The following is a 114328-nucleotide window of genomic DNA, read 5'->3' as shown; positions in this document are numbered from 1 at the left end:
GAAAGGACCTGGCAGCTCCAGCCTGGCTCCAGCTGCCGAGATGAAAGGAAGCTCCCTGGTGAGAACGGGCAGCACTTGCCAAACCCCTGGCAGCAACTGCAAGCGACGGGCAGCACCTGGAGCGGCTGCGCCAGGAAGAGCAGCGGCTGCAGGATGACTAACAGGACACATCTGTCCCCATTCAGCCATCCCAACCCCACTCCAGCGGGCAGGATGCGTGGACAAGAGCTGTCATGGACAGAAATGGTTACTGTCGGGAAACTGTTCAGTATTCCTGACCACACGATTGACCTTCTGTCCTGGTTTCAGCTGGGATAGAGTTAATTTTCTTCCTAGTAGCAGGCACAGTGCTGTGTTTTGGATTTAGTAGGAGAAGAATGTTGATAACACACTGATGTTTTAGTTGTTGCTAAGTACTGCTTATGCTAGTCAAGGACTTTTCAGCTTCCCATGCTCTGCCAGGCGCACAAGAAGCTGGGAGGGGGCACAGCCAGAATAGTTGATGCAAACTGCCCAAAGGGCCATTCCATACCACGTAACATCATGCTCAGTATAGAAACTGGGGGGGGGTTGGCCGGGGAGCAGCGATCGCTGCTCAGGAACTGTCTGGGTATCGGTCGGCGGGTGGTGAGCAATTGCGTTGTGCATCACTTGTTTTGTATATTGTTATTATTATTATTATTGTATTGTTACTATTATCATTACTATTTTACTTTCTTCCAATTATTAAACTGTTCTTATCTCACCCCAGGAGTGTTTCTCACTCTTACTCCTCCGATTCTCTCCCCCACCCCATCGGGGCAGGGGGAGTGAGCGAGCGGCTGCGTGGTGCTGAGCTGCTGGCTGGGGCTGAACCACGACACCTTCCCTGGCGAGGAGAGCAGCGAGCAGCCCTTCGGAGGCTGCGAGCCGGGGGCCGGGGCACCGGGACCACCCCACCACGGCGCGAGGTGGCTGCTCCTGCGTGGCCACCAGCTTCTGCAAGGCTGGCCCCGCTGCGCCCAGCCCCACGCGAGGCGGCAGCGATGCATCACCGACAGCCGAGGACGGCTTTCCAGAGATCGTGGGCTACTTCACACCCTCCTGGTGGGGACAGTTTGGGGCACAGGCAGGAGGGGCTGGGCAGGGGCTGAAACCACTACAGCACTGGATCAATTTACTCCTGTCACGACCATGTTAATCTAGGAATTTATGTTTTCATTCTCACTTCCAGCCAGGGAATAATTGCCCTTTTTTCCCTGCAGGTCCCACGCCAGCCTCAGATCAGGATCCAAGAAACCTGTGTGGGAGATGACCCATTTTTGCTGTGCTGCAGTTTTGCCTTCCCTGCGCTCAGAAGGCGGGGATCCTGCCGGGCGCCTCTCGAGCACCCCGCGTGGCCTCAAACCCCGCCACTCGGGACAGCGCTCCCCTCCCTCGCTAAGGGGAACAAGTCTGGGATTTTACACAACTCTCTTCAAGAGCATTTTGCAGCTGCCAGGGCTGAGGGGCTGTAAACAGAGCAGGGGGCTGAGGGGCACAGCAGTCATGGAAAAGAACCTTGCCACCACGCAGGAACTGTATTTTAGCACATTTTCAAGACTTGCTTACAAAAAGGGAAGCAGTATCAGCCCTGTTTTTGACCATAATGATAGCAGCAGCACCTTTTAAGGCCACACAAACCACTGCATCTCAGGCAGGTACAAGAGCGGACACGTGCCGGGACTGAACGCTTGCACCGGAGTCAGCTGGAGCTTGACGTACATAGTTCTCCGATTCCTCCCCACAATCCAGGAGACAGCACGGGTTACTGGAGCTGCATTTCTCCTGGGCTGGTACAGATGCAGTCTACTGCCTACCAGCAATCTCTTTGGTCCTCTGCAGATGTAAAACATTTTTTTCCCTTACCTTTTACAGGAGCAGGTTTCAGTAACAGACACCTAATGCTGCCGGTCCGTGCCCCCAGCACCACCACTACCCTTGCACCTTCCCGGACTGCAGTAACCGGAATGGCCTTTAAGGGGAAGCAAAGCTGTCCTTTCAGGCTGAGCATCTTTGTGCCTCCCAGGGTGGACGCCAGCACTTTGCTGCTCAGCCTGCCAGCTGGTGCAGAAGGAACTGCTCCTGGACTCAAATAACCCTCTGCAGGGATCCACTGCCAGAAACCGTGACTCTGTGCCGAAGCCGGGAAATTCACTGGCTCACTGCAGCGGCTTTGCAGCCTGAGACTCAGGATCCAACTTACAAGTGTTTCCTCAAAAGAGGAGCAGGGATAGAGCTGCACAAGCTCCGTCCTGCAGAACACCAGTCCAGCTGCCCGGCTTTACGCTGGGCAGTCGAGATACAAAAAGGATTTTCCCAAGTTAGGAGGAGTGCTAGGACCAGCATCAGGCGCAGCAAGAGCAGGCTCGCACCTTCAGCCCTGCAGACAGGGCTGTGTCTCCCTGTCTGCCTGGCCATGCCTATGGCAACACTCATCGTGCCAGACGTGAGGCCTCAAGGAAACACAAACATTTTCCAGCTGCGAACTTTCATACTTTCCCTGGGCTGAACACAGAACTCCCAGACAATTCACACTGCCTTCAACTCTGTGACCTTAACAGACTATTTTATATATAGAAAAATAACTTTGTAATGAAAGAAGAGGTTAGGAGAGTGAAAAAGCAGAGTTCTGATGACAAATATTAGGGATTCTACAGACTAGGAGGCAATCTCCCCAAAGCTCTGGGGTTTACCGGTGTAATGGCAGACATTAAAGGAAGACCCAGACCTACCTCCCACATCCAAGTCCACTTTATAGTTGATGAAATGGGTGTGTATCGTACCCAGCGTGTGCTCCCAAACCCTGTTGCCGTATCTCAGACCATCCCCATGGAGAAAGGAGGAGCTCATGTACCCCGTGGCCTGGACCTTGCCTTCAATGGCCCCGTTCTGGTAGAAGATGAAGTCCCACACGTAGTCATAGTTGCCCACGGTCGCAATGGAGCGAACGACCAGCGCAGAGTTGACCAGCCCCCCGTAGTAGTAGAGCGACTGCAAGTTGGAGTAGTGGCGCCTCAGAGGGGAGCCCAGGTTCTGCTCAAAAATGCAGACGGCATTTTTACTAATTCCAGAGGCCTGGGAATGGGCAAGGTAGTGCACATCCAGGTACGTTGCTAAATAGGGGCAGTCGACCCCTCGCACCAAGGGGGAGGTGTGGCGCCCGATGCCAAAGCTCCCATCCATGTACCTCGTTGACATTCCTCCGGGGCAGTTGGAGCCATACACTGACAATGCTTCTTGGACACTGATTTCATAGGCAACCCTCTCCCCCTTGTGTCGGATGTCAAACAGGCGCAAGCCCGTGTTCACACTCATCCCAAAGGCAAAGCTCCAGGCCTGGAAGAGGACGTGGTTGTTCCTGACGCTGTAGCGGGGACCCTGGGGCTCATACTGCAAAGGGAACAGCGCAGCCGAAGGTGCTCGGGGCTTCATGGATGAGAAGTCCCCATCCCGCGGCGCCTTCCTCACCTTCTCCACGCTGATGCGACCCTGCACGTAGGCGCTCTCCAGCTGAACCATGTCCCTGTAGTACTGCCCGTTGTAGAAGACCCTGCTCACCGCCCACCGGGAGATGTCCAGGCTGCTGTGGTCCACCAGCACCTCCAGCCCCACCGGGTGCACGAAGAACCCGCTCACGTTCTGAAACAAAACGAACCAGGTGATTCGATCTCCAGACTGGAATCCACGGGGAGCGGCTGTCAGGGCTGCTAGGCTGGCTCCATCATACTCCATTACTTGACGCATGAAAGATGGAGCTGCAGGGAACACTTGGCTTTTTAAAAACCCTGCAATCTGTTTGTATTCAACAGCCAGTGCTGGTCTGCGGTGGTACGGCACCTTCCCCCTGTACTTCTGCACCGTGACGTCCCGGTGATACACCGGTGTCGGCAGCGGACCCACCACGTACTCGGTGACGTTGGGGTCTGGCTGGTTCCCAAAGTACAGCACAGCCAGCGCCTCCCGGGGGGGGCGAGGCCCCCCACCATCCAGGAACCGCAGCACCTCTGCCTTGGCGGGGACCTGCACGTCGATGGAGGCGATGCAGTTGTCGGAGGGCTTTGCACGCGAGGCGTCAACCAGCTGCACCCCGAGGTTTCCCTGCAGGTACCGCACCACTTGCAGCATCTCTTCGGGCGTCAGATCGGCAAAGACCAGGCTCTGGCCGTCGTCGGTGGCCTCCTGCTCCAGGGGCTGGTGCTGGCAGGTGCTGGGGCCCCGTCCTCTGGTCAGCAGCACACAGACCAAAGCAAATATCGTGGCTAAGGCCAGAAGGAGGAGGATGAGCACGGTTTTCATGTGCATGCTGCTGCTGGTCCTGAGGCATTCACAGCAGCTTTCAGAGCAGGGTTTCTAGCTGCTGCCTCTGTCAGTTTATGCTGCACTGGATGGATTAGCACGGAAAGTACAAAAGACTGGGAGAGGCTAGGGGAGGAGATCTGAAATTCGTGGTGACCAGAAAGGGCAGATCTCCTCTCTCAGCTGCAGCCTTCTCCGTCCTTCTCCACGACCAGTGCCCTGAAAGAACTAGTGGAGATGCAGGGTCAGTGACTCAGACAAGTTTCACATAATTCTGTTACTTTTTCAGTCCAACCTAGCTTCCTGAGGCTGCCTGTAAAAACGAAGATCCTGAGTCAGCCTGAGGTGGCTGGGACCACTGTGAGGCTCTGACAAGCTGGGAATTGTTGCCATGCTGTAGAATTTCACCTCTTTGCAACTCACCGAATTTCCTTGTTTATCAGGCTGCTTCCTTGTAAACATTCTCCCTGGCAGCACGATTCCAAGCTTGGAGTTACTTTTTATTTTATTTTTTTTAAATCTTCCACATGGAAGCCTTTGCTGAAAACACATCCATCTGCGTAGCAGTAGAAAAACTTTGGCAGGCATGGAGGGATATAGTTCAGGATGAGATTCAGGCCCCAATACGCTGTGAGCAACTACCTCTTAGTTTGCACCTTTGAACAGCTATGAACTAATCAATCCCCCAGCATTCCACCGAAACAAGATCGCGCAGCTTTTGTTTCTGACTCCGATTCAAAGATCAGCTGAGGTGCAGCTTCTGAGAAGTTCCCTCAAGGACAAAACCATCCTGTGGCATCCAAGCAGGCAGCCGATGGCAGTGCCCGCTGTCACAGTGCTGCCAGGCTACCATTGCCCAGGCTGAGCAGCCACCTCCAGCGTTTCTACCAAAGGTTGTCACGACTGCCTTCTGCCATCCCCACCGAAGGGGCCTCGGCTGGTCTCACAGCACCGTTGAAAGGCCTTGGCAGAACGAGGCAGCCAGACAACAGGACTCGGTGCTCCATCCTGCCATGCAGCAGATGCTTGGGGTAGACAAGATTCAGCGCTTCAGCTACAATCCCTGCCTGTCCCTGAGCTGGTGCTGGGAAGCACAAGGCATGCAAGAGAACCAGGGCTGGAGATTCAACCCAACATTTCCACTCCAGCTGCCAGCCTCACCTCACCTCACCCTGGCCTTCTCTTCCTCCTCCCATCAGTTTCCCGGTGGGAGACAGCCCCCCCCAGCCTCAGCACTCCTTCCAGTTCTTCCTCTGCAGCAGATCTTGCCCTGGACACAGCCCCTCCACGGTCCTCCGGCCGTGCTTACCAGACACCACACTGGTAGGCAGAAGGCCACGTTGCCATAGGACACACTCCATTATCCTCACCACCACTGGCAGCCTCAGCCTTCTTTAGCCCAGGCTGAAGCTGTGCAGGTCACGGACACGCACGTCCACTCCGTGCCAGCATGCGTCATCTCTGCCTCACTGGCCGTTGCGCCAGCAGAGCCGCAGCAGTCAATTCACGTGGCCGCTGGGCCAGGAGAGGGGCTCGTTCTGTAGCATGGACACAAGCAATGGGGAGAGACAGGAGAGAAGAGAAGAGAGCCTTGGCTACACGGGATGCAACAGCTACAGGTTTCAGAGGTACCCTGCTCTCTTCGACTTTCAACTGGCCTCCAGCAGCAGAATCAGATGCCTCTGAGTAGCCCTAAATTAGGCAGAGAAGCCCTGACTTCCAAGTCAGTCTTTCAATCCATGAAGTCAAGTCTTCGAGGATTACTTGGGGTTAGGCTTGAAAGAAAAATTCCCTTTTGGTGTAAGCCTAGAACATGGTATCCATGTCACTCAGAGTGCAGAGAGGAAGCGATGTTGCCCCAGTTAAAGTTTAGAGCAGAGCCAGGACATGCCTCCTGCCTCCCAGGAGTTCCACAAGCGTTCTGCTGCAACACACACCTACACAGCTGAGCCGAGACAGCTGCACGAACCTCTGAGGCTGCATGCACAATGCTCACATTGACATTTGCTTAAAGAAGTACAAAAAGAGCAGATCAGTTCTGACTTCGCCTCTTGGTTTTGCATCCCAAGTCCCTAAAGGTCAAGGCATAGGCTGCAATTACAGATGGTCATTTTCTAAGCAGCACAGCAGTAGTTTAAGAGAACTGGACAAACTCCACAGGCCTTACTGCCCCGCAAATCACCACTCAAGCCTGCAGCTTGCCTGGGAGATGTCTGAAAATAAAGTATGGGAACTCTCTTAGTTCTGTGCATGTTGGGTGTTTGGAAAAAAAGAGAAATCCTAACATGTAATGACATCCCGACGACAAACCAACCCACAGCACACACCCCAGGTCTGCAGGATACAGATGATGCAAACGAAGCTTTCTGTGCTGCCTCTGCCCCGCTACAAGGATACGTGCCGTGGACGCCATGTCTAATACCACGTTATTTAACACTGTCCATTTCTGCTGTACTTTTCAAGCTGAGGACTTTTAAAGCCTATTACAAGCAACACAAGAATCAGCCTGCATTTTCTGGGAGCTCTGTCTCAGAATAAACAGAATGGTCCTAAATCCATCTCCATCTTGCAGTAGAGATTTCAGGAAGCAGAGTAATTAACTGAGCCCGCAAAGCCAGGAAACCCGTGTCAATACCGTGCTGATGAAAAGCGATCAGGGATCTTTAAGGGCCATGCATACCACTGAATTGCTCATGTACCTTCTCCAAAAGAAGCCTGAAGCAGCTTAAAACTAACCTAGAATTTAAAAAAATTACATGTCTCACTAACAGCAGCGTAACTTGTTTATGACCTGTTTGGTGCACACACGTCTTCCCACAACTCAGCTCCCCAGCCCGATTAGCCCGTCACTCTGTCCCACACCTAATATGGAGAATTCACATCCTACCGATGTTTATTTTGGCTACACGGTTGCTGTTAGGTACTGCCCATCAGTATATCTTATATTTGCTAAATTGTCCACTTCTCCCAAACAAAGCAAGGAAGAGAGCGGTTTGCTGTTTTTTGCTCGCACAGAAAGGTAGATGTGGCAAAAAATAGTCTCCGAAATTTATAGAAACCAAAACCAGAGACAGACAGCCTTTGGCTCAGGGAAACTCAGAGTCAGTGACTGCCAGACAGCTAAAGAATACAGTACAGAAAACCCCTTGCCAACTCTCCTGACACAGGCAAGTCTTAAGCAGCCAGACCTCAGACTCTGGAAAACTCCCGCTCCCATTCTCTCATCTCATAGGGTCACGTTGTGTCAAACAGAAAGGTGGAAATTGCTTGACCCTTACCCATACCAGCTGCGTTTCTGGCAGTGTTTGCATCTGCACACAACTGCTGCGCCTTTATGCTCCTCTCAAAGTTTTAACAGTCACTGCATGTAAGCTGGGATGTCTCAAGGACCTGTGAATTAGAGCCCTGACGGCACGCTGCCACTTCTCCCGGAGAGCAAAGCAGAAACCACTGCGCTGAGACTGAGGGGTGAAGATCACGGATAACAAACTCTCCCCTGCTCCTGTGGATGAACCAGGCTCCCTGCCAACACCCCCCAAGACAACTGTCCTGGATGTTCCGTCCTTGCACAGGACTGCTGGCACAGGCCTCCTGGGAGTTCAGTTTCTTCTGGCTGTGGTGAGGAGGAACCCCTTGCGCTGCACCACATCGAGTCCTGCCAACAACAGTGCTTCCTTTGAGCTCTGGCTCCAGCCGTCTTGGCCCCCAGTGACCCGTTTCCAGCTCGACTCCCACCTTCCCCGGAGCGGCTCGGGCACCAGCAGGACTTTCCCACACCGCAGGAAGCACCGTGGGGCAGGCGGCCCTGCGGGAGGCAGGAAGCATCTGTCCGCAAGCGGCTGCTCCTGCTTCTCAGCAGCTGCTCCTGCTTCTCAGCAGCTGAAGATTTTGGAGGCCGTACGTGCCAGGCAGGAGCCCCGCTCCGCTCCCGGGGCTGGGCACGGGCCCCACCTAGCGGCACCCCGGCCGGGAAGGGTGGCCGAGCCCCGGGCTCTGCCTGGCCCGGGGGGCAGCTCACGGAGGGGCCCACATGCCAGCAGCTGGGGGACAGGAGTGCCCCCGGAGAGGTCTCCGTACCCGAGGCTGCGGTGCGGCAGACACGGGAGGATGCGCGACAAGGACAAGGACAATCTCCTGGAGCGAGCAGAGGATGCTTTGGCCAGGGGATTGCAGGGCGGCCTGCGTTTCCTTTGGTACCACATGCACGGAGCAGCCAAGAGAGTAACGGACCATGCACCGAACACACGCACCAGGCGCGGCACCCAGGCGCCTGCTCGGCAGAGGTGCAGGAGCAGCCGCGGAGCAGGCTGCAGACTCTTAGAGAAACACCACGCAAATCTCTTGCGTCTCTTCTAACCAAGACGGCCCAAGTCCCGCACGTTGGGTTGAGGTGCGACGGATTGCGTTAAACCCAAGACCAGGGACCTAACGTAAGGCATGCTAAAGGAATAGAAACAGCCTACAAAGCAGTGCATAGCAGTTTATAACAGAGTCAAAAAGAGGCATGAGGAGAATGCAGGGAAGGAGCAACTGGATGTGAAAAAGGCAGGACCAGAACAGACGTTAACACTGCACAGCCTAAGAGCTCAGTATCACACACAAGGGGCTACCTTAAAAGAATTCCAAGTACCTTATTTTAATTTCTTGACATGGTAAAAGTTTACATACTTTCATCTGGCAAAGAGAGCCGAACAAATTAAAAGGAATCAATACAAAGAAACACAAGGGGAAGTGCTGCTCCCAGACAGCAGCTAGAACGCAGTTGGTTTGTTACTGAATATTTATTAGCGGGAAGACTAAGAGTTGACTTACTACAAACAACAACAGAAGAGTCTATAGCAAGGGCCAGCGGCCCTCCACACTCTGGGCAAATCCCTGGGAAACCAGCAAGAGACAACATGGCTCTTAGATGTGGAAGCAGAAGAAACAAAAACAAAGTAAAAAAAAGAAGTGGAGAAAGTTCATTCCATTTGTCACTGTTGTTACAATGAGGTTAACACAACTATTAAGGCTACTGCACAATAAGAATATATGGGTGTAACAGCAAGACCCGGGAAACAGCAAGGTTCCTGAAACAAATGATTTAAAGTTCCCTGAATAAGGGACTTAAGTAGAAATACTATAAATAAGAAAATTTTGGGAGCCTGCAGCGTTATGGGCCCACTTGCCACACACAAAAACTGACGCAACACAACCAGTCATTTCCAAAGGGGTTTGTAATGGACCATGAAACGTTCCGGCGGCTTAGAGGAGTCACCAGGCACGCGAGCGTGCCCTTTGCAGGGGAAAGACTACAAAGGTCTGCAGTGGTACCAGGCGGGTATCGGCCATCCTCGCCCCCCGAGCACCAACTGCCACAGCTGGCGTGCTCTGCCCAGGCAGCAGGGAGCACTGCCAGGAGACAGCGGGTCTCAGTCTGACCACGTGCGGAGACTTATCAGGACTTTAGTATCGGATCTCCGGCCCCTCCCTTCTCTCAGCCTGGGCAAAAGCAGCTCATGCTGAAGGGGCACTAGGACGTACGTGAAGTAACGTTGGTTTTAGCCAGGAAAGCTGCTCTAGTCAAATGGCAAACAGGAGCAGAAGCCACCTGAGCTCACGACCAGCCAGGAGAGCAACCAGCCCTAGTTTCAAGCACCACTTTGTGCTCTGCGCTGACTAGCCAGAACTGACGAGGCAGAGACAGACGGGGCAGGCTCTGCTGAGTCAGAAGAGAGCCAGGAAAGGAGTGCAGACCGCTCAGCAGCACTGGAGCGTGGCTGCTGCCACCAGCCCAGAAAGGGCAGGTTCCCCTGTCTTTGCAATCGGTCAGTGCAGAGCACCGGCGGCGGAGGGGCCCAGCTACAGCCAGCAGTGAAGAGAGCGAGCTTCTCCACCACTGCACCACCACCTGGGCTTGCTCTCGTGCTTTAGACTGTCTGCCCCGTTCCCAGAGACCCCAGTGAAGCCTCCAGCCAAGAGATGGGACAAGACGAGGGCTTGGTCTCTAAGTGTCGTTCCTACTCAGGTAGGAAGAAAGGCATGAAGGAATGTTCCTGCCTGGCTGGTGCTCTCACGCTGCAGTAGCCTCTAGGGCACCCCAAAGCAGCACGGCCTTCTCGTTACCAGTTACTAGAGGGAGGGAGAGCTCCTGAGACCTGAACAAAACCAATCACAAAACTAGGCAAGAATTTCTTTAGAGTTTAACTAAGAATGCGATACTATTTCCAGCCAGTTTCCCATCTCGATAGTCACGTAACAAACCAAGGCAATGAGGGTCTTTAGTTGACTGAACAGTTCTCAAGTTCAAACGTTGACACTTAATAGAGGGTCTCAGCATTGCTGCTCCGAGGCCTCTTGATCTTCTCAATGTTTTTAAGGATCATGTCATGCAAAGTGACCTGCAAAAAGGGAGAACAGGACTCAGACAAGAAGGGCGAAGTCATCCAGTGTTCAGCTTTCACAATGAGCGCTGGTTAAAAGAGCAGCACAGCTCACCTTGGCACCACCCTCAATCCCCACGTGCAATCACACGCCTAGTTAAGATAAGGGCTTCTTTCAGCCAGACTTTACAGAAGCCACTGCATGTAACACCAAAAAGAGAAGTTTACAGACCCCACGAGTGGCTTGTACTGCGTGAAAAGTTTAGGATCACAGGTTCCCACAGAGGTGGAAGGAATATTTTGTGCTAGACTCCTGTGAATGCTCAGTTGGAAACACCTGCATCTCTAGGAGACGGTGGAGAGGCAACAGTCGGCTCCTCTCGTCAGACCAAAGCGGAGTGGGGAGGAGACAGGCTTCTTGCCAGGACTAGGTGTACTCATAGGGAAGGGGGAGGGCAGCAGCAGGGTCAGGAAGGCGCTCTCCACTCTGTGCAGGGAGCCAGCGCGAGCTCCATTTTTTCACTTACATATTGATTCCTCAGCTCTGAAATGATCAGGCGCAGACTAATGTACTCCTTCTCATCGATCTCTGTCACTGTGCGGCGGTAGTCCTCCTACAGAGAGCAGACACACGGCTGAGTGGCCTGAGCTCAGCTGTGCCTCCCACACACCAAGTGAAGGTCCTACCTTTTGCAAAGGAATCCCCCCTTCAGCTTGCTCTCCTCTAACGCAGGTGTCCTGCATCCTTGTGCAATCCCCCCTTTTCCCCCAGGACCCTCAGCTCAAAAAGGACAGTTGTGAAGTGGCCCAAAGAGTCCCAAAGAGCAGCAGCACGTAACATGTAACTCTCCACTTCCCCGTTTACTTACCACATGAGGGTACTTAGCTATTTTGGAAACCAACTTTGCTCTTGTGATATAATATCTGGTAGGAAGAGGGAGAGACTGAAGGTCAGATAAATAGCACCAAGATTTTTTTCAGGCCCAAGCTGCCCTAGAAAAGCTGGGGGACATTCCCCAAGCACTTTACTTTTCCCAAGAGGATCCCAAAAAAAGAGGCCTGTTCTTGCCTGCCTACCTAGAAATCTGGTCCAGGTAGGACGCTGCCTCGCTCTCCACAGTTCGAAGCTCAGCAACTGTTTCCTCCTGCAGGGAAGACACGGAAGCCATTAGCTTCACGAGACTGCAGCCAGCCTTCAGGGCTCTGAAAGCAACGTGTCTCAGCAGTGCCATGTCAAGCTCAGGTTTGGGTTTTAAAACCTAAACCAACCCCATGACTGCAGCTGCTGGATACCATCAAATGAAGGATTCAGAGGAACCCAAGAGATCCACGTCTCTGCAGCACAGCGCTTTCTCCTGCGGCAGGGCATAGAGCCAGTGGTGCCTTACCTGAATAGAAACACCAAAGTTGTTTCCATCTTCTATCCTGGGGATAAGAAGCTGCACCCACATTTTCACCTGTGGTGGAAAGATCACAATGCTGATCAACGCCAACATCTCCACAGACACCTCTCTCAAAAGCTTTATCGAGAGCCCCCCTCCCCCCGGACCCTGCCTTTGCCATGCAGTTCATGATAAACTGCAGGTCCTTCATGCTCGTGTAACATGTCTGAGATCATTTCGCACACAGCTGGGACACCACACACGCCAGCACAAGCAGAGCTTCCCATGGGAAGCTTTCCTGACTGTGCCCACCGAAGCTCTCAGCAAGTATCTCAAACTGTGCAAAAGGAGGGTGAAGAAAAGCCTCAAGGAAGGAGCCTGCATAACAGACATCATCCTCCTTCAGTAAGTGAACTACAGAGCTCCCTGAGGGCTCGGCAAAACATTATTTCCCTACACCTACCTCCCAGCCACTTTTAGACACTGTAACACGAATCCTGCCTTTCCTCATCTACAGAATACAGAGGGGCCTGCTCCTTCCACTCAGAGAAGCTTTGCCTCTCCAGGAGTAAAAGCATCCTACTGTCTCCACTCGCTCCAGCGCTCATACCCACCGTATTACACTTCTCAATAAGCAGCCTGATTTCTGGCTTCACTTTCTCAATGATGTCCACCAGCTGCTGGTTGCTCTTCAGCATCCCATTGGGCATCATGAACACTTTGGTACCTAGCGGCAGAGGAGAACACCACCTTGCATCAGCAACGCGTAGGAACGGCTGTGCCAGGGGATCAGACCCAAGGTCTACCCGAGCGTCTTCTCTCCCTACTAAGCGGACACTGGGCCAGGCTATAGCTAACCTGTATGGAAGGGGAAATTTCACATGGGATAACAGCGATTACTGCAAGGAAGGAAAAGAGAAAACATGGAGCGGAGACAAAAGCTGAAGAGCTCTAGACTGCTGAGGCTGGGCAGAAAGGATTTGGCTGATGGACATATACGAGCTGTTTCTGCCTCAGCTTAATCCAAAGCCTGGTATCTTCGTCCAGACAAGGAGAGCTTTCAGCACAGAGCTACAGGGAGATCAGCTGCCTCTGTCAGCAGGCAAGCTCAAGCAAGTACTACTTATGTCTATCAGAGAAGTCATAACGATGCTTCTAAGAGCTGGAACCTGCCTCCTCCACAACAGACCATCCGTAGGTCAGGCTCTGAGAGGTTGCAGGGACAGGCCTGCATGAGCAGCAGCTGCTGTCAGGACAGGGCAAGTGGGGTTCCCGTGATTTCACTCCCCTAAGGCATGGTGCACTGGTTCGGGGGGCAGGCAGCAGCATAAGAGACTTGGGGACTCTTACCCTGAAAGGTCTCTTCGCGGTCTTCCAGCTTCCTCTTTTTCATATTTGGCTAAAATATACAAAATGTTTTACTCACAAACTAGTCATAAGTTACAACAGTGTTGCAAAGGAAATAAGGAAAACTTTACAGCCTCTGCTACACTCCTGGTTTCTAAGCATCCTTCTTTAAAAACAAAGGAGGACTGCAGAGCACAGTGTTACCTCCAGCAGACTTCCCAGGCTCGAGAGACCCATTCCTAAAGCCTTTGGGAGAGCCATAGCCTGTTATTAAATAAGAATATCCTACTCCAGCACAGAGCAAGCCATGCAGTTTTAATTAACAAAAGTAGGGATCACAGCCAAGAGAGTAACCTTACCCCATCCAGTCCGTCATGGCTGTTTGTGAGAAGAATTGGGTCAGGCACTGGGAGGTTCATGTCCGAATGGATCTGAGTGAGATCATGAATATTCAGGATAGGCTCCTGGAAAATAAAGCAGATTTGTTATTTAATTACGAACTAACAAATTCCGTCACGCCAAACATAATGAGAAGACAAAAGATTCAGACCTTCCCCTTATCCAACCATAAAATAAGGATGAATGAAAAAAAAAAAAGTCTAACAACAGGCCTGTGATGAGACCTCCCTCCACCCAAGAACAGCGTGCCAGCTCCAGACTCGATCAAAGCTATGAACCATCTGCAACGCCGGAGTCCCTGTGAGACCACAGCATCGCGAAGGACGGCCCGAAGTTGGCGAATACGTAGGAAAGATAAATGTGGTGATCGCACAAAGAAAACTGAAAAAGGAAGCACCCCCTCTAGAGCTAACAGCACTCAAATGCACGCAAGCGACCCAGCCACTGCTTCATGTCTTTGTAACAAGGTGAAATGCACAAGAAAATACACGGGACCGGATTGCTTGAAAATGAAAAAGGATACAGAGGACAATGTATACCTTACCTTAAGGAACCCATCGAGTTCTAACAGCTTCTTTGGGAAAAAGTTTGCCACCAGGTCTTCAGCCTGAGAGAGAAAGAACAGACATTGACATGAAACGACGCTGCAAGGTTCCCGCTAACAGGCAAGAACACGAGGGAAATCAACTGTCCGAAGGCAGGAAACAGGAGAGAACACGAGTTCTGCCTGCTGCCGACCGCCACGCTAAGCCAAGGTGAGAAGATGCCAGCTAGGAGAGCCATAAGGCTACATAACCTCACTCCAGCTGGCGACTGAAGCTCTTGAGCACTGCTGAGCTTCCAGGAGAAGCTCAACTCGCAATCAAGTCTGTCAGAAGGCTATGGCCAAATGGCTTCTTTCCTGTGCTACCACGTTCTGGGCAGTGGCAGAGGGACACTCACCTCGCTTGTGATCCGCTCCCTGAAGGAGTCAACCTGCAGAAGGAGAAAAGCAACGCTTCAGAGCCGCTCTCAAAAACCAGGGCTCAGCGCAAGCCAAGCGCTGCGCCCTGCGGCCGTGGAGCCCGACTACAGCCTCAACCCCAGAGCTCTCCCGGTACAGCTCTCATCCTCGGGAGAAGCGACCTGGAGCTGGGAGAGCCCGTGAGCGCCGAGCGGCAGCTGCCGGGGCGGCCAGCGGCAGCTCCCTGCCCCTCTCGCCTGCCCGGGCCGGGCCGGACGTGCGAGGGGAGGCGCGGAGCAGCGCGGGGGGAACCGCGAACCGAGCAGCTCCCGCCCGGGCTGGCTGCGGCACGGGGCGGGGAGGGAGATGCACCGTGCCCGGGCCAGCGGCCACCCGTCGCCAGGGAACGGCTCGGGGGCGGCCGCGGAGCAGCCCCGGCCCCGTCCCCGCCCTCCCGGCGCTCCGGCAGAGCCGCGGAGCGGCGGGGGCGGGGGCAGAGCCCGGCGGGCGGGCCGCGCTCGGCAGCCGCAGGACCAACGGCCGGGGCCAAGCGGCCGGGCGGCGCCCCCGGGGCGGCCCCGAGCCCGCCCCGCCCCGAGGCCCGGGCCGGCACCAGCCCAGCCCAGCCCAGCCCGGTCCGGTCCAGCCCAGCCCGGCTCGGTCCGGCCCGGCCCGGCGGGCAGCGCGGGGGGCGCACCTTAAGCTTCACCTCCGGGTCCACCTTGAGCAGCGAGGCCATGGCGGCGGCGGGCGGGTCCGGGTCTCGCGCTGCCGCCTGCCCCACCACCGGCGTCGCCGCCACCGGAACTGACCTCACGCGGCGCGCCCGCCAATGCCGCGCGCGCCCGCCGCCCGCGTGACCCTGCGCCCACCCCCGCCCCCCCCCCCCCCGCTCACCCCGGCGCGCACGCGCCGCCGGGTCCTGGCCGCTCACACGGCGAGGCGAGAGGAAAATGGCCGCCGCCGCTCTTACACCCCTGCCAGGACCGTTGCCCTGCCGCCCGCGTCACATCCGTCGCGTGGCGATGGCGGGGCGGGCGCGGGGCTGAGCGGCGGCATGGAGGGCGGCCGCCTGCCCGCCTGCACCACGCAGGTCAGCTTCGTCTGCCAGCGCTGCAGCCAGCCGCTGAAGCTCGACACCTCCTTCAAGATCCTCGACCGCCTCACCATCCAGGAGCTCACCGGTACCGGCGGGGCGGGGGGGCCGGGGCGGCGGGGGGACCCAGGCCCGGGGCTCAGGCCCAGGGCTCAGGCCCAGGCTCAGGCTCAGGCCCAGGCCCAGGCCCAGGCCCGGGCCCGGTTGACGCCTCCTCTCCCGCAGCCCCGCTGCTGACCGCCGCCCCTGCCCGGCCCGGGGACGCGCACGAAGAGGAGAGCGCCCTGACGGAGGTACGGCGGGGTCGGGTACGGCGGGGTCGGGCGCGGCGAGGCGGCCCCCCGGCCCCCCCCGCCCCGGTGACGGTGTCCCCTCGCCCCGCAGGAAGCCTTCGCGGAGAACCGGCAGGATGGCGTGTCCAGGAGGTTCATCCCTCCGGCCAGGTACGGCCGCCGCCCTGCTCCCGCCAGCCCTGCCCTAGCTCGGAGCCCGGGCGCGGGCGGGTCCGGCGCAGCCCCCGGCAGCTCCCTCCGGGCGGCCCGAGCAGGCGCCGGGCACTGCTCGGGGAAAGGGTTCCCGCGGGGTGTCCCCTCTTAGCGCTGCGCTTCACGGCCTGCTCCGGGTGACCCCCTTAGAGCTTCCCCCGGGGGGTCCCCGTGGCCCTTGGGCTCCTCAGCGGGCAGCAGCGCGGCCATTTGAACATACGTAAACACGCAGGATTTAGGACGCTGCTTCTTAGCTGCGGGTTAACGTAAAATGCTGTCGCGATAGAGCTCTTCTGAAACACAGGCTCCCCCGTCCTTCCGCAAGTACGTCTTGTGCGTTCATCCTTTCTGACTCTTGAAGTAGTCTCGGATTTAAGTCTAGCGCTAGAGCTGGCTCCCCTCAACCCTTGACACTCAACTCAATAAAATTCTTTCCAAGAATGATGTCGACAGAAAGCGCCAACAGTTTCACGCTGATCGGAGAGGCGTCAGATGGCGGCACGATGGAAAACCTCAGCCGGAGACTGAAGGCAAGTTTTACATAAGCTGGTAAACTCAGATACTTTTAAATGGAGCATCAGTTTTTCTAGATGCTCTGCAAGGTTAAACTGCAGAGTTGCCCGTAGCACTGGCCTTCCAGTAATTTTGTTGGTGAGTAGTTCAGTAAAGTTGGTTTATTTTAAATCAAGATTTGACCTGCAAAAAATACTTTGCTAATTGAAGAAGCACAAGCCCCTCTATTGAAAACCAGCCAGCAGCTGCCTGTGGCTGAAGAGCTGAACTAACTGAGCTCTTCCTGCAGGTCACCGGTGACCTCTTCGACATCATGTCTGGGCAGACAGATGTGGATCACCCTCTGTGTGAGGAATGCACGGACACTCTGCTAGACCAGCTGGACACGCAGCTTAACATCACGGAGAATGAGTGCCAGAACTACAAGTGAGTGATCTGGAGGTGACCCGAGACCGAGCTGCTTTAGCTTGAGGCCTAGGCAAAGAATACGGCCTTGATCCGGCTTTCTGTGATCAGTAAGAGACATCGCTGACTTCAGTATTTGGTTTTCTTTGAATGAGATGAAAACTTTAGTTTTGAGAGTCATAGAATCATAGAATCGTTTAGGTGGGAAAAGACCCTTAAGATCATCCAGTCCAACCATTAACCTAACGCTACCAACTCCACCACTAAACCAATTAAGGGGAGAGTAGCAATTTCATGTTTCCTGGCTTGGTGGTTGGATTATTTACAATGAAAGTAAAAACTAGGAATCATTAAGGTTGGAAAGGATCTCTAAGATCATCAGTCCAACCGTCAACCCAACACCACCATGCCTACTAAACCATGTTCCAAAGTGCCACGTCTGCCCATTTTTTGAACACCTCCAGGGATGGGGACTCCACCACCTCTCTGGGCAGCCTGTTCCAATGCTTGATGACCCTTTCCGTGAAGAAATTTTTCCTAATATCCAATCTAAACCTCCCCTGGCGCAGCTTGAGCCCATTTCCTCTCATTCTATCGCTTGTTACTTTGGAGAAGAGCCCAACACCCACCTGTGGTACAGAGCTGCTTTTGTGAGCCCATCAGCACCACTGATGCCACCTGCCCACGGTGCCTGCGTGGCAGCGGTCCCGTGCGGTTGAGGGCGTTGCAGAGATGGTTACTGACAGGCAGCAACAGCTCCTCGGTCACCATCTTGCTCCCCTGTTCCCCTGTGTGCGTTCCTGGCTCACAGTGCAGGATCAATGTGGAGAGCTCGGGATTAACGAGAGGCGCACGTGAGATCAGAGTCCCTGTTTGCGCCTCTGCTCCGCTGTCACGGAGCCAGGGACTTTTGGTGGGGGCTTCCCAGGATCCCTGTTTTGGTAATCCTGTCACTCTCCTTTAGGAGATGTCTGGAGATACTGGAACAAATGAATGAGGATGATAAGGAGAAACTGCAAACAGAACTGAAAGAACTTGCACTGGAGGAAGAGCAACTCATTCAGGAGCTAGAGGACGTGGAGAAGAACCGCAGGATTGTGGCTGAAGACTTTGAGAGAGTCAGGGCAGAGGCAGAGCAGCTGGAGCAGGAAGAAGCTCAGTGAGTGAACTGTTGTTTATGGCAGGGATTTAGGTAACAGATACATGAGATTATAATGTGGAGAAACCTGTAAATAATGCCCAAATGCAAGTGGCTTGTTTGGCTTGTTTGCAAAATTGAAGTTTGGCGAGACCAAAAAACCCTAGTATACTGCGTGAGCGATCACTTTTCTGCGAAAGCCTGCACTTCACATTTCTTGTCTTGCTTTTATTAAAAGGTATCAGAAAGAATACTGTGAATTCAAGAGGCAACAACTGGAGCTAGATGATGAGCTGAAAAGTGTGGAAAACCAAATGCGCTATGCCCAGATGCAATTGGATAAATTAAAGAAAACCAATGTGTTCAACGCAACCTTTCACATCTGGTAATGTAGACACCGGAATATTCCGTCAGTTTGCTAAGAACCTGCAATGGAGGGCTGGTTCAGTAATGCTGCATTTGACAGGAAAGGTGCTAGTCAAGTCATAGTTACCCCACAGCAACACGACTGTGTCACAGCTCCCAACAGCATCAGCTGAGAGAGGTTTGCGACACGGTGCAGTGTCCAGGTAGACGGTGAAATGGCTCTTTCACTAACTCTGTTAACGCGCCAACACCTGCTGCGCCTGCCAGCGGTAATGCTCTAACGTCAGGCTTTCCAGAGCAGGTAGCTCAGGGGGTTTGGGGTGGTTTTTTTTTTTTTTGTATGAAGTCTGTCATAAAAAGAGAACAAGTGGTTGGTATTTATACTTTTTAACCAGAGCCCCCAAACCCTCCTTTTGCTCGGCTAGCAGTTGCATTCCGTAACTGTTAGTACGTGGCCCGTGTTTGGTTAGCATGCTAGAAGCTGTTCCTGCCCCAGTGCGCTTATTTATAATTCCTCTTATCGCAGGCACAGTGGTCAGTTTGGCACAATAAATAACTTCAGACTTGGCCGTCTCCCCAGCGTTCCTGTAGAGTGGAATGAGATCAATGCTGCCTGGGGGCAGACTGTGCTGTTGCTACATGCCCTTGCTAACAAAATGGGCCTGAAGTTTCAAAGGTATACGCAATAAAATACACATTTCACTTGTGACCCAGATAAATAACAGTTAGACTCATCTGCCTGTGAATCGCCTCTCCTTTCAGATACCGTCTTGTACCATATGGCAACCACTCATATTTAGAGTCCCTCACGGACAAATCAAAGGTAAGAGATCCCGCACCTTGAACGCCACAGAGCCCTGGTCAGGTGTGGGGACGCAGAAAACAAACTCGGCTCTTTATAAATTTATGGTGCAGGAGAGCTAGGTGCCCCGACTTCTCCAATATCGTAATATCTCACTCCATATCCTATAGAGCCACTCGTTCTGCCATCCAGTAGCATTAAAAACAACAGGACTCTTGAACTGTACACTGCAGCTGGCCAGAGGAAGATAGCATGGTTTGGGATGATTGTTGGCGATTAGGAACCCAAGCCTGCACGTGGTGGGCACTTACCACAAACCGAGTCACACTTCTTATGTGCCACAAACCATTTCTAAGCATCCTATGACAAATTTAAGCCTTCCACAAGCTGCAGTGACCGTATCTAAAGTGCAGTGCTTGGGGTGCCTGAAACAAATCTCTTTTTCCAGGAGCTCCCCTTGTACTGTTCTGGAGGCCTAAGGTTCTTCTGGGACAATAAGTTTGACCATGCAATGGTGGCTTTCCTGGACTGCGTGCAGCAATTTAAAGAGGAAGTGGAAAAAGGGGAAACTCGGTTTTGTTTGCCTTACAGGTGAGCGTTGCTATATAACATGTCAAATTAACGCCTCGTATGCTGTCCCGCGCAGCACTAACTGACCTCTGGACCAGCCTACAGCACTGCTTGCTGTTTCAGTCCTGTCTGTCTGGAATCATCCAGTGTTCTTTAGAATGTGCAAGATTACCACATTTGCTCTTAGTTTAATTGAAATTTAAAGCTAGTTCCTCAGGTGAAGACCTGAGGCTTGCTTGATTTCCTTTAAAAACAAAATATTCTTACATAGAATAATATGAACGTCAGATTTAAATTTTAGTACTTGACATCATACTGAGATGAAATGCTTGCAATAGTAATGCACTAATAAAACTTTGTGTGTGATACAGGATGGACGTGGAGAAAGGAAAGATTGAAGATACGGGTGGCAGTGGTGGCTCTTACTCTATTAAAACACAATTTAACTCTGAGGAGCAATGGACAAAAGCACTAAAATTCATGTTAACTAACCTGAAGTGGGGTCTTGCCTGGGTCTCATCCCAATTCTATAACAAGTAACCATGTAAAGAAGTCATCCTGGCAGCTGTAGAGTGTCTGCGTTTCGTTGGAGAAAGTCAAATTAAGATGTCTCTTAACATTAACTAGTACAAAATGTTTACAATACCAAAAATCCACAAGACACTTTATTTTAAATAGCATTATTACAAGTAGTATATAGAAAAGCAATATGTAAAGTTACATCATTGAGCTGAACAGAATAAAAAGAATCAGTTATTAAATAGATGCTGAACTGGTACTTTTGGGGTTTATAGATACATGTATAAATTACCGTCAAACTTGACAACACGAGTGAGTTTGATGCTACTCTTACAGCTTAACACAGGGGTTAGAAAAGTGAAATACTGCACAGGGAATAATGTAGAAGAACTCACAGAAGCTCTGCTTGGTCATTGAAGAGTAACTACAGTTTGAAATAAAATATTTTCTAAGTCATATCAGCACTTCTTTGTGCCACTGAACTTAACCAGGTTTGATACTGTTTAAAATACTGTTAGCTATGAGGATATGAACTATTTGTTAATACTTCCTGCAGCCTGTTCTTGCACGGAGGTGCACTGAGTAAATAATAAAACACTATTCTACGCAAAGAGTGCTTTCATCTAGCATATGCCAGGTACAGCATAAACAGCCCGTGGCGTTTACATGGACGTGCTGAGTGGGCACCTGCTGTTGTGACAATCGCATCGCTTTCAAAACTGGTGGATTCTGGCCTTTTCACAGCACCAGCCAACTAGCCGGCTTTCTCGGGGTAAGAGCAAACAGGCACTGAGCACTGGCAAAAAGGGAACACAGTAACAGGCTGTGATAATAACTAATTTTTTAAAAAGCAGCAAGTGGAGAAAGGAAGTACAGCCCTGTTTGTAGTGACTGGGCATGTGAGCTGCTTCTAGCACTACAGATCACCAAGCAGAATACCATGCACATTAATGTCTTCAAAACATGACTCAGAGTTTTCTCTTTATTCAAAGGAAACTTACATTCCTAACTTAGAAGATGTAGCTCTAACAATAAATCTTTTGAGGCTGAAAAGAGGTATTTCTAAATGCTACTTTGCTTCCTGTGTGCCTCCCTTCACAGCACTAGTGCGTTGCCTGAAGGGACAAGCTTTCCTAATTAACACGTAACATATGAAATTTTATAGAACACCTGGCATTCAAAACCAAAAGTAAAACCAAATTGCGTTGGGTGCCCTGTGCAGCATCACAGAAGATGGTCTATTATCAGCGGTGTAAGAGTTTGCTACCGATATCCTAGTGACTGGCCGTAGAAGATAGTTCTATTTAAGAGGCATAATTCTGTTCTCCGGAGCTTGGTCCACAGTTCCTGTAGTGCTGCTTTGGAGTGGTAGTGCCAACGACATGTATCAGTACTGCATAAGAAAATTCTAAGATACTTTGTGAAGTAATGCCAGTGATACAGTTTAAATGCTCCACAACCTTTAAAAAAATAAAGAAAAAAAAAGAAAAAAAGAAAAACCAACTTACTTACAATGCCTAAGAGACATTAGTTTACAGACATACTTCTTAACCCTCCAAATCTAACAAGAACAATAGTGCTCCACAGGTGCACTTCAACAAAACTTGAAGCCTCTCAGCATGTTTTTTTTTATTTGGTTGGGCTTTTTTGTTTGCTTGCTTGCTTGTTTTGCGGTTTTTTGTTGGTTTGGTTTGGGGTTTTTTTTTTATTTATTTAATTGCTTCTACTAAAGAAGTAAAATGAAAAAACTGCTATCTGTAATACGCTGTTTGTTAGAGTATTCAGTAGCAGTTTGGGCAGAACATTGTCCCATGGGATCTCTTCTCCACCTGTCAAGGAAGCAACGTCTGTGTGGGTTTGTTCTGGCTGTAAAGAAGCTGAAGTGCGAGGATCCGCTCACACCAGTGTGAGCGCAAGCCTTCCTGCGGAATTGCCCGCATACCCTCATGACGCTCTTACAAAAGTACACACACTTCCTGCTAAAAGACTTGAAAGACGTCACTTCCTTCATGCTACTCGCAGTAGAATCTACCTGCCTTCTTGCTGTGCTTAAACTTATAAACCACCTTCCCATTTTTTTCACGTAGTTCTAACGTGTTTAGAAGCGACTCTACCTGCTGCCAGTGCTCAGGGCTTAGTATGAACACGCTTGTGCTGATGATTCCAACAGCCAAGAGCATGAAATCTTCCTTTACTGCCAAAAACTTTGCTCTGCAGAAGTAAAAGCATCTTCTGGTGTAAAAGGATGCTAGTTTTACAGTTCAAAAGCACCTACTTCTGTAAATCGCCATACAGCCTACAGACACGTTACCTTATTCAGTCCAAATAAAACCTGTTAACTTAATTGTAAAAATCCAGCTTTAGCACTGTCAAATAAGTTAAACATTTTCCTAGCTTGCCCCTAAAGCAAAGGTAGTGAAGCACACTGCTTTGAACTGGTATATTAAGATCAATAAAAGCCCCTCAAATTAAAATTTTTTAAAACATGCCCAAAAACGGCATAATGGGAATTATGCTACTATTCCTTAGGGTTTTTTTAGGGTTTTAATTTCAAATAGTTATTTTAAGCAATAGTCATGTAAGCTACTTACATCTGCAGTTCGCTTGGTGTCGAATTTTCAATGGCAATTTTCAACAAAGTGTCGTAGATGGTATCTCTTGTAAGATAGGAGAAGTCTAGTAGTTGCATACACATCTGATGTAATGGTTTTGCAGGAAGCAGGCAGCCATTGTATCCTAGCACAGAGATCATCCATAAGCAGCCATACATTTTGAGTCATTAAACTGAATTAGAAAGAGGCGTTAGTTACTGTAAGCGAGGGATGAAGATTTCTGGTGACAACTGCCCTTTGTTTCCAAATGCCACAGGCCTTCTCATGCCATAGGCTTCTCAATCTCAGTATAATTTCACTCATTCTGAAATTCAGGTTGTCAGACCTGGGCAAAGAAAATGGTAGGTCGTTGCAGAAAATGTGGCCTTACGCTAGGTTTGGGGGGTTTTAAATGCTTAATCTTTTACTGAATGAGTCACGACTGGCTGTCCGACAACATTCATCAGATTCTACTAAGGACAAACTTCTCATCCGAAAAGTAAAGCCCTGGACAATCTGAAAAGTTTCACATGCCTTCACAGTATGCAAAAATCCGTAACGTGAGACATTTTGGTTCAGAGCAGTAATAGCTCTATTATGCTTTTAAAAAAATTCTTTCCCATTCTCTCCTATAGTAGTCTTACCTAAAACCTCTAGAAGCAATTCCACGTAAGCCAAAGGAGTTAACACATTGATCTCAAAGTGCAGCATTTTTAAAACAGCAAGCTCCGACTCGAGCAATTCCTGTTTAGTGTATGAATATTTCAAGGATTGCAGAAATTTTAAAGCTGTGTCACTGTTAACTACCTGAAGAGGGGAAAAAAAAAAAAAGGCAAATTATCTTCTAGGCAATAAGGCACTTGCTAAGAACAAAGTATTTTCTTGCTTTACTCCTCTCATTGAATTTAAGCATGAGCCACTGCCGCGGCGATGCTGCCCGCTAACCCAGCTGTCTAACTCGAATTTTAAGCTGGCATGAGAAACCCAGCTCAGACCTTCCTTCCCGTAGGTATCCTTTACTCCACAAACCTTCCCCAGACAGGTGTGAACTCTCTCTAGTCATACAATTTTGAACCACCACAGGCCACTGTTTTCCCGCTGCCCATACTTTTTTCCCCCCAGTACTGGGAACATTTCCTGACAAATTGTTACTTGATGAGTTAATCTGCCCTAAACAGAAGAGACTTAGGTTTCCATTTCAATATCCTTTGCATTTCATTATCGCTGTTGTCTTTCAGAGAGGCAATCTTATTTTTTAAGTGATTAATATACTACACAGTATACTACACTGCTAAAAAATTCTATAGGAAAAAGGTTTAGCTGGCTTACGTTATAGTGTAAGGAAAGTTTGCTTGCAAGCTGAATGCATGACACAAGCCGGAGGACAAACGTGTCGTCTATCTGATCTTTCAGGGAGCTCCAGCTGCTGCCTTGTCCTTGTTCGCGACTTTTAACGTTCTCTCTGCAGGACTTAGAGATTTGTTCTACTTGCTTGATCATAAACCTACAAAAGCCACAACTGCTCAGAAAACAGTTCTCTTCTGCTAAGGAAAAAGGAAGAAAAACAATTCTGCATGTACTCAGAATATACGGAGAACTGTTAATTTGAATTAAATGAGTAAAGAGACAAAGCTTTAGACACAAAAAAAATTATACATTGTTTGAATGAGTGGATAGAGCATGCACAGCGTAACCATGTGAGAGAAATGAGAAATACACTGAGCATTCGGGATATTTATTACCTTTCAAATAACTCTACCGCTTGGTACCTTGCCGATTGGTCCAAGTGCCATTTTTCAGACAAAAGGAATATAAATTCTGCAAAAAAGCGCAACAGGCATTCGCTTCAGTCGGCTGAATCTAGTTATGCAGCTGTTAACCATCTCAGGAGCTAGCTGTAGTTGAAAAAGAGCCTCACCCACTATCCGTGTGTCTTTGAAGCATCCGGCCTGATCCGACAGCTTGCTCAGGTAGTGTTCATTTTCCGTGGCCAAATGGATCAGCGTGTCCTCGATAATCTCCGGAGCAACCTTGCCGAAGATGGGGCTTGGGTCACGCCACCAGGACGCTGCTTGCACCTGGGACACCATTTATCACTTCAGGCCAGAGACCGTAAGGACGCTAATTATCTCAACGGCACCACGGGTGGGAACGGGCCCCGAGAGCCCCCGCCGCGGCCGTGCTGGGCCCGACCGAGAAGCCACAGCCCCCGGGCGTTGAGGCGGCTGCCAGGACCGAACCCGCAACAGCCGCGACCCCACCCCAGCGCCTCCCTAGTTACGGGGCCTCGCTCCGCCAATCAGCGCGCACCTCCTCAACGGCCAGCACGCGCCGGGCCTCAGCCAACCACTCGACGCTCCGCTCCCGCGCGTCGCCAAGCGCTGCGTCACCCGCGCCCTCCCGATTGGCCAGCCTCCCTGCCGGATGTGACGTCACCACGCTCTGCGGAAGCGGTGGCAGAGAAGATGGCGGCGCCGCGGGAGCCGGGCGGGGAGGCGGCCTTCGCCCGGCGCATCGACCCGGCACGGGAGCCCGGGCTCAGCCCCGAGCAGCGCCTTCTCATGGCGCGGGTGGAGCGCGCCCAGCGCCAGCGCGCCCTGCAGCGGCGGCTCCGCGGCCGCAACGCGCTGCTGGCGCTCGGCATCGGCGCGGTGGTGTTCGGCATCTGTATCCTCTGGGGCCGGGGCCGGGGCTGGGGCCGGGGCCGGGGGGACGCGCCGCGCCGCGCCGCGCCGCCGCCGGGCTGCGCCCGCTGTTTTCCTTAACCCCCCCCTCCCCCAGACGGTTACACCTTCTACTCGGTGTCACAGGAGCGGTTCCTGGATGAGCTGGAGCAGGAGGCAGAGGCGGCGCGGGCGCGGGCACAGGCGCGGGCCGAGAGCGCAGCGAGCTGAGCGCGGAGGGCCCGGCCCGGTCCCGGTAAACGCCGTGAGTGAGCTGCGGCCCCCGCCGGGCAGAACGGGCCCTGGGCACAGGGGAATCGCCTGGCCCTGAGCACGGGGCAGCCACCCTTGCGGGGGTCTGGGCTTGTGCAGCGCTCGGTGCGGTCCAGGGAAACGCGCTGGGGGGGCTCCCCTGCGGGCAGGGCTCCCTCCCCTGCGGAGCCGCCTTGCTGCAGGAGAGCAACCAGCGCCTTTGCCAGGGTCTTCGCTCCTGGGAAGGGCCGGGGTGCCCAGGTGCCCGTCACTTTCCACAATAAATACCCTGTCTGGAGACTGCGTCAGCACCTGTTGTTAAAGCAGCTGGTGGCCAGAGTCCAGCTCAGGTTCTTAGCACCCACTCAAGTGTCTGCTTAGATGGGCGAATTTTCTGTTTTGCTCTTCATTTTATCATCTGTTACCACAAACAAATAGCAAGGCCGGTGTCCGCAAGTTCCACCAGACAGACCTCATTTGTATTTAATTCGTATTTATGAAAACACTTCCCAGATGTCAGTTCATAACAAAGCACAACCGCTGCCATTCCTGGTGTGCCAGCTCCATCGCTGTACGGGGCCAAGGGAGGCTTCTTCCCGCCCTGCAGCCGGCTCGTTCTCGGCTGCGCAGAGCGAGATGAGGGTGGCAGCCAGCTGGGCAGCTGGGCAGCAGAGTTGGAGGACAGCGTGGTGGCAGGGGTGGGGACGTATCGTGACGTGGTGAGGGTGTGGTTCTGCTCCGGGGAGTGCGCCGGCGGGGCCTGATTCTGCCCGCACGGGTTCAGCTCGGAGTAAAGCCATGAAAGATGGCAGAGCCTCGCACGCATCCCACAGCTGGCACTGAGCTTGAGCAAACGGGCTCAGAATGGCAGGGAGGGTACCGGGGGGGGCACAAGGAGGGAGGAAACAGGAGGACAAGCATGGGACAGGCCTGCCCTCTGATACAGAGGCAGCAGGCACCCTGCCACGGGTGCAAGGGTAGAGGCGGGGACCAGGCTCCCTGGGGTGGGCACCCAGCTGGCTGGGGCCGAGGGTGCTGGCTGCCCCCAGGGCCGGTGCTGTCCTCCCAGGAGGTGCAGGGGCTCTCACCTGCCCCCGGGGCAGCAGGCACTTCGTTGAGGTAGTTCATGAAGTCACTCCTGACCAGCCGGCTACTGGGAAGAGAAGCAGCGGTGAGCTGGGACCCGCTGGGAGTGCCACAGGGCCACGGGCAGTAGGATCAGCCCCCTGCTCCTTACCATCCGGCCGAAATCGTCAGCAAAAGTCACCCCCTTGCTCAGCCGCTGCTCCTGCGAGCCTGTGCTGCTGCCGCTCAGCGAGTTACGGCGCATGATGCCTGGTGAGACGGAGCGGCGCTGAGCAGGGGGGCATCAAGCTGTGCCCCGCACAGGCCCAACCCTCCCCTCGGCCCCGGGGGTCCCCGTCCCGCAGGGGCCCCGGGAGGGAGCTGCGGTGGCGGGGGCTGGCACCTGAGGGCTGCGCCAGCTCCAGGCGCTGCAGGCTGTTGCGGCGGGAGGGGTTGAAGCTGCCCTTGGAAAGGCGTCGCTGGCGGCTGGAGAGCATGGCAGCAGGGGAAACGATGCCCAGCGGCGGCTGCTTCCCCATCCGCAGGTAGAGCTCCTCGATCTCCTTCTTCTGGGCGCTCTGCAGCACCTGCACCTCGGCCAGGTGCCTGGGGAGGAGACGGGGGCTGGCAGCCGAGCCGTGTGGCACGCCGCAGCCGGCCAAGCCAGGGCCTCCGCGCAGGGGGCAGGCGGGAAGACCTGTCCCCTCTTGCAGCCCCCGCGCTGCCTCCCAGGTGCAGCCCACCACCCCACTCCCCCTCGTGCCGTGGGGCTGCTCACTTCTGCCGCAGGTTCTGCAGCTCCTCCCAGATCTCCTCGTCCTCACTCTCGGTGTCGTCGCTGCTCAGGTAGGACAAGCTGCGGGAGTAGTTCAGCCACACCTGGCTCAGCACCGCCTGCGGCGCGTTCTCTGCGCCCTCCTCCCCGGGGCCCTCCCGGTCGCTCTCTGCCGGTGCCACCGCCGTGCCCTCCTCAGCCAGCGCTGCCTCGGCCTCGGGGTCCTGCTCTGCCATCTCCAGCACCGACTCCAGGTCACTGCTTGAGCTGCCCCATGTGTCAGGGGCTGCAGGCAGGGGGGAGCCACTTGCTGCCGGCTCCACACCGTGCTGCTCGCCCTCATCGCTGCCCGGCACCGGGGAGGCTGCGGTCAGGTCCTTGGTCGGCGTCACCTGGAACCGGCCCAGGATCCGGGGCTTGGCTTCTGCAGGGGACAGGGGGCGGCTGGTGGGGTTCGGGGTACACGGGCACCTCATGGTGCCCCAGTGCAGACGCGGCCGTGTGGCGCAGCCTCGGTCCTTCCCCACCTCACCTTCGTTGATGGGTGAGAGCCGGACCTTGGGCATGCCGGGGGCTGGTGACTCCGAGACGATGAGTGGGTGGCTGTGCTTGGGGGAGCCGGGCAGCACCTGCAGGCACCCGAGCACTGTCAGCTGCCCCACCCCGGGTCCCCCCACACCTCCTGCCCCACTCCACTACTGCGCCCGTGCCCCGGGACCCACCGCTCACTCAGCCCTCCCTGCATCCCAGGGGGTCCCTGTCCTGTCCTAGGGGCTCCCTGTCCCATCCCAGGGCAGCAGCTGCAGCCACAACCCGGCCCCCTGGCACTGAGCCCCACATCGAGCGGCCCCTGCCACCCCTGTACTCACTGTGCTGCCCTCCGGGCTCCCCGGTGTGGATGTGCTCGGCGATGGCAGGGGATGCCCCGTGGCCTCGCTGACTGCGGGGCTCGGCGGGGCCAGTGCCAAGGGAGAGAATGTCATGGGCTCCCCGGCAGCGGGGACATCGGCCCCTGCTGACTCCAGGGTCCCACCGCAGGCTGGGGCTGGCTTGGCCATGCTGGCAGGGTCAGGGTAGACGAAGCGTGGGGGCCCCAGGACAAGGCTCTGCGGCCGCGGCAGCAGCTGAGGGTAAAGATGCCCGCCCGAGCTGGCGATGGAGGAGACGGCGGGCAGCAGTGTGTGGGCCACGCTCATCACTGCCAGGGAGAAGACGTTGGCCAGGGACAGGAAGGGGGCAGTGGGGGACCAGGACGCGCTGGTCACAGAGGGGCTCAGGGGGCTGCTGGGCCCACTGGGGACAGGGGAGGTGGGGAGCGGCAGCTGGGACAGGAGGGCTTGGGGCAGGGCTGGTGGGACAGGCCCCCCCGGGGTGCTCAGGGGGGTCTGCGGGAACGCCGGCGATGCTGTCAGCCAGGAGGGAGCCGTCGAGACGAGGGGCCAGGTCTGCACGGAGCCTGCGGAGAGAGGAGCATCAGGAGCGGCCCCTGACCACCACGAGCCCCCTCCACCCCCTGCCCAGGCAGCTCTGAGCCCCATGCCAGTGAGGGATCAGCCCAGGCACAGCGGGTTTGCCGTCAGCAGCCCCAGACAGACAGACGTGCCTGGCCCTGCCAGGGCTGGTACCTTCGGGGGAGCCTGGCAGCGTCGGCCACAGCTCACAGGCTGGAGCTGCCAGTGGCTCCGTGGGGCTGGCGAGGTCGTTCTCCGACAGGGAGCTGCTCAGCGACGGCAGGATGGGGGACTGGACCGAGAGGCTGGGACTCGTGCAGCCCAGGTCTGCAGCACAGGGGTGACAGCTGACGCTCAGCCGAGGCAGGATGTGCCCCATGGGACCCCCCAGGCTCAGTCAGGGCTGTCACCCACCCTGCACAGGGCTGGCGGGGATGGGAAGGGCCCACACGGGCAGAGACGTACCGCTGAGCGAGGATGAGGAGGAGATGGAGCGAGAGAGCTCCTGCAGCTGCAGGTCCGCCTGCTGAGGAGGATGTAGCTGAGCCCAGAACCGGGGCAGAGACCCCGGACAGGCTGAGCCGAGACCCCGGACAGGCTGAGCCAAGCCCCCGCTGGCCCCCACCCCGGCCCCACCGCATGCAAGGACAGGAGCTGGCGGCTCCACCGGGCATGGGGCCACCACAGCCCATGGCAGGAGCGGGCAGGTGACCTGGAGCTGCAGGCACGGGGCTGCCCCTGGACCCTGGCCCCCACCCTGGGGCTGGGCAGCACCCCCAGCCGTGCTCAGCGTCGGCAATTTCCCCAGTACTGGTGGGGCTGCGCTGGGCACTCACAGGGCTGCCCGTGCCATGCTCGGCCTCGGGGCTCTCGGGCAACTCGGTGGCACCGCGCCCGTCCTTGCGGAGCAGGGTCTCCACGCGGTGGATGATGTCCCGGATGCGGTGGATGAAGCTGTCCCGCTCCGACTTGAGGATGAACTCTTTGTGTACCTGGGGGGCAGAGGGGCCGGTCAGCACCCGGCACGGATGGGCAGGCCCCTGCCCTCACCCCCACCCTGCGCTCACCATGACGGCCGCGATTTCCTCCGGGCTGTCCCCGTCCAGGTCGAACCTGAAGGTCACCATCTTGTTGTTGTAGGTCTGCAGCTGGCATTCCACCACCCGGTCGTTCTTGTCGGAGATCTGTGAGTGGCAGGGCTGGCTCAGCTTGGGGAGCGCCCGCCTGCCCACCTGGCACCCACGGCACCCACGGCACTCACGTTGGTGATGCGCAGCCTGGACCGGGCTCGGCGCCGCAGCAGCTTCCCCGAGGCGCGCTTGGGCGGCAGCTTGGTGCTCTGCTCGCTGGCTGAGAACCCCTCGCAGCCGTCACTCATGCCAGATGCCACGTCTGAGGCGTAGCTGTGGGAAGCCCCAGTGCCGGAGCATCAGCGCAGCCGTTCCCAGCCGCCGCACTCCCCATCCAGCCCCTGCCTGGCCCCCGCGGCCTCACCTGTCCACTGGTGAGGAGAAGCCGCTGGTGGGGGGGAGGTGCTCGGTGGGCAGCTGCACCGCGATGCTCTGCGGGGAGAGGATGGCGTGAGCAGGTACCACGGCCACCTCGCCCACCCCGCGGGGCCCCACTCACCGTGGGGAAGCAGCGCACAGGGCGGGTGGGCGGTGGGCTGGCAGTGTCCCCCGCCGAGAAGCTGCGATGGGCCAGGTCTGGGGAGTCCAGGAAGCCAGAGGAGCTCAGGTAGCCATCCGTCTCGCAGTCAGCTGCAGAGGAGCGCTCGCGTGAGCACGGCCAGAGCCGGAGCCCCCCCGCTCCCCAGCTTGCACCCCCAGGAAACAGCTTTGGGGCTGGGTGCACAGCACGGCTGGAGGTGGGGAGGGACCCCCCTCCTGCCCTCGGTCACCCTGCTGTCCCCCTGCCCGGTGCCTACGCACAGGTGGCCGAGGAGTAGCTGATGTGCCGGTAGGCAAAGTGCTGGTCAGCCTCTGGCTCCTCGGGCTCCGGGGGGAAGGTGCTGCTGAAGACGGAGTCCCCGGAACCAGGGGTGGCCGGGGTGGGTGTCCCGGGTGGCAGCGGTGACTTGAGCTCCTCCAGCAGCTGCAGGACGCCTGGCGGCTGCTCTGGCTCTGCAGGCGACACGTCCTGGGCGCGCTTCAGCTTCTCCCGCTTGCGCTTGATGGCGACCACGCAGTCCCGCACCGCCTTGGCCACCAGCTTGTAGTCAGCCTCACAGACAAAGCCCAGGACCACCTGCATGGGAGGGGGCTTGTCATGTCAGGGCACAGGGACCCCCATGGCGCTCAGGGTCCCTCCGTCCCTGCACCCACCATCTCCTGGGCCACCTCCTCCGCCACGTCCTTGTAGAGCTCGAAGAGGAACTCAATGGCGTTGTTGTCCTTGTACTTGCCGTGCAGCTTCTTCGAGTCGTCCATGCGCAGCCAGAGCTTGAGCCCAGACTTGACGCCGTCGTCCTCCTCGGCCAGCTCCACGTGCACCCCCGTGTCCTCCTGGAAGAAGGAGTGCTCCAGCAGGTCCTGGATGGTGTACCTGCGGGGAGCACAGCTCAGCGCGGGGCTGGGGGCCGGGGGAGGCTCTGCTGCCCAGGCCCCCGCTCCCCTCCCACCTCTCATTCTTGTCCATGCGGATGCAGCCCTCGATGATCTCCTTCAGCTCCGGGACCTTCACCTTGTAGAAGCTGCTGGGCTTTAGGCCCTGAGGGCGATGGGCATCAGTGCCTCCTGTGCCAGACCCTGCCACAGCACCGGGTTTCCAGGACCCGGGGCTGAACCCAGGCTCTGTGGGGCCACGGGGCTGCTGGACACCCCCCGGGCAGCCATGGCCCCGCAGCCCCCGGCACAGCCCGGCCGGCAGCGGGGAACACATGGGGATAGGGCTCCCAGCTCAGGGCCCCACCGGCCTGGACGCGGCTCCCACAGCCGGGTCACGCGAGCCTGCACGGGCAGCCAGGGCCAGGATGCCCCGGGGCTCCGGGTTTCCACCCCAGCAGGCGCGAGCCAGCCAGGACCAGCTGGGGCAGCCACAGTGCCCCGGGCAGGGGGTGGCCAAGCTGACCCGCTCCCGTTCCACCCCATTAACGTGCTGGCAGCGCCTGGCATGGGGCAAGGGACGCAGGATCTGGCCAAGCCATGCCCCCTCCCTGCCCTCCGCGAGCCCTGCGCCCTGGTACGGCACCGTCTCACCACCCAGACTATTTTTAGTTTGCTTGCACAACCTGCACGATGACACATTTCGGGAAGCAGTGAGGCCCAACAGCTCCATCCGACCGGCCCCCTCACCCTGGCTCCCATGCCCATGGCACCAGCCAGCAGCATCGCCCTCAGCCCGGGGGGGCCGGGGCCGCTCACCGAGGTGACCTTGCGGTAGATCTGCGCGGCATTCTGGCACTCGGAGTAGGGGTACTCGGAGGTGGCCATCTCCAGCATGCACATCCCGAAGGCGTAGACGTCCACCGCCTCGTCGTACTTCTCCTCGTACATCTCCGGCGCCATGAACTCGGGGGTGCCTGGGGGCAGCAGCGGGGCTCAGCACCCCCGGGGCGCCGACCCACCCACAGCCATCGCGGGCAGCCGCAAGCCCGGCCGCACCGGGACCGCGCTGGGACCCCACCTATGACACTCTTGGCGAAGGAGGCTCGCTTGAGTGTGGCCAGACCCAGGTCCCCGATCTTGACTGAGCCGGTGGGGCCCGTGATGAAGATGTTGTCGCACTTGAGGTCGCGGTGGATGATGGGGGGTGAGCGGGTGTGCAGGAAATGCAGCCCCTTGAGGATCTGCCGGCTCCAGCGCTGCAGCACCTTCAGCTTCATCTCCTTGAACCGCTTCAGATAGCTGCCGGGGGACCCACGGGGCTCGGACCCATGGGGCTCGGCCCCACGCCCCGGCCCCAGCCCACCCTTCTTCCCACCGCCAAGCCCATCTGGATGCGGGTGCCCACGCAGGGCAAGTGGCAAAGAGCACCCTGGAGTCAGGGGCTCCCGGTCCCCTCCCCGGCTGGGCTCTGCACAGGCAGCACAGAAAACACAGCCCAGGAAGAGCTGAGCTCCCTGGGCCACCAGTGTCAGGAGCCAGCTGGGGCGAGCGGCCAGTGCTGCTGCCCTGCTCAGCACCGGCGTGCCCGGGCCACACCGTCCCCGTGCAGGATGGTGCCCATGAAGCTCCTGGGTCTCCAAATGTCCAGCAGCGACCCCTGATTTCTGTCTCCAGCTCCCAGCCCTGCCCCATCATCTGCCCAGATCCCACGGGAGCCCCCCACAGCCCATCATCCCCACCTGAACACCCACGTCAAGTGCCCAGGTGGGGGGGTGCAGACCTGTTCCTCGCCTCCCCATCACCACAGGGACCCCGTCCCCTCCCCTGCATACCCCAACCTGGTGGTCCCCGCTCACGTTTTCAGGGTGCCGGACGTCATGAGCTCTGTGACCAGCACAATGCAGGTCTGGCCTTTGATGGTTGACTTCCAGGAGTCGTAGAAGCGGACGATGTTGGGATGCTGCAGCCCCTTCAGCATCTCCACCTCCTCGCTGAACCGCTGCCCGCTCCGTCTTCGACAGCTTCCGCGTCTGCAGGAGCCAGTGGGGAGGTGATGGGGGCACGCAGGGTCCCCGGCAAGCACGGGGGATGCCCTGGCTTACAAGAGACCCTCACATCCTCGTCCCCACTCCCTACATAAGAGGCAGCGGGGGCTGCTGTGGCCCCAGGGCAGAGCTGGGGTCAGACCCACTGCCCCCCAGCACAGGGGCTCACATGGGGCTGGGGCCATCCCAGACCATGGTCTCACCCCACCCGGCTGGTCCCCGCACCCTGACCCTCCACGGCGCTGCTCTGGATGGAGCCACTCTCCCTGGTTTGGGGAGGGATGGCCAAAGCCTCCCATGACAGATGGTGCAGCAAGAAGCCTGCGTGCTTCCCTGCCGTGAAAGTGCCCTGTGCCGGGGCTGCCCAGCCCCGGTCCTGCTGCTCTTAGCCCTCAGCCAGCGCCCACCACACCACCACAGGACGGAGACCCCCAGCCTGCAGCCACCCAGCCGAGAGGACGTGCGGGGGCTCTGCCACCGCCGCTGCCCACCAGCGTGCCCCGTGCAGACCCGACGGCTGCGGCCCCTCTGGCCCCCCGGCCAGCCCTGCCCCCCGCCGGGGTACCACCGGCTCCCAGCACTGGGCACCGGCATGGCAGGGTGCCGGCCAGCCTCAATGAGGCCTTTGTTGGGGAAAGCAGGCGGGGGAGGCTCCAGCCCAGGTTTTTCCATGTTCCTCCTGCTCGAGTTAATTAAAGTGGAAACTGAAGCCGAGTGCTGACAAGGGCGCTGAGCGGAGCTGGGGCCGGGGCCAGCGGGGAGGACTCAGGCACATCCTGGAGGGACACGGCTCCGTGGTGCAGGAAGGGGGGACCCAGCCCCCCAGACCCAGAAGGAGCCGGGTCCTGCGCCGAGCCCGGGCGGCTGCAAGTGCCGAGCCCCGGGCAGGAGCAGGAGCAGGAGCAGGGCAGCATCCCCAGCGATGACCACCACAGCCCAGGACCCTGAAGGACCTGGGCACTGCAGAGCCTGGGGGTCACCCAGCCAGGCCCCCTGTCCAGCCCACGCTCACGGGGCCGAGGAAAACGGAGCTGCCGCAGGCAGCCACTGTGCTCCCACCGCCAGGCGCTGCTGGAGCCGTGCTCAGCTCCTTGGCCTGCGGCCGCCATCCATCAGCTCAGGCAGCTTTCGTAATATTTTCATTGCATCACAGCCGGCCCCACGGCCAGGCTGGAGCCGCTCCATAATCCCCTCTGCTTTTAACACACGCTCAGGGACCCGGCTCAGCCCAGATGAGAACCTGAGCCCTGCTGCAGCGGGATGAATGGGACCTTTCATACCCAAGGAGGAAAACAGCAACCAAAGCCCCTGCACGGCACAGCGGCACAGCGGCTGCCCTGCCCAGCGCCACAGCTGCCCGCAGACCCCCCGGCCCCCCACTCCCCACCGAGAAGCCTGGAGGTTTCACTGTGCCCCGCGAACCCGCAAGGGCACGGGGGAAGCCAAAATGGGCTATGAAGAGGGGCAGGGAGGGAGTCACGGGCAGTCACGGTTCTCCCAGTTCAGCGAGACGGGACCCTGCTTGGCGCGGTCGTGCCAGCGTCGGCCCCTGCCGTGCCACCTCCAGGCAGAACCCCCGGCACGAGGCCACCTCTGCCTGAAGCAAGGCCTGGGGGAGCCAAGCTCGTCCCCCGAGCCTGTGCCAGGACTCCTGGGCTCGCCCAGCACCGTTCCTCCCGCGCAACTGAAGCGGCAGCTGGTCCCAACGCTCTTCCCACCAAGCACCAGCAGCGGGGAGCGGAGCCCAGTCCAGCCCCAGCCCGGCCGGAGCTGCTCGTCCAGGGACCGGGCACCGGGGAGGGCAGGGCGGGCAGCAGAGCCCCGCCGCCCCACACCAGCACGCAGGGACACTGTGTCCTTTCCTAGCAGCACCTCGTGCAGGGCAGAGGAGGACTCTGGGGATGGCGGTGCGGGGCCGGGTGAGGAGCTGGGTGGCGGCGGTCCAGCCCATCCCACGAGCCAGGAGCTGGCTGCCGGCGAGCCCAGCACGGCCAACAGCCGGAGCCGAGGCCAGCGCGGGAGGAGGGAGGGCCGGGCACGGCGGCGGAGGGCGGCTCTCGCCTCTGCGGCAGGAGGCTTCCCCAGCGCGAGGAAGCACCGGTGCTCGGCGCAGAGTCTGCAGCCCTCGCAGGGCCCCAGCTCCGCGATGCCCCGGGCAGGGGGTCCCGGTGGCGGCCTGTGAAAGCCCCGTTGTGCGAGGCTGAGAGTCGTGCCTGGAAAGGGAGGCAGTCCCGCACCGGAGGGATGTTCATAGTGACACCGTGGCGGGGCACGGAGCAGGCACTGGAGACCACCCAACGCCCTCCCTCCAGCCATGGCCGCAGCACCTCCAGCCGCGGGGAGGTCCTGAGCCCCCCGGCAGAGGAGCCAGCACTATCGCAGCAGCGGGTGCCCGCACCCCACCGCTCCTCCCCGCGGGTCTGCCCCCGCTGCTTGGCGAGCGGCGACCTCGTGCACGCTCGCAGGCGCACGAGCACGCACACGCTCACGTTCCCAAGCCTGCAGGACCCCCATCGAGCAAATCCCCCCGGTCTCCTTGGTTCGTCTCCCGGACAGGCAGAGCTCCCTGCCCCGTGCGGGGCTGAGCCCCAGGCGCTGTCCCAGGGCCTCGCCACGCTCAGTCACAGCACGAATCCCAACCACAGTGCAGGCAGGATGGGTTGGGCGTGTGATGGATTTTGGGAAGATGCAGGAATTTGGGAAGAAAGGTGCCCTGCAGCCTGCGGGGCAGCCAGCTGAGGTTACCTGCCTGACCTGGGCGAGGGAGCTGGGGGGGCATGGCAGTGCCCACTGCCCAGGCTGCTCTCGCCTGCAGGGAGCCCGAGGGGACCCACAGGAAAACCGCTCACGGCCAGGTATTTACAGCTCGATCCCGCTCCGGGCCTCCGGTCTCCTCCCTGCTTCCTCCTTCCCCACTGCCCGCAGCACCTATCAACAGAAATAGTCCCCAGTCTAAAGCTGGAAAGCACAAACAGGTCACGGCAGGACTGCGGGACGCGGGCGGGAGGCAAAGACAGACGCTGTGTTCAGGACTGGGGGGCAGAGGGACGGGGGGACAAGGATGGGCAGGTCCCCAGAGGGGTCCCACAGGAAGGCAGGGGACAGGCAAAAACGGCCTCCAGGTTGCCAGGCACTGGGGAGGGAAGGGCAGGGCGAGGACGGCACGGAGAGCTGGGATTTGGGATCGAGAGCCATCACAGCAGCTGGACGAGGCTCTCCAGACCGGAACAGGTCAGGGCTGAGGTTAGGTATTCATTTAGAATTGAAAGGCAATAGAAGGAGAACTGTGCAAGACACAGGACAAAACTATTTTTAAAAGGGCAGACCCGTAACCGTTTTTATTTGCGGTTCCATATTTGTGTCACAGTGTCCGATTCTTTGCACAACCACTGAAAAAACCAAACTTTTAAAAGTCTGCTTCTGTGCTCTCAGCCCCTCGTGGGATGTGGATTTGGAACAAGAGACGCTGGATAAGGAGCGGTCAGCGGGACGGAGCCGAATACTGGGTGGGGAAGGGAGAGGGCTGGGGGGCAGGGATGGAGGGGGGGGCAAGCGTCCGGGCTGCATGGGATGGGATTTGGGCCCTTGAGGGACTCCCAGCTACCAGGCTGTGCTCCCCTGGGAGGGTGATGGTGGGTGGCGGAGGGGAGCCAGGTCTGCCAGGTCTCCCAGACACCGCGGGATGCTCACGGGACGGTCCCTGGCAGGAGCTCGGTCTCTCCGCACACGTCGCCTGCCAGCTCCCCATGGGCCAAGCGAGCGGCTCCTGCAGCTGCAGCCCGCGCTGGCCCGGCAGGCTCGCAGGGCAGGCAGCGGGGCCGGCATGTGCCTGCTGGACTTGGGGCACAGAAGCATTTTTGCTTCCTGACCCCCCTTCCTCCACCTGGGAGGGCGCAGCCTCGTCCCCCCGGCAGCCACCATGCAAGACACCAGCGCTGCCCGCGCGCAGCCACAGGCACGCCCTGCCTGCACCGCTGCCAGACTGCGGCCAGCTCTTTGCCAGAGCCCCATGTGCACGCAGCCCCTGCCCTGGGCCGCAGGACGGGCAGTGGGGGCCGCATCCAGCCACCGCAGACACACAGGAGATGCTCTGACACAGCCGGGGTGGGGACAGGGGTCCGGCTGCGGGGACGAGCAGGAGGGCAGGGAGCGAGCCGTGCTGCCAGCCCCGCTACGCGTGCCAGCTGCCAGCGCAGGGGAGCTGGGGCAGGTCTGTGACGAGGGGCTGAGACCCGCAGGGAGGGACGCGGAGCCAGCCAGGCGGGAAGCGCTGGGCACGGCTGACTCATCCAGAGAAAGTCCTGGGCTCGCCAAGGAGAGCCCTTCCCTGCCAGCAGCAGGCTGGTGCTTCCCGCACCGCCTGAAGGGACGCAGGACTCAAACGGAGCTCAGGAGCGTTCGGACGGAGCTGCGGGGCCGCGCGAGGGAGGGAACACTGAGCTGGCTCTCAGCAGCCAGCTGAAGCAATTGTGCAACCCACGAAGGCAAGCGGAGGCCCAAGACCTCACCTTCCCCGCGGAGAGGCCACAGTCAGCCCCTCCAGAAATCACTCACTGCCATCTCGGGATCTCTTCTTGCACTACTGGGCTGCAGCCACCCCAAGGACCCGGCCCGGGCAGCCGCCTGCAGCTGCACCAAGGTTTTAGGAACAAGACAACAAACTCGTAAGACACGTTTTTCCTGTGTAAACAAGGACTTGGACCTTCCTGTCACAGCAGCCACCCCAGGGTCAGGAGCCTGCCGGAGACTTTGGATTTCGCCAAAGCCCCTCCCCGGGAGCTCCAAGGAGAAAAGGGAGCCCCACGGCACGGCTCTCCCTACGCACCTCCATGGACGAGATCAGGCCCATCAGAAGCAAGAAGCAGGAGACAGCACTGCCAAGCCGACACCTTCACCGCTGCCCTCAGCGTCCCGCTGTCAGCATGCTGCTGCCAGGCTGCAGAGCAGCGAAGGGGACGGAGGAGCGCGGTGGCAGAGAGGAGATGGGGATGCTGCTCGGAGACCTGGAAAACCACAGGTCCAGGTGCTCCCAGCAGAAAGCCCCTGGCAGCATCCTGGAAACCACACACAGGTGCCCACGGACACCGCTTCAGCCAAGGACAAGCAGCGGAGCGCACCAAGGTCGCACCGTACCCTGCTCCCGACGGACACCCAGCCCCAGGCTCGCTGCAGGCACGTGCCCCAGCACACGCCGAGAGCTATCGGAGCAAACCTCGGAGCCAGCTCCAGCACTGGCACAGGCGCGCGTGCAGAGGCCGGCGCAGAAGGCACCCCTGCCCTCGCTGCCCTTCCAAAGGGAAAGCTGCAAGGTGGTGAGCACCGAAAAGGCAGCGGAGTGCTCAGCACCAGCAGCCAGTTCTGGATCCACCTGTAAACCCGCGGAGCGGGGACTGGCAGTGGGAGTGTGGGCACCCCGGCGTGCTCCATAGCGCAGGCAGCGAGGAGGCAAATGGAAAACAGCACGTGATGGGCAGGAGGGCCGGGAGCGGGAGCATTAAGCAGGGAGCCTGGGCCCAGGCCAAGAGCCCTGCGCAGCGCCGAGGCCCCGGCAGAGACGGGCGCAGCGCAGGGCAGCGAGGGGAGCCCGAGCCTGGCTGCAGGTGCCCTGTCCTGCTCTGCTGCTGCTGCCCCACTACAGAAGGGTGCCAACGGGCCTGGCGGAAAGGGGGGATCTCGCGTCCCTGCGCTCCCCAGGACGCGCCCCAGCCCAGGGGAGACGCCCCACGGTTCCTGCATGGCAGCCCAGGCAGACAGCGGCGGGCAGAGGGGCTCAGGGCCGGGGTGGGGGGTCTGCCCACACCAGGGAAACTGGACGGAGAAGGGTCCCAGCGCCCCTGCCGAGGCCCCCTCCCGCGGGGCGGGGGTCTGCGGCACAGGCAGGGCGCGGGCAGGGGCAGGGGCAGGGGCGCGGGCGGCCGTACCTGCAGCTCGCACCAGGCCACCTCCACGGTGGTCTCCGTGTCCAGCCCCTTGTAGACGGTCTTGAAGGAGCCGCGGCCGATCTCGATGTCGAACTTGAGGAACCGGCCGTCGGGGGAGGTGGCGACCGCCTGCGTCTCCACCTCCTCGCTCTCCGTCTCCTCCGGCTCCCGGCGCCCGGCGGCTCCCGGCGACGGCCACCAGCCGAGCCCCCCGCCCGGCACCGGGTAGCCCAGCAGCTCCAGCTCGGCCGAGCTCCGCCGGCTGAAGCGGGAGGAGGCGCGGCGGGAGTCGCGCCCCGAGGGCCGCCGGCTGCGGCTGCGGTGCGGGGCCCGCCCGGGGAGCCCCGGCTCCGGCTCCGGCGCGGAGCCGCCGCTCGCCCGCTCCGCCTCGGGCTGGGACATGGCTCCGGCGGCGGCGGCGGGCTCGGCGGCCGGCATCGGCTCAGCCCGGCCCGGGGCGGCCGCTCCCGCGCAGCTTCGCACCCGGTGCCGCCGCTGCCCCGCAGCCAGGAACGACCGGCGGGCACCGGCCCCGGCCCCGCCGCGGCCCCGGCCCCGCCGCGGCACGCCCCCGGCCCCGCCCGGGCCCGCCCCCGGTACCGCCCGGGGCCGTCCCCCGCCTGCGCTGCGCCACCGGCCCCGCCACCGGGCACGGGCACCGGCCCCGGGCACTGCCACCGGCCCCGCCACCGGGCACGGGCACCGGGCACCGGCACCGCCACTGGGCACAGGCACCGGCCTCAGGCACTGCCACCGGCCCTGCCACCAGGCACCGACCCCGCCACCGGGCACCGGCAGCGGCCCCGGGACGGGCGTCCCGCACCGTGGCAGCAGACGCGGGCTGCGCGCAGCGAGCGGCCGCCCCGCAGCCCCGGCACCGACCCGGCCTGGCCCCGCGGGGTCGGTGGGCATCGCCCCCGCCCCGTCCCCCCCGCTCGGCCCCGGCCGGGGGGACACGGCCCGGCTCCCAGCCGGGGCTCCGGAGCCGCGCTGCCGAGGCGCTGACCGGGGGCTCCGAGCCCTCCCCGCGGGGCAGCCCCCTCCCCCCCGCCGCCCCCGGAGCGGCTCCGGGCCACGGGGCCGCTGCAGCTGAAGCCCCAGGCGGGGGCCGTAGGAAAGCGCCTGGTTTAGACATTTCCTCGGAGCTTCTGACTCGGGGTTCCGGAGCAGCGTGTCCAGGAGAAGCCCCATCCCGCTCCCCCGGGCTGCGGGATCCCAGACAGCCATTCCTCTCCGGGTTTACTGCGGTCCGAAATCCTGAAATGAGGGTCATGCAAATAGGAAGATATGAACGTGTGTGTCAGCCCTGCGTGAGCCAAAAACCCGGACAAGAGCTTGTTGTCTCTGCAGGTTAAACGGGGAGGTTGTTCTACCCGGTGAGGCTGTTTACACAAAACACAAAGCAATTGAGGCCGGTGCTAATTTCTTTTCCCTAAGGTCAGATTGTTTCTGCTCAACCATACCAGAAACATGAAGGAGAGGATCGACACAGGAGCCCAGCCACGTCCTCCTCAACCGCTGACCTGGCGCACGCAGGGCGAGCCGCGGCCGCTGGATCCGCAGTACAGCTGCAGGCCCCGTCCCGCACAGCTGCAGGCCCTGTCTGGTGGGAGGAGGGAGAAGCATTTAATGAAATGTTGTTCCTACAGCAGCCCTGGCTAGGCTGAGCGTCACCGTGCTGATCTCCTGTGCGCAGGCAGGCTCTGCTCCCGCTGCGTGACCCCGCTTGTCCAGCCCTGCTCTTGGGCTCACCGGAGGAGCCAGGTCCCGCGTCCCCAGGAAGGGGTTTGACCGACATCTCCTTGCTGAGAGCTCTCGCCTGCAGCCGTGCTGCCGTGCAGAGAGCAGCCACCGCATCCTCAGCCAGCCCTGTGCTCCCTGGAGCGTGTGTGGGGCACGGTCCCCGGGGAACAGCCGCTGCCGGCTGAGGGACACGTGCTTGGTGCCTGCCCCACTGCAGGGCTCTGCCTGCTGCCTGCAGGAGAGGCAGCCCCTTGGCCGGAGCACCGGGTGTCCGTGGCTGCCAGAGACAAAAGGCCGGGACAGATGGGTGATGGGTGCAGCGCTCGCAACGGCCCCGGTGTGGGAGACTCTCACGTTGTAAGATGCGACATGGTTTGACTTGGCTCTGCCAAACAACGGGCTTTGTTTGGATGCACCCCGCCCCAGACCTGCCCAGAACCTGCCTGCTTCTCCCCAGATCCATTGCCAGAAAGGGGTGCACCCCCCGTTCCACTCACAGCTGCCTCTGACGCTGCATCTCGAAAGCCCGAGGGCTTTCCTGCTCCTATTGAACTCTCTCCTCAAGCGCCTCGGAGGCTGCACAATGTAAGGAGCCCGCGCAGGAACCAGGCAATCGCTGTCCCAGCCTGGGAGGGCAGGAGGCGGCGTGCAAAGAGCCGTCCCTCAGCTTCTGCCTCTCCTCTGGAACCCGTCACAGGATACGAGGCTGCAGCTTTAACTCATGTAATACATGTCTGGTTTAGAAACCTCCCTGCTTAAAAAGTAATTGCTTTTGTTTTTATCCTGTCCTGACTACAGCTTCCAGCAGAGGTGGAGATTTCAGTCCTTCCCAGCTGAAAATCCTCAGCCTGATCCGTGGGACGGGCAGCGCCGCGTCTCGTTCTGCAGCTGCCAAAGCGGAGGCAAATCTGGCAGCTCAGGCAGCGGTGGGGCCTCTGGACGATCAATCCCAGCACCTGCCAGCGCACACTGATGGCTTCCTTAAATTAAACAGGAAAACAGATCTGTCCTGGGAAGGAAAGAGGACTGGCTGTGCTGGGAGCTCCCACCACGCCGGGACAGGCGTGTGTTCCAAGGGCGCTCAGCTCGGCTGTCCCCAGCCTGGGGAGCCCAAAGAGAGAAAACCGGTCCTGGCTCCTCTCTCCCTCGGCACAGCATGGAGCAGGGCGGCTGCAGGATGGAGCTGGCACGTCTGCAGCAGGGGCCCAAGGGCTGCCAGCCCCGAGCTGGGCAGGGAGACCGAACCCGCGCATCTCCGAGCGGTGGCACGGCTCCCGGCCACGGCCAGCCGAAACGCTGCCTGAGCCCCTGCGGGCTGGCTCTGCGGTCACCCCCACACCGGGGTCCCTGCCAGGGGCCCTGCGCTGCCCAGGCGCGGGGACACGGCCCAGGCTGGCAGGGAGCCCGTGCTCTTCAGCGAGAGACACGGAGCCGGGCAGGGATCTGGGCTTGGTCTGGTAGGCTCATGTCTCCCTATCAAGTATTTTCATCATGAAACGAGATGCCTCAGAAGATCCCAGAGGAGCAGAGGAGTGTCCCGGTCAGGCCCCTACAGACGGGAGAGGAAATTAGGGGTGAAGTTTGCTCCGACTGCTGCCCTCCCACACCTCCCTGGTGAACCGGCCGAGAAGTTCCCCAACCGCCCCCCCAAACACCGTCCCACACCGTGAGCCGCTTGGGCAGGGGTGCAGGTCCCGTCCTGGCCCAGGACGCCAAGCTGGAGCCAGCTTGGCCCAAAACCAGAAAAGTTCCTGCTCTGCAATCAGCTGACCATCGCAGCACTCCGATGGTGCCTGCAGCTCCCCGGCCGTTATCAGGGTGACATTTCTGGGCTGCAGGTGCCGGCGCCAGCCCTTCGCTTTGAGAAACCGCTGCAATCAGGCAGCGTAACCCATTTCTCACTCGCATTTGGCTGCCAGGAAGAAAACAGGGGACCGTGTAATCGCTCTCCTTGGGATTAGATCATGAATCAAAGCCCTGCTCAGGTCCCTGCTCCAGCGAGCCCTGCCAGGAATTGTCCATTCTGATCCCGGAGCTCAGCGCGGGATCACAGAGGGGCCAAGACAGGTCCGAATGCAGGCAGCCCCTGCAGACGGGGGATGCGCAGCTCGGGCTGTGAGGCACAGGGTGCCCGGCCCGGGAAGGGTCAGAGCAGAGGAGGACTCTGCGGTGGCCCAGGGCTTGTTTCGTGGTTGGCTTCAGCACCCTGTGCCCGCAGGAGCTCCCAGCCGCCTCCTGCTGCCTCCCTCCTTGCCCCAGCGCGCCCGAGTTCAGGGAGATGTCACCCAAACCTCAGTTGTGACTTTAACCCCGGGCAGATAACTTCTCTAACTCTGGGCTAAGGAAATCCTCAGATGTAACCCATGTGCAAGTTTATCCCAACATATAAATTTATCAAACTGAAACAACTCTTGCTCCAAACCAGCCATGTTAAATAAAACAACTACTCGCCGTTTTCCTTTCCCATCAGCAGGATCCGACTGCGTACAGCCTGATAGTGCCTTATCTCAGCACCAGCCCCCCGAGCTCTGCCTCGCCCTGGCCAGCGAGCCCTAATCACTGTGGCCAGACCCAGCCCTGGCAACAAAACTCAGAGTGGCCACGGGCCAGAGGCAGGGGGCCACGCCAGCCCCCCCTGCAGAAACACCACCTTCTCTGGCGAGCCCCTCCGCGGGGCCGCACGGCCAGGCTTGATGGCACCTCCGGGTGCTGGAGCCTGAACCGTGCCCGCAGTGGTGCTCCTGGGAGCGCAGAGAGGTTTGCGTTTGGGTTTTTAAACTCTGCAATGCCAGACCCCCCCGAGAAGGGATTGGCCCCGCTGCAGCCATGCGGCGGGCAATCCCCTGCCACGGGCAGCGCCGGGCAGCGCAGCAGAGGCAGAGAAGCAGCAGGCGAGGGAGCTGCCCGGGAGGGTTTCAGCCATGCTCCTACATGAACACAGCCCTCCCCTGCCCTTCGCTTTGCTCCCGGAGCACCTGCAGCTCTCACCCTGCGTCTGAAGCACCGGGAAGAGGCGTGACTGCTCCCGCTGATGGGAATGTCACGGTTCGAGGCTGCCACGCTCTCTCCTTCCGAGCAGCCTCATTACATCTCCTTCATCTCTACCCAGCACCCGAGGGCTTCCACACCACAGCAGCCTCACGCAGCATCTCCGGGCTGGCTCTGCTGTCCCAATCCCACGGTTGCATCATCAAACGCTATGAAGCGCTGAAGAAAGATAAGGAAGCCAGTTTCAGAGGACAATTAAAAGGCTCCGTTTTACCTGCTGACAGGAGCTTACATCACCACGAGTTACAAATTGCCACCGTCCCCCGCAGAGGGAACAGCCAGGGAGCATTGCTCCCTCCAGGGTGGCGGCAGCAGCAGCCAGCAGCGACTCTTGAGTCCCAGCACCCGGCCCACGGCCCCGAGCAATCGCCGGCAGACAGCAGCATCTGCGGGCGCCTCGCTGCTGCTGCGGGGCTGCAGTTATGCCCGGCACAGGGAGTGGGTTCCACAAGGACCTCACAGGCATGGCTGGATGTGACTTTTCATAAGCAGCCGAGAGGGTGTGGAAAAAGGAATTTTACACCATGCTCATTCTGGAAGCAGAGGACATACTCTTCCTCCTCCTCTCACTAAGTAAGCAACTAAGTAGGAAGCTGAAAAAGAGCAGTGAATTGTTGCCAGGAGCGCCTTGGAAAGAAAAAGCCTGGTTTTAGGCTTATCTAATGTCATATCAGCCATTTCCTAAGAAGGGAGCAAATTTAATTAAGAACACAGACTCACTCAAGGACAGACAGGTTACGTACAGCACATGCAACTCAGAGCACAATGCTGACAGGTCGGCATCACACATAGAGAGAGCAAGAAATACAAACATCCCAGGCCTGGCTGCTAAAGGCTTGTTATTCAGGATCAAATGCAGATGCTATCAGGCACAGAACAGCCAGCACAGAAATACGGCTCGTTGCAGGGGTACGAAAGCAGCAAGAGGGGAGGGCACAGCAACCAGAGGGAAGGAGTCAATGTGGGTGGCATGACGTGGGAGGGAGGCAGATCTCAGACATCAAAACAAGTCCAGGGCAGGCACTGGTAGCGGATGATTCCTACAGAGAGACTTTCTGGGCTGCAAGCACAGAGGGAGGACCCCCGTCCAACCAACGAGCCCCGGGTCGAGCAGAGCCTGTGCCAGTTGCAGGGACACCCTTTGCCGAGATGCGCTGCAGGGCTCCCAGCACGTGGCATGGCACAGCCTGCACCAGCCTTTGCTTCTGCAAACGTGGCTGGCGGCAGCCGGGCTTCTTCAGCCGCCATCAGATGTTGCCCAGCGAGACGGTGCACGGCGGCACCAAGACAGCTCTTTGCGTCCCCAGCGTGTCCATCCCCGAGGGCTGCCACGTCCATCCCCTGCTCCCAAACCTCCCAGCTCAGGTCAGGCTCAGCCCAGGCTGTCTGAACAGGCACCTGAGAGCAGGGCACGTGAAACCAACCCGGGCTGCCCCCAGGCTGCCGCCGCACCAGTGGGAGAGGGGCAGGCGTGCTCACCGCAGGCTGCACCACCCCACTCGCTCACGTAAGACATCTCAATGCTTGCTGGGATGATAGTCTCCAGAAAGGATCAGAGACCACATTAACCGAGCGTGTCAGTGACTCGGCACGAGCGCCGGCAGTGCCATTCTCCAGCAGACAATTGCTGGCACACAGGAATTCCTCTGCAGCATTGCTGTCACCAGCACAGAGAACAACCCTGGTCACCAGCCTCCAGCTGCAGCTCCAGAACGATGTGCCCAGATCAAGCCAGCACATCCCACTGAGTTCAGGTCAATGTACTCCTACTACAAAAAGGAAATTTTTAAATTTCACAGCCCCACAAACTCAGCCCGGACTCCAGCATCTTGTCTCCACTGAAAATTACCTACCGTCGACAAGGGGCATCAGCAGCACTGCAGCTGAACCAGTGCCGAGTCATCCTGCGAGGGCAGGGCAGGCAGGACAAGCTGTTCAGCACCAGCTGGGGACAGATGGCCAAAGCGTGCCGGGGAGCAGGCACCGTCTGCTCCACTGGATCCCGAGAACGACCACGCCAGCTCTGATCAAAGGTTGCTCCAGCACAGCACCCACCTCTGCCTGCAACAAGCACTGAATGCTCAGCCAAAGAACAGGAAAGGCGAGCGTGATTCCTCCCCAGCACAGCTGTCCAGCTTCCACCGGTCAGCAATCAAGGATTTACTGGGTCAAAGATTGTACCTGGGTCAGGGTTTCTGACAAGCTGAGTACTTTGTTATCAGCACCGAGAATCTAAAAACTTAGTCATACCCTCTATCAGCCACTGTCATACAGAGCTTAACCCACCACCTCTGCAACAAACCCATTAGCTTTCAGGGGACTGCACGTGGAAAATTAAAGTAAATGTTGCCCTGAAGATGGGCAGTAAGGGCCCACATGGTCCGTAGCTCTGTCATGGGGAAAAAAGCACTTGTGCTGCCTGCTTCGCACTCAGATGGGGTGGCTCCCCAGCACGCTGCTGTGTTCATCTGGTGCAGTAAGGAAACGCAGCCGAAGGGCAAGAATCTGGTATGCTGCTCTGTTTTGTTTCTGATGGAAAAATAGAGATAGACGAAAGCACCCAGGCTGCTCTATAAATACATCTCATTTTAATTACTTGAAATTAGTTCCTTGGCATCCACCCCCACCTTGCTGCACAGCCTGCTTTGCAGCAAGCACACACTCTGCCACTGAGGTCTTCTACAGCACAGCAGCGACAGGGAGTTCCTTGTGCTTGCTTTCACCCCGCTTGGCAGCGCAGCGGGGACTGTAGAGCCCAAGCACACGGCTGGCAGGAGGGGAGGAGGTGCCCTTCGAGGCCAAGCTCGACCAGCCAGCTGAAGAGACTGCTCCATGGCCTTCACAGGAACGGCGACCAGCAACAGGAGCCGTCCTGTTATTTGACTTCTGGGTGGTCCCTCTCAGAACTGCCTAGAGCAGCTTTAGCCTCTCAAACACAATCAACAGGGAGAAAAGACAGAGGATCTCTGAATATTTCTAAGAAGTCATGTCTTTGGAAGGCTTCGCAGATTCTCCTTGCCCCAAGAAATCCCGAGTATGCAGCTGCTTGCAGTCACGGCTTGAAACCAGGCCAGGAGAGCGAACCTTCACAGCGAGAACCGCTTCAGCAGCCAGGGAAGAGTGGAGGGGAGGAGGGTCCTATCAGAAGAACTTGACGCCTCGGCCATCATCCAGCGTGATAATTTCAGCCTTATGCTCTTGCTGCAAGGCTTGCAGGGCACGGAGCAGCATAGCTTCATCTAAGCCGTGGAACTCTAGGGAAGGACAGAGATCCCCATCAATGGCGGGGGAAAAAGAAACCCACATCAGGAAACAAACAGGCTTACAAAGTTCAGGGACTGGTGGCAGTGAAGCAGAGCTTCAAGAGCACTCTCAAGAGCACCTTTCAGACTCCAGCGCCATAACACTACGGCAAATCCAGAGTCACGGCTATGCCAACAGACACATCATTACATTGCTGCATCAGGAACAAAGCCTGAAGGTCAACAGACAGAAGGGAATGAGTCACAGCGGTCTCAAAGGCAGCGCAGAAGCTAGGCATAAAAAGAAAACACCCCACACCTCACGCCAGATAATGAATTGGGCACTGGGGAGGCTTGGGGGGGGGGGGGTTTAATATGCAAACAGTGATAAGAAAGGGAGATGTTCATGCAAAGTAGTAAAAAAGCCTTCAGAGCAGTATTTGCCAGTGGTGATTGGTGTGAGCTTGCATAAGCAATTTTAAAATACTTAATCTACAAAACCATAATCTGACAATCAACTGTTTACGCACTCAAATCAAGTGTGCTCTGAAAAGCTGCTCCAGAACATGACACATGACATTACCTTCGTTCTCTGTATCATCTCCACTGGCTAATTCATACAGCGTGAATACAGAGTTGGTCAAGCCGTTCTTCGACACCTGGAAACATAAAAGCAATATAGCAAATCTCGTCCGTGTGATTTAACATCCTCAGCACAATCTCTCCTATATCTCAGTGCAAGTGAAACGGAACACAGACGGCGCTCGATGAGCAAAAATACCCTGGAAACGCTCTGGGGCACTGGAGAGTCAAGAAACGACACCTAAGGAAACTAAGACGGCTCTTTCCCCTGCCCCTTTGCTCTTTCTGCCCATGTGTTTTGCAGTAAGGACTTGTGCCATACAAAGGCAACGCTGCTCTGTCCTCACTAAGGAACAGCCAACTGCAGTGGGAGCAGACAACTGCATCCGCTGCTCAAACCACATCTTACAACAAGTAAGAAGCTGTTAACATCTCTACACTTCTTTGCGACAGAGAGAAGTGGAAGAAGAAAGGTAAAAGCAGTGAGGAAGCAAGAGAAAAATATTACAGTGGTCTTTTTCACAAATTGCAGCCAATACCACTTGTCCCAGACACAGAAAGCCTGGTCTGCGGGGCGAAATAGCTTCTATATTCTCACCCACTGATAGATGAGCTTTCCCCATTCTTCTGGTCTCCTCCACATGATCAGAAAACTGGTTTTGTTCTTATCTAACCATTCCAGGTTCCCTAAAATCAACAGGGAAAAGGTATTTAATCAGAGCACAAGTCTACAGTAATGATCAAACCTGCAGATTTCACAACACGTGCTAGACCTTATGCCCACAGGCAGCCTCAGGTAGCTGCCTCTCCCTGCCACGTGACCGCTCGCGCCAACTTCCTAACTATCTCTACGCGTACAGAAATTAATTTCTCTTCTGAGTCCCCTCTTCCTCCCGCAGCTTAATCTGCCGCTGGGAAGGCAGCTGCTTGGCTCCCGCGCACGGGCGATGTCGAGGAGCCAGGAGCAGGGAAGGCGGGTGGGACCCTGCCCGGGCCGAGGCACGGCCCACACCAGCGGGCTGGGCTGGGCAAGCCCCGGGTCCAGCTCCCGACAGCGGGTTGGAGCCTGCCCGGCAGCTCCTGCCCTTCCTGCCCTGCTAGCTACGGGTCTGACAGCGGACACAGGCGGGACAGATGGACGGACAGACGGCACAGACGGCACCCACCGTTCTTGCGGAGCTCCTCCAGCACCACCTGGATGGACTCCAGCGGGAGCTTCCCTGGGATGGGCGTTAAGGAGGTGCTCACCAACCGGGGGAGGGAGGGAGGGAGGGAGGGAGGGGACGGGGCGGCAGGCGGGGGCACGGGGTGCACCGGGGGTCCCAAGGATACGCTGCAGGCGGCGGTTGGCGAAGAGCGGGCTGTCCTGGGCCTCCCGCACCGTCATGGCGGGCAGCCGGTGCCGCTGGCTGTAGGCGAGCGCCAGCGCGCACCAGGCCGAGAGCTGCTTCTGCCGCGTCTCGCCGTTGGGCTGCAGCCTGCGGGGCTCCGCTCAGCAACCGGGCCGGGGCCGGGCGGCTCCGCGGGGGGACCCGGAACACCCGGCCCGGCCTAACCCCAGCCGCGGCGCGGCCCGGTCCCGCCCCGCTCCCCCAGATCCCGGTCCCCCCGCCCCGCTCCCGGTCCCCGCGCCCCGGCCCGGCCTCAGCCCCGCTCCCCCGGTGCCGGTGCTCACGTGAAGAACGGCGGGAAGCTGTACTGCCATGGCCACGCGAAACTCATCGCCGCCGCCGGAACAGCCGCCGCCCCGCTTCCGGCCCGCCCCGCGCCGCTTCCGGCCCGCCCCGCGGAGCCCCGCCCTCCCTCCAGGCCACGCCCTCCCACGCAGTCCCGCCCCAGCGGAGCCCCGCCCCTCCCTCAGCCCCGCCCACACGAAGCAACGCCCCCGCTCAGAGCCCCGCCCACCCCAAGCCCCGCCCCCCAGCACTGCCCACCCCAAGCCACGCCCCCGTGCGGAGCCCCGCCCACACGAAGCCACGCCCCCCGCGGGGAGCCCAGCCCCGCCAGGACGGCGGCGGCCCGGGGCCCGGTGCCCGGTGCCCCGCGCCCCGCCAAGGGACGCGGGCTCCAGCCGCCCCCAGCGCTGCCCGCTGCTGCCCCGCGGCGAGGAGCTGCCAGCGAGGCCGTGCCGGGGCCGTGCCGGCGGCGGGAGCGGGCCCGGGGGCCACGGCAGAACGAGCGGCGGAAGAACCAGCACCACGCGTGGGGGAAGAAGCGTTTAATCCCCAGCCGCGGGGCCGGTGGTTGAGCGGGGGGACGGCGGGGGGATGCCGATGGCGGCACAGCGGGAACCGGCCGCCCCGGCAGCGTGTGCTGGGAACGCCGGGACCCCACCCCGGGGCAGTCCCCCCGGGACCCGTGGGGCTGCTCAAGCAGCCGGTGGCCCCGCAGCCCGGGGCGGGCGGGAAGTGTGGGGCAGCGCCCAGGCGCAGGACCCGCAGCGTTGCCGCTGCCTGCTGCCTGCCGGCTCTCTGCCCGCCGCGGGCAGCGGGACGGGACGGCCAGCGATCAGCCGCGGGGGCCTGGGCAGCAACGCTAGGGCTGGGCCTTGCCGTCCTTGCTGTGCCAGATGACCAGCGTGACCAGGAAGGGGATGAGGCAGATGGGAGCGATGATCATGGCCAGCAGTACGTCCTCGGGTGGGTCGAAGTAGACCTGGTGCTCCAGGGTGCAGTTGTGGAAGTAGCGGTGGTGGCTCTGGAAGATGTACTGCTCCGCCAGCGCGTTGGGGTAGCCGTAGTGCAGCTGATCGGCCGAGCCCTCCAGGCAGGCCTGCAGCTCGCTGTAGGGCCTGGGGAGAGAGCCACAGCGTGCTGGGAGGGGGTGGGGATGTGCGGGGGCACGGGGTGGCTGCAGGACACCGGAGGCACGGACCGCCCCGCGTGGCCCCAGGACCCCCCCAGCCCAGCAGCACCCCTCCAGACTGCCCAGGGCTTGCCCTGAGCCCCACTGCCTGCACCCATCAGCCCCACGCAGGCAGGAGCTGCCGGAGGGAAGGTGGCCCTGGGTCCCTCGGGAGCTGGCGGCCTGTCAGCACGGCCCGGGGGCTCTGCCCCCAGCAAACACTTTCCGCTGTCTTGGGAGCTGCTCCACTCATGCGCCCATGGGGACAGAGGGGCCACAGGCAATGCCCCCACCAAAGGGTCCCCACGTGTGGCTTCCCCAACCGGGGATGTCCCCAGAGCCAGTCAGAGCCCCTGCCCCCGCCACACCCTGGCAGTGCTGCCCCGGAGGGCTGTTCGGCCATCCCGCCGCCCCGTACCTGCTGATGACCTTCCACTCGCACAGCTCGGATACCGTCACATTCTTCATCAGGTCAACGAAGAACTCCCAGCACTTCTGCGTAATGTTGGTGTATGTCTCCTCTGCAGGGGAAAGGCGCTGAGTGTGGGCAGCGTGCCCCTGCCAGAGCCCATCCCTGCCTGCGGCTGCCAGCGGGTAACACCCGGCACCCAGACCCGTGCCCAGGCTGGCGGGCAGGGTGCAGGCACGGTGGGGGCCCGGACCGCGCAGCAGCCCCAGGGCGATGCCCGGGGCCACAGCAGGAGGACAGGCTGCTGCCAGCTGCTCCCACTGTGGCCAGCGCTGGGGAGGGCTCCGTGGCGCAGCCCGGCTATTTTGGGGATGGACAGAGAACGCATGGCCGGGAAAAGGAGGGGTCACCCTGCGGCGCAGAGCCAGTCCCGGCCAGGGCGCCGTCAGCCCCATGGCGCCGCCCAGCCCTCGCCGAGCCTCGGCACTCACCCACAAGCTGGGCCGTCCAGTTGAACGTGGCCATGGGTGGGCTCGTCCTGGCATCCTGGCCGAAGCCCTCCACCTTGGCATCTGCATGGCAGAACCCGGTCCCCAGGAGCGCTGCGGAGGGGAGGGGACAGGGTCAGAAGGGGACAGGCACTGGCAGGGCCCCTTGCACGGGAGCTGCCCCAGCAGAGGCTGGGGTCTGCAGGGGGGAAATGGTTTCGGGTGTCCCTCAGGGGCTGCTGGAGCCAGTGGTCAGGGCACGGGGAACCGTGCTGTCCAGAGCCCGGCATCCAGCCCCCCGTACAGGCAGGGGCTGCGGGGAGGGGGCCAGCCAGGCTGCGGGCAGCTGCCCAAGGGTTCGGAGGGGCTGTCTGGGGGCTGCGGGCCCTGGGCCGTGGGTCACAGCCTGGGGCTGAGCCATGCCCCCCACCCGCGGTGAGCCAGCGCAGGGGCCGCACCATGGCCCTGGGGGGCCGCGCTGCAGCCAGACGGGGCCGGGGCAGGAAGAGGAAGCGCTGGCCGCAGCACGGCACTGCCGGAGAGCCCCTCCGCCTGCCAGCTGCCCCACACCCAGCACAGCCCGCCATGGGCGTGGGGTATGTGACTGCTCCACCCTGCCAGCCGCTTGCCAGCCGCTTGGCCCACCGGAGCCCCACGGCCCGAGGAAACAACCCCATCCATCTTCCACCCTCAGCCGAGGGCCCGCGGCATGGGGCAGCGATGCCAGCGGCACGGCGAACCGCCCCAGTGGGCCCTGCCTGGGCCGCTCACGTGGAGCCCTGGCACAGCCAGGCACTGGTGCTCCCGGGCTGGCACAGCGGCTGTGGCAAGCGCAGCCCACCCTGTCCCGGTCCCTGTCCCCGACGGCCCCGTCCAGCCCCTCTCTGTCCCAGCCCCGGGCTTCGCAGGGCTCCCAGCCGTTCTCATGGGTCATTTGCAAAGAGATCGGGGACGAGCATGGTGGGGGACGCCCCGCAGTGCCCGGTGCCCGCCTGCCACCGGCCCCTGGCCCCGTGTCGGGGTGGACGCTGGGCTGGGCTGAGCCGAGACCCCGTCCCCGGGCCCCACGTGCGGGAGGGCGGCCGCGTGCGGGGTGGTGCGAGGCACGGAGCCTCCCGCCGCTGGCGGCCACGGCCCCGGGGCCAGCCCCCGCGCACTTACCCCAGAGCAGCAGGAGCCCTCGGGAGAGCCGGCCGGAGCCCGTCTGCGCGCGCGGTGCCATCCTGAAAAAGCCTGCCGGCTAACGACCGGGACAAGTATTTCAATGGAAATAACAGGAAGCAACTCCTTTCCTCTGACAGGGGCAGTTTGACTACAGGAGACGTGTGAAAAATGAGATTGCTCAGCGCTGCTTTAAAGCGGCTCTCCCGGCGGGACCCCGCCGCCGTGCAGCGCGGTGCTGGCCCCCGCGGGCATCGCTCCCGCGCCCCGGTGCCCGGGCAGCCCGCGCCTCACCCGGTGGCCCAGAGGCTCCGCTCCCCGCGCAGCACGTCCAGTTTTACGAGGCCGCTATTTGTTTACTTGTGTATTTCTCTTTAATCCTGTCTGGGCTGGGTTGTGAAATCCCTCGTCTCCTGCGTGGAGGGCAGGCAGCCCGGCAGCCGGGGGGAGTGGACGGGGAAGCGTAACATCCCCGGACAGGCGCTGCCGCCCGGGCGCGGGGGTGGCGGGGGGACCCGCTGCCCTGACACCGTGGCTTCTGGCTTACCCAGGCACCTGCCCCACGGCCGGCATCGCCGGGGCAGCCCCGGCCCCTGCCTGCAGCCGGGGAGGGAAGGGCGGTGGCACGACCCACCCGCGAGCGCGAGGCCAGCGCAGGCAGGGAGATGGGGAAGAGGGCAAAGACTTGGCCGACGTTGCCCGTCCTCAGCCCCGACGCCTTCCTGCCGCACCACCCCGCCTGGCGCCAGCCCGGCTCTGCCGGAGCCCCTCGCTCCTGGCGCAGCTCCCGCCTGCGGGGCCCACACCTCCCCACGGAGCAGTGCCGCCGAGGACAACCCCAGCCCCACGGGTCTGTGGCGTTCTCGCCCAAGCACCGGGCTGAGGCCGGGTGAGCTCATTTCACCTCCGGCCTGGGGCAGAGCGCGAGCCCAAGGCTTCCCCTTTAACAGCCCGCCCGTGGGACGTGCAGAGCATGAATCGGAGCGCAATGAAGCGCAGCTCGGAGGGACCCTCCCTGCTGCGGAAAGACGATCTTGCCAGGCTTCGCGCTCCCCAGCAAACGTCCTGGCAGAGCTGCCTGATCCTCCCCAGGCCGCGGCAGCCACCAGGGCACCGTGGGACCTTTCGCGGGCGAGCGGCGGCATCTGGAAGCCATCAGGCCCTGGCGCTCTGGGGGCTGCGGCGTCGAAGCCCCCGGCCCCGCTCCTTGTTGGAGCCGCTGGAGCCTCCGGCCGGGCGGCAGAAGCCTCTGCCAGGGAGACACCCAATGATCTCAGCGCCGTCCCGGGGCTGGGATGGCCGCCCCCCTCCTGGGGCATCCGGAGGGGATGGGCAGGGATGGGATGGGCAGGGATGGGACGGTGGCTGCCAGCCAAGGCCTGGGGCTCCCCGCCCCCAGCCTGGCACCCCCGGCGCTCCCTGCCAGCCCCCACCCCGGGGTGCCGAGGAAGGGGCTTGGCCCATGCAGGATCAGAACCCCAGCGCCTGGGACCCTTCTCCCGACTCTCCTCCTGCCGAGGCAGATGCATCCAGAGCCCCGAGCCCAGCCTCCCCCATGCCACGGGACCTGCTCCATCCCCAGGGACGCCCAGACCCCTGTCCCTGCTCTGCCCTGTCCCCCTCACCCTCAGCCCACTCGTCCCACTTGCTGGCTCCCAGGGCTGGGAGGGAAGGGGGCTGTTGCCGGCCCCTCACAGGCACGGGGGCAGGCAGGGGCTGGGCAGCTGCCTGCTGGGGTTTGAGCCCCTTTCCGGGCTCTGCTGAGCGTGAGGGCGGCTGCAAGGGGCACGAGGCAGCTGAGCCCCACGGCCACAGCCACGGCTATCCCCGGGGGCAGCCCGCCCAGCCTGGGGGGCTCGGTTCCCGTGCAGTTGGTGAAGTATTCGGTGTGGACCTGCAGGAAGAAGGCGTCGAGGACAGCGCCGGGCCAGGGGCAGGAAAGCAGCTGGGCCAGCAGCTGGGTGCAGCTGGAGAGCTCGCTATAGGTGCTGTGGAGGGGCTGGTGTGAGGCCGGCTGCCAGGACGGGGACACATCCCCCGCGGTGGCCCCGCAAAGGCACCGCTCTGAGGGCGCATTCGGCACCGGCGGGGCTGACGCCAACCCACCTGCTGATCTGGTCCCAGCGGCAGCGGCTGCCCTCGGGGGTGGCCATCAGGGTGGCGTGGAAGGGGGCCCAGCAGTAGAGGGAGATCCAGTCCCCGTAGGTGTCCTGGCAGCGGGCCGGCCCCCCCAGCACCTCGGGCGGTCCTGCAGAGCACCGGCCAGACCCTGGGATGCTGCCCCGTCCCCAGCTCTCCCCCGAGCCTGGTTTCGGGGTGGCTGTTTGCTGGGTGGGAGTTCAACCCGCAGCCCTGGGGGTCCCATGCAGCCACGGGGGCCCCCGGGCTCAGCCACGCCGGGACCTGGGCTCTTGTGAGCCCCAGCACAGATTGCACGGGGCCCACCAAGGTCTGTAGGTGGATGGGGAGGACAGCCGGGATCACGGGAGGACAGCTCTACTCACCGTCCTCATCCAGGTACAGGTAGTGACCTGGAAGGACAGACGGTGCCGTCGGCGCTGGCAGGACCCGCGGGCCCGTGTGAGGGCAGGGCCCCGTCCCCCGGGGGTGCGGACACGGCCTCCGCCAGCAGCAGAGCCCGTGGCTGTGGCGATGCTGCAGCAGCTGGGGCCAGAGCTGCGCTGGGACGATGGCACCAGGGTCTTACCTTCGTCCTCGAGGTCCCCATACTCGGCGTCCCCACGCCCTGCAGCAAGGAGACACGGGGTGCCAGGGCTGCGCAGCCGGGGACAGCCCCAGCGCCCAGCCAGCTTTGGGGCATGAGCTAGGATGGTCCCAGCACACCGGGGACCTCCTCCCAGGCCGAGCTGAGCTCAGCAGCGGTGACTGGGCTGAGGGAAGGGGAGCAGGAGGCTCCTGGCTCTGCCTTGGCCTTTGCAACTGGAGCAGAGCAGTTTCTGAGCAAACACCAACCCCGTGGGCAGGGAAGCGCATGGCAAACCCTGCCCAGAGCATCCTCCGAGGGGAGGCCAGGAGGGGCCAGGGGAGCTGCCGCCCAGCACAGATATGTTGGGATGGGGAGAAACGGGCCAGGGAGCCTGCAGGGACCCGCTGCCCTGCCAGACCCGCTGCCCTGCCAGACCCACTGCCCGACCCCCTGCGCACCTCCGTGCAGCCCCGGCTGCCCTTACCCCGCTGGAGCAGAGGAAGGAGCAGGCAGCAGAGCCGCACCCCAAGGAGCATCCTCCCACCGCCGGGACCGCTGCGGCCGGGCTGGGGCTCTGCACGGGGATTTATCCCGGTCCCCGGCCCGTCCCAGCGCTGCCCGCCCACTCCCGAGCCAATGCCCGGGAAGGTCGGGGGGACGCCGGGCTCCCGCCCCGCCTGACTCAGCGAAGCTCCAAAGGCATCGGATGCGGGCCCGGGCGGGATGCGGGGCTGCGGGCACGGGCCGGCCCTGCTCGTCCCCCGCGGTCACCCCAGCGGCACCCCGGCCCTCGGGGGTGCGGAGCCGCCGCCCCGGGGCAGCCCCCAGCCCCCGGCCGGGGCAGCCGGCGCTTCGCACCGAGGGCAAGGACGGGGCCCTCGCCGGGGCAGGACCCAGCACCGCCCGCTCCCCGCCGCCGGGGCCCCCGGGGCAGGAAGGCCGCCGCCAACAGCCGCTTCCTGCCCGGCGCCGCCGCAGGAAGCCCGGGGCCCGCCCGGCCGCGGGGACCGGCCCCGCCATCGTCCCGCAGCGATGCGGCACCCGTGTCCCCCGGGGCGCCGGGCCCGTCCTTGCCCGCTCTGCGGCCCCGGAGGCGCTGGCCAAAAGGGCCGCGCCCGCAGGGACCACCGGGGCGCCTCGTCGGGGAGCGCGGCCCCGCCGGGCCAGGCTCCCCCCCGGGCCCGGAGGGCGGCAGAGCCGGGGCGGGGCCGGGCGCTGCCCCGCCAAGCGCTTCCCGCAGGACCGGGCCGGGCCCGCGGCAGGGCCGGGTCGGGGAGAGCCCGCGGGGAGACGGGGCCGGGCGCGCCCGAGCGTGGGCGAGCACCGGGGCGGGCTGGGCAGCGGGCTCGGAGCCGCCGGGCTCGGCCCGTTCCCCGCGGCCGGTGGGGGGGTTCTGTGGGCTGAAACGGGCGCGCCCCGCGGGGCTCCGCCCGGGCCCGGGTCTGGGTCCGAGCTCAGAGCGCCCCAGCGCCCGCGCTCCCCGCCCCGCCGGGGCAGCGCTGTGCGCCCGGGCCCGACCGGTACCGGCGGCGGCGGCGGGAGGGGGCGGGGTCTGGGGGCGGGACCGAAACAGGGGGGCGGGGCCTGGGGCGGGACTGCAGCGCGGGGGCGGGGTCTGGGGCGGGGCCGCAGCACAGGGGCGGGGTCTGGGGCGTGGTCTCAGCGCAGGGGCGGGGCCGTAACACGGGGCGGGGGCGGGGGGCGGGGCCGCAGCGCAGGGGGCGGGGTCTTGGGCGTGGCCGCAGCGCAGGAGGCGGGGTATGGGGCGGGGCTTCAGCTCGGGGCGTGGCCCGGGGGCGTGGCCGCAGCGCGGGGGCGGGGCTGTCCCGGGGCGGGGCCGGGCGCGGCGCAGGCGCGGCTGCGCAGGGGCGCGCGGCCTCCCCCCGGCGCGATGGCCGAGGAGTGAGTGCGGGGCGGGGCCCGGGGGGCCGGGGTCGGGGCAGCCCCCGGGGGGCCCGGGGTCCCCGTGGTACCGGCTGGGGCCTTGTGGGGGGGGAGCTGCGGCCGCCCGGGGCAGCGGCTGCGCGGGGCGGCGGGGCCGGGACCCGCTGCCCCGCTCCAGCGGCGCCGGCCGGCCTCGGCCCGCTCCGGTGCGTGTCACCGGCGCAGCCGGGCTGCGGGCCGGTGCTCGGCGCTGCCGCTGCCGTCCCAGCAGCCGTGCGGCCCGGCGGGGAGGCGCCCGGGCCCGGCCGGAGTGGCGGGGGGGGGGTGGTTGGGAGCCCCCGGTACCGTGGCCGTCCCAGGCCGGGCTCGCAGCGCAGCCCGGGGCCCGGCGGAGGCACGTCCCGTCCCGGGCGCGGCCGAGCCAGGCCGGGGGTGCTCCGCGCCCCGCTCATCCCAGCCGGGGGGCCCGGGAGCCGCCGCTGCCCCCGCCGGGCCCGGGCCTCTCTAGCGGCCTGTCCCTGGGGCCGGGCAGGGAACCCCGCGACCCCTCCCCGGGGCCTCGGGGCTGCAGCGGGGGGACCCGGGCCGCGGCCCGTTCCGCTGCCCGGGGCAGGCGGGAAGGCTCTGCCCACCGAGGGGTCGCGGGGGTTTGGGAGCAGCCGGATCCCGGTCAGCACGCTTCGTTCCCTTCGTCCACCAGCTCCCGGGGCTTTGCAGTGCACTTTGTGCCGTGGTTGTGCCGTAAACGGGACCAGCACAGATTTCCACGGTTATTTTTTCCTAGTTGAAGTCTATGATGCAGTTAAAATCCACAGGGATTTTTTTTTTCTAATAGCGCTTGTTTACAGGATTAAGCTCTCCGTTATTTGATATTTATTCCTTCTGTATTGTTATAGAAAAATGGAAATCGCCACCCCTCCGACGTCAAAATGCATTATATACTGGAAGAGAAAAGTCAAGTCTGAATATATGCGTCTTCGGCAGCTCAAGAGGTTTCAGGCGAACATGGGAGCTAAGGTAAAAATGTAACGACAGTAGCTCTAGCTGAAGGGATATCTCCTAAAGACTTCGCTTTACCTTCTAGTATTTGAGCAGCTGTCAGATGGGTGCTTCATCCTGCGAATTGCAAAGCTATATTTTAGTTGTAAGCTGGGTAAGTTTGAAGAGCTACTACTTCACCTCATGCTCCGTTATTAGCCTAGAGCTGTGCAGTCGGCATCCGCTGGCTGAGTGCTTGCATAACTGCAACGAGAGGACTCATTTCCACTTGTTCTTTAAAGTATCTCCTTGCTTGAACCCTCTCGATGCTGGTGGGTTTCAGACAACTTACTGTGATGCTCCTCTCCTTGGCAGGCAGGATTTTAGAAGAGGTCGGCTGGGATCAGGAGTTATCAAGGGCTACTGGCTGTTGGGCAGATTCTCAGCACAGTTTTGTACCAATCCTGAGTTAAATTAGAATGTCTTCTAACGAGTGTCATCAATTTGAAGTGCTCTGCCTTGCATACATTTTTGATACTTGAAACAAAATCTCAGGAGGGATTTTAGTGTTCTCAACCTGATTTCTTAAATTTTGAGTGTTGCTTTCTCTCATTTCAGGCTCTGTTTGTGGCCAACTTTGCGAAGGTTCATGAAAAGACTCAAATTCTGAATGAAGCCTGGAAGAAGCTTCGAGTCCAGCCAGTGCAATTGATGAAGCCTGTCAGCGGGCACCCGTTCCTAAAACAGGTGTGGAGAGGAAAAGGGGCACCGCAGCAGCAAGGGTGAACTAGAACCAGGGCTTTGCAGGGAGCTGTGAGGATATGGGATTGTTTTTTGTGCGTGCTGTCCTACGTCAGTGTCAGGCTGTGCCTCACATTCTTCTGGGATGCAGAAATGGGGGAAAAAAATCCCCAAACCCAAAGGCCTTTCCTGTGAAGGAGTCCCAAAGAGTGAACCTGGGGCTTCACTGTCTTTGTCCTGAAGTGCAATTTCCTTCTGGCTGTGACTGCCTCCCAGGCGCTGTTTCCTCACTGCCCTTCTCTGTACTCACATTCCAGTGTACTGTTGAGAGCATTTTCCCGGGATTTCCAAGCCAGACGCTGTACATGAGGACCCTGAACACGGTGGCCCTGGTGCCCATTATGTACTCCTGGTCTCCTCTTCAGCAGAATTTCATGGTACGTAGGAAGGCTCTGGGGTGCAAGGTCTTGGTGCGATTAGCGTGTAATTATTACGTGGTTGTAGACTGATTATACCTTCTTCAGCCCACTTGTTTCAAGCGATGTCCGCTCGAGAGATGACAGAAAGTATTGTTTCAGTTGCTTGTTTTGTTGAATCCCGTAAAACAGCCTTGTATCCATGCTGTCTTACCCAGCTAGTCTCTCCTTTACACCTGACTCCTTGCTAGGGCCACCATTATTTCACAGGAGTCAAGGAGTATATATGTTTTGAGAGGGTTTTTTTTTTTTTCCTTAAGATTTGTCTTCCCTTTTAAATGAAGGGTTTTATTTCTTAGGTAGGTCCTTTCCTTTGTGACTGGATTACCCTGCCAGTCTCATTGTAAGGATGCTACTGAGGATCAGTTCCTCTATCATAGTAGTGTGGGAAGTGATTTCAGTGCAGATTTTGGTGTGGCATAGTTAAGAATACTTTTCAAACAAACAGGAGATCTGTGGCTAGCCTGGCTCTTTGCCTGGTGTGGATGTGTTCCTGCAACCTGCGGGGCTCTCTGAAGCCTGCCGTAGCAGACCGGTGGGGTAGTGTGACACCAGCGACTGTAATGCAAAGAGTCGGTCAGTGGTGCCATGGCAATGAGGGTCCAATGTCCTTGCTCCTGTGGTTAACACGAGAATCTCCTCAGCTTTGGCTGTGTTCCTCCGGGGAGTGAGTTACCGGTTTGCCTTTCAGTGTCCCAGTTCTACTCTGCCTTGAACACAATCTCTCTGACATTTTTTGGCTGTTTATTATTCTTGGCAACGCGCGTGTTCCTGAGTTTCTGTAAGCATTGGAGGCGCAGCTCCTCTTTTTTAAAGCAAATTGCACTTTCAGGGGTCAGAGTTATGCTGCTGGCATGGGATAACAATGAAATGTCAGTGATGAGACATCTGAAACTGCAGCCGCGGAAGCTGAACCTTTGCTTTGCACTGTGGTGTCGGTGGGTCTGAATGGACAGGAGCAGCCTCAGCCACACAGCCTGGCTGGGAATCGGCAAGCGCTGGTTTTCTGAATTGCATCTGATCTCTTTTCAGGTGGAGGATGAAACCGTTCTCTGCAATATCCCTTACATGGGAGATGAGGTGAAGGAAGAAGATGAAACTTTCATTGAAGAACTTATTAATAACTATGACGGGAAGGTTCATGGAGAGGAAGGTAACCTGGGAGCAGTCAGCACTGTCCATTCAGTCTCTTACAAATAACATATCAAAGTAGTTAAGAAGTCAAAAGGTGGCAGCAGTAACCAGCTTTTCTGTGGGAGCTCTTAGAGCAGAAAAACAGGAACGTGCCTGCTGTTCTAGTTTGCAAGGACACAGTCCTGCCTTTTGATATCCTGCTCTGTTCTAGGCCTGGGGTGCTCTGGAGCCAATGCTCTTGTTCACGGGGATTCACAGGAGTGCTCTGGGGTGCTGAAAAATGTGCTAGATCGTAAAACCCTGCCTGGAGGGAGGAAGGCAGTGGAAAACTCTGGAATGGCCTGTCCTCAGATTGCTAAAAATGATACACCACTCCTATGACTCTAGCATTAAAATCCCATAAATCCTATCCCTACAAAATTGCGAGGCAGGTTCTGGTTGCTAACAGCGTCATGTGGCTGGCTTGTGATTTACCACCATGAGGAGCGTGAAAGATGATGGCACACCCACAAACTGGCTGACATCTCTGTGTTTCAGAAATGATTTCAGGATCAGTCCTCATCAGTGATGCTGTGTTCCTGGAGCTAGTGAATGCCCTGAATCAGTACTCAGATGAGGAAGAGGAAGGACACAACGATTCTGAGGTTAAACAGGAGGATGGGAAAGAAGAGCTGCCAGTCACAAGGAAAAGAAAGCGAATTGCAGTGGAAGGTGGGTTTGGCCACAGAAATTGGGGCTGCGTTGGTCACGTTTCCATCCTGCCCTGCCTGAGTAGCTGGCCAGTGCTCTCCTGCCATCATTCTTGGTTATTAATGTGTCACTAAGGGCAGTAACCAGCTTGGCAAGTTCTGGTACAGTAGTCGAAGGCAGAAGGGAAATCGGTTGTTCTCACTGTCCCCTGCAGACAGGATAAGAAGTCATCAGCTTAAAGTGTGGTGAGGAATAATTTAGATGAGTCATCTGGAAAACCATTTCATGGTAAGATTAGCAAAGCAGCGGGGTACTATCTGAGGAGGCTGTGGGATCTCTGCTCTTGGAGGTTTTAAAGTGCCGGTCTGACAAGCACGTGTTTAGTAAGTTTGTAGGTAGGTCTGATTCTGCTGTAGGCCAGGGAGGTGGACCTGTTCAAATCCCTTCCAGACCCATTTTCCATGTATTAGTGTTCCTCTTCCCTCTCGTGTGCCACCTGGAGTTCTTGTTACATAGAGGAAGCTCTCCTTTGTGGGATTTTCATGTGTCCTGCATGACCTTAGGAATGCTGACTGGTAGTTTCATCTTTGTCTTTGGTTTATAGTTATACGGGTAGCACAAATATCAGGACCTTTCGCAGATGTAGAAAAGCATTGTCTGCAAATCCTTTCTTGGTAAAAATAAATAGTAATAGTCCTTAAGAAATCATTGGTACTTCCACCGATACATTATGCTACTTCGAAAGTGGCAGTGTACTGCATCTGGAAATGCCTTAGCCTAGTTGCAGGAGGACAGCTTTATCCATTGTATGTGGGATTACATTTCTGTCTCTTAAAATACAATCCTGAACACCTACTGGAATCTCTCTAATTCCTACTGGAATTCCTACTGGAATCTTCTGTAAAAAGGAAAGACACGTTCACATCCAGCTTAACTGAGGACTTTTCTCTCTTTCCTAGGTAACAAGAAGTGTTCAAAGAAGCGGTTTCCAAATGACATGATATTCACTGCTATTTCTTCTATGTTTCCTGAATATGGCTTCCCAGATGACATGAAAGAGAGGTAGAAGATCTCTACTTAAGTTGTCTGTTACCTTTCTTAGCAACAATTGAAATCCGTATTTCAGAAAACAGCACTGGGCTCTGACCAGAAAGTAGAGCTCAGTTGGCTGCAGGCACCATGAGCAGAGTGGTTTTTGAGCGTTAGAAACTTTAGTTCAGCCTCAAGGTATCTGGGCCAGAGTCCTACTGGCCCAGATAGTAATGTAGTTGTGTAAAATGTCCCAAATTTGGAAAGCATGCACATCTGTGGGTGTTTCCGTTTGTCAAATAGGTACCGGGAGCTCACGGAAGTGTCAGACCCGAACGTGCTGCCGCCGCAGTGCACTCCCAACATAGACGGGCCGTGCGCGAAGTCAGTCCAGCGGGAGCAGTCCCTGCACTCCTTCCACACCCTCTTCTGCCGCCGCTGCTTCAAATACGACTGTTTTCTGCATCGTAAGTGCAGTCTTGGCCGGACGCTTCCCTAGAGCCCTTTTCTCCTCATTTTTCCTCAGTGCTTCATAACTCTGCACGCCTTGCTTAGTGTCTGTGCTGCAGTCTGTAGAGGGTGGTGCCTCCCCGGAGTTTGCAGTGGAGCCTTAGGAGCTGACAGGTGCCCAGAAGCCTTTTGTAAAGACGGCTCCACTCATTTCCTCAAACGGATGGTAAACCGACCTGCGTGGCCGTCCCCTCTTTCTCACCACTGTTCAGCACGCCGTGTTCGAGCCTCCTGGCGTTTTGTGCCAGAAATACTGCCGCAACTAGACTTTTACCCTTGCTTTGCAGAAGCTCATCAGGGAAAGGCATGAATATTTCACTTCCAAAGTCTGGACATGCCCCTGTGTTTTGTTGCCTCACTGGAACTTACAGCTTCATCTTAGTCATGTTCCTGCGGTTTGTCTTGCTAAAGCCTTTTGGATACTGGTTAGCTGTTGGACCTGCTGTTTCCCAGGTCTAAGGGCTTCTTTGGAAAGCCACAGGACTCTTTCCAGTGAATTATTTATTAAAAGATATAATATTAAGATCATGTGGTCTTTTTTTTTTTCCAGTCTGAAAGCAGATCTTTTTCCTATGGCCTCTCCTTCCCAAGTGTTCCCCCAGGGTATGCTGAGTCCCCGTCATGGGTTGGAGCAGGGCTGGCCGGGAGGTCCTGCTGCCTCGTTCCCCGCTGCTGGGAGAGCTGCTGGGGCACTCTTGCTGCCTGCCTCTGGCTCCCACTTAACCTTCGTTGAGTTCGTGCTGCCTCTGTCCCTTGCAGCATGGGGGGAGAGCCTTGGAGGATGCTAATAGTAAAGATAACTATTATTTTTGCAGCTTTTCATGCTACTCCTAATGTGTACAAACGAAAGAATAGAGAGACCAAGATCGAGCCAGATCCTTGCGGAGCAGACTGTTTCCTCTGGCTGGTATGTTTCTGCGTTGCTGCTTTTGAAACCACGAGAGAAGTGGCCTGGCCAGCCCTGCTCTGCAGAACTCTGTGGGTCCTTTTCACAACTTTGATGATTTTTCAGAATTGGTTGTCATCCTCAGTGGATTCAGGGGGGCATGAATTCAAATACAGACCTTACCAGATGCGTATTTCGGCACATCTCCAACGAAGGCTAATTTCATAGCTAGCAGATGGGAAATTGTGGTGACAAATGATTTCTCTGGACTCTGCAGCATTTGAAAAATGAAGCCCAGGTTAAAAATGCTGGGGAAGGAATCTAGCATATGAACTATTTTCAAAACGATCTTTCAGAAATACAGCCTATCTGTGTTACCGGGGATGAGAGCTGCAGATTGGAAGAGCTGGCTGCAGGGAGGTGGGTGCGCTTGGTGGTGTCGGAGCTGGTCAGCTGGCTCGGACACGGGGTGTCCCAGGGAGCTGCAGGGCTGGAGCAGAGGAAGAGGCCAGGAGAATTTCATTGCCAGGGCAAGAAGCAGGGAAGCAGACAGGAGGGCCGGGGCCAGGGAGCCTCTTCCGACCAGGCAGTGGTGCCGAAGGAAGCAAAGCGGGAGTGTGCAGTGCGGGCAGCTGGCAGGGCCTTGGCACTCACTGAAGTGACCATGCGTGGCGGGTTTTCCACCTTTTCCTGGTGTCCCAGGGCCTGTGGAAAAGCATTTCTGTGTTCCCTGGTCACCTGCCACCTGCCTTGTCTTCTGCTCTGGTTGCAGGAAGGAGCCAAGGAGTTTGCTGCGCTGCACAACCCCAGGTCCAAGTGCTCCGGCCGGCGCCGCCGGAGGCACCACGTGGTGGGTGCTTCTTGCTCAAACACCCCGGCTTCCACCGTTGCTGAGACGAGGGAGGGCGACAGCGACCGAGACACGGGCAACGAGTGGGCGTCTAGCTCCTCGGGTACGATGCCACCCCAGAGACACCCCTCGGGCAGTAGGAGCAGTAAGGACGGGCAGCACCGCACATCTGGGGCTCTCCCTGTCTTGCCTCTGCGTCCCGCACCCCGCACAGGGGTGTGGAGTTTGGAGTTAGCAAACAGAGTCGGTGTTTACAGCTGGGCTTAAACAAACATGGGGGACACCAGGCCCTGCCCTTGCTGCTGTGGGATTCATTGTCCTCTCCCAGGAAGGAGGAATGTTGCCAGGCAAAGTGAGAGCTTTGCTGAGACCTGCAAAGCCAAGAGCCCTCAGCTCTGAGCTTGGCTGTGCGTGAGGAAAGTGCCCCTGGCAGGGCAGTGCCCGGGCAGCGCCGGTCTGTGCGCTGGGGAGCTGTCGAGGTGGGGGGCATGTCTGTGGGCCTGCCAGGGGCGAGTGCTTCCTTGGTGCCGCAGACAAGCACCGAGCTGCTCCTGCCATGCCGGGGGAAGTGGTGGTGGCTGGGGCAGAATGAGCTCCTGGGGGCAGAGGGCTCCCATACGTCTGGGTCGCGTCTCGGGCGGGAGAGGATGGAGTGGCTTCCTCGTCCTTGGGCCTCTCTGGCCCTGCTGCCCTAGTCAGGGGGCCCCGTCCTGGGCCAGCCCTGGAAGGGGAAGGTGGCACGGTGGCTCTGGTGCTGCCTTGCTGCGAGGGGGCCAGCGCCACCGTCCCAGCCGGCGCCGGCGCTGGGCTGCCTGACTAGAGGCAGGAGCGTGGTGCAGGGCTGCTGGGAGGTGTAGGGGCCGGGGCGAGGCAAGGGCACTTCGGGGGGGACTGCTGCCCTCGGGAGGTGTGACGGCAAGGGTGCGTTCTCCTGTGTTGCATTTGGCCTAATATCTGCCTTTCCTGCCAGAGGCGAACTCCCGCTGCCAGACCCCCACCAAGCAGAAGCTGAGCCCGGCCTCCTCCCAGCTGTTCGCGGTGGAGACGCCGCAGGAGCCCGTCGAGTGGACGGGAGCCGAGGAGTCGCTCTTCCGCGTCTTCCATGGGACCTACTTCAACAACTTCTGCTCCATTGCCAGGCTGCTGGGAACAAAGACGTGCAAGCAGGTGGGTGCCTGGAGAGGGCAGGCACTGCAGCGCCTGGCTCAGCGGCAGGAGGGAGGCCTTGGCCGCTGCTTGCCTGTTGTTTTTTCTTCTCTGCCACAAACCGCCTCGAGGAATGTGTTGCATCAACACTTTGTGGAGTTCAGTGTTATTATTTTGCAGTACTGCTGCAGAATGAGCCCCGCGCATGCCCAGCGCTCTTAGCTTCCCCCAGTGTGCCTTGTCTGAGGCTGGGCACACTGGCAGGGCGGGCGCTCTTATTTCCCAGGCAAGAGAAGCACTGACAGCCGTGGTCAGGGAAACTGGGGGCAGAACTGCCTGCTTACTGGTCCAGGGACTGGGAGCCCCCCTGCTTGCTTACACTCTCTCTATTTATGCTTTAGATAAAACCAACCTGAGTACACTGAACTTTATTCTTCTTTTTGCTTCTGTTCTTTGGTAGGTCTTTCAGTTTGCAGTGAAAGAATCGCTTATAACAAAACTGCCAACAAATGAATTAATGAATCCATCCCAGAAGAAGAAAAGGAAGCACAGGCAAGTGTTGGACAAGCTTGTTTTGTTCTTAAAATGCAACCAGATCCACTGCTTTTTGTGCCAAAGCATTCCTGGTAATCCCCATCTGGCTCCCATCTGCACACACATCCCGCTGTCGCACGGGGCTGCTGGTGCTGCCGGCTGGGTGCTGGCCCCTGGCCTCTCTCCCCGGTGCTGCTGCCCTGGCTGGGAGGCTCTGCAGCTCTGTGGCCCCGGGCTCAGCCCCGCAGGAGACGGCAGCACGGTGCCCGGCTGTAGGGCTGCGCTGCTGCGGGAGGGCCGGTGCCGCTGTCCTAACGGCAGCCTTAGCCTCAGCTCCCTGACTTATAACCTACTTTTTGTGTACTGTCCTGGTTTCAGCTGGGATAGAGTTAATTTTCTTCCTAGCAGCAGGCATAGTGCTGTGTTTTGGATTTAGCAGGAGAAGAATGTTGATAACATGCTGATGTTTTTAGTTGTTGCTGAGTACTGCTTATGCTAGTCAAGGACTTTTTCAGCTTCCCATGCTCTGCCAGGCGCACAAGAAACTGGGAGGGGGCACAGCCAGGATAGTTGATCCAAACTGACCAAAGGGCTATTCCATACCATATGACGTCATGCTCAGTATATAAACTGGGGGGGGGTGGCCAGGGAGCAGCAATCGCTGCTCGGGAACTGTCTGGGTATCGGTCGGCGGGTGGTGAGCAATTGCATTGGGCATCACTTGCTTCGTGTATCATTATTATTATTATCATTATTATACTGTTACTATTAGCATTACTATTTTACTTTATTTCAATTATTAAACTGTTCTTATCTCAACCCAGGAGTGTTTCTCACTCTTACTCCTCCGATTCTCTCCCCCATCCCATCGGGGTAGGGGGAGTGAGCGAGCGGCTGCGTGGTGCTTAGTTGCTGGCTGGGGCTAAACCACGACAGTGCTGTTCCCAGCATGTCCAGTATTATTCTGGCTCTAGCATTTGCCTTAAATAACTAATGCTGTAGCTGTATCGTTCTCATCTTTCTCCGCTTTACGGCCGGCTGATGGTTATTAATGCATGGAGCTGCCAGACAGCCTCGCTGGATTCGCCCATCTGCCGCTGCCGTGCTGACCGGTGGTGCCGAGCAGTCGTGGCCGGCTCTCCCTGACAGAGGCTCGCAAGTCCCCTCAGACCCTCTCTGCTTCTCTTCCAGGCTGTGGGCTGCGCACTGCAGGAAGATTCAGCTGAAGAAAGGTAGCGTTTGCTGTGGCTGTGTCACACGAGGTTTGCAAGGCCACTCACCCGCAGGGTCTTGTTCTCCGGCTCTGCCTCGCGCAGCGGGACGGCCGCGTCCTGCTCTCCAGCCCCACAGCTGCAGCAGCGTGGAGGGGGAGCGGCTCCCCCCAGCCGGGCTCTTTGGGGTGCCGCGGGTCGGCCCCGCTGCGGCTGTGCCGTGGGAATCACCGCTGTGCCAGTGCTCTTGCTGAGGCAGTACGTGCGGTGCGGTCTTGGTCCAGCCAGACGGGAGGCCAAGGTTTGGCGTGTGGCCCCGCTGTAAAATGGGTTGGTCAGGGCAGAGCAGACGTGTGCCATGTGTTGGTAATCACAGCCATGTGTCTGCAGGAGCTGTGCGCTGGGTGCTGCTGGGTTCCCTGCCCTCTGCAGGCAAACGGGGAGCTTGCACCTTCCCCGCTCCAGAGCCCTGGGCGTGCTGCTTTCAAATGGTTCTGTAATGTCCAGCTTCTAATCCGGGCATTTCTCCTCTTGTTCTAGATAATTCACCTACCCAGGTGTACAACTACCAGCCCTGTGACCACCCTGAGCATCCCTGTGACAGCTCCTGCCCTTGCATCATGACTCAGAATTTCTGTGAGAAGTTCTGCCAGTGCAACCCTGACTGTAAGGAGAAACCTAGGACTGTCGGGCAGGAAAGCAGCCAGCTCTCCTGACACAGACCAGAGGGAGGGTGCAGAGCTGGGACTTACTGGAGGCCTGCTTTATTCCTGCACTCACTGCTCTGTCCATCTGCAGCAGTTGGATTAGCAGTCTGCTAAAACCCAAGGGGAAGCCGTTCCATGCTGGTTCCCTGAGAGCAGGATGTGTGGCCAGCAGTTAGGGTGGGAGTTGGGTCACTGCTCTGCCATGGTTATTTTGCCTCTCTGGGCTTCAATTCCCAGCTCTGCAATGGAGATAACCAGGCTTGCCCACATTGATGGGGCTTCTGAGGGTGCGTTTGTTAAGGGTTATGACACAGCTTGGGGCTGGAAGGACTTACAGGGTGACAGGGAGCCAGCTCAGGCTCCAAGATTCTCTCTACTGATCTGTTATGTTGATATTATCTGAGTTATTTTCAAATTGCACACAGTTAGTCCCAAGAGGCAGATCAGCATCTCCAGCCACGCAGATGGGAAGGACCTTGTGTGCGGTCTGTGCTTTGCTAGGTGTGAGCAGTGCTCAAAGCTCCCGTCCACACAGCGTGTTCCTGTGATTTGCTTCCAGCTCCGGGGTGCCCAGGCTGCCTCACGCTCACCTTGTCTCGTTGTGTTCTTAGTGAGCGCTGTCCTGGTGACTTTGGGAGGGGTAGGAAGGTGGTCTGGGGGCTCCTGGCTCTGCTCCCTGGAGCAGAGTGGGTACAGAGCTCTGTATTAGCTCAGAGGCCTTCCTTATGTTAGCAGGGTGGTGGGCAGGCAGCGTGGACCTTGGGAGCAGACAGGCTTAGTTTTGTACCTGCCCAGGGCCTGCCAGGGTGGCTCGGGAGGAGCTTCTGTGCTCCTGTGGGCCTGAAAAACCTCATGGTGCAAAACCAGGGGCTGTGTTGCTGCAGGTCAGAACCGCTTCCCAGGCTGCCGCTGTAAAACCCAGTGCAACACCAAGCAGTGCCCGTGCTACCTGGCTGTGCGGGAGTGCGATCCAGACCTCTGCCTGACCTGTGGGGCTTCGGAGCACTGGGACTGCAAGGTGGTCTCCTGCAAGAACTGCAGCATCCAGCGAGGTCTCAAAAAGGTATTGACAGCAGCATGGCTCTGGACTGCTGGCAGGGGGCTGCCTCGGGGTAGAGCTGATAAAGAGAGCTCCTGCTGCGTGGGAGAGGCTGTGCGAGCCACCCGCAGCTGAGTCAGGAGGTCTGGAAGAGAAGCTGCTCTGCCCCAGGCTTCTGTAGCAATTAATCTGGAATATGGATTATGGATGTGAAAATCAGGAGATGGGAGTTACATGAGGAAGGGTGAGAGCAAGGGAGTGTAAAAAGTGACTCCAGAGAAGGGTTAGGTCTTGAATTCTGCTGATCAGGGCAAGGGACTGCACGTAAAAAAGACCAAAATTCAGAGAAAGATGCAAATTAGTGGGTGTCGAGTAATGTGCAGCTCCAGCCTAGTGCTGCTATGATCTGTAAGTCTGAAGGGAGCTGTGTGTCACCTTGAACCAGGGGATGCTGGCTAGACACCGGCTCCCCTTTGCTCCTCAGAGTTACTTGACGCCGTGACGTTGGGACACTGAGCAGCCAGCACAGCACGCCTGTTCCTGGGCACTGCCCTAACCCCGGTGTGCGCAACCGTGCCGGGAGGCGGAGAGCTCTTCACTGTTGCTTTCTGGCCTGCCTGATGCACGGGGTGTGATCTCGGGATGCTGGGAGGTGGTGGGCCTGCCGACCGTAACCGTTTCCTTTTCACCTTGGCTCCAGCATTTGTTGCTGGCACCGTCAGATGTCGCTGGCTGGGGGACTTTCATCAAGGAATCTGTGCAGAAGAATGAGTTCATCTCCGAGTACTGTGGCGAGGTCAGTGCTTCTGCCCGTGCTGGGGCTGCTGTGCCGCGTGCTCGGGAGGCTGTGTTCAATGGCAGTGCTTCCTTCGGCTGCCGGTCCCGCGGGGACAGCGTGCCCTCCCCAGCTTGGCCGTGGCCACGGGCTCACCCTGACCAGGTTTAGAGATTGATCTTGCACCATTTTGGGACCCATCTCGGTACCTCGAGGCCCTCCACTGTGTTGTGTATGCGCTGCTCCCTGGGAGCCCAGCTCTTGTCTCTTCTCCCTCCCTGGGAGCCCTGGCGAGCTCCTGCCCGTGGGGTGGGAGGGCAGGAGGGTGTTTCCAGGAGGTAAGCGAGCACTTCTGCTCCCAGCGATCCTCGCTGTGCCCTCAGGCGCCGAGTCTCTCAAGGTGTTGTCCTTTTCCAGCTTATTTCACAGGATGAGGCTGACCGGCGAGGGAAGGTCTACGACAAATACATGTCCAGCTTCCTCTTCAACCTCAACAATGGTAACTCACCTGGGGCTTCGAGGCGGGGAGGAGACTTGGGCTTCCTGGCAGGGGCCCGTGGCCAGGCGGGCAAGTCTGAGCCCATCTGTCACTTAAGCAGCATGCCTGTCTTTATGCTACAGTTTTCTTTGTTTTTTTTCCTTAATAGATTTTGTTGTTGATGCCACCCGCAAAGGAAATAAAATCCGCTTTGCCAATCACTCAGTGAACCCCAATTGCTATGCCAAAGGTGAGATATCCCTGCCCAGTCAGAGCTCGGGGGGGGAAGGTTCTCTGGGGTTGTGCTCAGCTCCAGGATTGCAGTGGATTCTTCAGGGTCCCAAGTCACCCTGAGCCTGTGGGAGCAGCAGAACTTCAAAGACCTGGAAAAAGTCTCCTCCTCTCTGCAGCAAATCACGTTCCTGATGGCGAGGGCCACGCTCAGCTCTGCGGTGGCCCTGGCCTCTCAAGGAGAGATCGCTGCTAGAGAGTGGCTGGGAGCTCCCCGGGGAGCGCCCCGTGCCCGCTGGGCAGGAGCTGGGGTACCGTGGCCCTGGGGGGTGGCAGCTGGCCAGGCAGGGCAAAAGTGCTGCAAGGCCTCCTGGCCTGAGCTGGAGCTGCGTGTCTCTGATGTCGTCTCTCTGGTTGCAGTTGTGATGGTGAACGGAGACCACCGGATAGGGATCTTTGCCAAGAGGGCCATCCAGGCGGGAGAGGAGCTCTTCTTCGATTACAGGTACCTTGGGGAGCGACCGGCTGGGGACTGGGGTGCAGGGTTGACCCCGCTTTCTGTGTGCTCGTTTGTGGGGAGCGCAAGAGGTCATTACAGCAGCCGTGATTTTCCTGTCTTGTAGGTACAGCCAGGCAGACGCCCTGAAGTATGTCGGCATAGAGAGGGAGACGGATATCATCTAGGCTCTGTGCAGGGTGGTCCCCAGCACTCCTTGCTGCTGCACCTTGTAAGCAATGCCATGTTTGCTTCACGCTGACATGACTGCTGCTGTTCCCGTTGCTGTGTGTGTCACAAGTGCTACTTTCCATCCAGACGCCCAGAGAGAGACTCGGGGCAGGAGTGTGAGCGGCTGCTGCCGGGGCGGCAGCTTTGCCGGCCCTGGGCTGGGGCAGGCTCCGGAGCCTTGCTCTGTGGGCAATCTCCCGGGCTGGAGGGAGCCCGTGGACCAAGGCAGCTGGGGCTTGAAGAAAAGCTGTGGTGCAGGAGGAGGGACAGCCGTGAATTCTCGGTCTCTTTCCATTTTCTCCCGACTGCTGGAAGAACGAGAGCGAGTGAGGTACCACCTGCACCGAGACCTGGGGGGCGGAGGGGCTGGTGCTCCCCTCCAGCCCTGTCCCCTGGGATAGGCTCTGGTCTCGGGTTCTACCTTTTGCTGCCTGTTTTGTGCTGTTGACAAGGACAGCGACAGGGTTGGAAGCTGCTGTCGCTGTGGCTCTGTTTCCCCTCTGCCCCAGCTGGCTGGGGGACAGAGATGGCCTAGCTGTGGCTGGCATGGCACAGCACTTGGGGATGGGGAGAGCAGCACTATGCAAAAAGTCACTTTGGGTAGGGACGCCACTGAGCTGGTTAGAGACAGTGTTATGGGGGTGCTGCTGCAAGCACGAAAGAGTCCAGAGGCAGCAGGAACTGAGGAAGCCCTTCCAGCCTGCGGCGTTTTCTCATGGCTGTGGCGTGGCTGTTCAGCTCGTGCCCGTCCCCAGCTGCTCTGCTGCCTGGCCCTTCTGGGGCCGGCGCATGGATGCTTCTGCCAGGCAGCTTTGGGGCCGTGGCGGGGGAACTCCTGCTGACCTGCTGGGGCTGCACCCAGAGTGGGAGACGGGGCCTCGGCCACCCTGCACCCAGGCAGGCGCTTCCTGGCCGTGCAGTACCAGAGCTGGTTCCTCCACCCTCCTGTGTCAGGACAGTCCCCTCAGAGCAGCACAGGTCCGTGGGAGGTGTCGGGGACTTTAGGAGCCAGCAGAGCGGGTCCCCTCAGGGCGGGAGCCTTCGGTTGCACAGGATTTTTTGAATGTTGCTGCGCCGAGGTTTGAACGGGGCGCAGCAGACCTGCCGCTGCCTGCGCTGACCTGGGGAAGGGGACCTCGGAAACCTGCCTAGGGGTTTCTAACACTCTGGCCCTGGGGATGAAGGGGAAATGTTCTCTGGCAGGGTGAGGTTTGGCCTTAGCACCCCATGCAAAAAGAAAAAGAAAAAAGCACTTTAAACTAATCCTTCTCAGCCAGCAGCTGGGCCCTGTGTACCGCTCTGGGGGTGGAGGGAGCACGGATGTCTCGGACGGCTGTCATCCCTCAGCAGCACCTTTGCAGGGATGTTGCTCCAGGCCTGGGACGGGGCAGTCTGGATGGAGGGGCTCTTCCCTGAGCCTGGGGTAACCTGAAGGATGGGGCTGTCCCGTGGGAAACGCGTACGCTGCCAGCCCACTGCCCGACCTGATGCTGGGTGCCGGAGGGTGCTCTGCCAGGCGCCATGTGGGGCTGTCCAGGGGTGATGAGAGCCCGGAGCTGCGGGCGTCCAGCGCTGGGCTCCTGGGCCAGCACCGAGACAGTTCCTCTGTCGGGGAGCCCGGCTGCTCACCCCCTTTGGGGGCAGCGGCGCAGAGGGTGGGTGGTGTTTGTCCGGGGGCACCGCACAGAGGTGAGCAGTGCTGGGGCCCTCGCCCCGCTTGTTTGGGGACCCACGGGGCTCCCGAGGTGCAGCCCTGTCCCAGCTGTGTGGTCCATGAACGTAGAGAGGTGCTGGGTCTGCCCCGGGAGCCGAGCGCTCCCTGGCACGACCTGCGCCGTGCCTTTCCCAGCCTCCCGCTGCGGCAGGCGAGGCCGTCCGTCCGTCCTTCCTGCTGTCTGTGACGCCTTCCTGGGGCTCAGAGGGGTTTGGGTCTGTCTGGAGCAGCATTTGTACCCCGGCACCTGCCTGAGCCCTGCTCCCCATCGCCTTCTGCTGCCTCCCTCCGCCCAGCTCGCCCCGGCCCTGCTCTTGGCTCAGCGTCCTCTGCCACCTTGGCCATATCTGCACTACGCCAGGCTTGTGTCTGTGGTTTGTTGACGATGAATAATAATGCACTTTAAAAATACTGTGGCTTGTAGCCTTTGTCATAATAAAGTGGTAGCGAACATCCTCCCGTGGCTCGCTGGTCTCTGTTACCCTAGGGAGCGGCTGGCAGCGGCGCATTCCCTGCCTGTCCTCTGCCTGTCCCCTTGTGCTTGTCGGTACCCTGGAGCCCGGCAGGGATTGTGAGCATCCTGGTGCTGCCGGCTGCCCGAATCGGCACTGGCTGAGAGCTGGGAGGCGGCAGAGGTGCACAGTGGGGAGAGCAGGACGTGCTTGGGTGCATGCATCTGAGTGTAGCAGCAGCCTGAGCTGCATCCAGCCTTGGCTCTCTACATCCCGCGTCCCGCTCCAGGAGTGGGAATGCCATTGCCCAAGCCGGTCCCTCCTCTGGGTGCAGGCTGAGCCTCAGGGATGGGGCAGGAGCTGCTGCCCCTGCACGCCCAGGCTGCCGAAGCGAAGGCTGGGAGTGTCAAACGCCATCATTCTGCCTTTATTTGAGTATCTTCACATCTCATTCAACAAAACATTTTTTTTAAAAATAAAGTGCCCAGTAGAGCTAGGCCTTTGGAGAGATAAATGCATTTCTGTAACGTCGTCTTACCACAATACAGCGAGTGAACAGGAGCTTTCCCTGGGCTGGAGGTAATCGGCAGGACTGGCACTTCGTACAGAGAAGTAGCAAACTACAGACCACGTACCACGACACGCGGAACGTAACACCCGACAGGAGCTTCCGTTTGGTTTTTTATACAAACCGATAGAATAAAAAAATCAGAGTGTAGTAGAATATCCAGCAACAAAAATGGTAGAAAGAATCCGTACCTGATCATATGAAAGCAGCATCTCAGCAAAGTGCGGAGGCGTCATGCGCGGCAGCGGCGGCCGTTGCCCGCATGGGCAGGGTATTGCTCGGCGTGCCCCGGGCCGTGCCCTGAGGCTGGGTATTGCGTGGCTTCCTTCGTGGCTCTGGCGAAGCGAGCAAAGCAGCGGGTAATCTACGCGCAGTCGTCGCTAACGGGGCTGCGGCAGCCGGGCGCACCCGGCGCGCTCCCCTGCAAAAGGGAAGGGGGGGCTGCCCGGCCCCCGGGGCTCCCCGCCAGAGGCAGGGCAGGTTTTGGCAGCTGGTGGGAGGCAGCAGCCTGCCTCTGGCGTGGGGGCTGCCAGCGTGCCCGGGGCGAGCGGGGCCGGGGCTCGGTGGGTCGTGGCCGCGCTCTGGGGGCCGTGGCGGCCGTGGGGAGGAGCTGGCGGTCAGCGCGGTCCGGTCTGGTCCGGAGGCGGGTGTTGGCAGTTCAGGTGTGCTCGGCCCTTTGGTCCCGCGACGCTCGCTCGTCCCCGGGCGGCTTCCAGAGCTGCGGGGGCTGCGAGCCCGTCCCACTCCCCAGCCCCGCTAGTCCCCTTTTGCTTCCTCCAGGATCTGGGGCAGGTTCTGGTCCTTGCGCGGTTTGGTGGCACCGCCGTAGTCCTGGATGGCCTTGGGCTCGTTGGTGTGGTAGGAGCCCTTGTAGCGGTGGTAGTAGAAGTAGAGCAGCACCAGCAGCCCCCCGAGCAGCAGGAGCAGGAAGATCACAACTGCGGGGATAAGGCGGCGGTGAGGGGCTGGGGGGCCACGGAGCCAGGGCAGAGGCGGGGGGGACACCGGCTGGGCGCTTCACTTACACCCGATGATGATCCCGATCCAGCCGTCGTCGTGCACGTGGGGGAACTCTGTGGAGACAGAGCGGGTGGCTGAGACTGGGCTGCAGTGGGGTCTCGTGCCGGAGCATCCCCTCCGCAGCTGACGCTTGCTGCAGGGCTCCCACCACAGCACCTACCGGTGCCCATGTACCAGGGGTCCATCTCAGGGGGGATGAGGATGGTGGTGAGGGGAAGCATGGAGGCGCAGCTCGACTCCACCAGCTCCCCCCGGATGCTGTAGGGCCGCACGACGCTGGTGGGGCGGAAGATGGCTTTGAGGGGGACGAGGCTGTTGAACTTCACCCCCGAGAGGCAGCCTGAGAAGCCAGGCGTGTTGTAGCGCTGGATCTCGGGGTCAATCACACCGGTCTCTGCGGGAGCACAGAAGAAGGTGGCTCATCCCCCGTGGAGGGCAAGGACCGTGCTGGGCAGAGGAGACCCCAGCGCCTGCGGGGATCCCAGTGTGGGAGGGAGCAGCCAAGGGCAGGACCCAGCTCACCCATCACGCGCCCCAGGTACAGGTTTTTGGGTGAGTCCAGCTTGCTGTCCACGAACAGGGAGAACTGCTGCTCCATGACGGGGAGATAGTCCACCTGGGAGGCAGGTGCACGGCGTCAGCGCCCGCTGAGCCTCCTCCACCTCCTGTCACCCTGCCCGTGCCCCCTCCCAGTCTGACCCCCAGCCCCGCAGCCCCCCAGGTCCCAGCGGGGGGGATGCCCCGGCCCCGTACCTGGGTGTACAGCGTGCGGTGCAGGCGGGTGATGTTGACGCGGTGGGGCCTCCCGTCCGTCACCGGCTTGGTGGTGAGGGCGAAGACGTAGGGTCTGGTGCCCAGCTGGTAGCGCAGCTGCAGGCTCCCTGTGGGCAGAGCGGGGCCGTCAGCGGGGCCAGGGCTCTCAGCGGGCGCGTCCAGCCCCTCCGTAGGGCTGGTGACTGGCATCAGGGGGAAGAAGGGTCCCGTGCAGCCCCAGCACCCAGGGAGGTCCCCATAGGCTCTGGGTGAGCCCTGGGGAGGGGAACCCTGCCCTCACCGTCATCCTTGATGAGCACAGCCATGTAGTCCTTGACGAAGGAGCTGACATAGAGCAGCACAGCGGGCGCCGAGGTGGTGCTGAAGCTGAAGCTGACCTCCTCGCTGGTGAGGTTGTAGCCGGGCAGGGGCTGCCAGGGGCTGCTGACGATGCTGGCGAACTCGCGGGCGGCGTACAGCGACATCGGCAGGATGTTGTACCGCACCCAGGTGCCCTCCTCGAAGTACCCGCCGATGTCTGCGGGGGAACCGCGGGGTGACGGAAGCGCCGGCTCCTCTCCCCCATCCCAGCCCCCAGCAGGGCCCCCACCCTTGGTGCAGGCGGGCGCAGCCACCCACCGTGGTTGCAGAAGGGCCCGTCGAAGGCAGAGACGCTGCAGTTGCAGCTGTAGTGGCTGTAGCGCTCGACGCAGAGCCCACTGTTCTGGCAGGGCACCGGCGGGTCCTGGCAGTGGCCGGTGCAGTTGACCCGCACGCCCTCCGTCTCGTTGGCCTTGCCCTCCAGGTTGAGCGTCACCCCGTTCATCCGCAGCGCCCGCAGGCACCCCAGGAACGGGCGCATCTTGTGCTCCGCCGCGCCTGCAGCGGGGCCGAGCCTCAGCACCCTGCGGCACGCGGGGACCTGGGGACGCGGGGACGCGGGCAGGGGCTCTCACCGACGTAGAGGGGCCTGTCGAAGTCCAAGCGGACGAAGCTCTGCGGCGGGGCCGGCCGCACCACCCAGGGCAGCTTGTCCACCCGCAGCCGTGCCAGCTTGACGTTGAGCTCGGCCTTCACCTGGTGCCACTCGTCGTCGTTCCAGGGCACCACCGAGCGCACCGTCAGGTTCTCGTCCCCGTTCCCGATGTCGTAGGCAAACACCACGTCCCTGGTGGCTGCGGGGATGTGGTGTCGGGAGGGGTGCCTGGTCCCGCCGCCCCCCGCGCCCCCATACCCCCCGCCCGCCCGTACTGTTGAGCTCGACGCGGATGTAGTTTCGGGAACCCCGGTTCTCCAGGAAGACACCGGACAGGGCGGTGGTCTTGAAGTAGAAGGAGATGTCGAGGCTGTGGTTGGCCTGGAAGGTGGGGAAGAGCAGGGCTGCGCCCCTGTTGAAGGAGACGGTGTTCCAGGTGTTGCCTGCAGGGAGCGGGAGGGGCGGTGAGGGATGGGCACGGACCCTCCACGGGCATGGGACCTCCGCAGGCAGGGGACCCTCCACAGATCCGGTCACTCACGGTCTCCGTAGCACCGCAGGGGGCCCAGCAGGAACTGGGCTTCGGAGCCAGAGCGGTTGGTGTCTCCGACCACAACCTGGGTGACGGGCAGGTGGTCCACGAAGGTCAGCAGCCCCTTGTCTGTCCTCCTGCAAATGGTGCATGGTTTGGAGGGGCTGTGAGGGGCTTCTGCCCCTTCACCAGCCTGCACCCCGTCCCAAACCCCTGCCTGAGCCCCCCAGAGTCTGTGCCCCCAGCCCCCGTCCCGCAGCCCTCGCCAGCTCACCACAGCGCGTGGTCGGCATCACAGTTGCAGAAGTACTTGGGGTCAGCGCAGTTCTTGTCCAACCCGCAGGCGCAGCGCTGGATGCCTGGCCGTGAGCCCCCCCAGTAGTAGTGCCGCTCGTCATGTCGGCCCATCCAGAAGCTGAAGGGAAGCCCGGCTGAGGGCACAGGGGAGGGTGAGGACATGGCCCCACGGCATGGCCCCACAGCATGGCCCCACGGCCCGGCCCCGCTCCCCCCCGGTGCTCACAGGGGGTGTTGAGCAGGCGGGAGCTGTAGCAGTGGAGCTCAATGCGCTGCTCGCAGTATTCTGAGGCGTTTGCCAGCGCCGAGACCTCGGCCCAGGAGGCGTTCCAGTATTCCACGGTCCCCAGGTAGGGCTGGTCCACGCTGGAGCCCGTCACCCGCGTGGCATAGTGGCGGTTGTGCCGGATGATGGTCCATGCCCGGTCCTCTGCGGGGGGGGGGGGCTGTTAGGACCGGCCCCCCCAGGACACCCATGCTCCCTCCATCCTGCTCTGGCCCCGATGCACAGGCAGGGGCTGGTCCCTGGGGGCATGGGGCAGCGGGACCCCCACACCCTCCTGCTGCCCCCACCTCGGATGTCGCAGTACACCGTGAAGGGTTTGAGCGGCCCGCTGCCATCCGGATCGATGGTGTAGTTCCCTGAGGTTTTCCCGCTGACCCGGTAAGCATCGCACGACTCCTTGTAAAGGGCTGGAAGACGGAAATGGGGCTGGGGTCAGCGGGAGGAGCCGTGGGTGCCCATCCTGTCCCCCCACTCACGTCACCCCGGGCTCACATTTGTGGCAGGTCTCCCCCTTGTACCCCGTCAGGTCACAGATGCACTTGAAGTCGTCCCAGGACTGGATGCAGCGGCTGTCATGCTCGCACAGGTTGGGGGTGCACCTGAGGGCACAGAGGGCTCCTGTCCTGGCACCGGCTCAGCCCCCCGGCCCCCTCCTGCTCCCAGCCGGCGCCCCTGTCCCCACCGATACCTGTCCGTGATGCCGCAGACGTTGAAAGCACGTTGAAGTACTGCCCCAGCCGGTGCTGCACCAGCAGCTCCACGTCCACGGGCTGCATGTCCACGTTCAGCATCTGCAGGCAGCCGTGGAAGGCCGTCTGGTTCGAATAGCAGCCGGTGACCGAGGCCGGCTTGGGGCAGCCTGCAAGGCACAGCGGGGTGAGCGGCCCCCGGGCTCCCATCGGCCCGGCCCCTGCCCCGCCGCCCACCTCCGAAGAAGTACTGGCTGCCGGTGCGGAGCTGGAAGGGGTGCGCCACCCGAAACTCTCAGCACCGTCGTCATCGTCGATGGTCACCACGGCCGAGCCATCCCGTGCCACCAATTGCACTGAGTGCCAGAAGCCATCGTTCAGGCGATGCCCTGTGCGGGGGAGAGGAGGGTGTGTGAGGAGACTGCTGCTGCCAGACCGGCCCCCAGCCCCGCGCCGGCTCCCCAGCCCACCTGCGGCAAACTGCAGCTTCTTCTTGCCGGGCTGGGCGATGGAGACGTTGACCTGCCCCTCGCTCAACACCACCTCGAGGGAGCCCAGGCGGTCGGCGAAGCCGGTGTAGAGCAGGAGCCCGGCAGTGTCCCAGGAGCGGAAGCGGAAGCTGACGGACAGGCGGTTCCTCCGCGGGATCCCCGGCACCTGCACGTAGTTGTTGATGCCGGCGAAGGTGATGGGGGTGTTCAGCTGGTCCTGGCAGTAGTGGCCCACGCTGCCCTGGGGATGACCACAGGAGGCGGTGAGGAAGGGGATGCTCCCGTGGTGGGGAGGCCCCCCCATCCCCATGGCCATGGCCCCGATTGCCCCCGCTCGATCCCATCGCCTGGCAGTGCCGGGTGGGCGCTCCGGGCCAGGGACGACCTCGCGCGGTCGATGCGGCACCGCTCGGCTGAGCACGGCGGCTGCCCAGCCTCACGTCACCCCACACTGGGGGCGGGACCTGGCCCCGGGGAAGAGGTCACCCCACAGCAGGGCTGAGGACCTGGCCCTCCTCCAGGAAAGGGGTCCCCCCACGGCAGGAATGGGAGCCCTGGGGAAGGGACCACGCCCCGGGGCTGGACCTCGAAGCGGATGTTGGGTCTCCGGTGCCGGGCCAGGTCAGCGATGTTGACCCCGTTGAACATGATGTTCTCCACGCAGCCCCGGAAGTTTTGCCGGTAGGTGAGGTGCTGCTTGTCCTGGTCGATCACCCCCCCAAAGAAGAGCTGGGAGGCAGAGGAAGGGGGTCAGCCCCTCGCCGGGGGACGCCGCAGGTCAGCATCCTGGCAGCTCCCCGCCGCTGCACCCACCTCGGTGTCGAGGTCGAGCTGGGTGAAGGTGCCGTGGCAGCGGAAGCGCTTGACCTCCCCGTCCAGCGTCAGGTTGACGTGGTGGCCGAAGCGCTCGATGTGCAGCGAGTGCCAGTGCTGGTCATCCAGGAGGCTGCCCACCACCGCCGTCGTGTGGCCCTCGCTGGCGTGCAGCGGGCTGCTGCCTGGGGAGGAGCAGCCTCAGCCGCTGGCCCTCCAGCCCCGCACCTCCTGGCCGCCCCAGCCCCGTCTCACCTAAGCTGATGTGCAGGAAGAGCTGGGCCTGCTTGAGCTCCACCGTGATGTAGTCACCCTGCGAGCCCTCCCCGTGCATCAGCACCCCGTCCTGCTCCAGCGTCTTGAAGTTGAAGGAGATGTCATCCTCGAGGGTGCTGATCCTCTTGGCCCGGAAGCGGTAGGAGATGGCGTCATCCCCGTCGAAGTAGAGCACGTGGGACCCTGGGGAGAGCGGGGTGGCCCCAGCCACGTCACTGCCTGCAGCAGCAGGTACCCCGGCACGAGGAACACTCCTTGCTGCTATGCTTTATGCCAGTGCTAATGACTGCAGACTGCTTGGACATAATTCCCTCTGGAAAAGGGTTTTCCAGGTGTGCCGGAGCCAGGGACTGGCCCCCTGCCACACCTGTCCCACCCCACGGGGGGCTGCTGGGGCCCCCGGGCCGGGTACTCACGGTAGGGGCAGCCGTAGAGGCCCAGGCGCAGCCCGATCTTCCCACGCGGGTTCCAGGCCACTGGAATGATGCGGATGTAGCGCGCAAGGATGGGGTAGTGCAGGTCGTGCCGCACCACCCCGCTCTCGTTCACGTTCCCGAAGAACGTCTGGGGACGAAGGGCTGCTGTCAGCACCTTGCTCCGGGACGGGGATCTCCACTCCCCCCAGGGGACCCCCCCCGGCTCCCGCAGGGACTCCTGGGCACCCCCCCTACCCAGTTGCTGCCTTGCTGGAAGAAGGGTTTCCAGCTGGTGGGGTGATCTCCGTAGAGCACGATGTAGCGCGTCAGCCAGTCGTAGGTGTTGAAGGTCCCCTGCGTGGCCACTGCGTTGATCCGGTGCTTTTGCATCAGGTCGATCTGGAGCCAGGGCTGCTTATCCCGGGAATCAGGGGACCAGCCGCTGGTGCCTGCGGGGGAAGCGGCTCAGCCGGCCCCACAGCCTGGCACCCAGCAGCTCCCAACTGAGTGGGGGCTGCTTGCTCAGCCCCACCACAGCACCCGACTGCGGGTGGGAGCTGGAGGGCTGCGGGGCTCTCCCCCACCCCCGGGGGATGCTGAGGGCTCTGCCGTGGGCACCTGAGGACCCCTCAGCCCCATGCAAGGCAAAACTTGCCGGGGACACCCCCAGCCCACGGCCCCCCACCCCATCTGCACCCTGGTCCCGATGGGGTCTCACTGTGCAGCCGGGCAAAGCTGGAGGAGTAGAAGATGTTGTATCTGGAGGAGGCACCGATGGATGAGGAGTAGAGGGGAGCGACGAGCTCATCGTAGCAGGGTCCTGCGGGGAGAGTGGGGCTGGAGGCCGGGCTCGGGGTGCTGAACTGGGCAGTGAACCCGCAGCCCCCCCCCCCCCAGCCCGGCCCTGCAGATCCCTCAGGCTCTGCAGGATCTGGGGACCCTGTGGGCTCTGGGGACCCTGTGGACCCTGTGGGTTCTGGGGACCTGCGGACCCTACTGACCCTGTGGGTTCTGGGGACCCTGGGGACCCTGTGGGTTCTGGGGACCCTGGGGACCCTGCTGACCCTGTGGACCCTGCGGGTTCTGGGGACCCTGTGGGCTCTGGGGACCCTGCGGACCCTGTGGGTTCTGGGGACCCTGGGGACCCTGTGGGTTCTGGGGACCCTGGGGACCCTGCTGACCCTGTGGGTTCTGGGGACCCTGTGGACCCTGCGGGTTCTGGGGACCCTGTGGACCCTGCGGGTTCTGGGGACCCTGTGGGTTCTGGGGACCCTGCGGGTTCGGGGGACACTGCGGGTTCTGGGGACCCTGCGGGCTCCGCGGGCCGGCGGCGCGGCGGGTCCAGCTCCGCTCTCCCCTCCCACTGCAGCGGAGCTGACACACCTCTGCGGGCCCCGGCGCCCGCACCAGCAGCCTCCGCACTGACGTGGGTGCCGGGACCCCCCCCCCGCCCCGCCCCGCCCCGCCCCGCCGGGGCAGGGTCCCGCGTGGGGAGCCGGGGGGACCCCGTGAGAACCCCCACGGCACCTGCAGAGGAGGCTCCGGCGGGGCCGTGGTCCCGAGCCCCTCGCAGGGATCCCCCGGAGCCCGGGGAGGCCCCGGAGCGTTTGCTGCACCCCCAGCCCTCACTGCAGGGCCAAGGGCAGCCGCGCTGCGCCCGTGCTGCATCACCCCCTGCCTCCATCACCCCCTGCCTCCATCGCTCCCTGCCTCCATCGCTCCCTGCCTCCATCACCCCCTGCCTCCATCACCCCCTGCCTCCATCGCCCCCTGCCTCCATCGCCCCCTGCCTCCATCGCTCCCTGCCTCCATCGCCCCCTGCCTCCATCGCCCCCTGCCTCCATCGCTCCCTGCCTCCATCGCTCCCTGCCTCCATCGCCCCCTGCCTCCATCGTCCCCTGCCTGCATCGTCCCCTGCCTCCATCGCTCCCTGCCTCCATCGCCCCCTGCCTCCATCACCCCCTGCCTCCATCGCTCCCTGCCTCCATCGCCCCCTGCCTCCATCACCCCCTGCCTGCATCGTCCCCCGCCTCCATCCCCCGCAGCCAGCGCGTCCCCGGGCCACCCCGGCCCTGGGGGAAGGGGCCCAGGGCCCTGGCTCAGCGGGGCCGCACAGAGCTGCTCGGTGAGGCCGGGGCCTTGCCGGTCCCTGGCCCCGTGCCCGGCAGCCGCCCCCCCGCCCCCGCCCCGGGGAGCGGGACCAGCCCGGTGCAGCCCCGAGCGGGGCCGGGCCGGGGCGGTGGCTCTGGCCGAGGTGCTGGAGGAGCCCGGGCCGGGTCCCGCGGGGCTGCCCCCGCCCGCCGGGGTGCCCAGACACCGGGCCGGGCCGGGCCGGGGGTGCCGGGGCCCGAGCCCCCTCCCCGGTACGGCCGCGGGGCCGCGCTGGGTGCGGGGATGCGGCGCAGCGGGGCGGGTACCCAGGGCACGCCTGGGCATTCCCGGGCATCCCCGGGCATCCCCGAGCCCCCGGCGGCTCCGGGCGGGTGCGGTGCCGGCGGCGGGGTGGGGGGGGTCCTGCGGTGGGGGGGAATCTGCGGCGGGGCGGCCCCGGGCAGGGCGCGGGGTGCGGGGGGAGCGCTCGGACGCCCGTGTCCGGCGGTGACCTTGGGGACGGCGCGGACCGGGGCGCCGGGGGAAGCCCGGGGGAGAACGGGGGATGCCCGGGAGAACAGGGCGGGGGTAGGGGGAGTGGCGGGGGCGGCTCGGGGGTGCGGGGCCGGGGCGGCGGGTGCGGTCCCGCAGTGCGGAGCGGCCGCTGCCGGGGCTGCGACCCCCACTTACGTGCGAGGCAGCCGGGACCGGGGCGCAGGAGGGCGGCGCAGGCGGCGAGCAGGAGCCCGAGGAGGCGGCGAGCGCCCATGCTGGAGCGCCCCGAGCGCCCTCGGCGCCGCCGCTCCCGGTGCTGCAGCCGCGCGGCGGAGAGGGGCCGGCGGCTCCGCCCACGGGGCGGGGGGGGGGGGGGGGGCGGCGGCGGCGGGGCCGGGGAGGGGGCGCGGGGGCCGGGCTGGGCGCAGCGCAGAGCCCCGGCCCCCCCCCCAGCCTCCCCCGCTGCCTCTCCCGCGGGGGATGCTCCCGTCGGGGCCCCCCGGTCTCCCCGGTTCCCCCGGTCCAGCGCGGGGTTACGGCTGCCCCGGGCTGCAGCCGGGCCGCGGCCCGTGGCCTGGGTGGGCTCGGGGTGGGGGTGCGTGGGCAGAGCGGGGCACCGGCAGCGTGGGGCGCGGGGTGGACCCGAGCGGGGCCGTGCAGGGAGCTCCCCAGGTATCACCGCTTCCCGCGCAGCCCCCGGCCCTTGCCCTCCCCCGAGCCCCCAGCAGACTGGGTGATGTGACCCCCCAAAAAGGCATGGCCCCCCCAGGTGTGACCCCCCCCCCCGCAGGTGTGAACCCCCGCAGATGTGGCCCAGGCGCCCCGTGCCCACGGCGGCCGCAGCAGGGGGGATTGGAGCCGTGCCCACCAGCCCTCCCACAGCAGATGCGGCCGCAGTTTGTAATCAAGCTGCAGATTAAGGCCTGCGGGTTTTGGGGTCGCCTGTCTCTCCAGTGGTGCAGAAGACGGGATTTAGCCTGTGTCTGTTCCTGAACATCCCCAGACACCCACGGGGGGTACGGGGGGGGCTGGCAGCCACATGGCCTACATACGCTGCCTGCCCCACACTTCACCCTGTGTCCCCCCGGCTCTGCAGGGAGTCCCCCCTCTCCCAGGAGCCCCCCGTGCAGCACCCCAAGCCCAGCCCCGAGGGATGGGGATGCACTGGGAGCCGCTGGGTCCAAGCAGGGTGCTGGGCAGGAGCCTGGCCCGGCTGCGCTTGGTGCGGGCAGCTGTGCACTGCTGGCACGAGGGTGCTGCTCACCGGGCCTGGCAGCGCCGCGCTGGGCAGCTGGCTGCCGCCGGGTAGGACAGCGTGGCTGTCACCTGCGGGCAGCGGGTACCGGGGCCGCTTCCTGCGCAGGCAGAGCCGAGGTCGGTGGGCGAAAGAGGGAACAGAAAGCCCCAGGTGCAGTGGGGCTGTGGGGCAGCCGGCGGCACACCGAGTTCTGCTACCGGGAGCTGGAGCTGTGCGCCAGGAACAAGGCCACCAGCCCACCTGTCCCCCAGACCGTCGCGTGTGGGTCCGTCCCCATGAGAGGCACAGCCCCACCCGGCCTTATCCTGACACCCCAGGGATGCTGCCTGTTCTGGCCGCAGCCCCACATCCTGTCCCCATGCTGGGGCAGGTCCGTGATGGCCCCGGCAGGGCCGCACCAGGTCCCTGCTCTGCACCCACAGCTGGCCATAGGGCTGGTATTGGCCCCGGGACCCTCCTCCCTCCCCTTCATCCGGGATGCAGGATGCAGAATGGCACCCCCAGAGCCGGCACAGAGAGGAGGCCTGCACTCAGTGTCCTTGCACTGCAGAAGGAGGAGGGGAGGAGGAGAGACCCTCCAGCAAAGAGCCCTGGGGACATCCTGGGGCCCAGGGGCCGGGCTGCCTCTGCCCAGCTGCTCTCCAGCCAGGGCACAGCAGCTCCACAGCCCCGCTGCACCGCCGGCACCAGCAGCGAGCTCCCGGGGCTGGCAGGGACCCTGCCCGCTCCCTGCGCCCAGCTGGAGGCAGCAGAAGGGCCGAAGGCAGAGCTGGGATAAGCCACGGCAAAGACGGCTGTAGGGAGGAGAAAGGGGGATTGAGGGATTACTGCGGCAAATGGCAGAAAGCCCATTAAAGCCGGGGATAAGTTGTTCCTCCCTGGGGAGAGGAAAGTGGGGCCTCTGCCCCACAGGAACTAATCTGCCCCTTAATGAGGAGTTGGGAATTTTGTTGTCAACAACCAGCATCATGCCTGCCCAGCGCCGCGGGGACACAGGGGCATGGGCGTGCAGGGGCACAGGGGCACGAGGGTGCAGGGCAGTGCTGGGACCCCTGGGCGAGGGGGACACCCTGCACCAGCAGCCACCCCAGTTCCTGGAACTGCTATGTTTCCCATCAGGATGAGCCATTCCTGGACCAGACATGGCTCTGCTGGTCCCGCTGGACCAGTGTCCTGCCTAGACCCGGCTCAGCGCCAACCTGCAGCAGCCCATGCTCCTCTCCTCGGCCCTGCTCCCTCCAGCCTCCCCTCCAGCCCCGCAGAGGCAGCCTCCACCGTGCAACAGGAGCTGTGAACAGCCCTGGGCCAGGCTGGGGTCTCCTGCATGCTCATGGCCCTCGGCCAGACCCCGCTCCCCATGGTCAGGTGCTCCCAGGCTTGTCCCCCAACCCTGCGTGACAGGGCCTGAGCAGAGCTGCTATTTCTGTCCCCGGTGTGCAGATGCTAGCCACAAAGTAAAACATGCAGGATGGGCTCTGGAGAGGGGTCGCATCTGCTTCCTTGCCTTCCTCCCCTGAGGCTGGGCTTGTGCTCTACCACTCTCAGTATCAGGAGCGGCACGTGGTCAAACCACAGGTTGCAGAGTGCTGAGACGCAGACAGCTCCAGACCCACCAGCCGGGGGGAAAGGTCCCGCTGCATGATGCAGGAGCAGGTGAGGGGCCGCAGGGCGAGGGGTTTGCTGAGGGCCAGGCAGGGACCCCCCTCGCTGGCTTTTCTTGTTGCTTTTAAACGGTTGTCTTGTGAGCCATGTGGGTTTGGGCTGACAAAGCCCCAGGGAACATAGGGCAGCAGCCGGTGTTCTGGGTCCCTGGGGCCTGAAGCAGGGAAGGGGCTGGGGGAGCTGCTGGGGAGCCAAGCTGCCCCAGCGCTGGGTTCAGATCCCACCTGCAGCCCTGGAGCGGGTGGGGGTATCAGACCTGGCTGTCTGGGCTCACTGACGGGAGCTGGATCAAAATGGCTGTCATGAGGCTGCTCTGAGCCAGAGCCGTGCCGGATCCTGACCTCCATGGCAATGGGGTCCTGGCTGTCCAGTGCCAGGCTGCAGCACTGTCCCTCCACCCTGGAGCAGGGCTGAGAGGCCGGGAGCTGGGAGCACTGTGCACAGCTGCCTGCAGCCTGTGCAAGGCAGTGGCCCCAGGACCTCCCTGGCTGGGAGCAGGACTGAGCAGTGTGGGGCTGTGCCGGCACTATGGTCCCCAGGGTGGTGCATGGGTGGGTGTGTGCTTTGGACAGGCCCCTGCACGCACTTGTGGGTATGGGGGCCCGTCCAAAGCACCCACCTGGGGATGCCGGCATGGAGCCCCAAGGCCCAGCTGCACAGGGCGACCAGGACCATGGGCTGGGTGCTGAGCACCCGGAGATGTCAGGAGCAGCTCCCCTGCGGTGGGTGCATGGTTAGTTCGTGGGACGTGGTGCTGTGCCGGGGTTGCCGTGGCTGGGGTCACGTCTCCCCACCTGCTCTGCGCTGCAAATGGCTGCTTGGGAAGCGTGCGGTCGCTCTCGCAATGACTGAGCGCAGCAAACCTCCCACTGCTTTGGGGTGGGTGTGAGACGGAAACCATTGAGTGCGGGGCTGGGGCCTGTGGCAGGCCCCGGTTCCCCGTGGCAGAGCTGGGTGGAGCAGGGCTGCCCTAGGCGCATTGCACTGCACGCTGCGGCCAGAATGCTGCCTCCAAGCATCCCTCACTCAGCTTCCCTCTGTGCAGGCAACCTCCAGCCCCGCCTTGACAGAGCCAACCGCCACCACCGACTTCTACCCCTGGGAGTACGGGTACTCATGGAAGGATGGCATGCTACCCGAGCTCTGCGAGAAGCAGGAGGTGCAGGGCTTCGCCTACACCTACCAGCCTGCTGTTTACCTGCTGCTCTCGCTGCTGGGCATGGTGGGGAACGGGCTGGTGCTGCTCACACACATCCGCTACCGCCGGGCGCACAGCATCACTGACGTCTGCCTCCTGCACCTCGCCCTGTCCGACCTCCTGCTGCTCCTGACGCTGCCCTTCGCCATCACCGACAAGCTGCAGGGCTGGTCCCTGGGCACAGCTGCCTGCAAGGCTCTGCAGGGCTTCTACGCCCTCAACTTCTACAGTGGCTTCCTCTTCCTCACTTGCATCAGTGTGGACCGCTATGTGGCCATCGTGCGGGTGCCGGCTGCCTGCCGTCTGCGCCCACGGGCTCGCCGCCACGGCTGGCTGACGGCAGGGCTGGCCTGGCTGCTGGCCGCGCTGCTGGCGCTGCCCCAGTTCATCTACAGCCGAGCGGAGCAGCACCAGGACCTCCAGATCTGCCGCGTCGTCTTCCCCCACACGGTCTCGCGGGTGGCCCAGGGGGCTATCAACCTGGTGCAGGTGGTGCTGGGCTTTGCGGTGCCCTTCCTGGTGATGGTGAGCTGCTACGCGGCCGTGGCCCGGACATTGCTGGCGGCCCGTGGTGCCCAGCCCCACCGGGCACTGCGGGTGCTGCTGGCCCTTGTGCTGGTGTTCGTGGCCCTGCAGCTGCCCCACAGCCTGATGGTGCTGCTGGATGCGGCCGAGCTGCTGGCCAGCTGGGAGATGACCTGTGCCCAAAGCCGCCGCAAGGATCTGGCGCTGCTGGTCACCGGCGGGCTGGCGTACCTGCGCTGCTGCCTCAACCCCCTGCTCTATGCCTTCCTGGGCCAGCGCTTCCGCCGGGAGCTGTGGCTGCTGGCCAGTGATGCCGGCTGCGTGGGGCCCCTCGAGCAGCACTGCCCCAGCTGCCCCAGTCCCCGCCGGCGGATATCGGTCTCCACCTGCCAGGATGTGGTGTAGGGACACAGTGCCCACGGCCGGGGCAGGGACAGGCACCCCGGGGCTCGGCCCCTCCACGGCTCCCCAGGGAGAGTCTTGTTCATGCACGGGCCTGCCCCGGGCCTCGGCAGAGCGGCCTGGCAGGGACAGCACCGGACAACCCACACGGTGCCCGTACACGCATGGGCAGAGGGAAGAACGGCTCCGCAGCACCCATGCGCCCTGCAAGCACCTCTGCTGCCCAGCGTGCCACCGGGCAAGGGGGACCCTGTGATGTTAAGTGTACTCTGGGGGGGCCGTGCAATGGCACGCATGCTGCAGGGAACTGTGCAATGGCACGTGTGCTCTGAGGGGACCGTGTGATGCCACATGTGCTCTGGGGAGACCGTGCGATGTCACGCGCGCTGCGGAGGGCCGTGCAATGTCACACGTGCTCCAGGGGACCATGCAATGTCACGCGTGCTGCGGGCGCTGCGCCGTGCCGGTGAGCTCAGGAGCGTGGCTGCACGGCCCGGGCAGGCAGCCGGTTCCCGCCCTCACAATAAACCCCGGTCGAGCCCCGCTGGGCGAGCGCCGTCTCCGTGGCTGCCCCGGGCGGGGTTTTGCTGGGCCGGGGAGCGGGGAGCAGCCCCACGCCCACCCGTGCCCACCGGCGCTGGCCGGGGGATGCCTGCAGGCGGCAGCAGAACCTCGCGCTTCCTGCCGTCCGCTGCCTGTGCCCTGCCTGTGCCCTGCCTGTGCCCTGCCTGTCCCCGCGGTCCCCTGCCTGGGCTCCCCCGGACACGGGGCGGGCGCCCAGCCGGGGCTCCGGCAGCCGGGGAGCGGGCGGGGACGGAGGCACCGGGCCGGGGAGCGGGGGGCTCCGCGGGGGCGTGCGGAAGGCGACGGCCCAGGGACCGGCACCGGCTCCACGGCGGCTCCGGGGTGAGGTGGGGGCATGTCCCGGCCCGGGCCCGGCACCCCCAGCCCCGCAGTGCCCCCCGCCCGGGCTGGGCAGCCGGAGGGGGGAGCTGGGGGCAGGAGCAGGGGTCACCCCCCCAATCCAGCCCAGCCCCTGGCCGAGGTGGCCGCAGAGCCCACGCAGAGCCCACGCCATCCCCGCGGGCAGGGTGCCGGGGGGGGCTGGGAGTCCCCGGGCTGGCGACAGCAGAGGCCCCCCCCGTGAAAAACCTGCCCTGGCTCTGGCTGGAAACCCCCTCCCGGAGCGGGGGGCCAGAGGGACTTTCCTCTCCCATCCTCACTTCCCCCATGAGCTCCCCTGCCCTGGCACATCCCGGCCCAGCGGCTCCCACCTCCCACGGGCCCAGGGTGCCGCGGCTGGGGCTGGCACAGCCCCGACACCCTCAACCCCCGGGGCCACGCCGTGCCGCGTGGCACAGGGCCACGGGCTGGCAATGCCTGGGGCCGTGTGGCAGCCCCAGGCACCGGGTCTGGCCGATGAAGCACTCCAGAGTGCCAGAAGCGGGATGGGGCCTGGTTCTGGCACAGCTGCTCGTGGGGTCCCTGCAGCAGAGCCGGATGTGCAGGGAAGCGCCTCGGGGTCCTGCCAGGGCTGGAGGCCGCTTCCCGCTCGCCTCCAGCCTCCAGCTTGGGATTAGCCCAGTGCTCCAGCTGGGAGAAGCCGTCCCGGACCCTTCACCTACTGCTGGGCTGGAAATGCAATTACTGCTGACTTGGCAGCCGCAGCCGCAGAGCCAGGGTGATGGGTCCCCATCCCCTGCTGCCCTCTGCCCCGACCCTGCTGCCGGCAGGGAGCAAGGGCCAGATTTGGGGAGTACAAGGCCTGGCAGCGTAGCTGCCCCGCTCCCTGCCCAGCCTGCGGCCTCAGGCAGCTCCGCTGCCTTCCTCTGCTGGCCCCACGGTAGTGCCGGCGTTGGCCCCAGAACCGGCCTCACAGCCATGCCGTGGGCTGCCCCACAGCCGTGCCACCGTCCCCCCGCATTGCCCGGCCCCACACTGGCTCCGTCCCGCACCGTGGCCAGTGGGCTCTGCCCCGGTGGCCCCGTGCCCACGCCTGCCCTGCTGGCCCCGCACCGGGGCTCAGTCCCCGGCACAGGCCCGGCACTGGCTGCGTGGGAGGAGAGCTGGCAGCCGGCGCTTCCTGTGTGCACATCCCGGCACCACGGGCTCCCAGAGACGGTGTTGACCCAAGAGCTGTAGCAAAGCCAGAGCCGCAGGCTGATGTGCTTAACCCCTTCTGGGGCTCCAGGAGAGGGGCCAGGGCCTGGGTGCTGCCACGGCACCCATGGCTCGAGGGTGCCACAGACCCTCTGCCACCGGGTAGCGCCCAGGGCCGAGCTGAGCTGCACCGCTTCGCTGCGGCACCAGGTGTGACCCTGCCGAGAGCCCCTTCCCCAGTGCCACGAGGGCCGGTGGGACAGGCCTGCCCGAGCACGGTGCCCTCCTGGCCACGCCGGCAGCCGGTGGTGCTGCCCGCCGGCACGTGGCTCCGGTGCACGGCTCGGCACCGTACCGGGCTGAGCCGCCTTCCCGGGACGGGCGTTGGTGCTGCGGCGTGGAGGGGCTGGGGCGGCACATGGCGCCGGTGCCGCGGGGCAGCTCGACGCCAGGGCCGGTGAAACGCCGGGGCCACCGGGACCAGAGCGCTCGGCCCAGCCCGGGGCCTGCGGCCGGTGCCTGCGGGCTGCACGGGGTGCCGGTGCCGGTGCCGGTGCCGGTGTCGGTGCCCACGCCGGGTGCAGCCCGGTGCACCGCACCGGGGGTGGCTCCGGGAGCACCGGCCCTGCCGCAGCCCGGCCGTGCGGCGCCCCCGGCGCTCCCCCCGTTAGGCGCGCGCCCCCGCCCGGCAGATGACGCAAGCGGCGGCCCCGCCGCCCCGGGCTCGCTGGCTCCGCCCCGGGCCGCGCGCGGCGATTGGCGGGGGCCGGTGACGCGCCCGGCCCGGCCCGCCCGGGGCGGCGGCGGCGGCGGCGGGGCCGGTCCCGGCGGCGGCGGCGGCCGGTGCGCGGCGCGGGCGGGCGGGCCGGTCCCGTCGCGGTCCCGTCCGGTGCCGGCGGGGCGATGCCGTTCCCGGGCGGGCTGTGGTGGCTGCTGTGCTGCCGGCAGGGCTTCACGCTGCTGCGGCGGGACTACGGCGAGGCGGACCGGGAGGCGGACGGCGAGGCCGAGGAGGAGGAGGCGTCCTTCGAGCTCCGCGCCCAGGGAGACCAGGTGGGGCCGGCACCGGCACCGGGACGGGCAGCGGAGCCGCGGCTGGGCACGGCGCGGCGGGACCGGCGGTGCGCGGCTCCTGCGCCCGGCTCTGCCCGGCTCTGCTCGGCGCGGCCCTCCGGCACCGGCCCCCGCGTTCGGCCGCGCTGCCCCGGCCCCCTCCCGGTCCCCGCCGCCCCGGCGAGCGCGGCCGTCGCCTGCCCGGGCACGTCCCCGCCGGTCCCGCCGCCCCGGCTGCCCTTGGCGCGTCCCCGCCGCCGGCCGGGGGGTCCCCGCGGGGCGCGGGGGGGTTCGGCCCGACGGGTGCGGGGGAGCCGCTGGCCCGGGGCAGCCTCCGGGTGGGTGCTGGGGGTCCCGGAGCCCGCGGGGCAGAGCCGAGGGGTGCAGGGGCCTGCGGGGGCCGCTGCCGGCTGGATCCCGGCGTGGGGCTCCCGGCGTGGGGCTCCCGGCGTGGGGCTCCCGGCGTGGGGCTCCCGCTGGTGCCGCGGTGGCAGGACCTGGGTGCCCGCTGGGTGCTGGGGTGCAGCCGAAGCCGGGGTGCCGCCAGGCCGGCCGGGCAGTAGAGCCGCCAGCGGAGCTGGGTGCTGCCCTGCCTGCGCTGCCCTGCCCTTGCCTGCTCCTCGGGGCAGGAGCCGTGGGGCTGGCGGTGCCGGATCCTGCACCGGGGCCATACCTGCTCTGTGCTGCTGCCGAGGTCAGGCTGGCCGGGGTGCAGAGGGTCCCCGCGGGACGGGTTCCTCGGTAGCAGCCATGGCTCTGCACAGACCTGCCGGAGCAGGCCGGGGCTGTTCCTGGCACAACGCTCCCCAGGAGCACGTGCCAGGCGCGGGGAGCAGGCCTGGATCTCCCCGCTCCGGGTGCTTCCTCTGTTTAGGGAAGCAGAGCGGCGGAAACCGGCGCTTCCTCCAGCCGGGCTGCATGGGAGACGGCTGATAGCGTGGGACGGCGGGGGGAACCCCGGCTCCCATGGGTTCGTCCTGTCCTTTCTGGCTGCCTCCTGCACCCAGAGCCACGGGGCCATGTCCCTGCCCGGAGGGGACATGGGAGGTGGTGACAGCCTGGTCCTGCTTGCTGCAGCCCCTCTGCCCCTGTCCACCATGGGGTCTGCAGCATGGCCCTGCTGCCGCCGGGCTGTCCTGGCTGCGCCAGGCTGGGGGCAGCCATGGGCCTCCCCTGCCAGCCATCCCACGGGTCCCCTTCCCCGGCAGTGCCAGCCCCGCGGGATGACAGGCAGCAGGGACAGCAGCAGGGCTGGAGCCGGGCCCTCCGGGCACCGGTAGCAGTGCCAAGGGCATAGCACTGGCAGAAGCCGTTTGGGCTTCCTGCATCCCATGGGCCACGCTGGCTCCGGAGGTCTGGGCTGGCATGGGCAGCCGTGACGCCAGCTCCCTGGGGAGCCCTTCGCCGTGGCCGGGGGGTCCTTGGAAACCCGCAGCACCGGCCGCCCCTTCCTGGGAGCGTGGGAGCAGCTGCCCCGGCCCTGCCGCCGTGGCTCCTCTCCCGTTTATTTATATCCCTGAGAAGGAGCCGGCCGCCGCCGCCTCCTCCTGCAGGCCGTGGCTGAGGAGCTGGGCACTGTCTGCGTGCCCGTAGCTGTGCGGGAGCGCGTGGAGCCCTCCCCGACAGCAGCCTCGGCAGCAGGACGGTTGCTGGAGGAGCTGGCCCCGTGCACGGGCACCGGCACTGCGCAACAGGTGCCCTTAATGCCACGGGTCAGTGGCGCCCGGCCCTGCCCCGCGACGCAGCCGTACCTGCAGCGGCTCCCCCCCTCCCCAGCGCTATTTTTAGCAGCCGTCTCTTTTTCTTTGGTGTTTTGTGGCACGCTCTGGCCTGTCGCGCCTCCGGCTGCCCTGTTGGGCTGCAGCTGGCGGGAGTGCCCGCGCATCTCCTGGGGCAGCATCCGCCGGCACTGCCGCGTCCCCACACCCCGCTCTGCTGGGGCGCCCAGCCCAAGCCGGTGCCTGCCCGTGCCTGGGCCCTGCCTCGTGTCCTGGCACGTGTGCCGGGGTCATCACGTGAGCAGCACCGTCCATGTCAAGTTGTGCTGCGCGAGAAGGAACCGGCCCCCGTCCCGCTGCGGGGCCAGGGACTTCCCTGTGCCGCGTCCCACCGCCGCGGGCAGGAAGTCAGCAGCCCCATTACAATGGGACTTTGTGCCGTAAGCGTATTACTCAGCACTGACCTTGTGCAATTCTGCACGGTATTCAGCCTGCCGGGTCAGCTGAGGATACACGGCCAGCGCGCCCGGCAGCTGCCCCCGCGCCCCCGGGGTGCCCCAGCTGCAGCCCTGGCTCCTGCCGCGGCCGTGGGGGGCACCGGGGCTCCCTGCACCGTGGCAGCAGGACGCGAGCCTGTCCCTCTGGGCCTGTAGCTGGGCTGGCGAGGAGGCGAGCAGTCACTGGGGGGACGTTTGGGGGTGCCAGGTGGTGACCGTGGGGCTGAGACGTCTCCTTCTCCCCAGGGGTCTCTGGAGGTGAGCCTCAACCAGCCCATCTGCGGCAGCAGCGGCTCGGAGCGGTGAGTGACCCCCAGCCTGCCAGGCATCCGGTCGCGTCCCTCGCGTGGTGCTGCGGGTGGGGGCCTGGCATGCCGTGGGAGGATGCACCGGTGGCGGTGTGCACCGTACCACCCTGCCCATAGGGCCGGCACCGCGCCATGCCGGTCTATCGGCTAGAGCAGAGGACAGCAGAGCCGGGACTGCTGCTCTCTGTCCCCATCCCTGGTGCATCCTCAGGCACGTCTCCATCCCTCTGCCATGGCGGATGGCTTGGCAGCCGCAGGCTTAGCCGACGGGGGCCGTGCGTGGCTCCTCCTGTGCCAGGAGGCTCTGCCGGGCTGGGAGGCTCTGCCGGCCCATGTCCACCGGTGGAGGCCGTGCCCCGGGGCAGCGTGTGCCCGGGGAGATGGGGTGCTGGGACACAGGGGCCTGCTCGCTCCCTGTCCTCCTAGTGCTGACGCTGCTGCCAACATTCCTTCCTGGTTGTTCATTTTCCGAATTCCTTGGCAGGGCTGTGACTGCAAACAGCTTATTTTTAGCCAGGGTCATCTGCACCCGATGGCTCTGCCGCGTTCCCACCGTGGGGTTGTGGGGTGCCCCGAGCCTCTCGGGACCCGGCTCACCCCAGTCCCCAGGCTGGCTCCTTGCTCGGGGGCCATGGGAGGCACCTGCGGGCACCTGGGCTCAGCCCCGTGTTGTCCCCAGGTCCCTGCTCGTTGCGGAGGAGATGCGCAGCCTCATCGTAGAGAAGGGCCCAGGGCCAGTGGAGGATGACCCTGACGCTCTCGTGAAAGGTGGGCACAGCCGGGCTGGGGCACGGGGGCCTCTGCCTCCGGAGTAGCTGGGGCTGGCAGGATCATGCCCTGACTGTGGCTGGATCCTGTCCCAGAGGGGCTGGGCTGGTGCTGGGCAGACCCTGCCCTGTGCCGGAGAGCCGGTGGGGCAGAGGGTGCCGGCGGCGGGGGCTGAGGCTTCCCCTTCCCAGGCTGGCTGCAGCGGGAGGTGCGGGGCAGCATGAAGCCCCACTGGATCCGGCCTCGGAAGTACTGGTTCGTGCTGACGCCTGACTCCCTGGACTACTACAGCAGCAACGAGAAGGGGGCCCGGCGGCTGGGCTCCCTCGTGCTCACCAGCCTCTGCTCCGTGCTCTGGCCCGACAAGCAGACCTACAAGGAGACGGGTAAGGGTCCTGCACCCCTTGGTCGGGCTGCGCCTTTGCGGCCCCTCGTGCCCTGCGTTGCCCTGGGGGGCCTCTGTTGCCCAGAGGAGGGGCGATGCCGAGCCCTGGGGCGTTGAGCCGGCCCGGCTGGGGTGGGAGCACTTGGGGCGAGGGTGATGGTGGGCAGCGGGTGAGCTGTCTGTCCCTTGCAGGCTACTGGAGCGTGACGGTGTTTGGCAGGAAGCATTGCTACCGCCTCTACACGGAGCATCTGAACGAGGCCGTGCACTGGGTGTGCGCGGTGCAGAAGGTCATCGACAGCAAAGCACCCGTCCAGACGCCCACCCAGCTGCTCATGCGCGACGTCGAGGTGAGCCTGTGGCACGTGGCTGCCTGCACCTGCAGCCGTCAGCAGGGCTGGGACAGGTCGGGGCCTCACGTGCCCTGGGGTGGCAGTGGGGGCTTGTGCCAGGTGCTCCGCCAGGCAATCCCTCTGCAGCTGCTGCCATCGCTTTGCCCTCCCAGGAGCACTGCGGCAGCCCCGAGGTCCTGGAGCAGATCTACCGCTGCAATCCAATACTGCGCTACACCAGCAGCCCCCTCTACGCTCCCCTGCTGCCCTTCCCCTACGGCAGCCTGGACCAAAGCGGTGAGGGGCGGGCAGGGGTCCTGCGCCCCAGGCTGGCGGGAGCGATGGCGGGGCAGGGCTGGGCGCTGCGCGGGGCGGGCAGGTGCTGGGTTGGGTTCTGTCCGGCCCCGGGTGCGGGTACGGCGCCCGGCTGCTGGCGTGGGGGGGACGCGGGGAAGCCCCATGGCTGTTAACCCCCATCCCGTCCCGCAGCCCCTGGCCCCCGCAGCTACACCACGCTGCGCGATGAGGCCGTGAAGCTCTTCAACTCGCTGCAGCAGCTGGAGTTGGAGCGGGACCCGGTGCCGCTGATGCAGGGCATCCTGCAGACCTGCCTGGACCTGCCGCCGCTGGTGGATGAGATCTACTGCCAGCTGGTGAAGCAGACCACGGAGCCGCCGGCGCCGGGCGGGCAGGGCGACCTGCACTACTGGCAGCTGCTCACCTGCATGAGCTGCACCTTCCTGCCCTCCCTGCCCGTCCTGCGCTTCCTGCGCTTCCACCTGGACAGGCGAGTGCCGGCGGAGCCGCCGGGCACCCGCTGCGGGCAGGGAGCTCACCGGCTGCGGGGGCCCCCGTCGGGTCAGTGCTACTGTGACCCTCCTGGTGTCTCTTGCAGGACGGAGAGCCGGTTCCCCGCCTCGGAGATGGCCAAGTATGCCTGCTTCATCCGGGAGGCCCTGGGGAAGACGAAGGGGCGGGAGTGCGTGCCCTCCCTGGAGGAGATCCTGGTGCTGATGCGGCGGCAGGAGATGATCTGCACCGTGCACTGCCCGGGTGCGCCCGCCTGCAGCGTGGCCATCAGCTCCCACACCACGGCCGAGGAGGTGAGGGGCCGCGTGCGCACCAGGCAGGGGGCTCGGGACGTTTTGGCACGCGGGGCTGGGTGGGCGGTGTGCCATGGGAGGCGAGGGGCTCCTGTGGGTCTCCCAGCTGAGCCGCAGTGGAGAGTGGCCGGGGGTCGCTTGCCTTTGCCCGCCATGACCTGTCTGTGTCCCTTTGCAGCCCTGAGCACCGCGGCCAGGGACGCGCAGTCACCGTGGGTTGCCTTTGTCTCGCCCCAGGTGGCCCAGGAGCTGGTGTCACGCCTGGGGCTGTCCCAGAGCCCCAACCTCTTTGCGCTCTACGAGCAGTCCCGGCGGCGGGAGCAGCCCGTGGGCAGTGCCACGCTGCTGGCCGATGTCCTCACCAGGTTTGAAAAGTAAATATCCCACTCTGCTGCCTACAGGGGAGAGGGGCCGGGGGGACCACGGCCGGGAGGGGACGGTGTGGGGACGCCTCGCCCCACACTGATGGGGCTGGTCCCTTCTGCCACAGCCTGGCTGGGGAGGATCGGGAGCAGGACCCGCCGTGCCGGCTCTGTTTCAAGCACTACGGCTTCCTGGACACGGACAATGTCCCACGTGACAGCCTGGAGTTCGCCCTCCTCTTCGAGCAGGTGAGAGCCATACCGGGGTGGCCGTGCCGTGCCACGCCGGGGTGGCCGTGCCTTGGTGGCCGTGCTGTGCCAGCTCACCGCGCCCTCCCGCAGGCGCACGAGATGGTGCTGCGGGGCTACGTGCCCACGTCGGAGGAGACGCTGCAGACACTGGCGGCACTGCGCCTGCAGAGCCTCAACAGCGACTTCTCCACCCACGCCCCCTTCCCGCGCCTGGAAGAGCTCTTCCCGCCCCACGTGCTGCACGCCCGCCTGCCGCCCCCCCGCCGCCGGGCCCCCACCAAGTGCCGGGGGGCCCGGCTGCGCGCGGGGCTGCTGGCCGGCGGGCTCTGGGGCCAAGCGCTGGCCAAGCAGCGGGCGGAACGGGACCAGCGCCTGCGGGGCCGCTTGCGGGAGGAGGGGGCCAGCACCATGGCCGCCATCGTGGAGAAGTGGAAGCTGCTGCAGGGCATGGGCCGGCCGGAGGCCATGGCCGCCTACGTGGCGCTGGTGCGGGAGTGGCCTGGCTTCGGCTCCACGCTCTTCGACGTCGACCTGCGCGCGGTGAGGCCCCGGTGGGGTGCGGGCGGTGGGCAGCCCTGGCAGCGGGCGGCCCTGACACCCCTCTCCCTGCAGAGCCCGGTGGGGGCCGGGCCGCAGCGGCTGTGGCTGGGCATCGGGGCCAAGGCCGTCTCGCTCTACAAGCCGGGGGAGCCCGAGCCCTTGGACAGCTTCTGCTATGGCCGCATCTCCTCCTTCGGCGCCTCTGACAGCAGCACCTTCCGCCTCTCCGTGGAGGACCGGGACCTGCTCTTCGAGACCTCCCAGGTATGGGGCAGCCATACCTCCATCCCTCCGTCCCCCCGCGGGCTGCTGGGTGCCCCGGGCTGACCCAGCGTGTCCCCTCTGCCCCGCAGGTGGATGAGATCGCCCAGCTCCTCAACACATACCTCGCCTCTGCGGGCGCCCGGCAGCCACCCCGGCCCCCGGAGCCAGCCACCAGCCCCCCTGCCTTGGACCCCGCCGTGCTGCCCCAGGAGCTCTGCCCCATGGCCGGGCCCTGGCAGCACCGGCCGCCGGTGGGCTCCTTCCACAGCTAGGCTGGTGCAGTGCTCCCGACGGGAGGGCAGCCGGCCCGGCAGTGAGCGGCAGGTCTGTGCTGGTCCCCAGCTGCTCCCCAGAGCAGGGGGATAGGGGCTCGTGGTCCCCACGCCGCCGTTGCCTTTCTGGTTATTTCCTTAATTTATTTCGAGACGCCTGTGCCCCCGTCTCCCAGCACTTTCCCTGGCGGGCAGCGGGGCCTCCGTGCTGCGGTCCCCTGTGCTGCCCCCAGGCCTGTCTCCATCCCCTGTTCCCCTCTACCCCGGTGCCTTCGCCTCCAGCACTCGTGCTGCCTGGCAGCTCTGCCCGCGCCCCGGCTCTTGCCACCCCGGGCGCTTTGCCCAGAGCAGGGGAAGCGGGGGCCGGGCAGCGGTGCTGTGCCATCGTCTGTCTGTCCGTCCGCTGAACCCACCCCTCCTGGAAAGCTGCAGGCGGCTTTTGCCCGAGCCGCCTCGGGGACCAGCGGGCTCCTCCTGACCGAGTGGCCGGGCCCTGCCGCTTCGCGGTGGCCCCGTGGCGGGGCTCGTGGCGCAGGGGTGGCTGGCGGGGCAGTGGCTGGTACGGCTGGGGCTTGGCCCCTCAATGTTGCCTCTGTAAAGTTTGTCAGTTCTGTCATGGGGGTGGGGGGGGGGGGGGTGGGGAGTTGTTTGTTTTTCTAAATAAATGCACAAAGGAAAGGCTGGGCCTCCCGTCCCGGAGCTCGGGCCCACGGTGGGAGGCAGGGACGGTCTGATCCCCGGGGCAGTGAGTGCAGCGGGGCCTGGGACAGGCAGCGGCGGCGGGGAGGAGCGGCACAGCGTGTCCTTGGGGGCAGGGACCGCCATCCCTCCGGCCAGGCTGCTCGCTCTGCCCTTTGGCATTTCATCAACAGCGCTGGCTCCGCTTCCAGCTCCCCGGCACCCCCTGGCACTGGCCGCCCCGGGTGGGGGGGAACTGCCCTGGCAGCGGGCGCCTCTGCGGGGCCGCTGCCAAAGAGGGCGTGGGAGCCCGGTGCTGCCATGGCGGGTGGGTATTTTTAGCCTGCTGCTCCGTGCCACAGGGTCAGAGGAAAAGGATAATTCTCACCTTGGGCTGCCTGGGCTTGGGCTGGCGCCAACGCCGCCCCACACTCCCATCCCTCGCAGCCTGACTCATACCAGGGAGGACCAGAGCGGCCGAGTCCATCCATCCCATCATCCATCCCAGCCACATCGACACTGGCTGTCCCGGAGCCTGCAGTGGGTGCATCCTTCCCGGCAGCCCTGTCCCCTGCCTCAGATGCAGAGTGGTGAAGGCACCCCCAGCCCCCTGCACGGGGCCTCGCCCTGGTGAAACATTAACGCAGGCACCGCATGCTCTGCGGGCAGGGCAGGCAGGGCGGTGCCAGCTCCTGTCGCTGGTCAGCTGTGCCGGCAGGTCCTTCCAGACTTTCTGGCTCTGCCGCAGTAGTCGCCCAGCGCCAGCCGGGCCCAGACAGCGTGCTGCCGGCTGGCTCCCAGCCAGGGGAGGGCTGGCCCCGTGCATCACTGGGACGTGCAAGGTGAGCAGCGGCCCCAGTTCAGCGCTCCCACCGAGTTGGGACACGGTCGGGGCTGCGGCTGCGCAGCAGGGCCGGCCAGCTGGGCAAGGCGAGCGCTGGCCCTGGCAGCGTCTGCAGCTGCTTCCCTGCCCGGCTGCTGGCACCAGGAGCTGTGCAGACAGTGTCAGTGCAGGAACAGCCTTTATTAAAGCAAAATAACCTACAAAAATATAGATACAGCCTGTGCCCCAGGCCTGATCTGGCGAAGGAGGAACAAGGCTCCTGCCCAGGGCAAGGACTAGCTCAGCCACACCGAGCCTTTGGCCACAGGGGTCTCGTGCACCCAACTCTTTGGGCCAGGCCTGTTCCAAGCCCCCGGATTCACTCTCATCCTCCTCCGAGTGAGTGTTCCTCCCACGGGCGGAGGTTCCCTACCAGCGCAGCGCGCAGCTACCCCAGTCCCGTCCTGGGCCAGGGCACATGGTGGAGCGGAGGCTGTCCCCCGCCAAGGGTCTTCAGGGGCAGTGCTGCTCCCTGCAGAGCTGCTTCCGCTGAGGAGCACAGCGTGCGTGCGTGCAGCCGGTGTGATGACTCCACCGCGGCCGGGCAGCGCTGAGGGGTGCTAAACGTGGGCACGGCAGAGACAAGCCCTGCCGGCGTGCATGGAGGTGGCTGTGGGACCCTCCCGTCCCCTGGCAGGGCACTCACTGCTCCTGCGTGCCCCAGGAGATGTAGTCAGGGCGTGTGGCCGCGTGGTACTCGTCGATCAGCTGCTGCACGATCTCCCGGGAGTTGTCCAGCTCGTCGAAGTTGTCCTTGAAGATGTCCTCCTTGCGGAACTGCTCCAGGAAGGCCTCCCGCTTGCGCAGCTTGTCGTACTGCCGGCACGTCCGCTCAAACAGCTGGAAAGCAGTGCAGCGGGTCAGAGCTCCCTGGGGATCCCACGGGGCAGCGGGGGGGGCCCCGACCTCCTCAGGCTGCTGCCCAGGAGGAGGCAGGCAGGCAGCCCCAGGCTGGCAGGGCAGTAGCTGCTACCCTGCACCCAGCGAGCACTCAGGATCAGCTCGTGCTTCCGAGGCTGCCTTTGGCCGGGAAGAGGGAGTCCTGCTGCAGCCTGCTCCTGGGAGAGCAGCACTGGGGGTGCAGCAGCGCTAACGGGACCCCAGAGCAGACCTGAGCCCTGCTGTGCCCCAACTGGGAGCTACCCGCCCTCCCCTCATCTGCAAGCCCTGCAGTGGCTTTGTGAAAGCCCCAGAGAAGACGCTTTTGCAACTGAAAGGACAGCAGTGCTGCAGCTGTGGGGCCCTGGCGCTGCCTGCGGTGTAGAGAAAAGGCACTCACCGAGGAAATGTTGGTGTGGTTTGCCATCATGAGGCCGCTGACACGGTGCGCGGATGGCAGGTAGGGAGACTTGCGGGACAAAGCCACCTGGATGCTGGCAGGACCCCAGGGGATGAAGTTGGCCAGCTTCCTCTCCCGGATCCGCTGCAGGCTCTTGTGAACCTGGCAGGATGAGAGCAGCAAGGGTGATGGGCAAAGCAGCCTGGTCCCAGCAGACCCAGGAGCTGCTCCTCGCACGACATATGGTCTCAGGAAGGTGGATTTCAGCAAACAGCAGGAGGGAGGCTCCTCACAGCAAGGGACTAGTGGCCTTTCCACAAGGCCAGGGCCCACACAGGAGCAACTTGGAGCCAGTTCTCAGGCACCGCTGCCCTTCACCCCAGGGTCCCCGCAGAGGAAGATGGTGACCGTGCCTTTCCCTGGCAGGCTGTGCCATTTTCATCAGCGTCTGAAACGGCCATGGGAGCTCACCTGCGTAGGATCCACCTCCCCCTGGATGATGTTGAGGATGGCGATGTAGCAGTGGTTGGTCTGCCTGTCTCGCCCTGTAGACACCATCACGTTTTTAGGCTGCAGCAATCTTCTCATCACGTCCAGGACTGTGGTTTTCCTCACGCTAGCCACCTGCAAATGCCAGACAGGGGTCAGAGGAAGCGGGCGTGCTGCTCCCTTGCCCTCCCACTGCCCTGCACACGCACACAGGAGCGGAGGGCAGCTGGACAGAGAAGCCCTCACCACGGGGATGCAACCACGTGCAAAGCCACATGCAGGACAGGGAAATCCCAAAATCACACAACAGGCACAGCCAGGCTGAGAACCAGAGCGTTGGCGGAGGCTCCAACACAAGTGCCCCCCTGGCAGCGCAGCAGGGGCTGGGGCGAAGCTCAGCCGAGACCAGTGACAGGGACATGTTTCGGGTTGTTGCTGTCAAACTTCTGTCCTGTTCCACTGCCAAGGCAAGGAGCAGGGCTGGAGGACAGCAGAGGGGTCGTTCCCTGCTGCAGCCCCTCCCCACCTCGCCCCGCACTGAGCCCACGGGCAGACCGGGCTTTGTCCCCAAGGGCTGTCACGGGCTTTGCCCAGCTGCTGCCTGCCAAGGGGGCCGCAGCCAGGGCCGGCACCCGAAGGAGTGCCCGTAGCAAGGACAGCTCGGCAGCGTGGCAGCCCCGCTCCAGGCACTGAGCTGCTGGCTGAGCCCTCCCCACACTCCTCCCTGGGAGGACAGATCACACACTCAATACCCTTTTCAGAGCCAGCAGTTTTTCAGATTTGCTTCTCTGAGCAACATCCTGAGGAAATGCACATAACGAGAGGAGAACAGCAGCTGTTAGCTCCCAGCAAAACTGAGACGCGGCCAACGCAGGTGAGCGCCTCAAAACAGAACTGCTCCAGTCTCACTGGGGGGGCTGAGGGGGCACTGGCTGGGGATGAGCTAAAGGCAAGCAGTAGTGTTCAATGCAGCTGAGGGGTGGCAATTCCCTCTCAGAACACAGATCAAGCCCCAGGAAGGGGCTGATGCCTGAAGCCCACGATCAGTCTTGGCATGACAATGATCAAAAACCAAAAGGGCCTGGGCCAGTGGCCCACCGGGGTGGCAAGACTGGCAGGGCCGCTTTGCTGGGCTCGCTCTGACAGTTTCTAAGGGCGGCTTTTGCCCGATCAGATACTGTCAGCCCTCCCATAGCTGCTGCAGCCATCCTGATGCATGCAGCAGGTAGCCCAGCACAAGCATGATTGTCTGCTCACGTCTGATTCATATCACACGCAGCTGTCATGTGGTGCGGGCACACGGGCCTGGGATTTGGAACATGCAGTTACAGCTCACACCAAGACCGTGGGACCGACGGATGTTAGTTATAAGGTGAGTGTGGCAGCTCCTCCTGCCCTCGGGGAAGGGGAGGAGTGCCTGGCGGGCTGCCTTACCGACTGGTCGGTGGTGAGTGGCGTGTACCCCGTCATGAGGAAGTGCAGCCGGGGGGTGGGGATCAGCGAGGCAATCAGCCCAATGAGGTCGTTGTTCATGTACCCGGGATACCTGAGCGTGGTGGTGCTGGCGGACATGATGGTGGAGACCTGGGGGAGAGGATGGGGTCAGCATCCGCGTCACCATGTTGGTCGCAGAGCAGGTTCAAAACCTGCTTCACGCAGCCGTGCCAGGGGAAGCTGGAGCGAGCACCCGCAGAGGCCGCCCCTGGGAAGGGCAGAGGACCCTCGTTCACGGCTCCAGGCTGCCCACCATCGCACCCAGCCCACGGAGCAGGTTCAGACCGAATCGAAGACAGTGGGGAAGCCCCATGCCGGCTTTTCCAGAGAGAAGAGCCCTTCTCACCAGCTGGTTGATCTGAGAGAACGACGGATTCTGGATATGCAGCCGGTCTGTCGCAATCCGATTCAAGGCTGTGTTGTCCAGAACTACCTGCAAGAGAAAAAACCCAACTCTGTGAAGAGCCTTGGAGGCAGCCTGAGGAAGGGCAGCCCTGGCCACATGTCCCAGGGCACCGGATTGCCCAGCACAGGCCCCGAGTGCCACAGCCTGGCGGAGCCCTCTGCGGCAGGTGGCAGACACTTGAAACCACAAGCTGACTCATCTGTGGAGCGTAACCGACACTGTCAATGGAAGCTCTTCCCTCCCGTCTTGGCTGTGCTCCCCAGCGCTCTCCCAAAGAGCACTGCCTCTGGGCCAACACCTCGCAGCAACCTTCAGCCCCGGCAGCTCTGGCGCAGCTGCTCTTGCCCTGCCACAGGCAGAGATAAGCTGGGAGGGACAAGCAGCATCTTGCTTAGGACCTGACCGAAGGCCCTGGTGCAGGCTGAAGATGCTGCCTGGCTGGGGCTTGTGGGTGCTGAAAGCAATGCTGGAATCGAGTTCAAGGAAAAAGCCGCAGCGCAGCTACGCAGAGGAAGCACAGCCAGTCCTTGCTGCCATGGGAAGAATCTGCTGGATCCCGGAGGCAGAAATGCCAAGCCGGACAGCTCAGCAGGGGTTAGCGCAGAACCCTTGTCCCTGGAGCCACCACATCTGCTCAGTCCTTCTGGACAGGGGTGTTCTCGTTGCTGCGCCTGGGGCTTCGCAGGCAGGCACATCGCACGCTGCTGCAGCACTCACCCCACACAGCTACGGCACTTGCCCCAGGAAAAGCTGCGCGTTTGAGCGGCCGGGGACAGGGCTGCCATGCAGGAGCTGGCTGCACTGCTGGCCTGACACGCAGCAGGACTCTTACCACGCAGTCTGCGTTCTGAGTCAGCCTCTTCAGCGTTAGCAGAGAGTTGTATGGCTGGACTACAACATCGCTCATCTCATCCTGGTTTGGGAAAACCGAGTAGGTCTCCACCAGCTTCTTGGGATACCTGGTGAGAAAGCCCAGCCATCTCAAGGGTTAACACCACCAAGCCAGCACTCTCTCCTCCCACAAGCTCCCTTTGCAGTCTCCAGGGCTCAGGACAGCAGTGAGTCACCAGTGCTGCATGCCAGAGTCGGCTCCCAGAGAGCGAGAGAATTTGTCCCAGCAGTGCCTACCCTAGCAGTACAGGAGCAGGCTGCCAGACAGAGCTACAGGCAAGGCTGAGCCATCCGCAGGCTGATTAAGCAGCTGCTTACAAGCCTTTTCAAGAGGCTGCAAGCTGAAACAGGCAGGGATGGCAGCTCAGAGCCCACAGCTCGAGCCTCCCACCCTCCCCTGCACAGTCAGGGTGTCGGAAGGCAGCTGCCTGGTAAGAATGGCTGAGGGAAGGCAGAGTTTGGACAGCATGAGTCCAGTTTCAGAGCCTCTGAAGTCCCCAGGCATATCAGGAGCCATTCCTTCCCCAGGCAGCGTGCCAGGGATTGCACAAGAAAGTGTTTGGGTGGGGGCGGTGGCTCTGAGTCAGCGCTCGCTCTCCAGCTCCGGGCTCTGGCAGGGTGCCCAGGCTGGGCCAGACTCTGCCGTGAGGGAAGGGGACAAGGCTGAACGCTCACCTGTCATTCAGTCTCTCCAGGAGGTACGAGCCCAGCCCGGAGCCCGTTCCACCAGCAATGGAGTGGCAAAGCACAAACCCCTGGAAGGAAGCAGAACGCAGGCAGCTCAAGGTCCAGCTCAGCCCCAGGAGCAGGCAGAGCAAAGCACACTGTGCCACCGCCGCCGCCTCCAGCAGAGACTCGCCAGCCAGGGCAAGAACTCCCCCTGTGACAACTGAGAGCACGGAGCCGACGCCTGCGGACAGAGCGGAGGTTAGCCCTGGCTCCTCCAGACCACAGCGACAGCCACGTGCTCATCAGGCCACTTCTGCCAGAGTGGGTGGAATCCACGTCTGCACACACCACAAAGTGCAACTGCTGCTCAGGAGCAGATTCCTCCCACCCCAGAACAGACTTCAGAATAGCTCCAACGTCACCTTCGGGGTCCAGTCAGTCATACAAAACGGAGGTACACGTTCTCAACCCTTTCCCCGGGCCCTCCATGCCATTCCCCTCCTTCTAGAGTGCCTGAGGCCAAACTCCCTCTACCTGACCTCAGGGCAGCTCCCACCTGCTGCAGGTCCCACAATGGGCTCTTCGATCTTCTGCCAACTGATTTTGCGATGACATTTTCCCATCCCCTGTTGCCATGTGACAGCCTGACACAAACACCAGGGAGCCCTGTCTGTCTACGCACAGGATACGGGTTTACGTGGACGGCGGCCAAGGTCCTGCCAGAGGCACATGGCAAAGCAGCCGAAGAGCTGTCGGTACCCCTGGTGCCCCTTTAACACGGCTGCAGAGAAAATGAAGCTGCAGCTGCCTGTGCTCATTGCGTGCATTTCAAAACACTCAGCAACTCTGGGTCTAAACACCTTCCTGCTGGGCAGCAGGTGCCTTGTTGCAGCACAGCCCTCCCTACGCACGAGGGCCTTTGCTGGAGGACAAGCAGTGTGCGTCCTGCTTCTGCTGACGCGGGGGAGAGGCAAGGGAGGGAGGCGGAACAAGGAAAGGAAAAAGCACCATAATGCCTGGAACTCTTCCTGCGGACTGTATCCTGCAGGAAGTGCCCAAGGCAAGCAGTATTTGCAGCAGAAAAATGCCCCACTGAGCATACAGTAAGATTTCTGGAGAAGTCTGGCAGATGTAGTAGTGATGGGAAAGACCTCCCTTTCCCTAGTTCCCCTCTCTACGTGTTCTCTGCTTGGCACCCAGAAGCAAGTTGAGGAAGTCTGCGTACACCGAAGGGCTGAGCTCAACCTTATAAAACAGCAGCCTGGCTCTGAAGACACCAAGCAGCGCAACTGGATCCAAATCCTCTGGTTTACTTACTTCCAAACTGTCACTCCCATCAGCCTCTCTGTCGATTATGTCAAAAATATCTTCATGGATTTTTTCTCCCTGCAAGAGAGACCAGACCAGGATTTGTTCCTTTCCCACAGAAAATGGAGAAGAGCTCCTCAATCCTGTTGTGAAGCCAAGTCAGATTGGCAATGTGACCCTGCACCCAGGGTGCCACAAAGTGTCAGGCATCAAATCATGAGGTATTTTTTAGAAACTGTGTACTGGAGAAAGCCACGATAAAGCCTCACACCTAACGAGCTGACCTGTGTTTGCACCCAGGAGCACTGGAGCTGTTACCTGTGAGAAGCCACTGGCCCAGTTGTTCCCAGCTCCCCCTCCGTGCTCAGACAGGTAGATGTTTTCTGGGTTGTAGAGGTTGGCGTAAGGGGAGTTCAGGATGGAGTGGATAACTCGGGGCTCCAGGTCGAGCAGCACGGCTCGCGGGATGTAGTGCTCGTCGTCTGCCTTTAACAAGGAGCAGTAAGATCATGATGCAGTCGCAGCTCAGCGCCGCTTCTTACTGCAAGAGAAACTGCAAGTGCGTGTGCCACCCCCTGGCTGTGGGAGAGCACGGCACAGCCAGTATCTGACAGGGAAGAGGAGGAAGGGAAAACTTGTTATGTACGGCCTGTCCGTAATGCAGCATCTTTCCGCGCCCCAGAGAATATCCCGAATGCTGGGCAGGTGGAGGGGGGGTGGCTCTCCCCCAACGGGCTCGTGCTCACAGCGGTTACGTAAGGTGGTATCTATGGCAGCCTCAGCCTCGCGTTTCTGCCTCCACAACACATCCATTTCTAGAAACCGGAGTGCAGACAGGAGCCCTGGCAGCGTGCTGCCTAGCAGGAGTGCTTGGCTGAGGCTGCCACTCAAACCAGCCCGGGGTCAGCGTCAGCCCACCAGCCCCTGAACAGGGGGGGCTGCTGGAGAGCTGCAGCAGTCACAGGCAGCCCTGCCTGCACTCATCCGGGCATGGATCAACCTGGCGACGAGGGAAGGCGCACCCCACAGCACAGCGTGCCCGCTCCACGTCCCAGAGCAGGCAGGGACCAGCCCCCGGGCAGGGGCAGCGCCCGGCAGTACCTGGTAGAAGAAGACATCCTTGCGGTCGGTGCCCTCGGTGGCGAACTCTTCCACGATGCCCTCGGGGCTGATGCCGTGCTCGGCGCAGAGCTGCTTCCAGAACTCGAACCCAACTGGGGGGGGGGACACACGGTCAGCAGGGCCGGGAAGGGCTGGGGCCGGTACCTCGGGCCGGGGCGGGGCAGGGCCGGGGCCGGTCCCCCACACCGGGGTGGGCAGGGCCGGGGCCGGTCCCCCGGGCCGGGGCAGGGCAGAGCCCGGAGCATCCCCGGTCCGTCAGGCCCCGCCCCCGCGTCAGGCCCCGCCCCGGTCCATAAGGCCCCGCCCCCGCACCAGGCCCCGCCCCCGCGTCAGGCCCCGCCCTCGCCCCCCACAGCATCCCGGCCCCGCCCGGGGCGCGCTCCCCCGGCCCCAGCCCTGCCGCCGCCCGCCCCGGGCGCCCACTCACTCTGGTTGCCGCACTGGCCCAGCTGCAGGGTGATGATCTCCCGCGGCATCGCGGCCGAGGCTCCGCTCCGCTGGGCTCCGCTCCTCCGCCCGCCTCCCAGCTGCCCCGCCGCGTCTCCCGCCCGGCGCCAACGGCACTGCGCCTGCGCGCGGCGCACTTCCGGGAGAGCGCCGCTCTTCCCCCCGCCCCTCGCGGCGCCCTGGAAACGCGCATGCGCACTAGTAAACGGCGGCGGCCGCGCCTGCGCCAAGATGGCGGCGCCCAGCGTGGCTCCGCTTCCGGCGGCGGGGGCCGCCATATCGGCGGCGGCCGCGCGCGCGCGCGGGACGGCCGGATGTTGATGCCGTGAGGGAGCCATGGCGGCGGCGCGGCCCGGCGGGCCCGGCGAGCGGCAGCGGCGGGTGCAGGCGCTGAGCGCGGCGCTGCGGGGCCGCCTGGGGCCCTACGAGCCGCTGCTGAGCGCCGCGCAGGCCGCGCTGGTGTGGGAGCGGCCGGGCCGCAGCGCGCTGTGGTGGGTGGCGGCGCACGGCCTCTTCTGGTGAGCGGGCGGCGGCCGGGGGCGGCGGCGGGGCCCGGGCCGCGGCTGGCGGGGAGGCGGGAGGCGGGCCGGGGCGCAGGCAGCCCCGGAGGGGCCCGGGCCCGCTCCCCCGCGGGGGCGCCCGGGCTGCGGAGCGGTCCCTGCGTCGGAAGGCGTGTCCCGCCGAGGCCCCGTACTGCGGCGGAGGGGCCGCGGGTGCGCGCAGCCCCGGGCCGGCTCCCCCGCGGCTGCTCGGTAGCGCGGGAGCCGTCGGAACGCCGGGGGCTGCGGGGGGTTTTGTTTTCTCCCCGTGGCAGTGGGTCTCGAGTGGGGGCAGGCGGCGAAGGCCGGCGCTCGGAGGGCTCTGGCGACCGGGCGCCCTGGCTGCTGGCCCCTCTGCAGCCGCCGGGCACGCTTGTGGCTCCCTCCTACCCCTTCTCCCAGGACCTGCTGAGCAAGTGCTCCGGGGAGGAGCGCTCCCTCCGCTTCGTGCGAAACAGCCGGGTCCCCCCACGCTGGCTGAGAACAGTTTGTGGCTGGAGGTAGAACCCGAGTGGCTACCCTAAGAGCTTGAGTCCGTGGCCTGTTTCAGCAGACAAGAAAGAACCTGCTGTCTGCTTCAGCTCTGGCCCTCTCAGCATGTTTTCCCTGCTGCCTGAAAGCATAAAACTAATTAGCAAACCCCAGACTGTCCTGTGAACAGTGGAGGAAGGGCAGCAGGTTCTGCTCGCCTCTGACGGGTGAGCTGTAAAGCAGGGCTGTCATGCTAGAAATAACACGAGCAGATAAGGGTCCCTAAAGCGGCCTGACAGCAGCTGCCTAATAAGCTCCCTGCCAAGCAGCTTGGGCAGGCTGGATGCTGACTGATAAGCACTCGCTCACTCTTCTCTGGCTCTAACTGTTACTGACTGACTGATTTGTTTTGCATTAGTTTGTGTTATCCCTTTTGTGTGTGTCACGCAGATCTGGTCGGTACCGATTTGTTTGTTTCTTCCCTGTAGGTTTTTTGCTCTGACTTCTCTTCGCTTGCTGTTCCTGGTTGCATTTACCCTTATAGTAGTAGTTTGTCTAGATCAGTGGAAGAACAAAATCTGGCCTGAAATTGGAGGTAAGTTGCGACATTTGAGTTGATACCGGCAGATGAAGCACTGGTTTTAGCCCTTGAGGTATATAGGCTCTGCTCTGCCTGGAGTTAAGCAGTTAAAAACCTGGAGTTTTTGCTTTGTGAGTCTAGAAGCAGGCAAGAACACTGTAGGCATGTTCTTCCTGGAGCTGGAAAATCCTAACCTATATACACATAAAAAGAGCTTTTCACGCTTGTGACGCTGGCATTTGTCCCATAATCTTGAAACATCTGGTGTACATGAACTAGTGCAGGTTTTGAAGCAGTGATTCACATTCTGAGCGCTCAGTACAAGAGCAAGAAATTGAAGCATACATGGAATACGTCTGGATTTTTCCTCAGAATCTGTAATAAACCAGCTTCATGTTTTAGGACAAAGATCAGTCCCAGCCTTGCTGTTGAGTAGAGATTTCTTTGAAAGGAGAGACATCTTAACAGCTGTTAATGAAGTTAGTTTAAAGCTTTCAGTAAACAAAGCAGTTCTGTCTATCATTTGTGATATTAATATACTCATGAATACTACCATTCTTAGCAGCTCAGGATTTCATTGGCTTTGCATGGACAGGTTGGTTCTGAAGCAGCGTGTATGGTTTGCATGCTCTCAGAGGTGGTTCCCTAACTAACTAGCAAGGACAACTCCCGGCTTTCTGCTTCAACTTGTGTTCTCTGTAGTTCTTGGGAAGACATTAAAGCTTTCCTCAGTTTCTAGCAGTAGCTTGGCTCAGGCTTTGTAGCAGAAGTGATGAGGAAGTGTCCGTCTAGCTCCCTCATAACCTTGATTTCAATTTGTTGGGATAACTGGTACATCCCCGGATCACTTTTCAAATCCCAGCCTGGGTGAGAAAGTATTAAAAGACTTAAATTTCTGATGCCCCTCAGTAAGCAAGCTTTTCTTCCTTCACCATCTGGGTGTGCACAGGGGAAGGGAGGGAGATGAAAGTGGTATTTTTTGCTAATACCCGTCACTGTAACGAGAGCAGCTTTCCAGACAACATCCAACAAATATTGAGGAGCAACAAGGAGACTCTCTTGCAGTCTTGTACTGTCACACGTACACGTTCAAAATGTGTTACGGAGTGATGCGTCTCCAGTTCTTAATTACAGTTAATGTCTTTCCCAGGTATTCCCCAGCTCATTAAAGCTTTACTTAAATTCCAAGAGCTAAGCATTCTCATGGCAAATTCCTTGCAACTAATGCAGTGTCTGTTCTTAATATTTTAGTGGCAAGACCTGACGAATTAGACAATGAGAGGTAGGAAATTAATTGAATCCTGTGGTGTTTGGTACTTTGCTGTGATACCGTGTAATTATTACCTGCACGTGTTTGCAATGTTGGCTCTTGTGAGCGAGGAAGGACGGGGGAGAAGGGAGCTACTTAGTGGAGGGAGGATGGAGCCCTGGGCTCTGTCAGGCCATTGTGACAAGTTTTTGACTTGCCCAAGCCATTATATTGTACTTAATCCTTGCCTCATACTGACCTCCAGTAATGCTTGCTTGAGTGCTGTAAAACTTCCCTGCCACTTCCCCCCTGCACCCTTAAGTTAGAGGTGCTGCCTTAAAAGCAATTCCTTTTGTATGGGCTTCCAGTAGCAGGAAAAGAACACTTTTTTTTGAAGTAATGAAGTCTTCTGGGACTCCATAGGGAATATTTAACAGGCTTGTCCCAGAAGTTGTTACTGCATATTTATGGTCTGACTGGAGCGTTAATAATGGGTTGAGAAATGTTGGGGTGTAGTCTTATTAATAACACCTTCCTCTCTCTGGGCACACCTTTCTGCCTGCCTGTGCTGCCAAGCCACGCTGGATGCTCAGCTCCTGATTAAATCACTTGAGCTGTTGCCAAATTACTTTTTTTTTTTTCTTTTTTGCAAGAGGTCCAGAAGTACAAAAGGAATTGCTCTTCCTAACCTTCAAGTACTTGTGACTAGCAGTTAAGAAGCACTAATAGAATTTGCCAAAGACAATGCCTCTGAAAGTAAGGTACAAGGCTGCTTGTAAACCTCGTGCTGAGTTCTTGGGGGTTGCAGCTGACCAGATAAATGCAGAAAAAGCAAACGGATTTGCTTCTGCACTGCCCTTTCGCTCCAGTAGCATGGAAACTAGTCTAAGCCAAAAGACTGAATGATTGAAATTACTGCTCCTTAGCTGCTATGGGAGAACTGGGAAACTTGTAGAACAGTACGTAGAAATGCTGCTTTTGGCAAGGTGATGTTCTGAAAAGCAGGCTGACCCTCATCTCTAGAGCCCAGCAGCTGGGGGAGAAGAGAAGGTGGTACTGAGACAAGTGTTTGTAACAAGTGACTTCTGCACTGACGTCGATGCAGTAATATCGGTTCCCGAATTCTTCCCTTCACTGCAGCTGGGGATACGTTCACCCTCGGCTGCTCGGAGTGCCAGAACTCTGTCACCATTTGGCTGAAGGATGGGTGGCTGGGACCAACTTCTTAAGTAATCTCTTCATTTTCAAGAGGGAAAACCCTGGAAAGGTAAGAATGTACAGACCTCAGCAAATAAAATGTTTGGTGTGGAGACTCTGCTGACCGCTAGTATCCTTTTGTGGTGGCATCCAGCGTTGGCTGAATGCATTCAGACATGGGAGGTCTCCCACAACAACGTGGCTATTAAGTGGTGGAGAGGAATAGAAAGCACAGGCAGAAAAATCAGGTTGTGGAGGAGGGAGGAGAAAACGAGTGCCGGCATGTTGATTGCACTGGTGAAGTGAAAATGTAGCTGTTCCTTCTGGAGGTTTCTAGCTTTTTAAAGTGTCTGTCAAACTGATCTCCCTCATTGAATTTAACAGTTTGAGAAAGTGTGTCAAGCTTTTTTTTTTTTTTTCTTCTTTTTTTGAGGCTTATGCAAAGAGGAACCTGTAACACAGTGGTACTCTCCTTGTCCTTTTCACCTCCAAGAGTTCTGTTGTCTTTAGCCTCTTACTTGCTTTTAGCATACCTGCGTTGGGAAGCTCCTCATATTCTGAGGCAGAGGCCTTGGTATGCTGCCTGTCACTCTGAAGCCAGATACCTCCTGTGTCTGTGCTAGTCCTAGAGCGGGGTAGTTGAAAGCTAGGAAGGCTTTGCTGTTGTTAGAATTCTGACTTGACCTAGAATTTGCAGAGAACAAGATGGTCAAGAACTGAGTGAATCCCCTGCTTAACCTTGGAAACTCACTGTCTCCCATGTCTTCAGTTTTGCCTTCTAGTGTGTGGAGTCTTTACTTTCCTGGCTGTCCTGGGCCGGTATATCCCTGGACTCTTGCTCTCATACCTGCTGTGTAAGTAGATCTCTGTGCCAATACAGACTTACAAGTGAAAAGGGGTAGAGATGAGTGGGATCTGAATGTCTGAGGGATGGGGCTCTTCTGCTTAAAAGGAAAGCTTGTGTGAATGGCTTTAAAATTTAAAATAATACATTCTGCCTGGAATGTGGTGGTTCTTGACCAGGACTCTAAGGTCTCTGGTCCAGAGAGAACATGTTTGAGTGCTTAGTAACTATAGATCTGAGCACTAATAGGTCGGTCTCTCAATTTTGTTAAATTGGCAGAAGTGATTGCACCAATTCTAACTGCCTCCCGCATCATTGCCTTCAGTACTCAGATCTTGCATACTGTGTGTGTTCTACTGCTTCACAAAATGGGCAAGATGTTTGCCAAGCAGCATCCTGAACAAATTTCTAATCAGCATTCCCACTTACCTCAGTGCTCTTCATCCTGCTGTGGCCCCTTGCTGTGTACCACAGACTGGGGCACCGCATGTACATGAAGCTGGAGCCAGCTCTGCAGCGGCTGGATTTCAGCGTTCGAGGCTACATGATATCAAAGCAGCGGGAGAAGCAACGTAAGTTTCTGTGCTGTGTTTCTGACCCTTGGTACCTGAAACAGCCTGTGAATCGAGCGCCTGGTCATGGAGTGGGATAGGGCTGCATGTGTGGCATGGCAGTCACTCCAGTGCCCTTGGCAAATACTTGCAACGGCTT

The 114328-nt window shown here is 61.6% G+C and overlaps 13 protein-coding genes and 1 pseudogene across 19 annotated transcripts in view; 6 read left to right on the top strand and 8 right to left on the bottom strand.

The window, feature by feature from the left end:
* Positions 1-2067: 2067 nt before the first annotated feature.
* On the bottom strand, positions 2068-4430 carry LOC104031261 (amine oxidase [copper-containing] 3 pseudogene; annotated as a pseudogene).
* A 6052-nt stretch (positions 4431-10482) lies between these two features.
* Positions 10483-15514, bottom strand: PSME3 (proteasome activator subunit 3). The gene is made up of 11 exons (XM_075722918.1): positions 15448-15514; positions 14750-14782; positions 14352-14414; positions 13768-13872; positions 13412-13460; positions 12676-12788; positions 12068-12136; positions 11757-11824; positions 11549-11603; positions 11207-11293; positions 10483-10697 (listed from the first exon to the last, which is right to left on the bottom strand). The coding sequence occupies exons 1-11, from the start codon at positions 15487-15489 to the stop codon at positions 10617-10619; spliced, it is 765 nt and encodes a 254-aa protein (XP_075579033.1). The 5' UTR covers positions 15490-15514; the 3' UTR covers positions 10483-10616.
* Positions 15515-15807: 293 nt separating this feature from the next.
* BECN1 (beclin 1) lies at positions 15808-21903 on the top strand. 3 transcript variants are annotated; one of them, XR_012831748.1, is made up of 12 exons: positions 15808-15934; positions 16072-16139; positions 16231-16289; positions 16771-16861; positions 17134-17270; positions 18214-18408; positions 18626-18772; positions 19280-19429; positions 19516-19576; positions 20004-20146; positions 20497-21416; positions 21637-21650. XR_012831748.1 is itself a non-coding variant. In XM_075722904.1 (11 exons), the coding sequence occupies exons 1-11, from the start codon at positions 15808-15810 to the stop codon at positions 20663-20665; spliced, it is 1347 nt and encodes a 448-aa protein (XP_075579019.1). In that variant the 3' UTR covers positions 20666-21903. The 3 variants fall into 3 exon arrangements, 2 of the variants coding, with proteins under 2 accessions (XP_075579019.1, XP_075579021.1); XM_075722904.1 differs by having other exon boundaries at positions 20497-21903; XM_075722906.1 differs by lacking the exons at positions 15808-15934; positions 16072-16139; positions 16231-16289 and adding an exon at positions 16567-16655 and having other exon boundaries at positions 20497-21903.
* On the bottom strand, positions 21899-25325 carry CNTD1 (cyclin N-terminal domain containing 1). Its single transcript, XM_009489181.2, has 7 exons — positions 25154-25325; positions 24978-25053; positions 24565-24739; positions 23880-24042; positions 23236-23380; positions 22759-22855; positions 21899-22104 (listed from the first exon to the last, which is right to left on the bottom strand). Exons 1-7 carry the CDS (start codon positions 25323-25325, stop codon positions 21949-21951), a joined length of 984 nt encoding a protein of 327 aa, XP_009487456.1. The 3' UTR covers positions 21899-21948.
* Positions 25326-25700: 375 nt separating this feature from the next.
* COA3 (cytochrome c oxidase assembly factor 3) lies at positions 25701-26129 on the top strand. Its single transcript, XM_075722923.1, has 2 exons — positions 25701-25902; positions 26017-26129. Exons 1-2 carry the CDS (start codon positions 25701-25703, stop codon positions 26127-26129), a joined length of 315 nt encoding a protein of 104 aa, XP_075579038.1.
* A 696-nt stretch (positions 26130-26825) lies between these two features.
* On the bottom strand, positions 26826-40391 carry WNK4 (WNK lysine deficient protein kinase 4). The gene is given in 21 exon segments (XM_075722889.1): positions 26826-27303; positions 27388-27485; positions 27619-27821; positions 27994-28414; positions 28523-28619; positions 28860-29446; positions 29616-29768; positions 29907-29964; positions 30278-30433; positions 30509-30625; positions 30703-30844; positions 30936-31003; positions 31071-31201; positions 31373-31688; positions 31766-31985; positions 32062-32150; positions 32804-32961; positions 33066-33286; positions 33844-33989; positions 33991-34017; positions 39954-40391. Coding segments are annotated over 21 exon segments (3849 nt in total). The 3' UTR covers positions 26826-27300.
* Positions 40392-44717: 4326 nt separating this feature from the next.
* On the bottom strand, positions 44718-50290 carry VPS25 (vacuolar protein sorting 25 homolog). Of its 4 annotated transcripts, XM_075722656.1 has the most exons (8): positions 50244-50290; positions 49901-50046; positions 49735-49788; positions 49167-49255; positions 48570-48645; positions 46598-47998; positions 46252-46513; positions 44893-44903 (listed from the first exon to the last, which is right to left on the bottom strand). In XM_075722656.1, exons 1-6 carry the CDS (start codon positions 50288-50290, stop codon positions 47886-47888), a joined length of 525 nt encoding a protein of 174 aa, XP_075578771.1. In that variant the 3' UTR covers positions 44893-44903; positions 46252-46513; positions 46598-47885. The 4 variants fall into 4 exon arrangements, with proteins under 4 accessions (XP_075578772.1, XP_075578771.1, XP_075578769.1 ...); XM_075722657.1 differs by lacking the exon at positions 46252-46513 and having other exon boundaries at positions 44718-44903; XM_075722654.1 differs by lacking the exon at positions 44893-44903 and having other exon boundaries at positions 46186-46513.
* Positions 50291-51103: 813 nt separating this feature from the next.
* Positions 51104-53531, bottom strand: RAMP2 (receptor activity modifying protein 2). Its single transcript, XM_075723058.1, has 4 exons — positions 53471-53531; positions 52313-52423; positions 51831-51933; positions 51104-51359 (listed from the first exon to the last, which is right to left on the bottom strand). The coding sequence occupies exons 1-4, from the start codon at positions 53529-53531 to the stop codon at positions 51104-51106; spliced, it is 531 nt and encodes a 176-aa protein (XP_075579173.1).
* Positions 53532-58023: 4492 nt separating this feature from the next.
* Positions 58024-72222, top strand: EZH1 (enhancer of zeste 1 polycomb repressive complex 2 subunit). Its single transcript, XM_075723053.1, has 20 exons — positions 58024-58079; positions 58958-59078; positions 59658-59786; positions 60098-60217; positions 61289-61409; positions 61928-62101; positions 63040-63142; positions 63413-63576; positions 64435-64526; positions 65278-65458; positions 66326-66522; positions 66962-67053; positions 68227-68267; positions 68787-68912; positions 69838-70016; positions 70693-70788; positions 71185-71266; positions 71415-71495; positions 71897-71981; positions 72100-72222. Exons 1-20 carry the CDS (start codon positions 58069-58071, stop codon positions 72158-72160), a joined length of 2256 nt encoding a protein of 751 aa, XP_075579168.1. The 5' UTR covers positions 58024-58068; the 3' UTR covers positions 72161-72222.
* A 3471-nt stretch (positions 72223-75693) lies between these two features.
* On the bottom strand, positions 75694-84346 carry CNTNAP1 (contactin associated protein 1). The gene is given in 26 exon segments (XM_075723052.1): positions 75694-75875; positions 75963-76010; positions 76118-76351; positions 76480-76573; positions 76711-76838; positions 77012-77248; positions 77350-77589; positions 77667-77885; positions 77962-78129; positions 78228-78355; positions 78493-78649; positions 78742-78945; positions 79089-79208; positions 79294-79400; positions 79490-79517; positions 79520-79660; positions 79728-79785; positions 79788-79879; positions 79961-80222; positions 80567-80710; positions 80795-80979; positions 81050-81253; positions 81487-81634; positions 81742-81935; positions 82205-82306; positions 84268-84346. Coding segments are annotated over 26 exon segments (3903 nt in total).
* Positions 84347-86971: 2625 nt separating this feature from the next.
* Positions 86972-89120, top strand: CCR10 (C-C motif chemokine receptor 10). Its single transcript, XM_075722996.1, has 2 exons — positions 86972-86983; positions 88038-89120. The coding sequence occupies exons 1-2, from the start codon at positions 86972-86974 to the stop codon at positions 89118-89120; spliced, it is 1095 nt and encodes a 364-aa protein (XP_075579111.1).
* Positions 89121-92120: 3000 nt separating this feature from the next.
* PLEKHH3 (pleckstrin homology, MyTH4 and FERM domain containing H3) lies at positions 92121-99071 on the top strand. The gene is made up of 12 exons (XM_075722874.1): positions 92121-92270; positions 94732-94787; positions 95473-95561; positions 95753-95947; positions 96139-96296; positions 96452-96575; positions 96768-97065; positions 97174-97381; positions 97619-97755; positions 97872-97992; positions 98086-98799; positions 98889-99071. The coding sequence occupies exons 1-12, from the start codon at positions 92121-92123 to the stop codon at positions 99069-99071; spliced, it is 2433 nt and encodes an 810-aa protein (XP_075578989.1).
* Positions 99072-100754: 1683 nt separating this feature from the next.
* Positions 100755-108781, bottom strand: TUBG1 (tubulin gamma 1). Of its 2 annotated transcripts, none has more exons than XM_075722616.1 (11): positions 108718-108781; positions 108270-108382; positions 107487-107654; positions 107151-107246; positions 105867-105946; positions 105133-105259; positions 104241-104327; positions 103835-103984; positions 102383-102535; positions 101912-102073; positions 100755-101472 (listed from the first exon to the last, which is right to left on the bottom strand). In XM_075722616.1, the coding sequence occupies exons 1-11, from the start codon at positions 108764-108766 to the stop codon at positions 101275-101277; spliced, it is 1383 nt and encodes a 460-aa protein (XP_075578731.1). In that variant the 5' UTR covers positions 108767-108781; the 3' UTR covers positions 100755-101274. The 2 variants fall into 2 exon arrangements, with proteins under 2 accessions (XP_075578731.1, XP_075578732.1); XM_075722617.1 differs by having other exon boundaries at positions 107178-107246.
* A 292-nt stretch (positions 108782-109073) lies between these two features.
* The window catches only part of RETREG3 (reticulophagy regulator family member 3), a 7354-nt gene continuing 2099 nt past the window's right edge, over positions 109074-114328 (top strand). Inside the window, exons 1-6 of the mRNA XM_075723119.1 lie at positions 109074-109255; positions 110236-110342; positions 111579-111609; positions 112717-112843; positions 113543-113627; positions 114052-114189. Coding sequence (XP_075579234.1) covers positions 109074-109255; positions 110236-110342; positions 111579-111609; positions 112717-112843; positions 113543-113627; positions 114052-114189 — 670 coding nt within the window. The remainder of the gene's footprint in view (positions 109256-110235; positions 110343-111578; positions 111610-112716; positions 112844-113542; positions 113628-114051; positions 114190-114328) is intronic.

The sequence above is a fragment of the Pelecanus crispus genome, chromosome 18 (assembly GCF_030463565.1).
Source record: "Pelecanus crispus isolate bPelCri1 chromosome 18, bPelCri1.pri, whole genome shotgun sequence".
Taxonomy (NCBI): Eukaryota; Metazoa; Chordata; class Aves; order Pelecaniformes; family Pelecanidae; genus Pelecanus; species Pelecanus crispus.
The sequence above is the reverse complement of the archived record's forward strand: the minus strand, read 5'-3'. Positions and strand labels throughout refer to the sequence as shown.

Coding starts and splice junctions, on each gene's coding strand:
- PSME3 (XM_075722918.1), bottom strand. CDS start 15,489: ATGGCCTCGCTGCTCAAGGTGGACCCGGAGGTGAAGCTTAAG. Junction 12,137..12,675: donor TTATTGAGAAGTGTAATACG/GTGGGTATGAGC, acceptor TTTCCACCACAG/GTGAAAATGTGGGTGCAGCT. Junction 11,294..11,548: donor TAGCTAAGTACCCTCATGTG/GTAAGTAAACGG, acceptor TGCTCTCTGTAG/GAGGACTACCGCCGCACAGT.
- BECN1 (XM_075722904.1), top strand. CDS start 15,808: ATGGAGGGCGGCCGCCTGCCCGCCTGCACCACGCAGGTCAGCTTCGTC. Junction 16,140..16,230: donor AGGAGAGCGCCCTGACGGAG/GTACGGCGGGGT, acceptor CTCGCCCCGCAG/GAAGCCTTCGCGGAGAACCG. Junction 18,409..18,625: donor CTGGAGCAGGAAGAAGCTCA/GTGAGTGAACTG, acceptor TTTTATTAAAAG/GTATCAGAAAGAATACTGTG.
- CNTD1 (XM_009489181.2), bottom strand. CDS start 25,325: ATGGTGTCCCAGGTGCAAGCAGCGTCCTGGTGGCGTGACCCAAGCCCC. Junction 23,381..23,879: donor ATTGCTTCTAGAGGTTTTAG/GTAAGACTACTA, acceptor TCTCTGTGCTAG/GATACAATGGCTGCCTGCTT. Junction 22,856..23,235: donor ACACCAAGCGAACTGCAGAT/GTAAGTAGCTTA, acceptor TTACTTCTGCAG/AGCAAAGTTTTTGGCAGTAA.
- COA3 (XM_075722923.1), top strand. CDS start 25,701: ATGGCGGCGCCGCGGGAGCCGGGCGGGGAGGCGGCCTTCGCCCGGCGC. Junction 25,903..26,016: donor CGCGGTGGTGTTCGGCATCT/GTATCCTCTGGG, acceptor CCCCTCCCCCAG/ACGGTTACACCTTCTACTCG.
- VPS25 (XM_075722657.1), bottom strand. CDS start 50,290: ATGAGTTTCGCGTGGCCATGGCAGTACAGCTTCCCGCCGTTCTTCAC. Junction 49,789..49,900: donor CGCCAACCGCCGCCTGCAGC/GTATCCTTGGGA, acceptor CGCCCATCCCAG/GGAAGCTCCCGCTGGAGTCC. Junction 49,256..49,734: donor GGAGGAGCTCCGCAAGAACG/GTGGGTGCCGTC, acceptor TGTTGATTTTAG/GGAACCTGGAATGGTTAGAT.
- RAMP2 (XM_075723058.1), bottom strand. CDS start 53,531: ATGGCACCGCGCGCGCAGACGGGCTCCGGCCGGCTCTCCCGAGGGCTC. Junction 51,934..52,312: donor CTGGACGGCCCAGCTTGTGG/GTGAGTGCCGAG, acceptor TTTCCCCTGCAG/AGGAGACATACACCAACATT. Junction 51,360..51,830: donor GAGTGGAAGGTCATCAGCAG/GTACGGGGCGGC, acceptor CTCTCTCCCCAG/GCCCTACAGCGAGCTGCAGG.
- EZH1 (XM_075723053.1), top strand. Junction 62,102..63,039: donor AAAGCGAATTGCAGTGGAAG/GTGGGTTTGGCC, acceptor TCTCTTTCCTAG/GTAACAAGAAGTGTTCAAAG. Junction 70,789..71,184: donor TCTCCGAGTACTGTGGCGAG/GTCAGTGCTTCT, acceptor GTCCTTTTCCAG/CTTATTTCACAGGATGAGGC.
- PLEKHH3 (XM_075722874.1), top strand. CDS start 92,121: ATGCCGTTCCCGGGCGGGCTGTGGTGGCTGCTGTGCTGCCGGCAGGGC. Junction 95,562..95,752: donor CCCTGACGCTCTCGTGAAAG/GTGGGCACAGCC, acceptor TCCCCTTCCCAG/GCTGGCTGCAGCGGGAGGTG. Junction 98,800..98,888: donor TGCTCTTCGAGACCTCCCAG/GTATGGGGCAGC, acceptor TCTGCCCCGCAG/GTGGATGAGATCGCCCAGCT.
- TUBG1 (XM_075722616.1), bottom strand. CDS start 108,766: ATGCCGCGGGAGATCATCACCCTGCAGCTGGGCCAGTGCGGCAACCAG. Junction 107,247..107,486: donor GGGCCAGTGGCTTCTCACAG/GTAACAGCTCCA, acceptor TCTCTCTTGCAG/GGAGAAAAAATCCATGAAGA. Junction 104,328..105,132: donor CTCAGAACGCAGACTGCGTG/GTAAGAGTCCTG, acceptor TTTCTCTTGCAG/GTAGTTCTGGACAACACAGC.